This window comes from Melozone crissalis, unplaced genomic scaffold (genome assembly GCF_028551555.1).
Source record: "Melozone crissalis strain CALT ecotype California unplaced genomic scaffold, PUWL_Pcris_2 ptg000027l_1, whole genome shotgun sequence".
Classification (NCBI taxonomy): Eukaryota; Metazoa; Chordata; class Aves; order Passeriformes; family Passerellidae; genus Melozone; species Melozone crissalis.
Window position 1 is genome coordinate 5,055,372 of NW_026535805.1, and position 143,713 is coordinate 5,199,084.

General features: G+C 42.0%; 3 protein-coding genes across 3 annotated transcripts; all 3 read left to right on the forward strand.

Moving 5' to 3' along the window:
- The first annotated feature begins 9,824 nt into the window (after positions 1 to 9,824).
- On the forward strand, positions 9,825 to 70,876 carry LPGAT1 (lysophosphatidylglycerol acyltransferase 1). Its single transcript, XM_054280247.1, has 9 exons — positions 9,825 to 9,898; positions 10,435 to 10,693; positions 37,990 to 38,108; positions 43,716 to 43,811; positions 45,922 to 46,195; positions 54,676 to 54,802; positions 62,029 to 62,135; positions 66,173 to 69,182; positions 69,215 to 70,876. The coding sequence occupies exons 2-8, from the start codon at positions 10,456 to 10,458 to the stop codon at positions 66,322 to 66,324; spliced, it is 1,113 nt and encodes a 370-aa protein (XP_054136222.1). The 5' UTR covers positions 9,825 to 9,898; positions 10,435 to 10,455; the 3' UTR covers positions 66,325 to 69,182; positions 69,215 to 70,876.
- Positions 70,877 to 100,256: 29,380 nt separating this feature from the next.
- Positions 100,257 to 107,951, forward strand: NEK2 (NIMA related kinase 2). The gene is made up of 9 exons (XM_054280397.1): positions 100,257 to 100,352; positions 100,507 to 100,724; positions 101,747 to 101,984; positions 102,674 to 102,756; positions 103,009 to 103,135; positions 103,915 to 104,134; positions 105,083 to 105,137; positions 105,220 to 105,293; positions 107,728 to 107,951. The coding sequence occupies exons 1-9, from the start codon at positions 100,257 to 100,259 to the stop codon at positions 107,949 to 107,951; spliced, it is 1,335 nt and encodes a 444-aa protein (XP_054136372.1).
- An 18,247-nt stretch (positions 107,952 to 126,198) lies between these two features.
- Positions 126,199 to 136,065, forward strand: SLC30A1 (solute carrier family 30 member 1). The gene is made up of 2 exons (XM_054280225.1): positions 126,199 to 126,832; positions 130,230 to 136,065. The coding sequence occupies exons 1-2, from the start codon at positions 126,199 to 126,201 to the stop codon at positions 131,138 to 131,140; spliced, it is 1,545 nt and encodes a 514-aa protein (XP_054136200.1). The 3' UTR covers positions 131,141 to 136,065.
- The last annotated feature ends 7,648 nt before the right edge of the window (positions 136,066 to 143,713 follow it).

A 143,713-nucleotide genomic window follows, 5' to 3' on the forward strand; every position in this document is an offset into this window, starting at 1 on the left:
CAGCCTGGGCCACACTGGATTGATAAGGGGGTGCAGGGCTCCAGAGGAGCTCAGTGGAACTGGGACTACTGATACTTCCATATGGAGAAAAAGGGGTAAGAGTTGAGCAGATAGTTGAAAGGGTTTTTATCTTCCACTTGCATCACTTCTGTTTGGCAAAGGGAGTTTCTGTTATGCTTTTACTTTCCTCAATATTTTTTTCGAAATACATAGCCTTACAAAAATAGTATTACAGTTATAGTTATCAGTAGGAAACTGTATGATTTTGAAACCTTACTTTAGTTTCTTTGTTCCTTTTTGTTGACTTAGGCTGAACAAATCAAACTATGTAATCCCTTGTGGATTCATCCATGCCATTAGGATTGCTTTTCTTAGCCACAGTTAACAATGGTGTAATGGGTTTTACAACATTTTATTAAGTTGAAATGCATGAATAGCACTAATGATAAACATTTGTGGTATTTCAGGAAGAACAATTTACAGCTCTTACTGCACATGCCAACCTATGGAGCTTTTGGGCAGCACATGACTGTGTGGCATGAAAATAGGAAGTAATTGTCCCTTACAAACATGTTAGTGCTGTGGCACAGATTAAGGGAACTGGTCTTGGATGTCTGTGGTAAAAAATACATAACAGCATTTTTATCATCTAGATAAAAGCTCCTCTTTGACTGATGACTGTTGCCCAAGTCTGTGCTGCTGGCTGGTGTAAATCAGGATAAAGTGGTTTGGATTGGCTGTAGGGAGGACAGGAATGGGCTTATTGTTGATGCCAGTCATAGTACAGGGTGTGGTGCCTTCTCCCTTTCTCTTCTGCTGAGCACATTGGGCCTGCCCATGGCTTAGGGTGAAAAACTTAATATGAAACTACAGCTAAGGTGTATAAGGGTTTTCTGGAATCCAACCTTCTCCTGCATCCATGGAAAAAAGAAGGCTTCAGCTAGGACCTAACTGTGGCCTTGCAATACCTGAAGGGAGCCTGTGAGAAAGATGGAGAGGGACTCTTCACAAGGGCATGCAGTAACAGGACAAGAGGGAATGGATTCAAACTAAAGACAGCAGGTTTAGATTGGATATTAGGAGGAAATTCTTTCCTGTGAGGGTGCTGAGGCTCTGGCACAGGCTGCCCAGAGAAGCTGGGGATGCCCCATACCTGGGAGTGCTCAAGGCCAGGTTGGATGGGGCTCTGAGCAGCCTGGTCTAGTGGGAGGTGTCTCTGCACAGAGCAGAGGGGTTGGACTAAATGGTCTTTAAGGTCCCTTCCAACCCAGGCCATTCTGTGATTCTATGATCTTTCCCTGTAGGGAAAAAAAAAAAAAACCACACAAAAACCCCCAAAACAGGATACATTTTAATGCTTAACTGATAGTGTTGTCTACCTTAATTAATGATTACTCATTAACCAGTGCCAAGAGTATCTTTAACTGAAGTTTTCCCAAAGAAATGATTCATTGCTGTTAACAGTGGACATCAGTACTCTGCATTCAGCAGAGAGAGTGCAACTGTGTTTTTCAGGCAGGTAGCAAGGCTGCAGAGGATGTGGGCAGCTTGAATGCAAATCATGGTGTGACTTCTCATTTTGGATTTCCTTGAGCTTGTGCAAAAACTGTATAAGCAGCTTGCACCCTGGAAGTGTTCATGACCTTCTTTGGGTAACCAAGTTAAACATAGTCTTGAGGAAGCTCAGCAAAACAGTTGCAAAGCTGCATATGGCATCATAAGACAAGGAGGTTGCATGCTGTGCTAAACTGGGGGAGGGAAGATGGGGAGTATTTCAATAGATCTCTGTCCTAATCAGATTTCAGAGATGGTATTTATTTTACAATACTGGCCTCCTGGAAATGTACAGTGGACCTTGGATCAGACCAGATTAGTTTGTCCCCAGGTCTTCAGTCTGCTCAAACAGGATGGATCTTTGCACTTTGACCAGTGCTGTTTGAAATCACTGGAATTCAGCACTTGGACAAACAGACTCCCCTACAAAGGCAGCTGTTGTTGTTACATTGGACTCCCTACTTTCTTTTTCAACTCAAAAATCACCACTTTCCTGAAACATCAATATTAATTTTAGATTGTACTGATATAGAATTCAACAAACATAAGAAGGATAAAGTAGTGTGAATAACTCTTTTATTTTGTAACAAGCTGTTCACTAGGGATTGAAGTGTGATAATCACATTTAATAACAGTGATAAGTATTTATTTAGTTCTCTTGTATTTATGGTTTGATCTACAAACACTGACTTTGTATTAAGAGTTTACCAAACCCAAGTAGGTCAGTCTGGTAAATGCTGACTTGAAGTGAACTTGAGTGACAATAAGACCCTCATCTGATCTTTATGCAACATATGAACTTTAGGATCAGGACCATACAGCATAGTGCTTAGTTTGCCAGTACAGATGGAGAGAAATATTAGAGATTAATTCAGGGCTGTCAAAGTCCTGTTTTTTCTATATATATTTTTTAAAAATGGCTAATCACAAAACAGTGTGATAACTAGAAAATGTTAGGAGTCCCATCTGCCTAAAAACAGGTTGGCTTCATCTCTGTGTTCGTACCAGGCTTCCTTATGCAAACTTAATGGGCTCACAAAAAATCTTGCAAAGTGCAAGCTTATATATAATCAGCATGTTATCATTGCCTGAAAGTAGTGAGATTCTGTAGATGGGATTGAATTAAATCCATGTTATGGACAAAAGATTTCATAACCAAGCAAACAAAGAGGTTAAAGATTAATTAGTTGGAGTAACTCTAGAGCTCCTTTCTTTCAAAAATGCCAACAAACCAAAACAAAACAAGATGCCACAAAAATCAAAAGCAAACCCTCAGCTCAAACCTACCTTGGTGACAGCAGTGTCAATGGGGTGAAGAAAACACCCATGGAACTGAGATGAGGACCCAGCTTTGTTGTCAAAGCTGCCCACTGACTGACACACACGGAGCAAGGTTAAAAACATCCCACAGAGCAGCAAAGGGAGTGCTGCTCACTGACCACCTGGCTGCATTGTGCTGTATCTCTTACCCATCTTTAATAAGAGGCCTCTGTCAAAGTCTTCAGTTTTGCGTTAATGTGAAATCAGACACCTCAAAACACCTGAATTATTCAGCTCACAATTACAGGGGCTGCTATGGAGACTTTATTACAGTATGAAAAGGCATTGTAATAGCAGGAACAGCCTCTCTGGTTTTTAAGATTATATTGATTTGGCCAACTGTGAAATACATTGAGTAACCTTACCAGGTCTGCATATGAGTTACAGAACATGTAGCTGCAATAAGAGGCCCTATATTAATCATATGCTGGACCAAGAGTAACCCCAAAAATTATAAATATGATGTGTACATCTTATGTAAAACAGATTGAAATGGAAAATCCAAAAGTGGCATTGTGTGAAGGTTAACAAGCTCTGCCTAAGAGGAAAATTATGAAATTTGCATAGAGCTGGTAGAAGAAAGGGAGCAATGGCTACATCTGCCTCACCTTCTGCTAGTCTTGACTAGCTGGCAAGTTGTTCCAATGGGATATATTCTGGGTTTTGCTGTCTTACAAATGGTGAAGGTTATGAACAAGATGACTGCACTGTTCTTAACACTCCAAAATTCCTCGATTTGCTTCTGTTATACTGCAGAAAGAATAAGTACATTCAGATATTAATGTGCCCAAATTCTTTTGGGAGATCAAGATAGCTTTCACTGAAGCATCATCTGGCTTTGTCCCCCTCAGCAGCTTATCCTTAGAGTGTCTTTAGATCCTCTGTGGTGGCAGTAGTACAGATCCTGGTTATCACACACAAAGGAAATAAATGCATCCAAAACCATTTAAAAACAAACCCTTGACAAACATCCTAAATAACAGAGTACTTTTAAATATTAGAACATAATCTACACCTGAAAAGTTTATGAACTATCACTTTTTTATGTGTCCATACCCAGTAAATCTATTTTGACACTGCCTTGGACTCAGCAAACAATTGGAAAGCACATGGTAAATAAAAATTAGGTATTAAATGGGACAAAAATACCTTCCCACAGAGAAAGCCCAACTATGCTGGCCAATTAAATTGAGCAGCAGCAATCCACCAGATGAGCTCCCTCTGAAATGCAGAGCAGGGAGGATGCAGTCCACATTCTTGACATCTCACTATATAAAGACCCAGTTTGATGCAGGGCTCAGTAGATGGAGTGATGGGACCACAGCCAGCCCCAGCATTAGACACAAGCAGTCTCCTCTCTCCCCCAGCATTTTTGTACACTGGTATTTTTATATCCTGATTTTGTGTAGCTGTCTCTTCCATGTTGCATGACCTCCTTGGCTTGGTTTGTTCTGAGAACACCCCAGAAGCTGTGTGTCAAACTTTAATTTTTACTTTATGTTGGATGGAGCTTCAAGCATTGCACTGGAGTTGCCTCACTGGAGTCAGATTTTTTTCTCCTGTCTGTGTCTAACTGTAAAAAATTCCCTTGGGCAAAATTACAAATGCAATAATGCAAGGTTATAAAATGTTTACTTGGTCTCATTTAGGCTTACAAAAATTTTGGAATGAAATATTAACTTAAAGAGCTATGTAACAATCCAACTTGCATCATATTTAATGATTCCTGGTTAAAAACAAACAAACAGCCAAACAAACAACATCCAAAACCCATTTCAGGTCAAATGTTGCTACTTCAATGCTACTTTTTATTCACTCAGGAAAAAATACATTTTGTTTAGTCTGTCTTGCAGTAGTGATAAAAAAATGGCCCTAAAACAACTCAAGACCTTAACCTGGCATCCTGCAGTCTTGTTACATGAGCACTGTCTAAGATCTGATGTCAGCTGAAGCTAGCAGAAGGGAGAAGTGTGCATTTATCAGGAGCCTGAAAGTTTTGGTCATGTTTGTGATGTTTCCTCTGAGGCCTATAATTTGTTTATCACGAAAAAACTTAGCCTTTCATCCAAAGGTTTAAATATTAGAGAAAATGAGCAAAAATGACAACTCTGTGTGCTAGAGCCAGGGGAACTGGCAAGGCTGCAGCTGGCTCATCTGGGTGCAGGGATCTGGAGGTGCAGGCAAGGGAAGGGAACTTGTCAGGGGGCTGAGGTTCAGTTAAGGCCTTTTTACATGAATTCAGGAATGTGACAAGTGGTAAAGTCAATGCCACAATTTACTTCCTTTTTAACTGCTGCTTCGTGTTACCCTGAAGTGTCCTTAAAAGAATTAAAGTGCAAACAAAAGCATCTTTGACTAAAAGGTCAAATAGGCTGATAACATTTACTTCCTGGAGAGAAATGACAAAAGGCAAGTGGCCTGGGTTTTATGTTTGTGTGTGATAAATGAAGGTGAGCCTTCAAAAGGAACTCGTGTGTCTGAAAGATTACTGAAAATAGATCTTGTAAAAAGCATGGCTGCTGTTGGGTGACTGCAGGAAAGAACATGGGATCAGCTTGCCACTGAAGTTCAAGGGACTTGGACAAGCAGGGCTCCTCCTGAGGTGCAGCTGGTGGAGATGGAGTAACTGATACTGCCCTTTAAATTTGAGAATCTACTTGGAGAATGGAAAGACTTAGCCTTTCTCACAGAGGTTGCAGTAGAAACTACTGTTACAGAGTATTTTGGAAGGTTTAACTGTTGTAATGAAAATGTTAAATGTTCTGAAGACAGTAATGCAAAAAATCCTTCACAGTGGGGTATTTGACACTGCAAAGCAGCTCAGAATTGAAGGTTAAATGAAATTTATTTTTTTCCATATCCTAAAACTTCCTCCCTTTCGTGCTTTTGTGTGGCTTTATCTTTTTTCCCCTTTGTTCATTGCAGATTATAGAAAACATAGGTTCTTGATGCTTCTTTAAACTGTGACTTTTCCAAATCTAATGCTAACTACTTAATTCACTTGAGACGCTTTCTGTATTTATGTTCCCCTGAGAATATTCCCTACTTCATATTATGCATCTTCCAGCAGCCTGTGCCCTGCACATTCCCATCTCTGTAGTTCCTCATGGCAATTTAGTCTTCTTCCATGTTTTCTTTCCATTATAGAAAACATGGAAGAAGACTAAATTAGCTAATAAAATTTTAGCTAATTCCCCAAGTAGCCAGATGTTTTTTTCTGAGAGGCTGGAAGCAGTAGCTGTTTTCTGCTCTATAGAATTTCTGAGATTTTTCAGAAAATTTATTTTCTTGTCCTTGCTGTCTGTATGACAGAGATTATGATTTGTAAAAGGCCATTTTGTTTTTACAGTTGTCAGCACATGAGTGCATCCTCCTAACCCTTTCTGCTCCAACCACACGGCACCTGCAGCTTCAGTTTGCTGCAAGGAGAGCCAGCAGGGAGAGCTGATTGAATTTGGTCGTGACAAATGAGCAGCTTTTGATTTGCTCAGTCACTTCTGGAAGGGCACCCAGACATGAGACATGCTACCTTCTTCAAAGGCCTCTGAGGAGTTTGTGGCTGGCGCCTGACTTGAATCAGAGCCAGAGCTCAGGTCCAGCCTGTGCAGTAAGCTGGGTGCTCCTCTGGACAATTGTTAAAGCAGCCAAATACAAGAGATATTTGTTTGTTTATTACTGTGTCACATCCACACCTCTAACATGTGCTCAAGCCCAGCCTTCTTCTGTGTTTGTGGCCTGTGGGTTTTTTAGAAAGGTAAGTGGGAGACAACTCCAATATTTATTTATCTGCTCCAGCAATCATTGACATTGGTTAATGACCTAATTTAACCAATGTTCATATCCGTAGCACATTAAAATGTATTTTTACAATGATCAATAGTGACATCCCTGTCAGTATTTCTGTGAGGCTGAAAAGAGGAAGTTATAGGGGGGGTATTCAGTCAAAAAACATGTAAACTTTAGAGAAATTATTAAAAAGGCCATAAAGTGAGAGCTGCTTATATTAATACTTTGCCCTTTTTTTTTTTTGCATTTATAGTAGTAAAAAGACAAACTATATATAATGAAAGCTCAGAGATTGAGGAATGGCTTCCAGAAAATGGAATTTATTTTTCTTAAAATCGAAACAAAAAATCACTTGTGATATTTCTGGGCTTCAGAGTTACTGACCAAATAAAAATTTGCTGCTTTTAGTTGTCTCCTTCTTTTTGTTTGCAGTAAAGGCACACATGTAACTTGGTACTAGAAAGGATTCTCCAGAGGCTCAGACTGGGTGGCACAGCTGCTTCTCCAGAGCAGTGGGGTTATTTCATTGTGCACACTTCCTAGGACTGGGCTGTCCATGGGAAAGCCAGGAAATGAGGAATAGGGGTGGGTCTTTGCTAGGAGCTCATTCAGCAGAATGCTAAACCACAGCTTCCTAAGCTCCAAGGCAGTCACTGACAAAGAATGAATGCTTTGTACAGCTGCCTCCCCATGTGCAATTCCTTTCTGCAGGATAAATTGCCTAATTCATTACTTGTCTAACATCATTTCTGCAGTCCCTCATTGTATGCATCAGGCTTCAGAATAGTGTTCCAAACTGTGCAGTGGGAATAAAATTAAGATACTTTAAATTTTCTAAAAATTTATTATAATAAATATTTTTAATCTGGAAATGATACATAAACTAAGCTTCATTTTGCTGTTTGATGTAAGAAACCTAAAATGTATCCTTAATAAAAGCCTAAAAATTGTCCTCTTTTCTATCTGAGAATTTTGGAGCAAAATTTTGCTGAGAATAACCTCAAGTGTATGCCCAGAGTTGTTTGTATGAGATACATGGAAAAAAAAACCCAAACCAACATAAAACTCAAGTTCTACTGATGCTGGTAGCACTTCAGAATAGCTCAAGCTGACTGCATAATGATTACTGAGCACGACTGTCAGGTTTAACCTAGGAATAAAAATAACACAGGCAAAAAAACACCCAGACTTGGAAACACTTATGCAAGATGTGTCCTTTTTGTCAAAAAGGTCAGAAGTTTAGTGTTGTTTTGTTTTGCTCAGATAGAATATGATGGTATTATTTGGTTGTTTGCATTTTTAAGTTCTCAAATTAAATTTATCTGCAATAACAACTTTGTTTGCTTCCTGGAATAGAGGTTGGGATTTAATTTTGTTGGTGGTACAGTCATCTCTGAAGCCTCATTGTCTAGGAAACAGTAGACTAGCTTTACACATAGTATGGGAAACTGATATGTTTTTCAGTCCACATATTATAATTTGAACATTTTTTTTCTTTTTTTCAGCAAAAGAGACCTTCTAGCATATCTCCATGTTAAGGTGTTTCCAGCTGCTGCTCTTCCTTAGCAATGCAAGCAGAGTTAAAATCACTTGCAAAGCCATTCTGCTCAGTGTTTTAACAGCTCAAGGAAGCAGTGGGAGCAGCCTGGTCAGGCCAGAGAGCTGATGGAAGTCTGTGCTCTTCCATGGCCCCTTCAGGGGTCACAGAGAGAACAGGAGCAGAGCTGTGTCTGACAGGCACAGCGAACAGACAAGAGGCAACAGTCCTGTACCACCACAAGGGAAGATGCAGTTCCACAGAAGGCAAAACATCCTCACCCTGGAGTGGTTTTGTAAAGGTGCAGGTTCTCTGCATGGGGCTGTCAGGTCTCTGCCCTCAGCTGCTTCTGTGCTGATATCAGGTGTCTCTGTAGGCTGGGGACCATCACAGAGTTGGTTTGGAGGTGGATGATGTTTGTGGCTGCTGGGGAGGGATGAGAGAGAAAGAAGAAGACTGGAGAAGTTGAGCTATAAAAAGCACACACAAGGCACTTAGGACTACAAGGACAAGACAAAATGCACTGTTGCTGTCTGGGCCCAAAGGGCCTTTCTGGTGGTGCTGAGGGAACCTGCGGAGCATCCTCCTCTACCTTACCCGATTGCCCAATTTTAACCAAAAACCAAGGGTGAGGGGGAGTGGTGGGGCTGAGCCATGCTGCTGCCTGCTCACAGAACCACAGTTATCCGGGATGCCCAGCACTGTTTATCCCGTCCAGCTCCCTGCCCTGCCCAGGACACCGCCGGGAGTCACACCGCGTGCCTGCCTGGGAGTGTGCTCCGAACTCTCCTTGAGCTCTGCCAGGCTGGGTGCTGTGACCACTGCCCTGGGGAGCTGTTCCAGTGCCCAAACACCCTCTGGGTGCAGAGCCTTGTCCTGACATCCATCCTAAACCTGCCCTGACACAGCTTCAGGCCATTCCCCGGCTCGTCCCGGTGTCGCCCCGCCCGGCCCGGGACGGCCGCTGAGGGCAGCCCCTTCCTGTGCCCCCTCCGCGGAGTGCGGGCCGGCCCGGGATGCGCTGCGGCATCCGTACTGGTGTCTGTCTGTCTGTGTGTCCGTCCGTCTATCTGCGTGTGTCTGTGTGTGTGAGAGCGGGAGGGCGCGGGGGTTGTGCGCTGCCCGGCGGGGGCGGCGCTCGCTGCAGCGCCAGCCCCGCTCCCGGGCGTTCAGGGCGGACGCGGCGGGGGCGGGGAGCGCGGCCCCAGCGCCCGGCATGAGCCCGCGGCGGGGGCTCGGAGGCGGCGGCGGTGCCGAGGTACGAACCCCCGCCCCCGGCAGGTGCAGGGTCCTCCCCCGCCCGCGGCACCGCCTGCCCTTGCGGGGCCGGGGCTCGGCGCGGTCCCGCCCGCGGAGCGCCGAGCCGGCAGGGAGGGGAAGGGTAAGCGAGGGGAGGGGAAGGGAACGTAAAGCGAAGCAGAGCGCAGCGTGCCAGGCCCGGCCGCGGGCGCGGGAGAACCGAGGTGAACCCGCGGTCTGCGCCTGCCCGCCCGGCCCGGCGCTCCCGCCTCCCCCGCGCTCACGCCGCCCGCCCCCCTCTCCCTCCGCAGGGAGCCGCAGGGCGAGCAGCGCTGCCGCGGCCGGGCCAGCCCCCGCCGGGTCCATGAGCCGCCGCCAGCCGCCAGCCCACACCGCCGCCGCCGCCGGGCCCAGCTCCCCCAGCCCCGCCGCTTCCGCCGCCGCTCCGCCGCCCCGCCGGAGGTGAGTCCCGGGGCCGGGCCGCCGCCTCCCCGCCCCGCGGGCCCGGGCTCCTGTCAGCCGGGGCGGGGGAGAGGCCGCCGGAGCGCCCGCCGCCTTTCCGGGGAGGGGGAGCTGGAGGGCGGCCGGGAGCACGCGTGAGTGCCCCGGGCCGGGAGTGCGGGCTGGGCTGCCCCGGAGCCCGGGCACGGAGGCAGCGCCGGCCGGAGGTCGCGCCGGAGCCTCCGTGCCTGCCCTGGGGCGGGGGTCGCTGCCTGCCCGGGGACCCACGGCCGGAGTGGGAGCGGGTTAGGGCCGGGCCGGGGATACCCGTGCCTCGCCCCCTCAGGCACCGCTCCCCTGGCACCGTGTTGTGCTGTCCCCACTCTGGGAGAGCTCCCCGTGCCACCGTGGTTCTGCTGTCCTTACTCGGGCAGCCCTCCCTGTGCCACCGTGGTTTTGCTGTCCCCACTCGAGGAGCGCTCCCCGTGCCACCTTGGTTTTGGTGTCACCGCTCCAGGAGCGCTCCCCGTGCCATCTTGCTGTCCCTCTCTCCGCAGGACGGTCCCGCTGTGAAGAGCATGGCCGTGACTGTAGAGAAGGCCCAGAAGTTGGGCTACACCTGCCTGAAAGCACTCCTCAGGTTCGCTTTTATGGTCGCCAATAACCTGGTTGCTATTCCGTCCTACGTCTTGTATTTAATTGTGCTGCAGCCTCTCCGAATATTGGACAGCAAAAGCTTCTGGTATATCGAAGGAGTGTTATTTAAATGGCTTTTAGCTATGGTGGCTTCCTGGGGCTGGTGGGCAGGATACACAGGTAAGAATGTCTTATTAATTTAAAACATACTAATGTGTTAAAAGACTATTTTCATAAGGGGATGTATAGGGGAATATCTGAATGTAGTAAATATGCAGTATGTTCTTTCAGTTGTCTTACATAGATGTGTTTATTGGTTGAGATGCTGTGTACTGAAACATTTTTTAAGTCATAGCTAGAAACTTTATATGTTTTAAGAGGTTTGTAGTCAGTATTTTGTGCTAGTGAAATGGGAAATATGACTTCTCCTTAGTATCTTGATCACATTATTGTAGTGTTTCACAAAAAAGATACATCTCCTCAGAAGAGAGTTGGTTCGTACTATGTGTGTAGCTAGCAGAATTAAACTTTTCTTATATTAAGTGTGTGCATCTCTAAATCATCTCCCCTTAGAAACATCAGGAGCCAAGGCTGAGAAATTTGACACGAAGCTCGTGTCAGAAGAGTAGGTCTTCTGCTCCTTGCAGCAGCGACTGTCTTTTGTGCCGTCTCAGAAGGGAGGGAAGCAGAGGGAACCTCTTTCATTCCAGTAGTGATACGGAATATTTCCCAACTCTATGACTCTTCATTTACTGTTAGCAGGGCTAATTACAGTATCTGTAGGGGTTTTCCCTCTGCACGCTTGCTTTGTGGTTATTTCTGAACTTGTTTTTGCTCGTTTAGTATTCATGGGCTCATCAAGGTGATGGACTGAACTGAAATATTAAGGAAGGCTCTGGTCTTGTCCTCGAATGCACTGATTTTCATCCTGGCTACTGCACTTCATGAAAAAACCAGCCATGAGTTCTTTGTACGAGCTTTGGAAAGGGAAGAAATGAATCTATTGAGTGCAAAGTGTGAGCAGCCCTCCTAAAATTCTTTCCTTCTCTTCTGCCCAGGCTGCATCTGCAGGTCTTGTGTAAACAAGAAAAACAAGGAATGGCAGCAGACAGCTCTGGAGTCTGGTCAGACTCCTGATTAGTCAGAAAGTCAGTGTTGGCCCAGACGGAGGCTTGTTAGGCAACGAGAGCTGACGCCTCAGTGCCAGTGTGGCTTTTGGTGCCCTGTCCTGTGCCTTTCCAAGATGCACACAGGTTCTGTGGATACTCTAGGTGAGCTTCCCGTGCTTTTTAAGGACATGGTGGCAGCAGCAGCAGCAAGCTGGACTCTGATCTGTCGGGCTAGAACTGTTGCAGCGCTGCACTGCTTCAAAATGCCTTGCTTGGTACGGCTCAAGCTTATCCAGAGATGCTGTTTAAAGGCCTTTTTATATGTTTGCTCATTAAAAGAAGTCCACATGGTGTTTGCAGTGGCAGGTACACTTGTAAAAGTGCTTTATGTTGTAAAGAGCACAGGCCTTCCAGGAGGAAGGAGTGACTTTCAAGGTGTCTTGTGTACTGTTAATTGGAAATGGGAAAGTTTATGGCCATAATGGTGATGTTAAAGTCATACAGCTCCTGACCCCGAGGATCCACTGTGTGTACTGAAGGTGCTGGTTAAAATTCATTGTCCCATGACCATTTATGAAAGCCATTTCCTCAGGGTAGTTTCACTGCTGACTGCAGAACTGTGTGGTTTCTTTTGCCTGTTGCTTGGAAGGTGGTCTTAGCATGATTTGCATATCCTAGAATCTTCCTGAAACATCGTGTTGCTGATTTGAAATCACTTATTTTATGGTCTTGAAATGTCTTAGTATATTTGTTTGAAGTATTTACAAGCTGCTATGCAGAAGTGTTTGAAGGGATGGTGTACGGGTAAGGAGGCCGTTCTCTTTGCTTTTCACTATGAAGCATGGCTTTTGGGGAGGATTTTGAGCAAATGCTTGTATGAGAGTTTAGTTTAAATGCATTTTATTTGACATTAAGTCATTAGTGTGTTTTATACTGAAATTATATGAATTAGCAAGAACAGCTTATTTCTTTGTCCTTTCTTTAACCTCATCAGTGCTCTCTACCACTTGCAGAACAAACCTGGAAAGTGTATCTTTCTGGCTTCAAAATATGCAGACAGAGTAATCTGTGTCTTTTTCCAGATTAATAGTTTTTTAAAAACCTGCCACTAGGTCCCCTGTTATTTATACAGTATGACATAACTAACTCAGAACTGAAATACTGCTTTATTGGAGTTGGTGTCCAAGACTTGCAGTGGTACGTGTGAAAGAGACATTGCTCCAGAATTCTTCTGTTCTAACTTCCAAAAAACTAAGTCAAAGGTAGGCCTCAGTATGTCCTGTATTTACAAAAGTAAATACAAGGCAGTAGATATGCATGGGTTCATTGAAAAGATTGAAGTTTTTGTCTTTTAGTAGTTGGTGGACGTTTTTTGTTGGTTTATTTGTCTTTAAGAGGGTAACCAGATAAATAAGTTTACTTGTCTTTTAGTTGGAGGGCGTAGTCTGCTTCAGTTGTGTTGCAAGTATATTTTAGTTCTTTTGTTTTATTTATTTTTTCCCTTTCCAAGCTTGGGTCATCTCTTGGGTAAGAAGCGACATAAATAATTTGTAATTAAGGACTTAAACTCAGCCTGCAGAATAGATTCAGGGCAGATTTTTTTTGCTCCCGTAATTTGTGTGTAATGTGTAGGAGAAAGCTCGACACCAAATGAAGTGAATATGGTGAGTGCTAGCTTACCCTTCTGGGCTTTGCTGCTGTTGCATAATTGTTGGTATATTTTATTGAATATAGCTGGAAGAGCTGAGGAAGAACTCCTGAATCATAGCTGCCCTTCTCTTTCTCTGTCTAAACCTGGGGGTTTCTGTTAGGAACATAGAGGATTTATGATCACAGAAATTACCTGATCTGTGTCTGTATCAGTAGCTCTAATCTGTGCTTTTTGATAAATGTAGGTGTTTCTGTTTGCAGATGCACTTGGTATTATGTAAAGAAATAGCATATGACTGGACAAGCAAATTAAAGAAGGGACTGGAAAAGAAATTGTAAAGGTCACTGTCGTCTCCCTAATCTTTTTCTTCTTAAGATGCAAGTATGAGAGAGAACTGGTGCATAATTGGTTTACTTTGATTTTTAAAGGGCAGAATATGATAAATATCTCTGTTGTTCTCTTGAGCTCCATAGGGTTTCTTACAAAAATGAGAACTGGATATCTTTTTATGAAGAGTGTACAGACAGTCTAGCAATGTTATTTTATTTTTATATTATTTCAGAAAGGCCTTCTTATAACTCTTCTAAATCTCCTTTTTAAAGGCATTTTTTAATTAATGTATTGCTCTTGTAGGAGCTGTTCAGCCAGGGCACTTGGAATCTGCATATTAGTGTGATTTGAAAGGCACCTTTGAATAATACTTCTAAATATTTTCCTGCATTTGTTGGAAGATGCATTCTAAAAAAAGCAAACTCAAGAGTGCTTGATCCTTTGTTGGCAAGTACCTTTTCCCCTGTACTATGATTTGTCATTTAATATATGAGTACACCAGATAGCGCTAAATAGTGTGGTAGATGGGAGGGAGATGGAGCATATCTGTGGTGGTGAATTCTGACGATCTTTTGCTCACCTACAAAACTAGTTTTAAAGCTGTCATCTTAGAGATTTCATCTTCATTGGTCAAGTATTGCAGACCAAGTGTAATATCCATGCACTTAATCGAATCACCAAAAATAGGACTGCCAGAGAGAGGCTTGCTTAATTAATTACACACAGAGGAACGGTGTTGTTGCCTCTGTGCAGTCGGAATGCAGGAGTCGGTCGGAGCCCATGATGGTGGTGTTGCAGTGTTGCAATGAGGAGTCTCTGGAACTCAGAGCACTCAGCTGGCAGTGCAGCCCTGGCACTGGGGATGCTGGTGTTCTGCTCCAGTGTGCTCCACACAGCTCATCCCACCATGGGGTGCGGGGCTGGTGCCTCTGGCTGCGGCTGGGGAGGGGCTGCCAGGGTGAGTTGTAGCTAGGATATTTTCTGAAAAATCTTTTCTTTAAGATTTTTTTCTCTTGAGAAGCTGAGAAGCCTCAAGAACAAAATGTAAACAATGATTATCTGCTGCTGTGGAATGCAACAGGTGGATCTGTGGTTGGTCTCATGTGGTTGTTTTTAATTAATGGCCAATCACAGTCCAGCTGTTCGGCCTGTCTCAGTCAGTGACAAGCTTTTGTTATCATTCTTTTTCTATTCTGATGAAATCTTTTCTTTTATTCTTTTAGTATAGTTTGAAGATAATATATATCATAAAATAATAAATCAAGCCTTCTGAAACATAAAGTCAACATTCTCGTCTCTTCCCTCACCCTAAGACTCCTGCGAACACCGTCACAGTGAGTGTCCTCTGGCTGCAGCAATCATCAGCTCTTCTGTCACCACCAGGGGAGAGAAGCTGTGGGCTCTGCAGGCTTGTGTGCACCTGGGCAGGGGGTTTCTTCAGAACTGTGCCTAGGGTATTTCATACTCCAGCAGCAAAGAGGAGACTTTGACAAAACCTTGTGTTTCGGCCTCTCAGTGACACACAGAGCAGTATTGGATAAGTCAGTGGGCTGTGGGCAGGGGGAAGGGAATAATACACTTCTTAGCACACTCTAAAAACTATTAGTGCTGTGACTGTGCTTGCTGGTATAATGATGCAGTGCTTAATTAAAAGTGGACTGATCCTATGATGTTACTGTTCTGTGTCAGCCAGGATGGTGACTAATTTTAAAGAGTGTCTGCGAGAATTGTCAAGTGAGGTTTTGTCAAGTGAGGAGAATTTCCTTCTCTGTTCAGCTCAGTAAAGAAAAGCTGAGATTGAGATTTTGATTTTTAGCTGTCCCCATCTCTTCTCCTCCCAAGAGATTTAGCTTTTATTGGCTGATTTATACAAGGGATTAGAATGAGACCACTCTATAATTTTTTCAGCAGTCTTGCCTTTTTTTTCCTTCTAATGCAAAATCTTGTTTCCGTTTTATCAGTCAACAGCCTTAATTCCTCTAATCGTCTAAGAATGCAAATATTTTGTCTTCCAGAGCTGTAAAAGACACAGGTGGAGTTGCTGTGACAACACTTCCTTAGTGCAGACAACATGTGCTGTCTGTGCTGCTTCTTGTGACAGGTTGGCCCCTCTCCTCGGGCAGGAAGTGCAGCAGAAGCTGAAGGACAGCAGATGAGATAAAGTAAATTTTTTGTCCCATACAAGGAGGCAGTGTTCTTTCAGGAGACCTGCCTCTAACCCTGCCATTGGTTCTGCTCTCCTCAGTTCCTAGGGTGTGATTTTTCACTGGCAGTGTTTTGCTTTTGGGTCTGGTCACTACTCTGAGGACTGGGCAGGGAGAGACACAGGGGAACAACTTCTGTTTTTGAGGTCAGGCAGTGTGAGAAAAGGAGAAGGAAAATGGTTCTTGATAACATTTTCATAGAATGTGCAGAAGTACCTGATTTGACTCAGTAGATTTGGGTAGCAGAGTACTGCACATAAACTTCTGGTTTATGCTGGGGGGTGTGTGTGTTGAGTTTCTAGGCAATCTCTGACTTAATAGCTTTCCTTGATGTGTAGGTTATGCTGAGATCAAGCAGGAATTTTTGCATTCATTTTGCTGTTTGTAAGAGGAAGTTTGTGTTTACCTTTGGGGCTGACTGGATAAGAAAAGGTCAGAGTTGGATGGGCTGGGGACATTGGAGCTGTTTCCACTGTGGCCTCGGAGCAAAGGCCCGTCCCAAAGGCAGCTTTGCGTAAGCGGACGGAAGGTGTGCACTGAACTTGGTGTCATCTTCTTTGGGCTTGTCATGTGTTTGTACAGAGTGCTGCACAAAGACCCTTGTCCTTTTCTAATGGCATGAGAAATCACATCAGAAACTCCCCATATCTCCTTCTGGGGACATGGCTTACAGTTACCATACTTCTTTGTACTTCATCTAATGCCAGCAAATGTAATCTAATGTGTCAGTAGCAGTAAAGCTTGTAATTCATTTTTCTATTGTATCATTTCACTGTAAAGGGTCATTCCAAAAGATTAGATAATGAAATAGTCTCTGAGTTGATTTTTTTTTTTCAGAAAGCTGCTGCCTCCTGGCACAAAGCTTAGAGTAAAAGCTCACACTATTGTTTTTGTTGTTTGTTACTATTTCAGTACTTTTAAAATGTCTTGTTTGTTTGGGGTTTTTTTTCATTTTTTTCCCCTTTTTTACAGCAGGTTAGTCTCTGTTCCTGTTTCACCTACTGTGGATAATACAAGAACTATTGCAAGCCTACCAAAGCATAGTAAAGATGAAATTATTGATGAATACATACATAGAAAGGTGTGATTCTATAATGTGAAGTCCAGCAATGGCTGTGGAATGTTTCTAAATTAGCTCCTACGCTCACAGCCAAAGGAAAGTGAAGTTTTAGCAATTCTGGCTTCCATTCCTCCTTATAGCTGAGTTTGCCTTTTTTAGCATGTGTTTTTATCCCCCCTAGTTCATCTGGGCCTTTGTTTTTAGCATATCTATTCACATTAGTGTTCTTATTTCTCCCTTCATTACTGAAGGGATATGACTAAGAATACCTGAAAGATGTGTCTCTGTTCTCTTTACCTTTTGCTGCTCTTTTCCTTGATGGTAGGCTTTTAGGAACCATGTGAAATAATTACAGGAGAGCTTTTGTCAAGCTCTGATTTGGATAATCTTAGGGAGTTAAATATTTGTCCACAAATTTGTCCACAAATTCTTTACAGTGAATTTTTTTTTGCACTTGAACAGCGTCATCATGTGTATTGAAACATGTGAGAAATGATGCCTTTATGTCAAAGATGCAATTTCTCACTCTCATTTAATGTAACTAAAGCATGGAAGTTTTGGAGATTTTCAAGAAAGCTGGAGGAAAATAAAATTGAATTTTTCATGTGGAGAAGAAAACTTTTTCTTCAAAGTTTTGTTCTGGGAAATTACTTTTTTAGAATGAATAACAGAATACATCACTTTCCCTTTTTCTGTCATGTGTGTGAGAGGGACAGAAAAGTCTTGCCAAAGGTTAGTTTGGCAAGGTTTGAAGGTGCTGAAAAATGGAAGAGTTGTGCAACTCTAATTAGACAGGGTAGTTAGTAAATCCTTTATGGGATATAATCATAGTGCTGTAACTCTGCAGGGTGAGCTGAGCCAAAGTACAGCTCCAAGATATGCAATCTGCTGGTGTGTGTTGCAGTGGGACATCAGCTCTGCTGCTGGGGATGACACGTCAGATGTGGGCTTGTGTAGGCACAGAACTGCCCTGCTCTTGCAGCCACACAGCTCAGTCCAGCCACTTGTGGGTGCACTCACTGAGATAAATAAAGCTAGTATGTTTGCATTCCCCAAAATGTTCCATGACACCAGTGAGGGGTTATGAGGCTGTTCTGGGTTTTTCCTCTCCCCGCACAAAGCATTTCGAGCAGGGAGTGCCACAGAAGAAGGGCAGTCCCAGCCTCTCAGATTCATCCCACCACTGCTTCAGCTGTATTGGCCAAATATTTAATGATGTGTGGTGGTCTGGATCACAGCCAGCTCTGGCCTGTGCTAACACTACCCGTCCTCCCCTTTTTTTGCTGGGTGACATAGAAGACACAGCCTGTAACCCAGTTCCTTTTGTGGGTGTGGTGAGAGAAAGTAGGTACAAGCAGCAGAGAGAAAGGGGAAGGAAATGCATCTTTTGGTGGCAGCACCAGCTGTAGTGTATTTTGTAAACTAGTGCTTATGGCCTCAATTCAAGAGAGCAGTCCCATGCGGGTCAGGGCTTTAGTATGTGAATGTCACTGAAGTAGATTTCTTCATCTTTTCTTACTATTTTCTTAACTGGTTGATGTTGTTTAGACTGGAAGAGTGCCTTCTGCCAAATTCTTTTAGAGAAGAAAACTAAGCCTAGGGTGAGAATAAAGGGCTAGGATAAACTGAGAACTAGTTCATAAAGAAATAAGTTCTGGTGGTGGTTCTGGTGCAAACTCAGCAAGGGGGTTTTTCTCAAGTCTTGTATGTGTACTATTTGAATTTGTCAGCTACAGAGACAGTTGTAGAAAACTTCAAAAGTACTTAAGCTGCATAAATAGCCAACACAATGCAGAAGTTGTTTGGTGTTGAACAATATAAAGAAATAAACATTTAAGTAAAGTAGCAGTTTAGGAAATAGATGAGTATCATGGTGGAGAGCTTAGGGAAACTTTTGTGCAAGTGAACAACTATACCTTCTGTTGCAAAACTTGTAAAGAGCAGAATGGAGAATAATACTAAAAAAATATCAGTGGTTCACCTTCACAGTTGAGTAGTTTCATCTCAGTTGTTCTAAAGGTATTGAAGAATTAAGACCTAAGAGGGTCACCAGCCTCATTAGTGTGGGCTGAAATCAAACCAGAACCATTTCACTCACAGCTGAACTCAAAGCAGAACCAAGTTGGACAACTCAGTGATTCTGCTTCCTGGGCAGAATGGAAAAGATTCAATCTCCTTGACTCTGTGTAAAGGAGAAGGTAATTTTTAGTGTCCCCATTAAAAGGTGGAACATTGCAAGTCTATGAGATTTAATAAGACAGCAGTACCTGGAGGTTATGTTTAATTTTTTCCTTAATACTTCCATTATACCTTTTCACAAATGCTTTGCCAGATAATGCCAGTGGTGTTACTTCTTTTGATTCTTACAACATAACCGTAAAACTTCTTGTTCAAATGTTACAGTTCTAAAGGGTAAGGAATTGTCCTTTTTTAAGGAGTGTAATAGTTCATAGCTTAGAGACTCACCTCAGTTTTGTAATTTAAGTAAAGGAGGAGAGGAAAGATTAATAGCTTTATTACTGCTTCTCACTTTTGTGGAACTAAAAATAGAAGTGGTGTTCTAAGAGCAAGGAGCAGAGCTGCTGCTGTTTGGGAGGACATGGCTTCAGGAAAGTTGACTCTTTAGGACAGTGGCATGAGTGCTTGTGGATTTGGGGCTTTTTTGTCTGACTTTGTCTGACTTCTCTTAAAATTTAGCTTAATTTGTTTTCTAGCATCCCATAGTTACAAGCATGTGTAGTTTCTGTGAAGGTCCATAGTGTTTATGTATGTTTGCCAGAAATGGGGGAGAAAAAACCCCATCAATGTTAAGAACACATACTTTTGGTTAATTTAAGCACCAGTTATGTTTGAGTGTGGTGTTTAAGGTGGGCCATCAAACACCATTTTAATGTAATTTTCTGACTTGAGTGTTTATTATTACCCACGTAGATGAAAGTGACCATGTTTAAGTATAGTTTCCTGATGAGATTCAGCTACTTGTTTAACAGCTATCCTTTCTCTCAGCACTCCCACACTTCTGATTTGCTTCCTTCCAAATCTGTCTGCAATTGACCAGATGGTTCAGATTTCAGGCATAATTGTGTTCTCATGAGTTTTGTGAAAATTGACAGCTGAGCAGAGGAGAGAGACCCAAGTTTGTGCCTCAGCTGAGGGTGCTGGAGGCAGACTCAGCCATTGTATGTCTTATTTGACATCTGCTGCTTGTTCAAACAGTGCATCAGTGGTTCAGGGTCTGCCACAGTGTCAGCATATCTTGTCCACCCTGTTGGGAGAAGGAGGTTAGACAGTGGGTTTTTGGGAAATCAGCATTTGTTACTTCTGCTTCTGGAGCAACACATGAACCTGGCAGTGGCAGATGGTGCTGGGAGCAGCATCCTTTCCTGTGGGACCTTGCTTATCATAGTATTTTAGATCCAAAAGGCATGTGCAGAAAACTCTTTACTCCCAATATTAGGGAAAAGGCTAACTGGTAAAAGAACTTAATATATTGAGATTTTAATACCTTGTACTCTGTATAAAACAGAAGTTCATGTAGCCTCTTAAAAAGAGGACTGGAAGGACATCAACCTCACTGATTGATTTTGGCTAGGATGGTGTTAATTTTCTTCTTAAAACCACATCAAGCTCTCAAGAAAGAGCAGTGATGCTCAGGTTCCTGTAGGCAGGTCAGAGTCAAAGAGAAAGTCAGTTGTGAATCTGACCCAGGGACATGTAGAAACATGAAGGTCAAGGCTTATTTGAGTATATTTGGGAAAACGAGGGAGAGAGCAATGGTGTGGGTTGTAAGGAGCATGAGAGTCTGTCGGGAAGGGTTCTGTACCACTGTTGCACCACTCTTGAAGGCATCACATTAAAAGTGTGGCCTCTTGAGTTATGTACCTGAGCTTGTCCTATTTTGATATGCATAAATATATATAGATGGCCTGGCAAATCTCCAACTCCAATAGCTGCCAGTTTACTTTCCAAATGCATTCTTCTTTCTTACCCATTTTTATTTCCTGTGGTTGTCTCTGGCATGAAATTCAGTTGTTGTTGCTCCTGTCAACAACATTACTTGGAAATAAATAGAACCATAGCCTGTGTATACATTAATAGAGAATGAAGGATCTGTGAGGTTCAGTTTACATTTGTAAAAATGTTTCCAGATGCAGGCATGGTTAATATAAAAGTCTGTTAAACCTCTTGCATGGAGTGTGTGATGTGAAAATGAACAGATGATTTTTTGTGTTTGGAACTCTTCTGTTTGTATTATCAGACCTACTTCGCTCTTCTAATGTAGTAACAGAGGAAGGGAATGGGACAACAGCAAGGTCTTTGCCCAGATAATTCTGTAGTCTTGGTTAACACATCTCAAAACTCTCAAGATCATTTGATGCCTATCTTGGGCTTCTCCAGTTTGATGAGATTTTTGCAGGCTGGAGGAGCACTTCTGTTCCTCCTCTCCTTCAAAGGGAGCAAATACTGAAACATACCTTTTGTTTTCCTTTGTTGGTCACCTTCTCTGATTTGTTTTAACATCCCACTGAACTTTAAAAGTTGAAATGCAGCACTGAGTTCATGTAACCAGAGTGGTGTCACTGTAGGAAGGCAAAGGGTTATCTTGGGTGGCTGCTGTGGGAAGGAACCCTAGCAGGTGGCCTCCTCCCTTCTTTTCCAGTCCCATTCCCACCCTTTCCTGATACTTTGCAAGATCTGTGTGGTAAATGCAAATCTGGCTGTCTGGTCACTCACTGGGTTTGATCTGAGGCATTTTCTTTGAGCAGAGTATGGAGGATTTGGTTGGGTAGGTAGAATCTATGTTTGAATGGTACTGACCAAAGTTCTTACTCTGTGGGAGTGCTAGACTTGTGTAGCCTAATTTTTTAAAAAAATTTTTTCCTAGTTTTCTTTTTGTTTGAAGAAAAAGTCATTTGTAAGACTTCTGGCAAGAGTTTCAGGAGTAGGATAAGCCAAGGCACTGGTAGCCACATGTCATAAAAAGGTGCATTTAAAGTGCTTACAGTGCCCATTGCTACCCACAGACTTAAAAATATTCACATTAATCATTTAATTGTAAAGAAGTTTGAGAGTCCTCATATCTTCTTTCATTTGTGGCACCCTTCTATATTTGAAATGGAAAAGCTTGTTTCCACAGATTTCCACAGTCTCTTTCACAGCTCTGTTGTTCAACCCCTTTATGGGTGCCCTCCAGAGAAACTGCTCTGCACTAAAGTAGTTTTTAACTGAACTACTCTAAAGTCTGTTCTTTTTCTTTTTTTGTTCCCTAACATTTTTCTGCTGTCATTTCCACCATTTGTTCTAAATCTATTGAAGCTTTTTTTTTATTTGAGCTGTGGAATTCTTCTTTAATGTGAGGAGTGAAAAGAGAGAAGAGAAGCCTCAATTACTGTCATTGCAGTAGCATATTTCACAATTTGAACCTGAGTATTTCATTGAAAGGTGCATTCAGTACTGTTCTGTGCACCAAGCATGAAGGATAGGTGTTGGAATCATCCACTCAGAATGTTTCAATAAATTTGTTTCTAGGGATTGACCATTTCATGTTAGTAAAAAGTATTGCTGAAGTACTTCCAAGTAGTGGCCACAAATCCAAGGTGCTTCTTGCAGTTGTCAGCTGGTGTAAGAGGATTATTTGTTTTGTAATAGTAACATATGCCAGAGAGCCAAACTTTTTGTAAAATTAGGAACAGTAAACTTTCTACTGCTGCTTTGATGTACATCAGCTAGAATAATATAATGAGAGAGGCTGTTTTTTCCTGCTGATTGCTTAATTTGTGATAGCCTGACTATGCCATTAGAAGTATTTCTGATGTTATGGTGGGCTTCTGCTTACTGTCAGCCTGAAACCTGGCCACACACTTAATTTTTCAAAGTCACTGAACTGGTATAGGATTACCTGGGGCAAATTTAATGAGAGGTTTTGTTCTCTTGAATCATTTGTTGTGTCATACCAACAAAAGTAATACTTAAGTTCCCAGCTAGAATTGGTATCATACACATTCCAGCATGCTTTTCAAACTTACTGTGGCCTCTTGCTTTAACAATGGGATTTGCATAAACAGAAACATAAAACTAAATATAGGAATTTGCTATTATATTCATTTGCATCATTAGCTTCTAATTGGTTTGTGATCAAATTATTTCATTAAATTTGTAGTAACTAAGCATCATTTACCGCAGCCTTTATAAAATCCATTATTTGGAAAAAATTACCCTGGTATCTAACAGGTCCGAGGAACAGTGTTTTCACAATTCATGTTACAACTTCCGTGTTGTAAAGACTATTTTTAGATGAGAAGTTTTTTAAAGTCCTTGAAACATAATGATGGAAACATTTAACACTTCTCTTGAAAGGTTTATCCTTTTTTCTTTCATTTGAATCTAGTTATTTTGTGATTCTTTGCAGGCCTTTCGTTTTGAAGTGTGCCCCTCCGTGCTGCAGGCTGAGCATGTCCAGTGCCTGGCTGTGTTCTGTGGCACATGGCCACACTGTCCTGGTGGGGCTGGAGGGTGGCGCAGAGGTGTGTGGGTGGAGAGGAGAGTAATGCTGCAGCTGCTGATTAGCAGCCAGTTTTATGGCTTGGGGATATTGATTTTCAGATTATGCTACATCTGCATTTTCAGTGTTCCTGTGCTCATTCAGGTGCTCAGTAGCCATTTTTATTGTCCAGACAAAGTTGAAAAGATTTAAATGGTCAATGTCCTTCAAGTGGAGACAAGCTCCTCAGTTCTGAGGTCACTGTAAGGAGACAACACATAAATGCAGATAAGGGCCTTTTGCCTTTCACATGTAGGCTGTTTGACCAAAGTAATCTAAAAGTACAGGATTTTCCTGGCACTGCTTTTGTGTGGTGATTATTTGTACTGGACAGTGAGCTGGGCTGAAAAACATTGGCTGTATAACAAGACATCATCATGTCTTGTTGTGGTAACTCAGGCAACAACTGAAGAATATGAAGAGGTAACTGCAAGGTGTCAGCTTGGTTTAGGCAAACAGAAGGTAATGATCAGAGCTGGGATATAGGGTGGTCTTGCCACAGGTAGAATCTTGACTTCCACTAATAGTATTGTTCTCTTGACTTGAACCTTCAGCCAGTGATTAAAGTCATGCAATTTGCTTCCCTGAGGAGGAAAAGCAGATTTAGATCTGATTTTGTTTCTTTGTATTTAATCAATATGACTTATTTAAAGGATATATGAAATACCATGTTTTTCTGAGCCCAGTTGATTTGAACACTGAGGAAATGGTTTCCTTTCTTAGTAGTGTAATTAGATTTTTTTAATGTAGTTTATATTTTGAAAAGTACAGTCTTAGTCCTTAGCTGTTGTCACTCTGGCAGCTTTCTTGCTGTGTGCCCTCTTGCTGTAACCCTTGCCTGTCCCTGCTCCCAGTGGTGCAGTTCAGAGCTAAGCAGTTGAATGCTTGGGGCTGATCAGGCCTTTTCACCATGCTGTTAATTAGGGTTTCTATGTAGGGAGAGATTAATGCAAACTCTCATTTGGAGTTCAGGCAAGTTGCACATCTTGTATAAAGAAAAAGCAATGTTTGCTCACTTCCAGTCTGATTGCAGTTTTCTGGTTCCTGTGTTTCATAAACCTCAAGGCACTTCAGAGATTTTCATGGCTACCAGAAAACCCTTGGTGAGTTACCTCTCTATTATGTAAGTGCTCTAGAATAGCTGTGTTTTATCAGTTTCCTGTGAGAAACTGGGTTGCAAGAAAGGAGAAAGCAATGACAGTTTCCTGCATTCTGCATGCCTTTTACCTCAAAGAGCCTCTTGGGTAGTGCTCTGAAAAATTGGTAGTCCCAAATCATGCAGTAACTTAAAACTTCCAGTGAAAAATGTGAATGAGACTTACAACAAGTGTCTTTTCATTGCTGGCCACCCTGTCCAGTCCCCATGCAGGATGGAATAACTAAATTTGGCTGAGTTCTTCTGCTGTCCCCAGAAGGACTTGGTATAAGCATGGCCTTGGGATATTTGTGGGAAAATTGTTGCATATGTCATGTAATTTCTGCAGCTGTGTTTTTTGGGAAAAACATCTAAGAAGCTTCAAGATGCCCTGGTTTTCTTATTATTATATTGGAAGCTTGCAATCTGCAAATCTGAAAAGGAGAGGAAGTGGCATCTCTTCCTGGGCAGGTTCATTGCTATCTGCCACCAGTTACTTGCTCTTTAAAGCCCTACTTTTAGCTGGGCTTACTGGGGGATCTGGACTAAGCGAGAGCAGAATTTTCTGTATGGCTGGGACTGTGGCTTTCAAAGTACCTCAACACTTTTTTTTTTCCTTGCCCCTAAAGAGTAAAACAGCAATTTTTGCAGAACTTTGTGGTGGTAGAGCTTGCTTCTTCTTAAGTAACAATGAAAATCTTGTGCAGTCTTTATCAGGATTTGTTTTGAGCACCTCAGCAGTTATCAGCAGAATATACTTAAATTTCTGTAATAAATTCTTTCAAGTCTTATGTATTGCTAAGGTGAATCTGTCCACTTCAAAAAATCAAGTGTGGATTGCATCCACCTATTTACCTATCTATGATAATAGATTATTCTTATCTTTATTTCTTTATAGCCATTAGACTTTATAGCCATCAAACAGCTCATGTTTTATTTACTTCTTGGAACAACATTACAGATTTTTTTCCAATTATTTATTTAAAGCCTTGGTTTTGCCTTGCCAAGTGCATTTTTTTTCAGTGAGTCTTTATCCAGTTTCCCCATTATTTACATTATTCTGGACTACACAGTGCAGACCCTGTTCTGTCATGTAAAGAAGAGAATTTGATCCCAAACAGCATGCACCTCTGCAGAAGCAGCTGAACAGTTGAATGGGAGCAGTGGGAGTGCTGTCCTCTTCTACAGTGACTTGTTGATTATTAGTTTTGGCCAGCTTGTTCTAGGCTGGCGAGTTTACATCAGGATTCCCAGAGTGAACAGCTGAGGTTGCAAAGCAGGTTTCAGCCTTTCCCCCACTCTGAAAGAGAGAGTTCTCTGCCTGGAGGAGACAGGCCTTGTGAAAAACGCCAATCACTTGTTTTTAAAAATTTTAAAAGTTTAATAGTAATAAAATAGTTAAAAAGAATAGTAACACAATTAGAGTAATAACAATTTGGACAAATTAAATTAGGACAATATGAGACAATAGAGACAAAGAGTTACGGACGTCCGGGTACCTTTTTCTGGGCATCACGGCCCGAAAAAGGACACCCGTTAACAAAGGATTAACCCTTAAGAACAATAGCCTGCTGCATGTTCATACACTTCATACATGATGCATAAATTCCATTCAAATACAGGATTCTGTCTGGTCAGTGTCAACTTCTTCCTTCTAATCCTAACAGCGCCTCCAAGCCGGGAAGAAGTTCGTTTCTTCTGATAAGAGGGCAACAAATTCCTTTTCTCTGAAAGATCTAGGTGTCCTGTGGCTGCTATCTCGCTGCAAGCCCTTTCTGTTAAACAACGCATCTTACATAGCATCGTTTCTATTTTAACAATTTTTATAACCTAAAACTATATTTAACACAGTACTGAAGAAAATTAATACAGCATTATTTTCTAACACAACACATATAATATTCATTTTAATATTTGCGAAAAGCCAATCATAAAATACAAGCATTTTTTACAGGCCTGCAAGTTGTTTGTTGTGCATAGACCATTATCCTAATGGGATTTTTCACACATTTGGGTTGGATATACTGTTTTTTGGTGTTGATGGCACAATCTGAGATGTATTCCTTTGCTCTAGGGCCGAAAACCTTGGCTCTCTTTTCTGGGCATTGTCTCCCCAGACCCTGACTGGGTTTTGTCTGACTGCTTTATCCCTTATCTATTACCTTGTTAAGGCTGTATGATGTGTGAGCTGTGCTTTCTGAGCCACCTTAGCAGCTGAGGCAAGTGCAGTACCTTATGAACGAGTCTTTTTGGCATCAGGGGAGTTTCACATCTGGAAAGACAAGCAGCAGGATCAGATTAGTAATGCATACCATTGCTAGTGACTCAAAAGGAAACCGAAGTAATGGTGCTGTAGTTTTTGGTACTGCCTCTGGGTGATTTCTGCTGTCTAGTCAGTTGCTGCTGCAAAGACAGCTCAGGTTATTGCTGGGATGCAGTGCTTTATCTGTGACAGAGGGTGTGCTTTCAGACTGCTCTCTTGGGGAGAAAATTTTTTCTTTGATTTGCTTTCCCCAAACAAATCCAAAGCCCACTAAAAATTAAGCAGCTGTCACCCTGTCCCTGCCTCCTAAGTAGTGGCTCTGTATCTCTGTGACATATGGCTGCGAAAATTTTGTACCAAGGATGTTTTCCTTTATCTTGTGCATCAGCCCACAAAAAAGAGTGGGGAGGATGCAGGTTTTTAGCATGTCCTAAACACGTTCTTTAAAAGAACAAAACTCTACACTTGCTATGCTTTAGAGACCACAACATGCCTAACAAGTTTGTTTCAGAAAAAAATTCACAGCGATTTTGAAGGCAACCTGGGTGACTCGTCCTGATTGTGCTTTTCTTGTTGGGCCAACCAGACTTGCCCAGCAGGTCTTCCAGCATGGCAAACCACAGTTCAGTAAGGATTCATCCTGGTTCAACAGGTGCTTGCTGCCCCATCATGCCATCTTCTGATAGCCCTGATTGTGCTGGCTTGCCCCTTCTAGTTTTGGGTTTTTTTCCACCAGCACAGATTGTTCTGTGATGTTGCAGTGACTCTCTTCTGCTTCTCAAGTATAAGAGCAGCTTAGGTAACTATTTTAGATAAATATCTTGGATAAAGATAATGTGGGAAGTAATTGGGGCCTTCCCACTTTGCATATTGAGGTTTTTTGTTTACTTATTACTCTGAAATTTTGTGTTTGAGTAGGTGTCACTAGCTATATCTGAGTATTAAATAGTAATTTGAGTATCTTGGTGTTCGAGTAACTTAAAGTAGTTTCGTTTCAGTCTCACTGCTTTCATGTGTTATGTTTGTCATGCAGACAAAACAGTCTCCATAGAGGAGTTCACTTTTCCATAATACAGCTAAAGAGAAAAATATCTAAATGAAGATCTTCAGATGAAATTATCAAGACTTCCTAGCAGAGAACACAATGGCTTATTCTGAATGGCTAAAATGCATTGTTGCCTCCAGCTCCTGGGGTTGGTCCCACCTTTTTTCCTGAGTTTGATGATCCCAGATGAATAATATTCTGCTTCTTTCATATTAAGATTTGAACTATCTTTCAGATTTATCTTTGCTACAGTTCTGCAGCAGCAAGACAGAAAAATGTTGCCAGTTTTTATTTGCAGAATGTGTTTTGTGATTGTAAAGGCTGTTCCTTCTCATGCTGCAGGATGAAGCTGTAGGTTTTGTTGTAGCTGTGCGTATCCACTAAGAGAGAGTTCTGTTAACACTGTGTTTCCCTCCTGGTATCAGGCTGTTAGGAAAGGAAAGGACTTCTGAGGATCATATAGCTCAAGGCCAGGTTAGTTGCACAGGTTTGTGTCCTGTCAGAGTTTGAACAGCTCCAAGGATGGACGTTTCACAACCTCACTGTGCAGCCTGGAAACATACTATAGTAAAGATGCTTTGGTGGTGTGGTTGTTGTGGGGTGTTTTTTTTTGCTTTGTGTTGAAGTGGGGTATCCTATATTTTTTTATTTGTCCCTATTACCTCTCAGCCTGTCACTGGACTCTGCAGGGAAGAGTCTGGATAAGCCATCTTTACACTTTTCTCTGGGCCTCTATCAGGTACTGACACATGTGTACGATTTTTCCCTCTGAAGCCTTTTGTTCTTCAGGCTGAAGAGTCCCAGCTCCCTCAGCCTCTCCTCCTATGAAAGATGCTCTGGTCCCTTCATCATCTCAGTGGCTCTTTGTTGTGGTTTAACCCCAGCCAGCCCCCAGGCCTCACACAGCTGCTGGGTCACTCCCCTGCTAACAGGATCTGCAGAGAATTGAAAGCAAAAGTGAGAAAACCCATGGGTTGAAGCCAAGTTTAATGGGGAAAGCAAAAGCTAGGCACACAAGCAAAGCCAAGCAAGGAAGTCTTTCTGCAGTTCCCATGGCAGGAAGGTGTTCAGCCATCCCTGGGAAAGCAGGGCTCCATCACACAAGTGTTTGCTGGGGAAGACAAGCACCATCCCTGCAAACATCCCGCTTCTTCTCTCTTCCCCCCGCTTCATATACTGAGCATGAAGTCATGGGGTATTTTCTGACTTGAGCCCAGGAGGGAACAAGTTCTCCACTCCTGCAGCAGATGGGTATTTTTTATAACATAACAGTAGTTTTTAAAGGGAAAATGAAGAGAAAAGTGCCATAGCACTTATATTCCTGTCGGTGTTTGCTGAGTCAGAGCCTGTTTGTCAGCTCTGTTCCTGCTTGCTTAGTGGCACAGCAGTGATGGGGCAGATGAGTATGGGTAAAGTACTGTGGCAACCTGCTGGGTTCAGGTCATTAAAAATACAGAGCCTCAGCCAACTGCTATTTGCTTGAAAGGGTGATAAGGGTAACAGTAATACTTTGTATTTGTAGCATATTTTCCTTACCCAGCAGCACTGGTATGTTGTTTTACCAGAGAAAACCAACACTGTTTCCTTCTCTCTTGCTCCTCTGTAGTACTTAACCTTTTGCAAAAAAGCGTACTGGGAATGTTGTAGTGGTGTTGTATTCCAGGATTGCTGCTTTCAAAGTAACTTTTCTTTTTAATTCTAGAAAAGCCAGGCTGTTCTTCATAAAGCAGCCTTACAGATAAGAGTTTTCTTTGCAATTAGGATATGGTTTGCATTGTAACTGTAGTTAAATTACTGTCATTTCAATATACAGTACACTGAAAAGGACTTCTAAGGTATCCACTTAGGGTAGACCAACATCAAATTTGCCTCTTGCTAAAAGCAGACATCAGTGTTACAGGTGAAACCCTGAAATTTTGACTTGCATTTTAAAACAATGGAAAAGTATTATATGGATTCAGTATTTAAATCCATGTGCTTAATTGGTAAGAATCCTTTTTCACTTGTAAAAATTATTCCTGTGGATAAAGAGACCAAAATACAGGACCCACAGCCTTGTCTGACAACAGGTCTAGTTAAGTAAGTGCTGACCTGTGTGATGGGAGGTAGTCTGTGCTGTTTCCATCATCTTCTCTGACCTTGGAATTATATCACAAGGTGTAGAGTGGTAAAAAAAAATTGTATGTCTTGACTCTCTCTTAAAATTTTCAAATCCATACTCTCTGTTTAAGGAGGAATAAAACATCTCTGGACCAAAATTCCATGGGACTTTGTTTTCATACGATAGGTCTTGTGATCAGTGATTGTCAAATGAGGTTACTTCCATTGTGCAGTCTTAGTAAGCTGCAAATCTTATCTTTGCACTGTGTAACAAATTAGCTGAGATCCTTCTATTCAGAACCTCTTGATATTTGGTTTTTTAAATATGATTTTTTCTTCCATCACTTACAGCATTACAGCTTTTTGGTCATCCCCAGTGTTTAGAGGCTTTTGGCCAGGAAAAGGCAGAAGTTCTTCTTTAGCTTATTACATCCTTTTTTTGGTTTATGGTAATCTTAAAGACAGTCCTGTAAATTTAGTCTTTATTTCATGTTGGAAATAGATGTTTTTGAACATAGGTTGACATTATTTCTTTCTACACTGTAACTGGGAATAACAAAAATGGTACAGGATGTCAGCTTTGCACATAAACTGAAGTGGTGGCAGTTAATCTAAACTGTGTTTACTCTTGGCTCAGGTTCATCTGCCTTTTTAGGGCCTTGGTGACAGTGTGCTTCTAACTAGGTAATTTTTGTATGCATACTGTAAAACTTGTCAGGATAATTTTCAGCTTTTAGGCCTGATCATTTGATTGCAGTATCCCTTAATAACTTTTACTTGTGATGATTTTTTATTTTGAATGATTCTTTAGTGGTGAGAAAACTTGCTGGACTACCCCACTGTTTTGCTTCTCCTTCTAGACTTCAAACAAACTATTTTTTTTCTCCTGGCCATTATACCATCTGCAGTATGTAAGGTATTAAAGCTTTAGGATATTAGTTCATGAATGCATTGATGTTCTTGTGAGTGGTTAATGTATTTTATCTGTCACTGGGGAGGAATGTGCTGCTCAGCTCGCTCCTTCTGCGAGTGCTGTGACTCATGAGCGCGAGGTGCTTCAAAAGGATTTCAGCACTCCATCTCCTTCTTCAGTCTTGCAGTTGCTTTTCTAAGAATAGAAGCAGCAAAACAGACAGCGGGGTTCCTTCTCAGCTGCTACAGTTCATTACTACTGTAGTCATGAAAGCTGACATCCATCTTCACATCTCACAGTTCCTGTTTACCTGTGGGGCTGCAAACACTGTGACTTGTACTGGGAGCAGGCACCACCGTCTACAGCTGGGCTTCCAGTGTGGATGATCAAAACTATGAGATACAGGAATTGGGTGCCTCTACGTGTCAGGCAGTTTTATGGGAGCAGCATGAGACCTCCAGAAAATGTGGAGGGTATGTCCAGTGCAAGATGTATTCTTGTAAGTCTTAAGATATATTGGAACTCTTCCTTAAATATCTGCTGTGGTCATAGCTTGTGTATTCCGACAGGATCCTTTAATTTTAAAATTTTTTTCATCATGTAAACTGCTTGCCTAATACAACTGCAAAGTGCTGAAGCTCTTGAAATGGTATTGGCAGAATTTAAGTCAGTGGAAGGTTTGCTTCCTTGAAGGTGAGCTAAGGTTTTGCTGATTATTGATTCTCATTCACATATGGGTAAAAGGAGCCCTCTCTTCAGCCACAAGCGTCATCTCTTGTGCCAGTGAATTATAGAACTCAAGTAAACTGTACCCTTGAGGTCTTGAACGTGCACTCCAGGAAAATTAAGTCAGTCTTCAAAAGCAGTCATTGCTAGAGCCTGTTTCCAAAAGGAACTGCTGTGCTTTAGGAACAACCTGGTTCTTGGCTTGGTTGGAAAGGTGACAGAGCCAGGGAATCCCTGTTGTAATTGTCTCCTGTTTTTAACCCTTGGGATTGTTGGTTAATTGAAGTAAGAGGGTGGGTTGACTTAGGGGATAAGTACTGAGACTACTGAAGTGTTCTTGTCCACAAAGCACATCTGACTTTAAACTGCAGGAGGAGGGAACAGAAGCTAAGAACTGAGAGCAAAAAGAAATTTGTGTTGTTTCGTACGATGAAGCATAGAGGTGTGCAAAATGGTTGGTCACAAAAAACCAAAGATGGTGACTGGGACATCTTAAACCCAGCCTTGTCTTATTATCATATATTGTAGGAATAACATCCCTTCATTTGCAGCCTTCTCTTCCCTAGCTTCTATTCCTACACTGAATTTTCTATTTCAAGTGTTTTTCTTCATTGAAAGGAAAAATTGTCAGTGCAATCAGTTATCATCATAAAAATCTGAATCAAGTTATCTGTAAAGAATGCTCTTTTTGTTAGCAAAATCTGGTTTTAGATTGTGTGTTTACAGTCTAAAGATACAGATATGGTAACCTTTAAATCAAAAAAACTTCTGTTAGGAAGGGTACATTCTTTAATAGAAGAAGGACAGTATATGAAGTGAAGCCATGTTTAATGAGATATGATATTATATGTATGTTCTTCCTTTTCTGTGCTGTATTTTTATTCATCATCTGTACCTCTTGTGTGTTAATAAAAACAAGATATGAAGTCTTCCTTGGCAGTAGGAATTTTGGAAGGAATGGGTGGGATAAGAAGAGCTATTTTTCTCTTTCAAGTAGTATATGTCTGATTTTATGTAGGTGTTTTAAAATATATTCTGACCCTAAAATACGTGCTTAGTAAGTATAAAAGACTAACTGTACGATAATTAGCTTATTCCATTTTTTGTTTTCCTTTTGTTCACTGTAGACAACCAGTTCTCAGAGATAAATACCTTAACCTTTTTGTGAAGGGTAAAAAACCTCTAAGTAGTATTTAACCTTTGGCATCATTTCTGGGATTTCATAATGCCAGCTATCAAAGAATCCCATCTATTAAGGAGAGACAAATGAGTTGAACAACTGTACATGGTTAGTCCAGTTGAAACATGCTTTGAGTTGTTTGTGAATAACAGTAAAGCAGGATTGCAACTTGCCAGACATAAATGCTTGACTAAGAAGGGAAATGTTTAAAACATAGAAACCTGGTTGTCAGGCATTAGTTACTGCCCAATACCTAACAATAACATTCTTTCTGCTAGATAGCTTTTGAGGAGGGCTGTTCCTCAATAATGCTGTTTATTTGTTGCTGAAGGTTTCCAAGTGATTGACTAAAGGTGGTTCTGTTCAGTTCTAACAGTTGCCAGTCTGCACCTTCTTAGAACAAGTTTTCATGAAGTCTTGTGACATGGTGCAAGTGATCAGAAAGGAAAACAAGCGATGGATGGGTCTAAATGGGGAAGGTACCTGGGGAGGAGTAACCCTGTGCACCAGCAGCACAGTCTGGGAGCTGGGCTGCTGGAGAGCAGCTCTGTGAGAAGGACCTGGAGGTCCTGGTGGACCACAAGCTGTCCCTGAGCCATCAGCACCTTGTGCCAAGAAAGCCAGCGGTGTCCTGGGGTGCACTGGGGACGGCATTGCCAGCAGGGCAGGGGAGTGATCCTGCCCCTCAGCTCTGCTCTATTGAGGCCACATCTGGAGTGCTGTGTCCAGTTCTGGGCTCCTCAGTACCAGAGAGACTGGAGCTGGTCCAGTGGAGGCCTGCAAAGATGATGCAGGGACTGGAGCATCTCTCTTAGGAGGAAAAGACAAGAGAGGTGACTGAGAGGTCACCTCAGAATCTCATCAGCCAGATTCTTAGGTGTCTGAAGGGAGATGTCAGAGGATGGACCAGGCTCTGCTCAGTGGTGCCAGGCAGTAGGACAAGGACAATGTGCAGAAACTGATGCATAGGAATTTCCACCTGAATATGAGAAAGAACTTTACTGTACAGTGACCAAGCACTGGAACAGGTTGTCCAGAGAGGTTGTGGAGAGTCTCCCTCACTGGAGATGTTCAAGAGCTGTGTGGATGCAATCCTGTGCCGTGTGCTCTGGGATGGCCTGCTTGAGCAGGGAGGTTGGGCTGCATGAGCCACTGTGGTTCCTTCCAGCCTTACCCATTCCGTGATTCTGTGCAAAGTTCTGGAGTGGAAGTTCGTAACTTCTTGCAGTTTCTAGAGAAAGTTGTGAATATTGTGTGAACTCAAGTCTAAGTAGCGCATAAAGTGGATATCCAAATCAGTGACATGTTTACGCAGATTGTAACTTTTAGGTGATTTGTGTTTCAGTAGTTGTGATTAGTGATTAAGGTGACTTCCCTGACCTTGCCATAAAATGTCAGTCTTTAAAACTCAGGGCCTTTTGAAATAATAAATTAGGACTTAAGTTGTTATGAGGCCAAGGAGATCTATGCCAATTCTTAGGGGACACTGTAGTGAAACTACTGACTATAACAAAGAAGAGATGCTGAAAGTTTCAGAGCATTTTTTAAGTTTTAAAATACAGTATGCAGAATGAAGTTGTTCATATTAATGTCTGGGCATTTGCACAAATCAGTAATGTCATTCTTCCAGGTATATTCAAAACTAAAATAAATCTAGTGAATGGTTAGTTAGGTTAGTAGTCCTTTGCTCAGCCTCCTGACATACTGTAACTGAAGTGCTTGAATATTTATTCATAGCATCACTTGCATGCAGACAGTTACATTAAGGACATGATTACAAAGTAGCCAAGTGTTCTTGAAATAACAAGTAATAGTTCAGTAAAAATATGGAAAAATTGTATTACTTTTGTTCTCTTCTTGGAGCTCTATAAGGATTAGCTCATAAAAAGCTAAGTCTGCAGCTCATTAAATGAAATATTTTCTTGATGTTGTACATCTTGCGCTTCTTTTTATGAGAGAAGGATAAATATTTCTGTCCTGGGGCTCATGTAATTGCAAGTAGATTTGTCTTCATTTCTGGTGAAGCCTTTTGCTCACAACCTGAAGTCACAAGTGAAGTCTCTCTTTAAGCTAAATCACTTCTGTCTTGCCACATTAAAATGATTTCCTGCTCTTTACTCCCTTTATGTTATTTTACTATGTTAAACTGCATTTGCAGAAATCTAACTATTGTCAGGCTGTAGACACAGAACTGCTGTCTTTAAAAAATGGGCTCTGGCAGTAGAACGAAGCTGTGGAGGAAAGTTTGCTGGATCTCAGGACCTCAAGTAGCAAATATTTGCCTTTGAGCTGTTTTTTATCTTCTTACAGTGGAGCAAAGCAGTGTTGTTGGTTCTGCTGCCATGCAGCTGAGGTTTTGATTTCAATGTTTTCAGCTGCAGTGGAGGAATGTAATAGTTCAAGCATTTCTTAAAGCAAAATGTTCTCCTTTGTGTGGGGAGAAAATTGAAGATGAGCATTTATTCCCCCCACTGAATTTAAAGGCACACAGTGAACTTTAAACTCTAGAGATTTGAGGGTTTGGTTTTTTCTTCTTTATAAAACTGTAGTAATGACAGTGGTTTTTCTGCACACTTCTGTGGTTTGCTGTTCTCTTTTCAATCCAGATTCTGTTCTCCTCGATAATCAGGTCAATCAATTGACCATAGAGCGTGATTAAGCACAAGAGACAGCCTGGTTGCCTGAGGAGGAGTGACACAGAGGGAAGAAGCAAGAGGGAGGCCAGCTGGTACCCTGGGATTTAATAACGCACTACCTGTCAGCTCTTGGCTTGGCTGCTTGATAGGTGCAGTGAGTGGAGTCAATCAGCTTGAAGAATTAAATCAAACTTCATTTTTCTTCACCTTGTGTTTGGAGTGGGATCACAGAGCTCACCTTTTTCTTACTTTGCAGCTGAAACCTGTTAGTGCATTGTGAGCTGCTTGTTTGTTTTATACCCTCTTGTATTTAGCAACAGTAGGTAAAATTGGTAATGAGAGGTTTTTCCCCCTCTATTTCTTCGACTGGGCCTATCTGAAGTTTCAAAGTCAAACATTAGTCTTCACCTAGTATGTTAAAAGTGTACTTTTTTATAGCAAATTGAGCTTCCTAAGTTCTCCTCTTTAGCTGTTTTCAACTGTGTGCTGCTTCTCATGGCTTGTATTTTTCAGTCATGACCTTCATTTTAATCCATTGTGAAGTTAGATTTCTGAATCATTTTTGGAGAGCTTAATTTTAAACTGTTCTACAATTTAAATTATTAGTATTAAATTGCTATGTTCCAGGGAAATATTTATAGTAAAGAAATGCATTTATTTTCTCTGAGTGATCTAGAAATAAAATAGTTTTATTTGGAAACAATTAGCTACTTGTGAGAAATGTGATTTTGTAGATACTTGATATATTTAGTACTTAATTTTTATTACTTTTAGAAAGCCACAGTTCAGTAAGACTATTGTATATTAGCTACTTAATAGAAAAACTGAAGTAATAATTTCAAAGTTGGTATGTGGTTGATTCATTTCCCTTTAAAACAATTCTCTTTCATCTTAATTTCTTGCTCTGTGGGGTACTGCCATGGTGAGATATGTGGAACACTTGATAAGGAAGGAGCAACTCCAGCTGCCATGGCCAGGCACTTTCCAGCGTTCATGGAGTGAGAGAGGGCATTGCAGGGAACGTGCACACAGTGGGGAGGAGGGATAAAGGGGCTCTTCCAAGTGCATGGTGAGACAAACAAGGAAAGATCTGTGCTTAGCTTTCCCAGGGAAAGGAAAGGAGATTGAACATTATGGAATGAATAGTCCTCTTCACCCTCATGTCTCTACCCTGATTTCATCTATTTGTGACCAAACACAGCATTTTCTTTTTTTTATTTTGTGGTCAAGTCTCAATTCAGTACTAATTTTGAAGCTGTAATAAAGTGGCAATTTTCAAAAGTGTGATACTAATTGATTTCTTCAAGGACATGGAAGCTATGCAAGGATTATTGCTTCTTGTCTTCAGTGTGTAGCCTATTACCTTTGCATCAGTTAAACCATCTTTTAAGAGACAGTAATTAGCCTGTGCTGAGAGTTTTTCACTGCCTGAAGAACTTTTAACTATACAAAAGAGTCAGTAGTGCAGGTGAAATATTCCCTTTGTTGTCAGAACTGAAAATAATAGCCAGTAGGAACCTCTCAAGGTACAGAGCAAACACAGAAGAAGTTATGTCCTACATGCACAGGCAATGCATCTTAGTTTTCTTTCTGAACTTCACAGAGCTCCTCTGCCTGTCTCCATCCTTTCCCTTAACCCTGCACTGCAGTGTCCATTATTGCAGTGTCCATCCCTCTCACTGAAGAAAGACAGACTCTATTCACTTGTCTCTTTGCCCCAGCAGCAGCATTAGACATATTCTGGTCTTTAGTTTACAGCACACATTTCCTGGTTTCCTGTCCTGTGTTCTTTGGGAGGCAGTCTTGTCTTTCTCCACTTACTTCATGATGATGGAACTATCAATTTTAACCCCTCTTCCTTATCTCAGCATGGTTTTGATAGTCAGTTTAAGTGTTGGGTGATAATCAACTGTATTTTCCTTCTGACATCATTCTTGCCACTGGAGCATCTGGTCTATAAAGTGTTAACTAATAGATTCTGTCATCTGAGCAGCATTTTCTGAACCCACTTCCTTGCCTTTAGCTAACTTGTTTAGATTTGAATGAATGAGTTTGTTTAACATAGCATTTTAAACCTAGTGATCCAAATACAGATTTTTTTTGTTTTGCTTTTACTAGAGTAGAATAATAACAGTGAGTGGGGAAATGAAAAAAACTTGCTAAATTAAAAAAAAAACAAACAAGCCCAGCCAGAAAAACCCACAGCTGACAATATAATTTTTCTTTTTAATCTAATGAGGTGAGATAGATGAATATGAAAGCTGGGTCAAAAAGCTTATGTAATTTTCAGACCCTAAATATAGAATGGTGTAATGACACAAAAAGATCAATCTCTGTGCACATGTTCTGGTAGAGTATTTTTGTTTTGTTGTTATTTTGCGCATGCAGTTTCAAACTGAGCTGGATACCCCCTGCTTGGATAAACAGTCTTGCTAATATTCCTGCCCTATGCTATGTGGCAATATAAAATGACATGTAGCATGTAGGTTTCTTTATGATTGCAGTCTGGGTGTGGGGTCATTTTATTGATAGAAAAATTTCCATGTTCTCATTGTTAAATTTACCTTTTTTTTTTTAATATAGTAGTGGAATGGGGTGATGATGTCAAAGCAGTGTCAGAAGATGAAGCCATGGTGCTGGTGAACCACCAAGCGACGGGCGACGTGTGCACGCTGATGATGTGCCTGCAGGACAAAGGCACGGTAGGCTACAGCCGGGGCAGGGGTGGTGCTGGGTTCCCTGCTCTCATCCCTGTGCAGCCCTGATAACCCACCAGGGCACCTCAGCAGGGAGCTTTTTGTTTGGATTTGGTCCAGTGTGACAGCCAGGAGCTTGGAGCTGGTGTAGACCCTGGACATTGTTTGGAGAAGGTGAGCTGTGGGTTGAGTCACTGTGCATCCAGTCAAGGTTAGCACAGAGAGAAGCAGATCTCCTCACAAGCAATCCTGTACTTGACTTTTTCCTCTCACCTCGTGCCTTTGTGCAGCTCAAGCCAAATCTGCGCACACCAGCACAGGTTGAGCTTCTTGGTTATGACTTTATTGCAGCATGGAATTTTTCTCAAAGTTAGAGCAAGCAGTGTATGGGATTTTGGTAGGATGAGGGCATACCAAAGCTGAGCTACCTAGCTAAGGCCAAAATTGTTTGAGCTCTTTTTTCACAAGCCCTTAAGGATTTCTTGGTGAGAAATGTAACTAATGTTAATTGTTCCATGCATTGCTGTTCAGAAAATTGATCTCTAAAGAGTGGAAACCAATCTAAACAGGAGATCAGATTTCTGTACAAATCAGGAAGAAGGGCATGTGTGCATGATTAGGCTGCAGAGAGTAGGAGGCATACCTGTCAAGCTGAAAAAATGCAGCAGCTGTATCTGTCTTAGTGTTATCTTCTTTCTTGAAGTGTCTTAGTGTTGCTTCCTTCATCATACCCTGAAGAAACAAGGAAACAAGAACTGGTTTTTGTTGCATCTGCACAATTTATACTTGGCACTGTTTTTCTGAGTGCAGATTAATAGAGTTAGGGGTACACTTACCTTTATCAATGATGTAACATTATTTAAAAAGTTTTCCAGATCTTGCTTATGACAGCAAAGCTGATGAGAAAAAAAAACAAACCACAACTTTTAAACAACCCCACCTCACAAAGTATGAAAATGGTACTCAAGATGGAGCAGAGACCTTTCTTTCTTTCTACTCTAGGCTAGAGCAGGCTGTTGTAAAAGTACTTTTGATTGCTTTCATTTCTTTTGGAATTGAGGACATTTGGTATAGATGGTATTCTGTGCTGTACCCAAATGAGTAGAATGACAGAATAAACTCTTTAATTTCCCTCATCAAAATTGTACCTAGGACAATCTTGTGGTGAAGATGTGACTGTGAGGGTGTAGTCCTGTGGATATGTATGGCATATGATCTTAACCACTGGTTTATAGATATAAATATAAGTCGTGCTGAATTTTACCCCATTTGACCCCATAGCTTAAACACTTCAGTCAAGGCAGAGTAAATTTCAGTGAATGCAGGAGATGCTAAAAATGAAGGAAGGCATTGAGATCACAAATAATCTTCACCATGGAAATTACTAAGTTTGCATGTTTTCAGAAAAGCAGAAAATCCCTAAAATCACTATTTTTTCCCTGAAGTTGTTGCAGTCATTGCTCTTGGAATGTGCATGTCCCCAGCTTAGTATGGCTTTGATGTTTTTAGCTAATAAAGAAGAAAAACAATATGAGCTTCAATGCATGCTTAAAATACGGCATGAGTAATACAAGTGGCTGAAAATAATGAGAAAGATCAGGATAGTTTGTTTGCTAGAACTTGCTGGATCAGGTGCTTTTAAATAGCATGCTTTGTATTTCTAAAGAGAATTGTCTTTACTTAGTGTGACTTTGGAAGTACTGGAGGAAAAAAAAATAAACCTACCTGTCCAGAAATAGTCATTGTACAGTATGCAAATGCCTAAATTAGTCACCTTTCCTTAAAGCATGTTTAAACTTAACATGGAGTCCTTCACAAGCTTGATACTAATCTATCAGCAAGATTGTAATTTTCAAGAATTTTTTTTTTGTTTAGGATGGTTAAGCTTGTGCTAGTCCAAAACTTCTTTTGCTTGCTTTTACTGCCAGTACAGACCAAAACCAGATGTAATCTGCAAGTACTTAGAGTTTAATGCTGTTTTTTAAAAAATGTTCATGCAAGACAGCAGAAGTGTTCAGTTTAAAGTTCTGGATTTTTCTGTGTAGTGAGGCAAATGCATGAGACAGTCTTGTAACTTGACAGTATTTCCCAAGGGTGGTGTTGGGTAATTTTTTCCAGTATTTTATAAATTCTTATATACCAATCAGAGTGTGGCCTATCTGTTTTAAGTCAATTTAATCTCACAAAGCAGTAAGATAAAATACATGTGCTGAGATATTTCTGGTTTTTTAGATTCACTTACATGAATAAAAAAAGAATGATCTCTAATCAGAGAAGTGGAACTTCAGCTAAAAATTAGAATTTTAGTAGAAAGGCTGGATTGGCATTATTTGATTAATACATTATGTCATAATATAAGCCAAACAGCAAAATTTCAGGTGAACCAGAAGTGACCTAATTACACTTTTATTAAAGTTTGAGAAATTTCTTTGTGAAAGTAAGAGTTAAAAAAATTCAGTAAGTAAGTTGTGTTCTCATAAATATTGAAGATTATGTGTTTAACACAAAGAAGTAGGGTAAAATTCTGCTATTACTGTTTTCTGACAGGATTAGGACTGATAAATGTGGGGTTTTTTTCTGATTTGGAACAGGAGGCAGTGCCAGGAAGGGTGTAGTGGGGACAAAAGTGCAGCTTGCAGTGGTTTGTGTGCAGATTTCAAGTTGTGCTTTCTCAGGTTTCATTGTTAAGTTACAGGTGCTTGAAAGATGAAAGTCAGTCTGTCCAGGTTGCTTTGTTATGAAATCTGTGTAGGCTGAAGCAGGCCTGTGAATAGAAGGCACCTAGATATTTTTTTTATATAGTTGGAAAAAGCTTTTGCTAGCTTCTGAACTTACTTAACCAGGAAGCATGAAGGAAAAAGGACCTAAAGTGGCATCCAAAAGTATTGGAATGTGATCCCAATATTTCCAGGTAGATTGTGCTTGGGCTAATCTGACCCTTGCTGCTGGGCCAAAGGCGGCAACTGTGGTGTTTCACCTCAGAGACACTTTTGGTTGGCTGGAGGTTGCAGCTGGGCGCTGAAACAAGTCCAGGCTTGTAGAAACCCAGTTTACCTCAGGTGGGAAGGCTTCAGGCTAGGGTGAGAAGGAAAAGGAGATGGATTGTGCCGGAGGGTTAATATCCAGAGTTTTATTCCATGGTCACAGACACCTGAATCTTAGGTAACAGCTCCAACAGAATACTAACTGTGTGGTCCTGGCTGAATTTAAGCCCAGAGACAGGGGGAGGGGAAGGGACAGGTGAAGCACCAACCTGGTGAGAGGAGGAGGGTCTCAGGGAACGAGGGACACATAGACAGGCCAATGACCCCCAGGCCTGAATTGCATCCTTTGAACTTGACCAACCACACGATGGCCTTGCTGGAATGTTAAAACTGATTGACAGCTCAGCAGGGGGCGAGGGGGAAGGGGAAGAGAGGTATTGCCACCCCTGAGAAGGGGCTGGGAAGTTTAAAACAGGAAATTGCAACGCACAGCAACACAAAAGTTCTTTGAAGCCATCAACAACTATTAATTTGTTTTCAGACTACTTCTGAATGTCTTTGTTTAAACCTCCTTGAAATGCAAGTGATAAGAGGTTTATCTCATAAATTGTTGCTTTATTCCTGAGGATAATAAGTAGAGGAGTCACTACATAGAAGAGTTACCAGCAAAATTTTGCAGTGTCCTCTATTCTGCCCTTGCTAGCAGAATAAAAGGAATATCTATTAATCTCATTTGCCTTTTGAATGCAGACAAGAGAACTGTGTCCTATTCCTTGAACTGCTTTTTGATTTGGTGTGTTAGTATGTGTATATATATTGCTTCAGGCATAAAAAAATACTTTCTCTTTGTACTTCTTACCATTGCCTAGGCTTACAGGCAGATGTATGATCACTGGGCTCTGAAGTTTGTCTCTTTGTAGCCCACACACTGCAGACTGTGAGTGTCTCAGTTGTAATTTGTGTGTCAGACTTACGTTTGACAAAATCTCATCCCTCAGAAAGACTGGGGAAGCTCAGGGATGCTAGTTATAGAAGCCCTGTGGCACCTGAAACAAGGTGAGATGGACTTCAGACTTTGAAAAGCAGTGATCAACTTGCAGGATAAATCTAAATTAAAAGACAGCATCAGATGGTCTGGTAGGGGAGAAGCAGTAGCACTGCTGGGCAAGGGTTCCTCATCCAGGATTGCCATGGAACATCTGGGACCAGTGCTGACTCCTCAAAAGACACATTTTCTTTCCAGCAAAGCAGAGTATTAAGCTTGCTTATCTCCTGCAGTAAAATAGATTGTGCTGGTTTAACTTCTGCTTGATGCAATAGAAGGTAGTTGTCAGAATGCCAGAGTAGTAGATGAACACTGGCAGGCCTGAGTACTGCTGCAGGCTAAATCATCATTAGTGAAATTTTGGTGGTGTTTCTATCAAGGGATGTGGTTCCCTACAGCAGCCTGTCCCCTTTGGGTGATGCATGGGCATGAGCTTGTTGTGGTGCCTTGATGAGCAGTAACACCTCTGGTGATGCTTTTTTGACTCTTGTCCTTAGGGCACACCCTTCTTTCTTGTTTTTTTTTTGCATAAAGCTTTTTAGTTTACTGAAATGGAAAGAATGTTAATGTGTGCAGAGAAGAATTTTGGCTCACTTTAATTTAACACAGCCTGGAGATCACTGTAGGATAAATGATTTCACCAATATTAGTCTCAACTAAGGATCTAGGAACTAATTTTTCTTTTGTTACTCAGAAATACATAGTGTGCCTTTGGTCCTTTGGATGCATCTAGTAAGGAATACCACTGGCAGACAGGAAGGGATAGTAGCATGTTATCTTTATTTCTTAGGCTGCTTTCTTCTGTGTTTGCCTCAAAGTGCATGAGAAAGATGCAAAGCAGAAGGTGCTTGCATGATCCTCTGACCACCAGAAAAATGTCACAGTCCTTCATATTCTTTGTTGATAGTGGTAAATGGAAGAGTACAGGCTTACATGACTTCAGGCTCACTGAACTTGTGCCAGCTGTGATGTGGGCTCATAACCCAGGGAAGAGAAAAGGCAGCCCATGATTGGGAGCATGTAAGAGACACTGGGTGTTCCAGTTTTGGGGAACCACTTCCTACCCCTCTCAAAAACTACGTGTAGGAGAGATAGAGGAAAAAGACCTTGTGAGAAAAGAAGCTTTTCCCTTCTGTTGTTTACTTTGTTGGGAGAAATTCTCCTATTTTAAATCTCAAAGGACTGAACAGGTCAAGTAGCTGCCTTCACTGTCCTGTAAGAAGCAATGGTCAAGTGAATTGATCTGCTCAACCTTGCTGGTTTTGCCTTCCCACTGTGCTGCTTGACTGGGACAAGCAGCAGGCTTTGATTAAGTTCTCAGGGATACAAGTGGCAGCTCTGCCCTGGCTAATGCTGTACAACTGTGTGTTACATAACAAAAAGGCAGCTATTTAATCCTACTCTCAAGGGAGAAGCATAGCACCTGTGCTGCTTTATATTTTGGGCATAAAGGACCTTATTCTATTTATTTGCCAGTTTTATTGCTATTGTAAGAGTGACAAGAATGTGACCAGTATATACATAACTCATCATTCTCTGCACTTGATAATTCACTCATTTTAAAAATTTCTTTTTACTTTTCAGGTTGTCCGTCAGATGATGTGGCTGATGGACCATATTTTTAAGTATACAAACTTTGGCATTGTGTCTCTAATCCATGGAGACTTCTTTATAAGACAGGTACATGGAAACACACAATACTGCTTTGATTTATCCTTATATTTGGAACATCATGGTGTTATGGGACTTACTTATCACCTTGTGGTTGGTTTGCATGATGAAATAGCTTTGCTGTGAAATGTATATTTGAGGAGGTCTTTGTTCTGAAGCTGCTTTATTTTCCAAGCTGTTTTTATTATTTGCATAGACACAAATGATGATGGAATCCAGTTGTGAATGGAGCCTATTATGAGAGAGGTGTAGAAGCAAAATGCATGGGCAGTCCTTTTTATCTCTGTTTCTGAGCACGCCTCTCATCTTTTCTTAGTGACCTTGAAGCCATGCAGGGAGTCTGTCTGGTTAGGTCACTCTTCTGGCTGCGAAGTTTCAAATTAGGACAGGCAGGACGGTCCCTTTTGATGGTGACATAGTAGTGATCAATTTAAGGTGGTTATGGACCTGTGTAAATAGTAATTAATTGGTCCTCGAAGGGTAATTATTATTTGAGCATTAGAAAAGAATGTTTATTGAGCTCAACATCTGAAATATAAATGAATGAGACCTTCAGATTATTTCATACAGCTTGGGTAAGGCTTTTTGTTGTGTGGTGGCTGTTGATCAAACTGCACTCTCCAAGTAGTAACTCAGGAGGCCAATGAAAAGCATGAACCTGTTTCCAGTTACATGAACTGCAATATCCATCATACATGTTTCTTTGCTCTCCTTAATCCTTTGTCTGAACATAAAATGTGTAGAGAGCCAGAGAGAATTAATGAATTTTCACATTGCAGATTAGTTAATTTACCCAAAATGAAATAAAGAAATGCCTAATCACAGCAGGACACAGCTGAAGTGAGATTCACTAACACTACAGGCATGGTTAGAAAACAAAGGTCTCTAGGGGCACACAGCTAATGTATTGTGAGAGGATGGATGGATGGATGGATGGATGGAAGGAAGGAACAGGGTTGGATGCTGTGTAAAATATAAATCTGTTCCTATAGGTAGACTTTACAATATGCACATTTTGAGGTACACAAGGCTGTCACCTTGTTAGTTACAGTTTCTGAGTGTGGGGTTGCAATTCCAGTCACGAAACCAAACCGTCACTGAGCTGCAAAAACAAAGGCTTTTCCTCATTTTTGTAAAGTGGCTGGCATAGACAGCATCACGGATACAATGATGTCATTGTGAGTCTAAAGATAAGCCAATTGAAAATATAATGTTTCTAGGCTGTCAGCCTTTGGGTGTGGCAGAATACTTCATTTGAGTGAGTAATGGTCCTTTGCCTAACTCTAGTAATATTTGGATTATTATTGTTCACTGCTCTTTTCTTAACTACTGTGCTATCCTGGAGTCCTGTGGACTGATATAAGAAAGGACAGTGTAACTGAGGACTTTTATGTTGCTTTATAATTGCATTAATATGAGCAGGCAAAGCCTTTTCCTTGCCTCTCATGCTAAGTTGGAAGTAATTGCAGTGGGGAGACTTAAATGTAGGAGAAGCACTTCCACAAAACTCACTTTCAGTAAAATACTGTCTTTCATTCAACCCCATGCGTTCTCTCTTCCTTCCTCTGTCCAAAAAACCCAGCTAACCACCAAACAGTGCAATGTTTGTGGCAATGTTGTTGACATTTCAGAGAATTGAAATCACCTCTGCTGAAGAGAGCTTTAATTTTTCCCTCCTGTGTCTTTTGAGTGATTTGACAAGGTCACTTTGAAACACTCAAAAATGCTAATTAATGTAAAGAGATTCCTCTGAAAATTTGGATAGCTTGGTGCATGCAAAGATGGGAAGAGGAAAGATTGTTCCTGAAGATATTTGTGCAGTAATTAAGGCTGTATCTTACTGTTCTTGAATGAAGAAGTTGTCCTCATGCACCAAAGAGGAGAAATGAGTGGGTCTTTGGAGCAGGGCAGATCTGAGTGAGGTCTGTGGTTCTGCTGGGCTAACCGAGCTGAGGTCCATAGGCCTCCAGCAGGTACTCCAAGGAGAACGTTGCTTTTTATTGTCTCAGGGGCTTATTTTTATCTCTGAAGAGAGAGAAACCTTAGAAGTATAATAATTATGTGTGATGTTACCTCTTTAAAGCAATCATTTTATTTGGATAATGTCTTATCCTTACAGGGGAGAACACACCGTGACCAGCAGCTCGTGTTACTCAAAGACCATCTAGAAAAATATTATAGGAGCCGCAATAGGAAGTGGATTGTTTTATTTCCAGAGGGTGGCTTTCTTAGGAAAAGAAGAGAAACAAGCCAGGCATTTGCCAAGAAAAACAATTTGCCATTTCTTAAGCATGTCACCCTGCCAAGACTTGGGGCAACACAAGTCATTCTGAAGACGCTTGTAGCGCCACAAGAAAATGGAACTCCACCAGCTGGAGATGGTGTGAGAAGAGGTAAAGATCACTTCACTCTATGGGTATAAAGCAAATTAAATGTCAGAGACTTGAGTTAAAAAATACATTGTGTAGAATTGGTCTCTTTAAATATCAAAAACATTGTAAAAATATTTTCATAATTAGTTTTAGTTCACTGACTTTAGTTTTGATGTTGAGACAAAAGAAACCACCTTAGTTTTAATTTGATTTAGTTTGTGGTATGGCTGCTTGGCTTGGCTGGCATGATGGGTGAAGCAGATACTGGAATAAGCCCCCAGGGTGAGCAAGAAGGTGATCTACTCCTTTGGGTAAGATTGATGGTTTGCATGGAACTATATGGAACTATATATGGAACTATAGTAAAAGTATTTCTGGAATATGCTAGCTATGTTCATATTTTTATTCCAGGCTTTAGAAGTTTCTTTGCATCCACTGCTGTATACATTATTCCTTTTCTTGAACTCTTTTCCACTGAGTTCAGGTCCTTCTGTTCTGTACAGGTCTTTTTGTTGCCTGTGCCCATTGTTGCTGGAGTCAACTGTCACTGATCCCTAGATTTGAAGGATTGTTTTGGCTGTCATGTCAGAAGAGTTATGAGGGAATAAGAATATTCCTGCAGCATTATTGTTCTGGGTGCCTGGGCTATAGGGGAGGGTATAGCTGGGATATAAATAATGCCTGTAGTTATGGGACGTGGTGCTTTAGTCTCTTGGTTTTTAAAATTAACTTCTTGGCATGTTCAAGAGCAGGGTTAGATCTTTCTTAACTTCCTTGTGGATTTCTATTACTTGTTATAGAAACAATGGATTGAGGGGTTGTGGTAGTTTCTTATTGATGGGTGGGGCTGGTGTTTCACAGCCAAATTCTGATAATCATTTAACAATTTGGAACAAAGATCATTACTAATGAAGCCACATAGGCAAAAGACTTTGGATTATTTTCTGTCTGAAATTCAACTCTCAGAGCTAGCAAGAACCCTTGTACAGAAATTGCTTCCATGTTTTTAGTTTTGAAGTTATTCTTGTCAACAGAGGCAATCAATTGAGATTATGTTCTTGGAGAGGTGAAGGTAGGATTTAAAATGAGATGAAAAATCAAGCTGTGGAATGCACCAGAGTGTTTCCTGTCAGGCTACATTCAGCAAAGAAAGGCTGAAGAAAGCTCTTGTCATAAAATATCTTAGGTTTAAAAGAGAGAAACTGAATATCCTGGTCCTTGTTAAAAAGTTTGGGTTTTTCTGAGGAGAAAAGTTTGGCCTGTTCCTGTTCTTTTTCTTGCTGTCTTAAAAAGATATGGAGAGTAAGAATTTCCTCAAATTAATTATAGATTGTCTGGTTCTGGAGGGAGGCCAAAAGTGCTTGTTAAATACCAATTTTATATTTCCCTATTCTTAGGTTGCTATCAACTTAGCTATACATTGAACTTAACTTCCTCTTTTTTCCCTCTGAGTGGCATCATTCAGACTCTAGAGAAATGAGCATTGGATAGTAGTGGACCTAACTGGGTACTAAAATAAAGGAATTCTCTCAGAAATAAAATGGAACCATATTGTCCATCCTACTCAAGAAAAGATAATTGGACAAAAATAGGAATGAAATGCGTGGGTTTAGCTGTCACTCTTTCATAGTAATGGACTTGAAAATGTACTAAAAGGGATTAAAAAGAAAAGTGAAAGTAAATTTTGTATGCTAGGGAAAAGTAGTATTTGATACATAGTGACACTGAGATATTTTATGTCCTCTCCTCGTTTAAGCTCACAAAAATATTTCCAGCATTGTAAAACTTCCCTTTCAGAGATGTATGATATATTAGTTCTTGATTGTATCTTGTATAAAAGAGTCTTCCTCTCATCTATTGCTTTCTGAATGCTTTTATTGGTCTCTTGCCATGTCAGAAAATGTTTGTTCAGTTGAATGAAATATAGTTCTATAAATTGCTATGGTTATAGTATAAAGTTAGAAGTCTGACAAAGTTAGTGAATATCTTTACTTTTAATCTCTTCTGTCTTTTCCCTTTTTTTAATCCCACGAAGAACCCATGTCAGTGCAATGAAGTTTCCCTCCTATTCAGGTGGCCCTTGTTGAGCTGTGGGTGCTGGAGCCAGGTGTAGTGCACAGTGTAAAGGTTTTGCCAGGGGCTGCCATAGAGACTGCCTGTAAACCTTTTAAAAGTACATGATAACTCTTCTCCTTTGCTTGGGAAGGGGTTTCTCTATCACACTTGAGCTTCATGGATTGCTGGACACATTTTTCATCTGCAGCACTTCTTGTGCTCTGTACTATCTTAACAGTGTTCCTGGAGTCCTGGCTTGCCAAATTATTCAGTTTACTATAATAAGCTTTCTACTCCATCATTTATTATTATTGATACTCATGGTAATTCACCTTCCTCTCCCACATGATTTCAGTTCAATTGGTTTATAGATTAAGAGTTTTCCTCATCAAAAATTATGTCCCCTTCCTGTTGAGTTTCCTTGGTAGCTATTTTAGTGTTGAGTCATGATACACAGTTCTGTTCTTGACTGCTAACATTTCATTAGTACTTAATTCATTTTAAATGATCCTTGTAGCTTTTATACTGTTGTAAATTTGATACCATTCTACTTCTCAGCTGGAGAGATGTGTAAAACTGGGTGAAAGAAGAAAAGATGACAAAGGAAACTAGAATAAAAGGTGGTTTGTCCTTAATGCCCTGCTATCACAGTTTGACACAAACCAAGTCAGATACAGTTGTTTGATTTTGTCACAGCCCAGCTCCTCAGCCCAGCTGGCTTTTGTATGTCACATGTCACCAAAGCTGTGGCCTTCAAGTTGTAGTTCAAGAATTGAGCTAATTGTAGCTCAGTGCTACATCATCTGTCCTGCTCCAAGGTCTCTAATCTGATTTATGGCATCCCTTTGGTAGAGGTGGGTTCATGTTGAGAAGTGCAAGGTTCAGTAACCTCCCCAAAAATTCATTAGTCTTAATTATGATCTTAATATCCAATCTCCTTTTCAGTTTATTTTTATGTTAGTAATGAACTTCTCACAGTTTAGGAGCTGATTCTTCCTCTGTAAAATGACAGGAAGAAGAAATGTTCCTGAGCTAGACAATTAATGCTGTTTGATAATTCTTGTACTTAAAGTGATCAGTTCTTTATCAGGGGCTTTTCCAGGACAAGAAGTCTCTATTGTCTTAATTTTTTCTTCTTAACAGTTTTCTTTCATATTTAAAAGAAGTACCACCTTCATTGGAGTGAATTTTAACTTCTTGCTGGTAAATACTAAATTAAGTTACTGAAATGCTTATTGCTTTTGCTGCCTTTTGAAACTCTTGTTTAGTTTAACAAAATGCTGTAATTGTATTCCTAAATTAATAGAAGGATGGAAAAACAAAGGAAAGGTAGTGCAGTCATTTGATAGCATGAGCACTGTTGAAGCTGAATAATGCAGAGAATGTAGGTAAGTGATGTCTGTCCCTGAAAACAGAGTTTAAGGTACTCCTGATGTCTGATGAAAGCCTCCAGATGGGACAAATGGGCCAGCCCTGCATCCCAGAAGGAGGTTTTAGGGCAGAATAGAAAATGGGCAGTGTAAAAACACTTGGTGAGCAGCCATCATCACCCTTATCCAGTAGTGACCCAGGGATGTGTTCACAGGGGTATTTTACAGCTTTTTGAATTTTTTTTAGCACAACACTTACTCTTTGACATGGTTGCAAATACACTGTTTCTTCACTTGATAAGAATTGATTTTGTGAGTTTCAGAACTATCAAAATGTTCTAAATGCCAAAAGCTGGCAATTCAAAGGAGTATGGAGCTATTGTTCTTCAAAGATGCACATTCCAGAGCTTATTTTTGATCAAACTTGCTCTAGTGTGTTTCTTAAAGTCTGTTTTATTTTACCATGCAGCAATTTTTTGTCTGATAAGAGGTTACTATAGTTAGAGCCATAATGAAATCTTACCTTACTGTTTTCAAATGCAGCAGAGTACATTCAGTTCTGATGCTGATTCTCTTGGACAAATTAAATTTTCACTTCTGCAGGGTTGTAAATTGAACTACATAATCGATTTTTTTAAAAATCAAACTTTTTCATTCACTGTTACCTGAGGAACGTGACTTGAATAACACGTGAGAAAGCTTTTGATTGTTGTTTTTCTTCCCCCTGGGAAAAAAGACTTCTTGTTTTGTTCCAGGTGGTTTGTTGCATCAAAATCTTGGAATGATGAGTAATATGTTCAGTCTGAGAGTTAATCTTTGGAGAAAAAAGTTAATTCTGGGGCCAGTGATCCAGCTGATCACACAAGGACAAGCAGAGAACAAGGAACAAGCCACAAGAGCAGATTGCTGTGCAGGGAGAGCCAGCAGCCTCCTGGGCTGCATTCAGAGTGGTGCAAGTGTTCAGGAAACCACACCTGCATACTGGTGAATGCTAACAAATGCTTTCTTTTCCAAGTGCAGGCTGCAGTCCTCAGGTGCACACCTGACTGGTGCATTCCTCCCACTCTAAATCCAGTGTGGCAGTGTGACACCATCCAGAGCTCAGCTGGAGGCAAGCCGTCCTGCTGAAATCTGTCTGTGATTTATTCTTTTTCTCAGTGGCAAACACTGACAGTCTGCTGGTGGGTTTGAGGGGCTCTGTGCATTGTCTGATCTGGTGTTTAGGCTGACCCCAGGAAATAGCAATCCCAGGGAGGACAAAGAGGGGGAATGTGGAGGACCTCTGAACCCCCATAAATTTGTGATTGTAGACAGTCAAGTTGTGAAAGGATTTCAGAGAATGACAGCTCGAGTGCCTTGAAGATTCTGATGATGAGTTGCTTCTAAGTAGATAGGGAGCAACTTAAAACCTTTGAATCCACAGTGAAGAAAATAATTGTGAGGATTTCCCTCTGCTGATGATTTGGAAAAAAGCCCAAAACCCCAAACAACAAACAAGTTAGGAAGCTGTTTAAATTTTACTTTTGATTTTTTTTTGTCTAGGCCAGAAAGCTGCTGTTCCATTGATTGTTCAATTTTGTCTTAGCACTCATAAGACAAGTATGTACCATTCACACTAGGGTACCTCACTGCTGCAGGGTTTGGGTGCTGCTGTGCAGGCAGGTGCCTGTGGGCATATTCAGAAGATCTATGTGGTATTTCAAAAGAATCAGACTGTTAACATTTTGAAGGAGTTTGAAAAATCTGTATCTTGTGCTGGAAGTGACAAGCAGACTGACACTGCAGCAGAAGACCCAGTGCTTGCAGAGATCAGCTGGAGTATGGTCTGTGTAGCAGCTTCTTCTGCTGGAGCCTCTGACAGCCAGGCTGCTCAGGCTTTCAGCAGGTACTAGAAATGAAAGATAGGAGTGTCTTTCAATGGTAGGCAGAAAGTTGGAAGAGTTTGGCTGTCAGGTGTGGCTGAGTTGGCCAAGGCAAGCTGGCTGAGAGGAGTTCTTTAGCACAGGTATGTGCAGCTCCCTGATTTCTCAGGTGCAAATGCCAGGCCTGAGATTCACACCACGTTATAACTAATGCAGCAGGCTTTGGTTTGAGCTCCTGTTCATGTGCTCCATTTAAGAAATAATAGGATTTATTCTGGCTCAGAGGTCTGCTTACACCTGAAAGCAGCATCCTTGGAGATATTTAGGTACCACTCCTTTGTGTTTTGTGTCAGTTTCTTTTCCAGTTTCAGGATCTGTCAGAGCTCCTGGGCTTTAAAATAAACTCGCTTATGAGCAGGTTGCAACACAGTATAACCCCTCCCTCCCCCCCAAAAAATTACAAGATGTATTTCAAAATTAATTTTCCTAAATCCTTGGTGATGTAGGTTTTTTTGGCAGTCATGTATCTTGGATGATTATGTAAGGCTTATTTTAAAGCAGAGCATGCACCAATACAGTGATTTGAGAGCACGTGGAGGTGGCTGCACTAACACCTGCTTGCTCTAAAAGGAGGTCTCTAGAGGCTGATGTTGCTGACAGAACTTTTTTTTCCTGGCCTGGGGTTTCTGGTGGGCTGTCTGGTTTTTTCCCTCACCCTGCCCTGCAAGGGTTGGAGGTAAGTTTGGAGCTGGACTGAAGAATCCAGTGCTGCAGCAGCTCTCTCCACAAACGCAGAAGGTAGGAAATCAGCACAGCAGAGAACTGCAGGAGTCTTCCCTTAATGAAGTGCAAACCATTATCCACTGGAAGAACAGCTTTAAATATAGCTAAATATTGAATAAATTATTTTGAAACACTTTACTGTAAATAATTAGAAAATGTGCCCATATTCATTTGGCACTTTTTCGAGGCAATTAATGATCTTTGTTGCTTACTCACTTAGGCAATTTAACTTTGGCAATTTACTTGCCTTTATTCATTCTTGCTTTACATCTGGGAATATAATAACTTGAATGACTTTGTTTCAAAATCTATTTCTAAATTAATACTTCTGTTGATTTAATATTAATTTCATATTGGCTCTTCTCTGATTCATTGCTACTTTTAAAATGAAGCACTCTGTAGTTAGTGCTTTTCTTAAGAGAGACTTGACAAGCACTCTGTCATGATGCTGGCAAGCCTTCAGCCTCCAGTTCTCATTTCATGTGTCTGTCAGGGCTCTAAAATACTGTATTTCCAGAAGATCATGCTGAAACATTCGGTGTTACCTATGCAGCTTGCCCTGGGTCAAGTTTTGGAATAGTATGCAGCAAAGAACTCATAATCGAAATTTTAGGAAATGCTGCCTAGCCCTGTTGGAGTAGTGCATTTGTAATGAAGCAGTACAACTCCACTGATGGAGCAGACAGCAAGAAAACACTGTCTGCTTGTTAAAATAATTGATAGATAGATGTGACAGCATTGCTGTAATTTTCACACTTAATTAAATTAAATGCAAATGAAATGAAATTAAGTGCAGGTAGAAACTCGCAAGCCGGTCCTTGCATGCACATTCCAGCTGGAGTCAGGAACTGTGGCTCAGGGTGCTGCTCAGACCCAGGGCTGCAGATTTCTTCAGGTGTGTGGTAGGTCTGTAAAAGCAGAGTGGCCACTCTGGGCAAGGCCACACTCTAGCCCAACTTCTTGTCCATGACTCCAGGTGGAGTGAGAACACAGCAAGCAGCCCTCACACTTCTCCCACATATTCTCCAAGTTTCTGGCAGTTTCCTGTGTGGTGGGTTTCCCAAGCCAGGTTGGGATTTCTGCCTGGTTAGTTAACCCTCCATGGTTATTCAGTTCCCTCTTGATCCAAGCTTCTGGCATCTTTGACACCCTTTAGCAAGAGATTCCCAAAACTTTTTTTCCCTCTCTGCACAGAGAATCATTTTCCTGTTTGCTATGAAAACTTTTCCTCTTGGCTGAATTTTGAGTGTCTGTCCTTGTATAGGGAAAGATGGTGAACAGTCAATCCCCATACATGTTCTTGGTGCTGACAATGTTCTTGTCAACCTTTGTTACATTTCTTTTGTAGCTTTCTCAGCTGCCGGCTTGAAGAGTATTGTACTTTGTACTAAAAGCTAACACTTCTACATGCTCTTGCCCATGGGTGGCTGTTTGTGATAGTCAGCTTTTTAAATCCTTGAGATACTGCCTGGTGTGGTGTGAGCATGTTGTACTGGTGTGTCAGGCAGTAAGTGAGCATTACTCTGCTGGCCTGGGTACAATGTGACCTCAAACACAGGACAGCTCCAGAACAGAGAGAAAATTCACAGGCTAAACTCCAAGTGCCATCTTGGCAATGTGGCCTTCCTTCTTGGTTTGCTCTACAGATCTGCTGCTCTCCTCTTAGCAAACCCGGGAATTGAAGACAAGCCAGAGAGGGGCCATTGATTTATGACCTGGACTGTTGCTGGTTATAACTTACATTCAGATTTTAATAGAGTCATGGAATATTCTTAGTTGGGAGGGACCCACAGATTTGATTCTCTTTACTCATCTTAATAGCAAATTTTCACCTCCTTTGATCCTTTTTTCAGTTTCTAAGTGAGCTGAGCAGCATATGAGCATATGGGTCAGCCTCTCCTGGAACCTTGTGGGTGCAGTATCTTCCCCACTGTGAAATCTGACCAGCTTCTGTTCCTTGCTTTCTTACCCTGAGCACACCCTGAAGGTGATGCTTTTCCTCTTCATCCTGCAACTCACATTTTTAAGAGCCTTTGAGGGATCTGAATGGCTGCTGCTCCATCAGTGATCTTTTAGAAAGGCCCAGGTGCACATGTGCTTGAAGTGCAGACCCAGAAGCTTGGATGTTTATTTTGGGATTTTTCCTTTTGGTGAATGGGGGGAAGCACCTGACCTTGGGGCCAAGATGTCTGTGACTGTACTCAAACCTGGTGAGTGAACTTGTTCTGTGTACCACAGTATCTAAGAAAAACAGAAATAACCATGATATAAAATCTAGGTCCAGCTGAAGTTTGTAAGGGTGTTTCTATGCCCTGTAATGAAATCTGGATTTGATTTTTGATGGTCTTATTTGTGCCTCATACCTCAGGAAGTGATATAAAAATTGCATAACTCTCAAATAAGTGATGTGAAATTTTCTTTTTGTTCCTAGAGAGCAAATCCAAAGGCCTCCAGTGGGTGATAGATACAACCATTGCATATCCCAAAGGTGAACCTATAGACATCCAGACCTGGATTCTTGGCTACCGACAACCAGCAGTGACACACGTACATTACAGGTGGGAAATGAGGCTGCTCCTCCTGCACTGAGCTCAAGGATTCACAAATCCCTTGTGGCATTTCAGGATAGGGGAAATCAGGAGCAGTGGGAGTGGGATTTTTGTGTGGGCAGCTCATATTATTTAAACACAATACATCTTTTTTTTTAAAGTTTAGTGACTATTCTGTATCTTAGGACAGATATTTAAGTTTTGGACTAATGTCCTGTGGTTGAATAGAGTTGTGGGGAATATATCTAAAGGCTAGGTCATCTTTAGTGATAAGGTGCTGCTAAACCCTACTTTTTAAAATTTTGTTTTTAGTAATGACAGCTAATTAAAAATCACTGTTGTTAAGTAAACAGATTTCCTAATAAAATATTCTATTTAACTTTCTCACAAAGAAATGCCAGCTTTTTCACTCAAAGAATAATTTTAGTAGTTGAGAATGATTTTTTCACTCAAAGAATGAGAATGATTTTTTTCACTCAAAGAATGATTTTAGTAATTGAGCAAAGCAACTGGAAAAAACAGCTTGAAAAGGTTGCAACTCTCATTGACAGCTGGGATGGGAGACTATTAAAACTTTTCTCCTCAGCAGTTCTTTGTCTCCAGACTTAAACTGATGGAGAGGAGTTGAATTTTGCTTTTAGTTTACAGTGAGTTCCAAGTCACTCCAGGAGTATTTTAACACTTCCTATACTAAGTAAGGTGTTGCATTTTATCCCAAAATCACATTATTTTGTCTTACTCCCTCTTGATGATTTGGAGAGCTTTTTTTACAGAAAGCTTTCAAGTATTCTTGTGTGGATCCCCTGGGTGGCAGTTTAAGTGGGAATGACCTTCTCCATCATCACAGCTGTGGCAGTGTTGTGTGATGCAGAGTACAGGAGCTGTGTTTAAATCTGTCCTTACTTTTTATAGAAAGCTGCCTTCCAAGTTTCCCTGAAGGTGAACATATTTACACCCTAATTTATGTAAGATAGCATTATATCTGTTGTCCTTTATTCAGGTCACCTTAGTACTCTCTCAGATCTCTGGGATAATTGCAAGTTGAATGTATTTAGAATTCTTCTGAAAAATATTTCCAAAAATATGTTCTTTTAAGTTAATGTAAGTTGAATTAATTTCCTGCTTCTAAATGTATATTCAGACCTATCTTTGATCACAAGCATAAATATGATGCAAACTTTTTTGCATTGAACTTGAATATTGAAGTTCTTGTAGTACTGAAATTCTAAGAAAAACATAATTTTTTTTTGTTTGGGTGGAAGTTTGTTATTTTCTTCCAGAGGGTCTAAGTCACTGGGTTAGGCAGGGGCAAGCCTCTCTGTTTGACTGCTTTCTGTATGTTTTTAATAACCTCTGTTTGGCATGGCTGACCCATAAGAACAGGTGAAGTGTGTCCCAGATGGAAAGCCATGCAGTATCTCTCCTTGGCAGAGCACAGGGTGTGATGGCTCTGAAAGGAGCCCAGAGTGTCTTGGGTTTGCCTGGAGCTCGTTCTGTCCTCCAGTCCTGGTAGTTCTTGGGGCACATGGCCCCTGCACTCTGAGGTGGGTGCAGGTGGGCACAGGTGGGCACATGGATGTCGTCTGAAATTTTCTTTAAATGTACATCTAGTCTGTCCTGCATTGGTGTTATACTTTCCAATAAAATCTTGCTTATTTTTTGTAATTTGGAATGTCTTGGGAGATAACATTTGAAATAAATTTTAAGGGTAATTTGGAAATAACTGGGAAGAGAGCACAATAGTTTCTCATGTAGTTTCTTGTAACTGAGTTATAGGGGGGGAAAAAGCACCCCTTTGGAATAAGTGAAGAATAGTTGTGTCCAAATGCCATCTGTGTTGTATGGAAGAAGAATCAGGATTTAAACATGCTTATTCCCTTTTAGAGTAGTCCAGAGTGAGAGGTATTGATGTCTGACAGCAGTGGGGAAAAAAGGAGCATTTTCTGTGCCACTCAAACTGGAGCAGAAGAGACTGCAGAGCTGCTTTTGTTCTGGTGGCTCAGTCAGTCCCTTCTGCTGTGCCCCTGGATCACCGCCTGTCTCTTTCTGCTTTACAGACTTTAAAATCTGGTGGTTGCCTTTTCTCATAGCCTGGGCCTTTGCTGCAGGATTATTTCTTTTTCATCCTGCTCAGGGAGCAACAGAAGAGAACACAGCAAGGAGCCTTATGTTATAATTTTTAGGTGCTTTTCCGGCTGGTGGAAATGGTTTGGTTTAATCCAGTAACCTTTTTTTTTGAAATCTCAGTTTTGATAATGAGTTGAACCTTGCTTTTCAAACTTCAATTTTCAGTATAAATGACACAAATTTCAGAAGTTCATAATTAGGCTAAGCTGTGGCCTGATTTTCCTGAGAATGTGAAAAGAAACCTCCCTAGAAAAAAGAACAGTTACCACTTTGGATCTAACAACACAAGGTGTGAGAACTTTACCCATCTATTGAACAGCTTTTTGACCCTGACTGACTTTTCTCATAACTTACTGGAAAGTGCTGCAAAACTTAGTTTGCTCTCTAAAATATAATACTCAAGAAAATATCTAATGAATTTTCTCCAGGCCAAATGGCACTGGGATTTTTGTGGGAGATGTCAATGCATGCAAAGCATGTCAAACTAGAGGCATCACTGTAAGACGTGCCTTGTAATGAGTCTGTTGGAAAGGTTTGCTTGCTCTTCTCACAGAGTTTAGGTTTATGCTTGGCTCATTGTGTGCTGTGTGTTGCCTGTAAATCCAGACTCACTGCAATTGCTCTCAGCAGAAATAAGCTGAGTGCTTTGGTGTCCATGTAGCAAGGTCACAGACTGGCTGCCCTTCTCAGCTCCCACCATTTCTGTGCCATGAGTCAAGTTTGGGGTTTATTTCTTTTCATTTCACACCAGGCTCTTGTTTAGTTTGATTGGCTTGGTGTTTCTTAGCTGAACACCAGCTTTCTCCAGCAATGATTTCTTGTGTGCTGCAGTTCTGTTGGCAGAACCTGAGACCTGCAAATATAAACCCCCTGGCTGTGAAGCTGGCTCGATGCTCAGCGTCCCCTCGGCCAGGGATGGTGTGAGGCTGGTTTTTGCCTTGGTTTCCTGCAGGGTGGTGCCCTTGGCTGCTCCCCTGCCACGTTTGGGCTGTGTGACAGTGGCTGTGTGCAGCAGCCCTGACGTCAGAGCCAGCCTGAGTCAGCTGTGACGCAGGGCTGGCTGTGCATGGTGGTGTCACACACGCTGCTCCACTCTGTCCCCTTTCCTCCCCTGCCAGCCTTTGTGCTGTGCCACTGCTGAAACAAGCTGTCAGCTGCTGAGCAAGTTCTATTTTTGTGTCTGCATTGATACAGAGCTATTGAAATAAGCCAGGCTCCAAGCTATAAATAAGATGAAGTGCATTGTGGTTGCTGAATGAATGTTGCAGAAGGGCATCCCGTTTGGCAGTGTATTTTAATGCACTTTTATACGCAAATAACTTATTTTTGGTCATGCCTGACATCTACCAACAGCCTCCACTGTCCTGGGTTTATTTAGAGCCATTGAAGCAGCAAATAATATCATACTTGTATGGAGTAGCAAGTAATACAGGACTTCAATTCAGGTAGGACAGGTGATAAAAGGCAGTTAGTACTTACAGTGGTAGCCATGAATTTCAGAATTTAAATACAGAATCAGAGGTTGTTTATCCAGTAAGGACAACTTAAAAGAGATAAATGTTTCTAAATATTTCTGAAAATCCTTTGATGTCTTCTGAGAAACAGCCTATCAGTAGCTAATTTTCCACAATTCTCACATATACCAGCATGTCTTTGGCAGTTAGATCTCCTGGTTTTTAAAATCCCTTTTTTCCCCCCTGGACTGTCATTTATTGTAATAGAATCTGGTTTGGGACATGGACACAAATGTGTGTAGCACTTTAAGAAGTGGCCATCCCTCAGTCAGGTACCCAGACTGTCCATGCAGCTGCTGCCACCTCCAGCTGCAGGGTGGTGCTTCATTACTGGAAAAAGTAATGAAGCAGATTCCCATTGAAATGTGTCTTTATTTCCACCACCACTTTTCACTTCCCAGGGTGCAGCCTATGCTGCCACTCCTTTAAGCCCCTTCTCCACTTTTCCTGGGGACAGAAAATCAGCTGTTCCTGTGATGAGGAGCAAAAAAAGGTATTTCCATTCTGCTTGAATTTTCTGGTCAAGTTCTTATCCAGTCCTATTAAATTCCTTGTTTGCCACACCAGGAATAAAGATGCTCTTATTTTAATGAATGTGAATTTGGTTTTGTCCAAAAGCTAGAAAGATCCAAGTGCCCCAGAGACTCCAGGAGCTCCAGATGTTACATGTTGATGTTATTCCTTGCCTTGGCAGTTCTGTGCAATGATATTTTATTCCCCTGAGGGGATGAGCAAACTGTTTGCTTCCAGTGGCATTCCTGATCCTGCATACCCAGAGGTGGGGTAGAGCCAAGCCAACACATGGACACCTGTTTACATATCTCACTGAAAATAGGGAACTTTCTTCTGCATCTTTTAACACTGGACCTGGCAGATGCCAGCATGCAGTGGGGGGGATGACCCTGCTCCTGTCAGAGCAGTGACTCTCTGCTGTTCTTTTGGATTGCCTGTGTGGGGAGTTCTGTAACAGTAGGCTTGCTCACTCACCTTCCTGAACCCAGTCTCCTTCAAGAGAGTGTTCTTGTAAGACACAGATGCCAGCTGAGCCATCTGATGGGCACAGAACCATGGCATTAGCAGTATGTTTAGTTTAAATATAGGGGGGTTTAGCTTTGCCTTATCGAGTACAAAAAGGGCTTCTTTCCAGAGTTTGAGGATTTTTTTTTAATATTTAATCTCTAATTTAGATCAGTCATTAGTAAGAATGTTCTGCTGGTAAAAATAACTCTGGATAATCTAAAAATACATTTGAAAATGCTTCTGAATACACCAGCACTTAACCATTGCTGAGTTGTGGCAGCCAGTGTAGCATTACTGGAAAGCCAGTTGTTTTTCAGTCTGTTAATGTTTGTTCAGTCTGGGTGTAGCAGTGGCTGCTTCTCAGACTTCAGAGCAGCAGAGTTTATCTCCAGAGATTGAAGCATTCTGGCAGCATTGTTGATCCACACAAGAGCCTGGATGGATTCAAGCAGGGAAGTGGTGTGCAGTGCTTCCATTAGTCTCTCACAGAGCTGCTATCACCTGTGCTACTGCACTGCTCCAGTAAAGTGCCAGCTCAGAAATTGTTGTAGCAGGTATCTTGCAAGATCCCTTGATGTTTCCAGATTAGGAGGAATGTTCTTGACAAAACAGAGTTGTTACCCATTAGGTCAGGGAGAAGTGAAGGCAGAAGTGGAGAATGTCTTACAGTCTACAGTGGAGACTGCATGTGAAGCCAGGTAACCCTACACTTCTGTCCTGGGGCAACACATGTTCTCTTAGTTGTGAGCCCTCTTAAAACCTGTGTAAGCAAGCATCTGTCCTTCAAAAATACTCTGTGAAACACAATATTCAGTTGCTGAGCCTTTTATCTCTTCACAGCAGCTTGGCAGAAGAGAGTAAAAGTAGTGCTTGGCAGCCCAGTTGTGTTTGGGGACACAGAGTAAGTCTTTCTTAGTGTTCTTAGCCCTCAACAAAATAGTTCTTACTCTGTGGGTGTGTTTTTTACTTGCTGCTAGATGGTTTAATTTTAACCTGCTGTACAGCATCTGGGCTTCAAGATAAAATAGTTCTTTATTGTTTGTCTTTGTTCCTAATATGCAGACTGAAAACTTGAGCTGATTACTGAAGCACCATTTCATAACATTTGTCTTTGGGCAAAGACTTTCCTTCAAACTCTGTTTTATCTGAGATAACAGTTGCTAATTTCTGGTTACCAAGACTGGCTTTACTGGAGCATAGAGAACTCCACAGTGCCAGGAGGGTGTAGGTAGAGTTACTCCAAAGGCTACAGAGATAGCTGAGTTCATGGTGATACCATAGTGTGTAAATAAAGTGGTTCATCTCCTTATATTGAAGTTGTCTTTGTATGCCAAAGCACTGTGGTTTGTAATTCACTCCTTAGAGCAATGCTTGCTGCTTGACTCCTCCCCTTCCAGCTTATTTTTCCATGCATCAGACTGAAAGGAGGAAGGACAGATGAACAAAGCTGGCAAAGATGTTGAAATTATAACAGCAACAAAAGCATTCTTCAGAAGTGCCTTATTTTCTTATTCTGAAATTCCCATATCTGTCCAGAGACTTCCCAGATGATTGTGGTGTTACTTCCAATTCTTTGCAGTATGATCAGTTGAGAGGGACTGTTGAAAATGAAATGGAAATTCACTAATGAAAATAGAAGCATGGTGTAAATGAGAAGCTCAGTGGAAAGAAAAACCTACAGTAAAGGCCTTGCATTTCAGAGTGTGAATTTTCCAGGTTACCCTGATACACAAATCTCTCCTGCTTTGGCCTGCCAGTACAGCACAGTGGATTGTAAGTTCTTGTATATATCAAAAGGCACTGAGGGTCTGCTGAGGAGGTTTCACACTTACTGTGAGATTGGAAATTCTATTTTGAAATAATCCAGTGAGGTGTGGTGGGTAATTTGGGAGTTTCAGGGTGTGTGTACCACAGTGAATTCTGCTCTAGGTGTCTGTTTTTCTAAGCCACCTAATAGTCACCATAGAAGTACCAAAACACTAGCAATTCTCTCATTGGTGTTTTTAAAACAGAACAGTAATATTTGAGTACAGGGTCAGTTTCAGTGTAAAATGTGCCTTGTGAATTTCAGAGAAAGCTGCCAGCATCCTTTGAAAAGCACAGAGGGCTTGTTTTCTGGGATGTGGCAGAGCTGTTGGTGCTTAGTGATGTCATTGTGTGACTTCTGTCTGCTCAATTGTTTCTTCAAAGCTGTGAATTAACTTTCTCATTTTTTTATTTCTTTCATTCCACTTGGTTTGTATTCTTCTTAGGGAATAGTAACACAGTGTGGTGGTATTCTCTTAAAAAAAGAACAAACCAGTGCCTTAGGAGTTGTTTTCAAAAGCTGTAGTACAGCATTTGGTGGAGACTGATGCCAGTGTCTTCTGTGTGGTTCTGGATGGCAGCCTGGAGTTTCCCACTCTTGTACCCTTCATGCCTCTGTGATCTGAGTTGGAGAGAGTGCAAATCATGCAGTTGGATTTATACAAAAGTCTTGTTCTCTCTGGTTTGTGGTGGGCTGGGGCAGAAGAGTTTTGTTCTCCACATGCAGAATACATTTGCTAGGTTTAATTGTGTTTGTTTCTTTGATAGGATTTTTCCAGTGAAGGATGTCCCTGCAGAGCCTGAAGCTCTCACAAACTGGCTGTATCAACGATTCATTGAAAAGGAGAACCTCTTGACACATTTCTATGAAACAGGTAGGATGCTACCTAGCAGAGAGAACGGTGCTTTGCTAATGGCTTTCCTTACAAGGATCTCAAAATCGTTTAGGAATGTGTAAGCATCTTTCACATTCATACAGTAGATACAATTATTGCTATCATTACTGCTTTTTATGTGGCAAAAAGTATGATTAAAGAATTATCTAGGAAAGGTAAATTACCTGGGCAACACTAGAAGTAGGGTAGCATTTGGGAGCTGTAAAAAAAGTAACACACAGCTCAGCTGTGAAACGTGCTGCTCTGGGACTTCATGGCAAAGCTCCATGATTGAAGTATGATGGGAAGGGCCTGTGAGAATTACATGGCACACATTCTGGAGCTGTGATCTGCAGCCCTGTGCATCACAGTTGTTGATGGGTATTGGAATATGAATCCCAATATTATCAGTTAGATGGTGCCTGGGCCAGTCTGACCCTCGCTGCTGGGCCAAAGGCAGCAACTGTGGTGTAAATCACCCCAGAGATACCTTGGCTGCTGGAGATTGCAGCTGGGCACTGAGCAAGTCCAGGCTTGTCAGGAACTCCGTTTACCTCAGGAGAGAGAGCTTCTGGCGATGGTGAAGAGAAAAGGAGAGGATTCCGCTGGAAGGTTTAATGTCCAGAAGTTTATTCCATGGTTACAGAGGTCTGGACGGGAGCAGCTGCTCCAGCAGAAGAACGAGCACATGGCCTGATCACTTTTTTAAGCTCCTGGGGCAGGGGGAGTGGGGGGGACAGGTGATCACCAACCAGGTGAAAGGGGCGGGGTCTCAAGGGACGAGGGACACCTAGACAGGCCAATGACCCCTGGGCATAGGGGCATCTTTTGAACTTGACCAATCACAGGATGCCTTGCTGGAATGTTAAGCCTGATTGACACAACACACTAAGCAAGGGGGCGAGGGGGAAGGGAGAGGCATATAGGCACACCTGGGAAAGGGACCCAGAAGCTTAAGACACACCGCAACAGATGGGAAGTGTTCAGTGTCTCAAATCAGCTGAGTTTAGTATTCCTGGGTGACTGTGTTAAATGAAGATGCTTCTTCTGTAGGTGATTTATTGCAAAGTCTGCTTTAATTTAGTTTTGAGTACCTAATTTATCAATCCAAGTGCTTAAAGAGATTAATAGAATTCTTTAACAACCCACAGTTGTATTCTGTTTTATGAAATGTTGCTGTCACTCAGCCACCATTGATGGCAGAGTTCAGACTCTGCTATATACATCACATCCAAATGTATATATTGGACTTTATTAGACAAAAAACTTTGTGAATATATTTTAAAATACATGTGTAGCAAATATATTGTAAAGAATTCTTGTTTTTGTGACATTATTTTATGCTATTGAAATAAGTCATACCCAGAAAATCTAACTAGTCCAGAATTTCTGAGAGTATAATTAATATAATCAGGTTTATTCATTAAAATGCACTTCCAAAATAGCATAATTGGTAATAATTTGCCAGTGCAATCAGTATGAATTAATAAAGACATGTTTTAAATGTAAATGCTGTGACACAGGACCTTATTAGGCATAAATTAGTATAATTTAGAGTTACTGCCATTTATACTTTTTGAGAACTTGCTTGCATTGCTTTAGTTGGCCTGTTGAAAAAGTGTTGCTGCAGTTTTTGGGAACCCCTTGGAAAGGTTTTGAGGTTGACTCTGAGAGGAGCCCCTGAGGCTGCTCAAGAGCCAGCTTTGTACTCACCTGCCACATGGTCACAGGAGGGGGTGGTTTTAAGACTTAGGGCTGTTTCTGTTAGAATCAATCATTATTATTGTTATCATTATCATCATTATATTATTCTACAATACACACTGCTTGGGAACTACTCTCTCTTAATAAAGCTTACTTCAAAAAGCTGGAGTAACATTTAATGCTGCATGAAACTTTAAAAGGTTGCATTGACTAAGCCAAGAATTCATTTCTTGGCTTATTTTTATTTGGGAAGAGAAAGAAACAAAGCCCAGAGCACCTTTCTCCATTTTGCTGTATTCTTAAATGTCAAGAACTTAGATCATCTGTAATATTAGACCTCTGGAAATCCAAACCAAAAGAAAAGTATGCCTAAAATTTGATATGAAGCTAATCCCATAATTTTTTACAGGTGCATTTTGCACATTTCATTTATAAAATTAGAACCATTTCAAGTTAATAGCTGCAGGTAACAGACTCCTGGTTTAGGCAGTTAGTGGAAAACTTATATTGGCAAGTTCTTGATTTCTCTGAACTCTTCAGCAAGACAGCCTTGAAGCCTGCAGTAACACAAGTGAGATTTCATTTAGCTGGACAAAAACCCTTGGGGACCAATTAAGGAAAAAACTCCAACCTTAAACTAGGAGCAGTTGGAAAAGAGTGATGATGTACTGAAATCATTGTGCTGCTCCTTCCCTGTGCTCGGAAGCCAAGTGGTGTGAGGTGATGAAAAGAGTAAGGAATGGCTTCCCTAATGCTATGGAACACTCCTTGTTGTGCCAGATTGGAAACCTCCTCTGGAAATCTGCATACTGTCCATTCTCCCTGTCAGGGAATACAGATGGAACTGGGAAAAGGGACAGCTAATCAGAGCTGAGATTAAGGGAAGGTGGAGTTGTTTCTGTGAAGGACAACTAAAAGTACTTGGCTTGTCTCAGCTGGGAAAGGGAAGGGGCAGAGCTGGCTTGGGAGGGAGAGGGGGAGACAGCTCTCTGTACCTACCAGGGAAAAAGAAAAGGTATTTAAAGCAGAGGTCAGTGTTGGTACAGAAAAACAAATGGGCCATTGAAGAACAAATCTAGCCTAGAGTGGACAGATAGAAGCTTAGCTGTGAGTTACTGGGGAATAATGATGTAGCAGATCTGCCCAAGTGTGAAATACCTGTCAGGGAGAGGTGGATGGGGCTCATCAAGGATGCTTTTAGGCTTTTTCCTTGTTTATTTTTTTTTTTTAATTAAGAGCATTCATGCAGGAAGAAAAGCTTTGTCTCAAATGCTTGATTGCAGTTCCTCCAGTGATTGCAAATGTGAAGCACAGAGATAAGCTGCTGATGGTATCTAATTGCCCAAATTGTGTGGTTCCCAAGATTGAAAATTGACATTGCTGCATCTTTACTCTTTGAATCATTAATTTCATTTTCTTCTGAGAGAAGTTGAGACTCCATAATGCTGCAGCAAGTACATCATCTTCTCTGGTGTAATTCAGAGTTCTCTATCCCCTGTTCGGGATTAACAGCAGTAAAAGTGCTTTGTGTCATCAATTCTTTGTGCATCTGAGTACAGTGTAACACAGATGATTTAATATGCTGATGTAAATATATGCAGATAGTTTGCTTACAGTCATAAAGCTCTGATGTATTCAGGCACATTTAATTTAGTGTTGCAAGTGAGAAAAAGTCAAAGTATGGAAAAAACAAATTTTACTGTCAGATGAATCTCTTCCAGTCTTTCCCATCTAAGCAAGGATTTCAGTAAAGAATTTCTGGAAAGCTCCATGGCAAATGCTAATGTTTCCTTAGTCAGTATGACTGAGTGTTCAAACAATATGTGGGAACTGTTCTTTAAAGAAGGGTTGTTGTGTGTGTATTTACATTTTCAAGAGGAACCTCAAGAACATATGTGTGTTGCTTCTTCACAGTATACAGTATCACCACCAAACAGCTGTAGAGTTTAATATGGAATCCATTCAGTTTGATCATGGAGGTACTAATAAAACTTCAAAAATAACACAAAACTTAGTTGACAGTTGGATTTCTCTGCAAAGGTTGAGTACAGTGATAGCAGCTTCTGAGGAATGCTTTCAAGTTTGCTTAAAGTTTATAAGGAAATCAAAATTACTCTTATTAATTAAGGGATTGTGTTCTGGTTTGGGGATTTTTATTTTCTTGAAGGCTTCTGGAGAATCTTTCATAAATTTGATGGCATTAGAGCATAGAGCAGTACCCAGTTAATTGTGTGTGGGCACCATTGCTGGGACAAGCAGTAGAGAAGCTATAAAGTGCATTAAGGCTGTCATCCCTGTGCAAAGCATTAAATGTGTTTTCTTTTCTCTTGCAGGAGCTTTTCCACCACCCCAGGGTCAGACAAAAGCGATTTCTCGGGAGATGACCCTCAGTAACCTGTGGCTGGTTGCCATACAATCATTTGCATTTTTGTCAGGAGGGATGTGGTACTGCCTCTTTCAGTATTTGTACCATTGCCTATTTTAAAAGTGGAATGGGACCTGAGGACACAATGGGAATCCAGGCTCTTGCAAATGAGTATCATATTGTATGTGCAAATGTGAATATTCAAGAGTAAAGGAAAATACTGGATGGACTTTTACCTCTCTTTGGGGGAATTTTAAACTCCACTAAAAGTGAAGATCAGTAACCTAGTGACCTGATGATGTATTATTTTAAGAATTGTCTGTATTTTTAAAAATGTATACTCTCACCCACACTTAAGCAAATTCAGCATTTGGACAAAAGGTGCAATCGTACAACCACCGTAGAAGAATGTCTGTGACAAGAAAGCTTTGTCACCACAAGTATTTCTTGGCATTGTAGTTAGAGCTCAGAAAATTCAGCAACTTGTCTCTTCAGTAGTGTGTACAGCATTGGTGTGGTAGAGATTCCTCATTTGCACAACGTGTACTTTACTGCAGCTCACTGTGCTGGAGTCAGAATCCTCAGCAGAGCTGTGGAGGTGTCCTTGTGGCTACGCAGTCAGCAGTTGTTGTAGCAGACACATCGATCTGAGCCCAACACCCAAATAAGATCTGGTGTCAGGTCTGTCCTCTGAGGCCCTGGTCCTCACACAAGCATTGCAGCATCACAGTGTGATTAAAAGCTGTCCACGTGGGATGAATCAGCCCATCCCTGCTGTGGTCTTGCCATCAGCTCTCTGAGTTCCATGTGCTACCAGTGTCTCGTGTTATAGGGAAGCTTGGAAAATACAAAGTCACTCGGTTCAATTCCCTTTTTGCTCAGAATGCAGCTAAACCCTCACCATCAGTTTTGAAAATGCACTTTCCAAGGTGAAAAGTCAGTGAAGGAAAGACATAAAACGTAGGGAACAGAGGGAAGCTTTGTTTGTCACACATTGGAAGGCAGAGCAATTCTAGCTGTTTCTGAAGGTCTGCTGGTGCTGCTGGTGATTTTTAGCCACATTTGTATTTTGTATACTGCAGTCCAACCAAGGTGACCTTGGAGTGGTTTATTGAGGCCTTTTTCTCCCCGCTAGTTGCAACAGTGCTAAACATACTTGTGGGAGAGTTTCAATAATTAAATGCCAACCATCTTAATGTTTTGCTAAGGAGAAATAGAAGAAAAACTAGTTTCATAAAAAGAAAAAAAAAGGTAAAATTGCTATCATAAATCTGTAGGAAGATACTACTGAAAAAATAAGTATGGTAAATATTCTGAATAACTACATGGAGGGCAGTATTAATTAGCTCACCACTAAAATCTTACTGGAATAAGGAGGGGTTGAACTGGAGGGCAGATGGGAACAGAGGACACTTTCAGATGTGTAGTGCAGGATCCTTTTGAAAGGATGTCAGTGATGTACAGCCTTACTTCTGGCAGGTCTGGTTGGCATTGTGTTTATGTGATTATGCACAGATTTGCGAGAACGGTTCCTAAAATAAAACTAATCTCTCTAAATACAGGCAGGGTAGCCAGAACTTCAGATGTTGGCATGCTGCCTTCTACAGAGTAATTTTGTTGAGAACAAAGTAAGCCCTCAGTAGTTTTGGCTCTGAGCTAGCAATATTGATTCCCCTTCTGTCTCCCTCTGCTGCTACATGAATCACAGGAGGTGGTGTGCAGAATACAAAACCTTGCCAGTGTTCTCTTTCTGTGGGGGGGGCAAAGAGCATACCAAAACACGAGGCAGTGCCAATTTCCCCTGGCTTTGTGGAAAAATACTTTGTCAAATATGCCATCCCTGCCCCTCCCCATGCAGCAGTGGTTGCTCAGTGGGGATGGATGCAAAATGACACCACAGTAAGGTCCCCTGAAGTGGGTGTTCCCTGCCTGACTCCACAGGAGGCTGGAGGAAAAGTACAGTGGTTGCCAATAGCTTGATGTTTGAGGCAGGATGCTGTTTATAAATAGCATCTCTGCACCTGAATTCTGGTGTAACCATTAAAAAGAGGTAGCTGTGCCATGATAGGGAAGGGAGTCTGTGGAGTTTTGTTGTTTCATGTTGTTCTTGCTGAAGTTCAGCTGATGGAATGAATGTATTTAATCTGCCATTTGACAGGGGGCTGTTGGGGCAGCCCAGCACTGCTGTGTGTAAGTGGTTGTTTCTGCTGCCCATGGGACTGACTCTTTCAACTCCAAAAGGCAGGTGGCAAGCTACTTGCTGTCCTCCCCCATGTAGTTCGATCAGAGCCACAGAGATGCCCAGAGTACAGCTCATTTTATTTTGAGCTAGGACAGACTGGACTGATGCAAAAAGGGAAGTTTATATAAGCAGAATGCACAGCAGTTACTCCCATCAGGAGATTGTTCCTTACAGACCCTGTGAACTCCATGTAAGAGCATCTTGTTTTGTCAAATGCAGTATTTTTATTTTCCCAGTGGGTTGCAGTCAATAGCAAGTGTTCCTGTGCTGCCTCAAGAAATGAGCACTGCACAGTTGTGTTTCAGACAAGCGTTTGATTGATCTGGTCCTGTTCATTTTCACTTTGTTCCTCTGTAGTTCTTACTCTTACAAGAGGTTTGTTTCCAAGCACTGGTTGTTGTTTCAGTAGGGTGTGGAAACAGTGTCAGTCCCAGGCTTCTCTCCTGCCTGCACTGGAAATTGTGAAGAGCACCTGACACCACAGCTCTGTACGGCCAAGTTGTGGGTGACACCAGAATGAAACTGTGGGAAAGCAACACCAGAGGAGCCTCCCAGCATGATCCTGGATGCTGCTTCATGAAAGATAATAAATTGGATAAAATAAGTTTTGCTATGAAGGGAAGAATGTAAAATGGATGCAATATGTAGGAAATCCAGTGCTAAAAATACCGTGCTGGTCCAGACTGTCTGGATCTTAGCAGGTGAGTCTGTAAAACACAAATTTCTGTATTCTGCAGTTTGGTTCTACCTTCTGGCACTTGGCTGCAGTTCTGGGCATTTTGCTGCACCATCCATGGGTTGCCTCCTCTGGAGAGTTCAAAATGTGTTTTGCTAGAAACATGAATGAGCTGAACAGTTGATCACAAATTAATATCACATTGAATTTGTTTTAGGGGAAAAATAATGGAAAAATGTGTAAAATTATCAAAAATGAAAAATTCACAGAAAAAATTCCAACTGAAAGCTGTTGCACACAGAAGTGAGAACAGAGCAATTTGAGTGCATTGCAGATAATAAGAATAAAGATGGTTCTGTGCCAGGGTTGCCCACAAAACATCTCCACGTTTCTATGTTTAATTGTTCATAAAGAAGTTGTTAGAGTTGAAGTTGTGTCAGTCCTCATGGTTTAGCTTTGCTGCTCTGTGAATCCCATGATGTGAAGAGCACCTGTCCATCCACACCAAGCAGTTTCCTCAGTGCCCTGGGGTGAGTGCGCCGTCATTGCAGTCTCACTTGGGTTCCATGTGTGGTTCTGTTGAATCTTGCCACAGTTGTGTTTCTTTTTCTTCTTCTTTTTTTCTTCCTTTTTTAAAGTTGCTATCACCAGATGTTGAAAAGTGAAATTTCAGTTTACCTTGATTTCCTGGAAAATGAAAAGCTTCCCTCTCCCTCCTCCCCCAGCGTCACAAATAAGGCGCATCTTCTTGCAGTAAAAATAAAGCGATCACTGTGGTACTGTTCTTGTTCACTTGGCTTGCAGATGGTAGAACTTTTCTTTGTGTGACACTGCCATAAAGTGCTGTTAACTTTTCTCACCTGTTTGTACAAGATAATAACAGATACCGATCACTGTGTGTGACAGGATTCAACTGCTCCGCTTTGCCTTGACGTAAATTTTGGGACCAAAGGTACCTAAAACTGGGATTTCCAAACCACGAGCCCAGGCTTGGATGCATTCTCTTGACAGACAGCTGAAGATTTTGTGGTGATCTGATACAATCACACAAAATAGTTATACATCTGGGGTTCTGTGTTTTTTGGAAATAATGGAGCCATATGAAATAAAGGGTTATTTTGCAAAATTGCATACTTGATAGTTTTTACACTTCTTTTAAAAAATAAGTGGGAAGAGCAAAATGGAAACCATACTCTGGTTCAAAATGTCTGCATACATTAGAAATGCTTCTGAGCAGCTCTGCTTTTTCTGTAAGAGCTGTAGACTGCCTGGCTGTGATAGAAGTCATCATTGGAAGGACTTTCTGCATTTTAAAGTTAGACCTTTTATTTTATCATGAGATAATGAAGTAATTATTCACTGAACAACTGTCCTATTAAAATGAGCTAGTTACTTAAAATTACTCCACCATGATGTTCATACTGTATGATGAAAAGGGTTTTTTTTTTATAGCAGTTATCTTCACCTCCAGTTTTCTCCTTCCCTTCTCTGTTACTTGCATTTTTGTTTCATGTGATAAAATGTGGAAACCTGGAGTGACAGTCAGTGGTTTTGCAAAGGGCTGGTGATGTTTGGAATTATTTTGCTGAATTTATTTCATTGGGTATTTTTTTATAAAATCTTTCCAGTAGCCAAGATGTCTTTCAGAAATGTAGAAAGATACCAGAAGCAGCATTTCTCTTTCTTTTCCCTGGGCTGGGGTTTTTTTTTTTGTTTCATTTTGGTTTGGTTTTTTTCTTGTTTTGGTTTGTTTGTTTTTTATTTGTTTGGTTTGGGGAGTTTTGGGGTTTTTTTGGGGGGGGTGTTTTTGGGGTTTTTTTTTGGCTTTTTGTTTTGGTTTTTTGGGGATTTGTTGTTGTGGGGAGTTTTTTGTTTGGTTTTTTTGGTTTCTTTGTTTGTTTGGGGGGGGTTGTTTGTTTTTTTGTTTTGTTTTTTTTGCTGTGGCAAAAATACAGTTGATTTTTTTTCAAGATTATTTCATATGCTTCTGATCCTTAATAGACGAGAAGATTTTCTTTGATGGTTGTATTTATTGTGCTTTTAACTAATGGATTCACAACTTCCACTGTGCTTGCCATAAACACAACAAAAGTAAAATAACTCTTTGGTTCACTGTACAGCTGCAGTGTCAATTTGTGACAGATAACATTGCTCATTAGGAAGGACACAGAGACAAATGTTTCAGTGCCAGAGGTGGCAAGAGGAGGAGTGGAGCACTAGGGGAGAGAGGGGGCAGCAGCTTCTGCAGCCCTCACTCACGGCAGCACCTGCTAGAAGCTGTGCCAGTGCCCAGCTGCAGAGTTCCTCTGGAAGTCACTGTAGCCATGAGTCTTCTTAAAGTTTCTGAGAGCTGAGGGCGTGCCAAGAGCAGAACCTGAGCCCCCTTGAGCCTGGTTTGCCTCCTAGAAGGATGTGACTCCAGCCTTGTTGGGGAGAGGCTGTTGTCATTATGAGATCCATAGTTTTAGAGGGATCTGATTTTAAGCAACTCCAGCTGGGCAGAGCAATGCCAGGTGGGACAGCCCCACCTGTTCTGCAGCCCTGGCACCTCTGGAGTTCAGTGCTGGGGCCCAGTTCTGCAATGTCTGATGAAGGGAAAAGGAACTCCTTGGAGCACCGTGAGACATCTCGCACAATTCCAAACAGCGCCATAGTTGTAGTGATGTCTACCTCTTTGTTTCCCATCTGGGTTTTGTCTTGTTTTTCTGTGTGGTGTTTTTCTGTGTGGGGTGGGGGGAACTGGGGAGTGGGAGGGAAAACTTGAAATCTGAATATTAAGACACTGGTGGGGTATCCAGTGCTTACCAGCTGTGTTGTCATATTGAAAAAGCCATTGTTTTTAATTCCTGCCTAGTATGAAATGTTTGTTTTTAAAAAATCCTTCCTGCTGGAAAGAAAAATGTATTTTTAAAAAGAAAAACATCCCTCTTGGCTATAAGAATGTCAGCTGTATGAGTTGTGACCATATCATGACATGCTGATCAGATAAATAAATTTTTATCTCTCAGGACTCTATTGTCATTTTTGCTGTTCTCGTAACTGTCAGCTTTTCTGAAAGGATGCTCCTCATTTTTAAAGACCACTAATTTCAGCAGGAGCAGCCAATAAAAAATGTGTGTGAATGTCATGAGTGCCTACTCTGGTTTACAAAAAAACATTTTTGTCTTGATTTAACAAAAAAAAAATAAAATCATCCTGTGAAAAATACTGAAAGGCTACAGGTAAAAGACCAGGCTCCTGAGGTGCTCAGGTGTTACATGCTGCAGTTACTTTGATCTCAAAGGCAAAGAAAAGGTGTCTCCTGGGGGAGAAAAAAAGAGGTTTTCTGGTCAGTACCTTTCTGTAGCTAAAATCTGTTAACTTAAACTTCCCCTATGTCCTTGGGCTCTCTGTGGAATGAGGAAGAAGTCTTTTGGGTCAATTGTCCTTTCTAATGTCAGTCTGGTTTTGTGCCAGGTTTGACTAAGATTTCTCCATGAGCTTGGAGAAGTGGTGCATCAGGAATTTCAGAGCACCTAGTGCTGGGATCTGGTACAGCTGAATAAAGGCTGCCAGTATTTTTGCTTAAAAATAAATCATCAAGTTTGTTGTAAATGGTGTTATTGTGTAAGTATTAAAGGCTGCTAAAAACAGATAGGTACTGGATTAAAGGTGGCATGCAGATTTTTAAGTTTGTCTTGGGAAACTGGAAGTTCCAAAAAAGTGGATGTTGTGAAAGGGATCAATAAGATGAAACTCTGGGTCTATACAAAGAGTAAATAATAAGGTAACCTCAGTAGAGCTCTTCTGTGTGGCTTTGGGAAAAAGCAACACTGGTCTTGCTCAATAGAACTACAAGATTAATCAGATGGCAAATGTGGCTCATTATTATATGCCACAATAGAGTTGGTGTTTTATGATCTCACTTGAGAACCTGAAGGAAAAAAATGAAAAGGTCAATTTATACTGAATTACTTTTGAAGAGAAGATTTTTTTCATTTGCAGTTAGCTAGTACAATTCTGCAGATCTGTTCAGCTGTGTACAATATTTTCATAAATTCTATTAAATAAAGCACTTTTTATTACTGATTTTTATTAAGGAGGACAAGTTGCTGAATGGTGTGAGTCACTTAGTGCAGTGTATGTTTGATGCTGAGCAAAAGGAAGGTCATCTAGCCACGAGGAACAGATGTCTTCCAGGAAGAGAAATTAACCAGAAACACAAGAGTTGAGAAATTCTGGCAACTGAGGGCTGCAGTGTCATTTCTATTGTAAACACATGGAAGTAAAGAAAAGGGAAGGTTTGATCCTTTGAGCAGACAGACCAAGTAGGAGCAGAGGGTAGCAGGACGTCCCTCTGCAACATTAGTGAGATCATATATTGAATATTCACTCAAAGTGGCAAGGCAAGACAGAAAAGAAGAGCCTGTCAGTGTTTTCCCCTTAAGTGAAACTGTTGGGTTTTCTACTCCTGTGCTTTTGGCAACACTGAAGATGTTCTGATACTGTTCTTGTGTTCCCTTCTCTCTGCATTTCTCTTAGGCAGACACACTGTGTCTTCCTCATCAGCAAGGATTTGAAGGGGAGAAACCCAGAGATGTTAGATAGGGGCTGTGCTGCACTTCTGCCTTGAGTGCACAAGATGTCAGAAAGATGCCTGACAAAAAGAGATGAGAAAAAGCTCCCCTCACTGGATGAGACTGTCACTTTCCTGCAATAAAAATGCCCAACTTAGAATCTGTTAGAACAGAACTGGTGGTTTGGTTTGCTTTTTGGGTTTGGTTTTGTTTTGTTCTGGATTTTGCCACTGCTCTGACTAAATACTCTCTTGCATCTGGCAAAACCAGTGGAACATTTTGTGTGCAGTGCTCTGCTCTGTTACACCATGGCCAAACAATTTACAGGACCTTGTGGACAAGCAATTTGAAGAGCCTTCAGAGCTGAACCTTGTATCCTGTAAGGTGGGTGGGGTTGCTTTTTCAGGAGATTCCTTATCCAAAGCTGATGACAAAAACAGATGTGAATAATATTTAACATTTAGTAAAGTCTTAAAACTAAGTTCTGTTAATTTCCCACAGGCCTGCAGTAATATTTGCTGAAGCAATTTTGCTTAGGTGGCACTAGATAAATTTCTGTCAAAAACAATTTTCTCCCACTTCTGTTTATTCCAATATTAAGTCTTGATTGCACTGTCACTTAAGGCAGTAACTGATGGTTTTTCTTACTCCAGCCAAACCTCATGGGAAATACTCACAAGATGCAGTTTGATGTTCCATGTTTGTACCACAGCTGATCCCTAAAGTTCAGAACAGGCAGCTAAGGATTTGCTAAGAGGCAGAAGCACCTGTAGGTGAGAACAGTCACCAAAGGTTGCCTCTGACACCTGCTCCTGTGAGGCCCTTACCCAAGTCTCTCTGTTTGCTGAGAGAAGGATCTAGGTCAAGATTGATTTTTAGCATGTATCATTGGATACGCCTTACATGAAGTGAAGCTGTACCAACACAACCCCAAAAGACCCCAGGCAGAGACAATTAAAGCCACAAAGTTAATCTGCAAAATATTAGAGAAAGAAGGAAGCCTTGTCTGCTTAGCTTATCCAAGGGTTAAGTAAAATGCCACTTTGCTATGTACAAGTACTCAGCAGGTGCTGTCGGTCATGGACTCCTGGCTGGAAAAAAAAAGGGCTGAGGAGGCAGCACTTGCATGCAGAATATAATGAGCTGAGCTCAGGATGAGGAAGGGAGGGAAAGCCCCAGCTTGGGCATGTTTTTAGTTCTCCATCCTTCAAGTCCTGAAATCAGAACTGTTGCCTTAAATGTTTTATTACAGAGCTGAAATAGAAGTAGGTACTGTTTAGCCTAATTACAGAGGGAGGTTGTGACCTACATTATGCAGGTAACAAGGCTAAATAATTCATGGGCTTTGGCCCAAACGTCTGTGAAACTTAGAATTTTATTAGCAGCTAGATGGCAAATTCTTTTTTTATGCTTTTACCTTCTCAATGCAACATTTCTGTTTTCTGCTCCAGGCTTACAAACCCCAATTCTGCAAGAAATAGCAATAAATACAATGCTAATTTTTCAGATTAATCATTTGCATCTCTGGAGTAACTATTAAAATATCTTCCTTTCTTATATAAGCACAGATGCATAGAGAGCATAGAGAGCTGCATAGAGAATCAGGCCCCAGATATGTCTGAGCCATTAACCTCACACTCAGAATAGTTAGGACAAGTGCCTCAGAGAAAATTGTAAGGATCCCTGGAGTGGACAAGCACCAAATAACCTTGCTATGTATAGGAATTTTCTTCCTAATCCTTCCACTAGAAGTTGGTTTATATCCTGGCCCACTGAAATTTACATCCCTCTTTTGTTTTACTTTCTGTTTACCTCTCACTGTCAGGGTTTGTTGGTTTAGTTTTTGGTTTTGTTGACCCAATGATTTCTGAGCTTGGGAAGGTTAATGAGTCCTGCAGGCCACTTGGAAACTCTGTCAGAAGAGCACTTTTTTCAAAGTTGATTTATAAGGAATGAAACTTTTTCAAATGAAAAAGTTTCATTCCTTATAAATCTTCTGGGTTTGCATTGGTTCTTCCTTTCCTCTTGTGTTATCAGATTTAAAAGAAAACACCAAACCCTGATATAGCTTTTCCCCTCTACCTTTCCTGCTTTTATATCCCCTGTCAGTCTGCCACAGCTGAGCATTTCTCTGAACTACTTAAATTTCTGTTCTCATTGTGGCAGATCCATCACCTGCATAGTTAAGTTCCTTCTGCTTTTTATTACAACATTCAGGGAATTGATTGTCCTATCGGTATAATTTATTTAAATACTTATCCATACAGCTTGGTGGTGAAAGGATTAGATTGATTAATGGATTAGTAATTTCCTGACTCCAGTGACACATATAAATCAAACAATACATAAGTCAGCAGCTGCAGAACAAAAATTTGCTGCCAACAGTTTTTAATTTCCTACACAAAAATACCCACATTTAATTTTATTGCATAGTGAAGACTAAAAAAGATAAAGCTGTTCCCTAGGGTGAAGTGAGAACAGGGAAGTTGCTTCCTTCATATTAATCTGTCTTTCTTTTAAAAATAAAAAATAACCAGTCAAATGAGGTGAAGTTTAATAAGCTTGTTCTGCTATCTCCCCAAAATTTTTGAGATCCCAGGAGCAGATACAGAAACCAACAAACTGCTAACCTGAACCAGAGCTGCCCTGTCTCATAAAGGATCTATGAAAAGTTGGCTCCTGATTTTTATTTGTGAATTTCTGATTTGTTATATGGAAATAAATACAGAAATATTCAATGAAGCCAAAGGATAAGGATGTGGAGAAACTCCATACAGGCGCTCCTGACCTTTATTTTCTGGTTTGCATTTCTCTCTGCAGCACTTTGTTGTGTAAGGAGGTGTTATATATCCTGGGTATGTTAAAGCAGGCAGCACAGCCAACCTGGGTGTATTAAGGGTAGAAATCACAAGGTCAGAAGTGCCAGTTGTACTAATTAGTGCAATCCTGACTAAGAACAGTTACATGACTTTATTTTTAATGAGCACAAGGATTATGGGAATTTAGATAGAACAATAATCTATTTTTATCTGGTATTTTGTAAGCTCAGAAGATGAATCAGGAATAAGCTGCATAGTAAGACAGGCCAGAGCTGCAGCTAAATTATCAAAACTGCAGGAGCAAAACGTTCCTTACTTAGAGCAGCACTGCATGGAAGTCTCCAGGTTAGGGCAATAACCCTTACTTGGTACCAAAAGTATTTGTTACAGTGACAAGGTGAAGTACAAGCATGGCACCCACCTCAGAATTTAGTATTACAAAAGTTAGTTTTTTTTTAACACCTTGGTGTTTGCAAGTCAGGAGGAAGAGAAAATACATTTTGCTAGTGGTTAATCATACTTATTTCTTCTAATTGCTGCATCATCTGCTATTGAAGGCTAAGAAGGCTAAAACTGTTAAAAGGGGGAAAAAATAACAGCAAAAAGGAGCTCTTGGGGAGGGGTTTCCATAAGGAGTAGGACTTGACTTTCATGCATATGTAAAATATATGTTCTCTGTATGCAAAGTCTCTGCACTGGGATTTGCTTACTCTCTTTCCTGCCTTGTGCACTGGCTGCTGGTAGTTAAACATCAAAGGTGGGGCCTTCTTTTACCAGGAACACATCTGCATTGCTGCAGAGCTGGGGGCAAACAAAACCAAATCAGTGGGAAAGTCAAACCAACTTTCTACATCTTGGGAGATGGGAAAGGGGACACGAGGCATTTAAAGGATCATTAAATCAGAAAAGGATGGGGATAGAAAGCCAGCTTGTTTCCTCCCACTGGGCTCTCTCTAAATGCAGCCTAGCCTTCAGGAACCTGCAACCCACTCAGGTTAAGTGGGTAGGCACTTAAGTGCATTTGCACTTTGGCAGCTTTACACCTGCCCTTGAAAGTGTCCAGGATTGGGTTCAGAAGACTAAAGTGTGAATCTTTCTCCTGTCCTGCCAAACCATAGTAAAACTCTTCACACTTTGTGTCACTGCATTTATCTCCACCTGGTCAAAGCCAGGTGTATTTTTATGATGACCAGATCTCATGAGTGTACCATCTCCCTGGATATGTAATTCAACAAACTGGCACGCTCTGGTAGGGCTTTGTATACCAGCACATTTTCCAGAGAGCTGAAAAGATAATGAAGTGCACTCCACTATCCTACATGAGCTGTTTGAACAATTTGAAATACAAACATTGCTGTGGACACAATATTTTCTGGTGATTCACCTTATTTGGGAAGGTAGGGTGAGTCACAGTATCCTGTTGGAATTTGTATTAACAGTTGATAATTTAGAATTTTTCAGATAGAACATAGAACAGGATTTTTTCCTGTATCAGAATTTAACATTAATGTCAGAAAAACTTAACTTGGGTGTTTGATTTAAACTGTGCTGCTCTTAGTTGAGTAAATTCCCATGGTACTAAAAATCTCTCAGTGATTTAACTTTTGGATTGCTATTTCATGCCCAGGATCCTGTTTTAGGTTGAAACTGAGTTTAAGAACACCTAGAGAAACTAAAGTTTAATGTAAAGGATAAAAAAAATGTTTCAGCTTGTACAAGACTTTGGGCTGCTCACTTTTTTTTGTACTTTGCAGTTTAAGGATTTGCCACAAACAATTGCACAGGCCATCCTGTCTTGACCTTGAGCAAAGCCCAGTTTCCTTAAGATGATAAATCTCTGCTGAACACATCCCTAATGCAAAATCCTTCCAGAAATTATCTGCCACAGCTAGAGAGAAACGTGCTGTTGCTATCTAACTTCCTCTTGAAGGCTGGAGAACATTTCCCAAAGAACATCCCATAGGCACCAGCTGCACCTGGATTGCTCAGTGCCTTTTTGTCTGGCAGTGCAGCCTGACAGTGTTACCTGTCCTGCTGTGGTTCCCCAGAGGCTCAGCTACTCAATCCTTCAGGACACTCTCTTTCTTCCAACTTGCATCACCAGGGGAAGTTTCCAGTACTGAAATGTTAAGAGTCCTTCATCCCCTTCAAAAGGAGATATATAAATAAGAGGATTATTACATCTGTGCTGAGATTTTTGGACCCCACTTGTTTGTTATATAAGATCTGTCAAACTGGTTGCTGTCCTCAGTTTTCTCTGGTGATGCAGCAGGTTACTAATCATGTTGCATCCCCCTGATCCCTGGCAGGTATCAGGTGTTTGATAAACTGACTATCAAAGAGATTAACCAGGAGGGCTTGGGCTTCTGTGGCATTGGCTTAGCATTGGTACCACTTCCTGGGCTGTGCTGGCCCAGGTAGGAATTCCTCAGGCCAAGATCTGTGGAATCATGAGCTTCTGCTCAAGCAGTGACTGAGGTATTTTACAATAAATGTTTCAGCTAAATAGCCAGTGAGATGCTGCTCTCTTCTCAGCCTTTCTTCCTGCTCACCTGTTGTCCCAGAGCTGGGTAAGAACTCTGCTGACAACATTCCATCTGGATATTTAGCTGAGTAATGGCTCACACTTAAGCCTCAAATGATGAGAAAGCTCACTTACACAGAAAACACAGAAAATAAAGAGGCTGGAAGGTGCTTCTATTCAGCTGAGTCACAGACCTACAAGAAAGACTTAGAAAGATATTTTAAAATTGAAATTAGCTTTAACATTCAGACAAAAGTGGAAATAAAAGGCAGTAAGTGCATATGTGTCAAAATCAAAAAGAGAAGTGGCATTTATAATGATGAGTAGACAAGATGAGAGGGATGCACTACATTTTTTCACTGTACTAGAAAGTCTTTTGTTCCAGCTTTATAAAACATGAATTCTTATCTTTTTTTGGAGGGAGTGAATTACAAAGTAAATGCCTGAGGCTGCAGCTGGACCAGATGATTGGCTTACTGAGGTGAGATACCCTGTGGAAGAGAACTGCTCCAGCACAATCTCTCAAACCCAGTCACATAGACACTGCTGGGTACTGTTCAAAACACAACCTGCAGTCAGTGCTGCATGCAGTCCATGAAAAGCAGCTTTTGGAGCTGCCTCCTCACAGCAGTGTCTCTCCTGTCTGCAGCACTGGCTCTCCCAGGCTTCCCAAAGGATGGGAGCACTGGGGGTCTTAATTCATGGTCATTGTCTGATTTATTTGTGGCAGATGCAGAGCTTGCCTCCTACACCTCTCAGTTTTTCTGCCAGTGGTGACCACTACATTAAAAAGTGTAGGTGGCTGTTCTGCCTTCAGATGTTCCATCCAGAGTGTGGCTTATGGGTTTGGGCAGGCTTTGAGTTCAGTCTGTGTGAGCACACCAGGCCAAGAACCGAGGCAGCAGAGGGCTGGCTAATAGTGCTCATTAGATCTCATGGCACTGCTCCAGGAGGTTTCCAAACAGAGACAGAGGAGGGGGAGGAAAGTTCAGTGAAAGAAACAGACTTTAGGATGAGGGTCTGGTGAGCTCACCACTGAAGATGAATTTTTGGACAAGTAGTCAGCATTCACCCTGATGGGGGTTGGTGGCACATTTAGCAGCAATTAAATGCCCCACCCTGCCCTCTTTTGAACCATTCCTTGTTAGGGGACTCAGTATTTTTATTCAATTACAATCTCTTCCTGCCTTTTATTCTTTTCTGATATAAGCGCCTCACTTCTAGGTTGTTCTTTCCAGAAAGCTGAAGAATTACTTGGCTGAAGCAATTATTTTGAATGTTAGACATAGGAAGCAGCTTTGTAGAGTAATTATCATAGAATCATTAGGGCTGGAAAAGATCTTGTGTACTTACATACAGGCTTGCCATGGTTTAGTTAATTGGCTCAGGCATGTGCAAGCATATTTAGTTAGCTTCCTCCTAGGTCCCCAAGTGCACCAGTTGTAGTGTTGTTAGCACTGCCATGAACTGGAGCTGCTGTGTAGCTCTGTGTGTGGGCCAATTTCACCCTTTTCTCTCCTAAAGCCATTGCTGCAGGAGTAGCACCCTGAGTTCAGAATTTTTATAATGGTGAAATAGCCTGTTCTGACAAATTGTGTCAACCTTTGAAAACAGATTAGCATGACCAAGCAGAGATGATTTTGTTCTTACTTTCAGGAAGAATGAGAACAACGTCTTAAGAAGCCCAGGCTACCTGCTCCTGGGATCCATTTCCATGGGGGTGGCTGCTCATCCCTCTGATGCAATGTGTAACAGGAACATTGATCCCTCTAAGCATATGCTCTCGTCCTTGTTGACAAATGCACAGCAATAGATGCTGTGGGTGATGCATCATTATGTAATTGTGCTTGTGGTGCAGACACTGAACCTCCTGTGACATTACAGATCCTGTATTAAAGACAGAAGCAGCTTTATCCTAAGTATTATTGCTGATGGGAACAGACCTAAACACAGACAGATGCACTGCTACTACATGCAATGTTAGGCAACTGTGACATTAATAATTTTAATTTTAAAAACTGTGTCTTGTTTAATTTGATCACAGAAAGAATCCAAATATTTGGGTTCTGAAGATTTTGTAGATTAGCATCTGTGGTGTGTAGAGTTGGCATTAGAGAACTCAAAGATGTACATTAAGAAACATATTTTGACCTTGACTACTCAGGCTTTGATTGTTCAACCCTTCCAGTTATTATAAAAAGGGTCAGGCCCTCTTGTGTCTACTAATTAAAATTAAAAGCTAAAATGTTCCAAATTTGTCTGAAACCTCAAAACAAATTTAGTATACCAGCAGAGAGAAAGAGATTAAAAATATGGGAAGGGGGGAGGGGGAAGAAAACGAATGTCCCAATTCATCAGAATGCTATTGATTTTGATACTGAAATGTTGGAGGCATTTCAGTATTTTAAGCAACACATGAAGCCTTGTGGTCTCTCCACTGGACTGGCCTTGGAAAAGCATTGGAAGGCATTCCCCTCTGGCCTGCCAAGTCACTTTGCCTCCCTGTGCTTTTGCGTTCTGCACTGAATAGCAGACACTGACACAAACTTTAGGCCCACCCCACCAAAGCTAGCTATTCTCTGTCAGCACAATGTGCTAAATTAGCTTGTGGTGGGATCAAAAAGACACCAGATTGTGTGATTCTGTCTAAAGTGAAACTACAGAGGTTAGGTAATGGGTCAGCATTTCCCACTGGGTGTGATCAACATGACTTTCACCTCAGAAACAAAGGACTAACAATTCCATTTCAAATGAGGTTTAAATTGAGGTCCTGCACCTTGTGGTATGTCTTCTAAGCTTCCTCTTTTCTTCTGGATGTCTCACAAACCACAAACTGTGTCCTCAGATCATCTAATCACAGAGACCTTATTTGCAGCCAAAATTACAATTGATTTTACTTTGATTATCATTCCAGTACACCAGCACTATTCAAACAATGAATATTAGAGGACATTGCTATTTTTCACAGGCAGTTGAATCACAGACAGCAGTAATCTTCATCTGAATTTTTCATTTAAAAAATGAAACCTTTCATGGAGCTGACTAAGCTGTCTGTGTGAGCCACCAGGAGACAGAATTGATGGGAATCACAGTGCAAAGTCAGTGATCTGAACCACTGAGAAGCACAGAGCACATGGTCACACCCTTACTGAACATACTGAGTTGAAGCTGTCAGTTTAGAACTGTGCAGGCCAGAATATCTTAAACAAGAATTCAGAGCCAGCTCTTGCTAATTAGGAGTCACATAATTACGTAGTATGTTTTTCCATTAAAGACATTAGGGAAGGCCTTTTGGGAAAAGAACTGTATTTTCTGGACTGAATAAGAAAAGTCTCCTCATCCAATCTTGGTTGAGTCATATCCATGTAGCTGCAATATAGTTGGTGTCCTTACAGCTGTGAGCTTTCCTGGGTGCTCCTGCTAGCTTAGGTAAAGCCACACTCAAATAAAAAACTGAGCTTACCAATGACCTTGCTAGTGCTAGTGCTGTAAGCACAAATGCACAATACTGTAATACCCCTAACAGAGTAAGATGTATTAAAATAACTATTTGGACTGCCTGCAGTTAGCCAGGCCAAAGAACAGGCTGCTGCTTCTCCTATTACCTACACATCTTTCTTCAGCCTGTGACTTAATTGAATACTGATCTTAAGGCCAGAAAGCTGAATTCCATTGTAAAAAGGACAGGTTTAGGATTAGGCTCAATACTTTATATTTTCAAGGTATTAGAAATGTCTGTAATAAACTATCCATATGTGACATCTTCCCTTATGAAATTGTAGACAAAATTACAGTCTCTACTCACTCCATCATACTAGCAGTTTTCAATAAAATATGCTATAAGAATTATCCCCAAACCAAGAGGCTTGAAAATCTATAATGATTATATTAAGATGCAGGACTGTTAAATGCTTATCTAGAACATGAAAAAGGATTTAACCCTATCATGACAACATATGGAAATTATCTTTAAAACATGAAAATGTCCTAAGCTGATTGTATTGCATCTTATTGCCATAAAACAGAGGGCTGTCTGGGAGTCTTGATATTGCATTTCCACCCCACACATGAGGGGTAGGAGAAACATCCCCAGTTTCCTAAAAGGAGAAGATTTTTGTGGTTGATTAATCTGTTGTTACTCTGCCTCACAGATTTCAGACATACTGGCCATCCTCGGCTTCTTTTAAATCCTGCAAGTGTGATCCTAAGAGGGCTTTTTACTGAAAAAAAATAATAGCTACACAGAGGGCTCCCCAGCTGAACAGCTCCCATGTGAGGGAAAAAGTGGGCAGAATACAGGCATTTTATTTAACCTGGTCAGCTGGCCAGTCTGTGATGGCTGTGGTGACTGCAGTGTGTGGTTGTTGCAGGGAACATGCAGCAGAGCTGCTATGAAGGGAGGAGGAAGCAGAGTTCAGGAGACAAAGAACTCAAATCTGCAGGAATCCAACATTCCCTGGTTCTGTCACTCATAGAACAGCTCGAGAGGATTTATCCTCTACACTTCTTTGAGGAATAATTCTTGGCTTGTGCAATAAATTACTACAGGATAAATGTATGAGAATATTAATAATGAAAGCATCTTACTCTTCTATGCTGCAGCTTATCAAAAGATCAAAATCTTGATCATTACCTGTCTCCTGAGAAGTTGGTAGCAGAGCTCATTTCATTCCAGAGAAGCAGAAGTGGCATACAGCCCCTGTGCCTGCCTTGCCCATGGCCACACAGGAAACCAGCAGGGAGGGTTTCAGGAAAAACAAACCACCCCATTTTTATCAGCAGCATGTGGGATAACTCATGTTCCTGTTGTCTGTGTTTAAAGCAAAGGAAGAACTTACTTGACTGTGTTCTGTTTGAGTCTACTGAGATATTTGCTACCTGGAACTGGCAAACATTATTAGATTAGACCAAGTAGGCGGTGTTGTTATTCTTGTAGAAATTACATTTACAGAGCTCTCCTGCAATCATCTTGTTTCCTGAAGTTTTCCAAGTATCATACTGATAAAAATCACAAAACTAATTGTTATACATGATATCTTATGATAGTTGCTGTGGTACAGGGCTAGTCACTAAAATAAACCTACACCAGCTATTCAGAGTAAAGTCAGAGAAGAGGCTCCTATTGACTTCAATGGAGCTGAGACTTTGTGTTAATACCTTAGCAGAACATTAAGTTCTGATTTTACAAATTTAGCTGCTGAGACATTAAAAGTTAAGGAAATTTCTTTCATCAGCTGGATAGGAACATGTCCTTGCTTTCAATGCCTGTCCTCACACATCTTGGCATTTTTGCCATGTTTGGGTTTCTTCAGTGACCAGCTCCAGCATCTGTCTTTAGCCTGGCTGTCCACAAGCAGGGCATAGACTCCTTATGTCCAGCAGGTTGGGATCAAGGAGAGGCCATGTCCGAGTCACTGGCAGCGAGCCTGGAGCAGCTCTGTGCCGTGCTTCCTGTGCTAAGTGCAGCCTGGGGGCAGCGCAGCCACTGCTGAGCAGGGATATCCGGCATGGCAGCAGCCAAGCTCCCACAAGGCACCTTGGAATCACATTTCATTTGAGAAATGGAAAGAGAAGTCCAAGGGAAGTGCTCTTGAGTGCAGTATAAAGAGACTGCTGCTCAGATTTTTTCACCCTATGCCATTCATTATTTCAGGACTTTGCCCTCATTCTCAGAGTTGCAAGACCCAAATTACAATGTGGGTGATAATACATCAAATCGTTGCAGATAGGGAGAGGAACCACTCTGATATTGTGTAATGATTGTAGCCAATTGTGTCTGTTTTTATAATTATACTGGCCTCAGTGCTATTCATTCTGCTGATACCTGTGTTAGAAAGAAAGGAACTGCACATATTTTAAATTAAACCTGCATTGTTTTTCTAGTCATGTACCCAGAATGCATCCTTCTACCACCAGTTTCTTTTGGGCATTTTAATTAGAAAGAGAGCCAGAAAGAAAACAATAAGCATTTTTGCCGAAGATATTCTCTGATTTTAGCAAGGTGTTGGACCACATGAGCTCCAAAATTCATTCCAATCAAAATTAGTTTATGATTCTAGGCCTGACTCCTGTTTAGAAGGAATTGCCCCTTCCCATGGACCTGTGTGTGTTACGTACTTTGAAGCCCCTTGCTGATGGGGCTGTTTTGTACCTCCAGCTGCTGTATGCAAAGAAGCCAAGTCCAAAGCTGCTGCTGTGCCTGGCCAGCAGGGTATATGTGTATGCATTAGGGCTGTCTGCTGCTCAGAGATTCCAAAACCTGGGGGGGGATGTGGGGTATGTGTGAAATGAGGACAGGATGACAATGTTCATAGCAGAAATACCTCACAGTAATAGTTGTCAACTCCATTACTGTCAAATTAATTTGGAATTGTTGCCCATCATACACTGTTTAGCTTGAAGGCAGTGAAATGGTGGCTTTGCCTCCCTGGCAGAAATAAGAGTAGCTCAGGCCTCCGAGGAGCCTTGCAAAGGGGCAAAGGAAATGTCAAATATCATTTGGTCAGAGAGCATTTCTAAAGTTCCCCAAGGAAGAGTCCAAGGAGGATACACTTTATCTCCACTAGATATATGAAACAGAGGGAGCTCTATATTTAGGAAGTATCAGCTTTCAGACAAAGCTGGGGATACTTAGAATTGAGGCTATGTTTGGACTGAGACAATGTAATTTGATTTTACAGGTCAAATCTGCACCTCCAAGCAGCTAAACTTCTGCCTTGAGAGCAGCAAAGAACAGTAGATGGAAAACCAGACTGATATTCAGCCTTAGCAGGCTCAGTTTCTGGATCAACAATTAACTTGGCATGTGACACTGGGCAGGTCCATGGCATTATCAGTACTCCTCCTCTGATCTGGCACAGTGAGAATCAGTGCAGCAGACCTTCCAGTCCAATCCAGCTATCTCAATATTTGAACTCTTAGGCAATATCTCCACATGTTTACACACTGTGGTAACTGAGATTGCATGACAATGAGTGTTAAGGACCTGAATAAATTAAATATTATCTATTTAGATGCCTAGTTAGAATTTAAATCCTCAAAGAAGATTGTTTCTACCTTTGTAGAGCATGTACTGTGTCTAGAGAAAGGAAAAGATAAGGACAGGCTGAAACAAGGGAAACTGATCCCTCAGTTCACCTGAATAATTCCCTGGATGTTTTTCTGTTGAGTTGCTGGTTCATTTAAGGTTTTTTCCTTCCCTCACAAGAAAAGATCTATAGGAGCTTTTTCTTGAATCTCCAGGCTTAATAAATTGAAATTTTGTGGAAACACATTGAGGAAGACACTGGGAAGGTGCAGTGCAAGTCTGTTTCTGAGAGCCAGGTAGAGATCTTGAGAAAGAAGCTGAGGGTGCTGAGGGAGCTGAATGTGATGCTTTTGTCTGGGAAGCACAATGAAACTGAGTGCTACCAGACCTGTACATTAATTCCAGAACTGTCCTAGATGTATGGAGTGTGAAATAATGACCAGGCCTTTGATCTGTGGTGTTACTGATGAGAATGCTACTGGTACAGAGAGAATTAGATGTTTAAGAGTCGTATACTTGGAGTGATCACAAAAAATCTGGATTATTCTCTGGGGTCAAGCAACTGCTGCTGTTACTTAGGGCTTCACAGATTAGTGGTCATTCTCCATCTTGCAAAGTGACCTTAAAATCGCAGTCAAAAATGAACTTAGAAATTACTACAACAGTCTGCACTAATTACTCTGTTTGTGTACAAGTATTTTGCTATCCATGCACTCTGTGTGCCAGACTAACAGCAGTGCAAGGTCCCAGCAGGTGCTGGTGAGAAAGCAGGTGTAACTGGGGGGGTAATCTCAAGGAGAGAACAACCCCTGTTGCAAACTCCTCTGGCAGGGACTTCTCAGACTCGACAGATTTTGCCTTCTCCCTTGCTTTCTTCCCTGGGCTCACAGCGGTGGCCGTGTGGCTCCCTGTGGCCAGAGGGAGAATTGCTTTTCCTGAGCAATCCCAGCGAAGATTTTATTTGTGGGGTCACTTTGACATAATTCTGGGAGGTGGCATTGTAACTTTTGACTTTTAAATGCTTCAGTCTCATCCATATAAAGCTCTGGAGCGTGACTAATTAATACAATAATCACCTCTTGCAGAGAACACATTAACTCCCTGAACTCTCAGGACTTACAGGACCAGAGAGAATGCTGAAAGTCACTGAGAAATTGAATTAGCAGATTCTCAGGATGGCAGCCAGGGAGGGGCTTCATGCACTCATGTGTGCTGAGGGATGAGCACCATGCCCCAGGGACCCAGGCAAAGCTGCTGTCTTCACTAGGATTACACCATGTGGGTACTTCCCTAAGGACAAAAGGGAATGAGCTCCAGAGAGCTCTGGAGCCCTGTATTTATTCAAACTAATATTCTGTGAATCAAATGATCTAATTAGCTAAACATGCATTTGACCACAAAAATGTTATTTTTAGCTGGCATTGCAAACCTACATCAGGGTTGCATCTTTTTCTCACTGAAACTCTGCATCTATTTTCTACAAAATTCCCCTATTTCTTCTGCTTTAATTCATCAGTGATCCGAGTGACTGCTCTTGAATTTTGATTCTCAGAGCTTGTTATGCCTCTTCATCCTTTTTATTGATGAGATAAGCTTCTAACAGAAAGATAGACAGAAGTAATCAGGGTGTTTGAAATCAGTTTTACCCAACAATACAAGTAATGTTTTCTCTCTCTTTTTAAATAGAAAAAGAGAGGGCAATTACAGATCAGTGTGATCCATAAAATTCATTCCAATCTGGATTTTTATGACACATTTCCAGGCTTCAAGGTAAATTCAAGATGATACTGAAATCACCAAGATGGAAGCAAAGTAGTCTCAGATCCTGAACTTCAGCCTCTCCGAAACTGAATGAAGTAGCACAGAAATCAGATTTCACATTCTGAAAGAGCAGTTCTCCGTGGATTTAAGCATTTGTTTGTCACATACCACAGTAATTGTTCTCACCCTAATTTTGCAGACCTGGGGGCTGTGGACTGCCTGAGGTGCCAGCAGCCATTACCCCAAAGTGTTTCATGTATACCTTAGCTACTCACAATGTATCACCCTGCTGTGTAGCATCACTGTAACATTTTGTTCCTTTCTCTCTTTCCAGAAGCATAGGAGCAATCTGGAAGAAAAAAAAACCCCAAAAACATAATCAAAAGCTGCACAGATGGTTGTGTAAAAGCTGATAGGTAGCTGCACTTGCTGATGAGTATTTTGGAGGTAGCAGACAGCAAGGGCAATGAAGAATTACTGCTGGTATTTAAAGGCACTCTGCCAGGACATGAAATAATCCTGATAAAAGAAATACATGTCAATTTTTCCAGCAATAAGACTACTTCAATGGGAAGAAATTCCCCCAAGAACAGGGACTTTCTTTCTTTCTTTCTTTCTTTCTTTCTTTCTTTCTTTCTTTCTTTCTTTCTTTCTTTCTTTCTTTCTCTCTCTCTCTCTCTCTCTCTGTCTCTCTCTCTCTCCCTCTCTTTCTCTCTCTCTTTCTCTCTTTCTCTTTATTTCTTCCTTCCTCCTTTCCTTTCCTTTCCTTTCCTTTCCTTTCCTTTCCTTTCCTTTCCTTTCCTTTCCTTTCCTTTCCTTTCCTTTCCTTTCCTTTCCTTTCCTTTCCTTTCCTTTCCTTTCCTTTCCTTTCCTTTCCTTCCCTTCCCTTCCCTTCCCTTCCCTTCCCTTCCCTTCCTTCTGTCCTTCCCTTCCCTTCCTTCTGTCCTTCCTTCCTTCCCACCCTCTCTTTTCCTCTTTTTGAAGACCATTTTAAACTGTGCTTTGCAGAAGCTTTCAGAAATTATTACCCTGGAAATAGAAATGTCTTAGGTGTCTTGCAAAAGCATTTTGCAGTGCCCCACTTACTCTTTCTTGTGGGAAAGAGTTTGGATTGTGACAATAACCACAGATCCCAACAAGCCAACTTCTGATGGAGTGCCAGTCATGCAAACTGCAGAAGGGGCCTACGGTGCAGTTTGTCTGACTCAGGACGGAGATCTGCAGTTCTTTTAGGAAAAGCCTTGGCAAGCACCATGAGACCAAAACCATCAGCAAGTGGCTGTTCATACCCCAGAGTGCTGCTGGCTCAAGGCACAGTCAGCCAGACCAGAACTGCTTTTCATGTTTCCCAGTCATCCTTAGCAGTGGGTTTGGAATGTGTGTAACAATCAGATACAATTCTGACATAAAGATCTCTCAAACATTAAGCCCTGAATGACAAGGACTGGTGTTGGTTCAGGCTGCTGTGTTAGGAGCTCATCCTCACTCAAAATTCAGAGTCATTCCTGGTGCATTTAGCCCCTTTAGTCCTGCTCATTTTATAGGTGCCCTTGCTTTGTTTGAGGGTCCACTCTGTGCACAGACAAGTGAAGCACAGCCATAACCTGTAACTGAGTTCTGTCCCTATTGAGCATTTTCCTTAAGCACTCTGAGGTGCCTTTAATTTCTGACAGTGCAGTCCAGCCTTTCCAGGAAAGCCTGACAAAAGATAGCTAGATAAAAATATAGAACTACCCTCTATTGCAGTGACTTTTTTACCCTCTATGAGCTGTCACAGAGGGCAAATAATCCAACTGACAGGTAATTCCCCTGGAAAATCCTGAGTAGAGATCTTCCATGCAGCAAGTTCTCCCTCTGGTCCCAGATATTTCGAGGTAGCTTCTGACATTTTCTGTTGCTGGATTCACTGAGTGCCAGAATAACTCCCCTTTGAACATGATAGGAACAGCTTCAGTGACCTGTAAAATCATGATCTGTTTCTTCTCTTCCACTTGGAAGATCAGCCTTGAACTTCCTGTGCTGCCACCAGCAACTGAGTCTCAGAGTTTGGCACGTTGTGACAGGCACCGTGGCACAGTGCTGTGACCTTAGTGCTGAGCCTGCCTGGTGCCTGTGGCTGCACAGGAACTGCAAAGGTTCCCCATCTCTATCAGAGGTGTCCTTAGCTCACTCACTGGAGCGTTCTGAGCCTGCTTTTCCAGCCTCAGCCTCACACCTCTCCTCTGCAGTGAGGGTAACGTGTGTCTAGTCAGCACACATCCCCTGCGAATGGGCTCTGAGGGGATAAATCAGGCTGTGCTACAGGATGGCATTCAGGATCATGGGGGAAATACAGAACAGGCAAATACACTGTGACTACTGGAGACTGTGCTAGATTTAAGAAACAGTCTAAAGGACTCCCACTAAATGTATGTACATATGTATGTATGTGTGTAAGTATGTATGTATGTATGTAGTTTTGGTTTTGAAATTCCCTTCTCAAGGTATTTCTATATGAACAAAATGTGAAGCAAAGGCCAAGCTTTCATAATCATATTGGCTGTACCAGTCCTGCAATTGCTGGCTCCCTTCTTTCCCCTATTAACCTGAATGCATTGTGCCTGTCTTTTCCATAATGAGTTCCCCTCAGAAGCTGGTGCTGCCTAGGCAAGAGGTTATATTGATGTCATGAAGTGTCTTCCTGCAAGCCTCCTACAGAAATAAAGCTTCAAAACTGTGAGAAAAAAGAAGCAAGGTGGCCACCTTGCTCTTTAAATACTTAATGTCTACCCACAGTGTTTGTTGATAGTTTCAAATCAGGACAGCTGAAAATATCTAAACATATATGAATATGAAAGCAAAATTTGCTAAAATGTATCTGTCAAGTGGAAATGTTCTGGAGGCATAGATGGGTCCTGCCTTACAGAAGGGATGAGATGAGGCAGTGAGTTCCCTAAAGAGTTAAATGCCCTTCCCTTCTATTATTTCCATTGATGACAATGTCCCTGCAAGCCTCACTGCCCATCTCTTGCTGGCTCATAAAGTTTAAACCACACCTGAAACAGGTATTCCACTTGTAATAGATAAGTGCCATTTTCTCTTCTCCTTTTGCTACTAAGTAAGCAAAATGTAGGACTGATGAGGACTAAACTCTGCTGTTGTCCAAACACAATAGGAATAGGAATCACACTGTGTCTCTGCTGGCAGCTGTTTTTAAAAAACATATGACCAGTTCTTGGGCTGAGAGATGGCAGTTATCCTTTGTGAAGGGAAATAAGTTTCATTTGATGCTTTCTCCTGGTGTGTGCAGGTAGCACAGGTTGTAAGACATTTTATGTTCTGCTTCACAGCATCCTCCCTTGACAGCAGTGCATGTGGAACTTTGAAACTTAGATTACAGACAGAACTACATGCAATGAGCCAAACCATGGTCTTCATAAGCATCATGTGGTGGCCAGCTATTTCAATCTCTGCTGAAAAATATTCATGTCTCATTACATATATAGAAGGTAGACCTGACCATTAAAGATGATCAGAGCACTTCCCTTAAAGACAGGAATTTCCAGTTGCTCTCCAATAAGACCAAGAGATGAAAGTATTAACATATTCTTATAATTCTTATTTTTGGTATTGGTGAGTGATTTCAAAATCTCTGAAACAACACTGTTAGATGACTTTACAATAAGAGGAGAGGATCTTGCTGTCTTTCTGTCTGTCTCTTCTTGTGCAGCCTCTTTCATTGGGCTTATTTGGGAACATTTCTCATCTTCAGGTACATCAGGACTAGAACAGTGTCTTGTTAAATTTGGGCCACTTTGTATCAAAAATTTTGGAAAATTGTGCCAAATGGAGCTGGAACTCTCTTCCATTGTTATTTAATAGCCATACATAAATTACAGATTGTGTTTCTGTAGCTTACCTTACTTCAGAGGCACTTTTTGCTGAGTCTAACAGTACTTGCTGTCATTTAGATGGGAAAAAGAATAATGGTATTGATGTGATTTGGGCTTGATGTGGTATCTCTAGATAAGGCCTTAAAATTTGTGTCTGAGGCTCTTCAGTAACTTGAAGAGGATGAGAGATTTCACAAATGGATGCTCTGTCCCCTTGGTTAGCACGAGTTAGTGAGCAGCCTCATGGCAGAAAGTGCTTTCCAGCTGAGGTATCATTGCTCTGAGCACTAAAGTTTGCTGTGCTACACAATCATAACAACACAGCTGAATTTACCGTAGAAAGAAACGTCAAATTCAAATGTGTGTCATGACAGAAAGGCGAAGACTGAGATGGATTAAAAACAAACTAACTTTGAATTAACTGCTGCTTCTCCAATAATGATATTCTCCTAGGAATAACCTACTCATCTTAACACTACAGGCTTGGTTTTGTAGAAAGGAAGCACACAATCACATTGCTTGCATGTCAATCACTCAACTCTAAGGTGCTTTTTAACCTTCCTAAATATTAAAAAACAGTGAATTTTGCCTCCATAACCACAGAGGTTCTACCACTTAACTTACCAAAAGAGATGTAATAAAGATAAATTCAGTGAACCTCTGTTTAGGATCATGAAAATTAAACTTTGGGAATTTTTTATCTAGTAAAAATGAATAAATTGAAAAATAAAATGACATTTCCTCCTCATCTAGGCTGTACCTTCTGCATTTATGATGCATGCATCTAGATGTAATCACATAATTAGGACTCTAACCAAGAATAATTAGAAATAATTATATCAATTTTCAACAAGTTATTTGAATAATTAATTGCATATATAGGATTAATGAGGCCTTCTGCAGAAGCAGATTGTAAATCAATTTTTTTCCTTTGCTTTACCTGATGAGTGGGGTTTTTTTGTTTTATTTTTTTCACTTATGGTTTTAGGGATTTTTACCACATCCAGTATTGCAGTGTGATAAAGCTGGGACTGGTCTTCTGACCCAGAAAGCCTCTAAGTGTCTTCAAATTCAGAAAGTCTTAGAAACTCAGCATCATGAAAAAGGTTTTGAGATAGAGAAATCCCGGTTAACTGTGAAGCCAGCTTAAAAAGCAGCAAATATAGCTGCAGAAGAGGAAGTCTCCTCCATTGTCAGAAGCCACAGTTCTTCTGTGAAGGCTCTGAACTTACTGATGTACTGATGTGGCTCATTTGCCATAGTCTCCAACTTTGTTCCAAGATCCTATGCACCACTTTAAGACTTCCTAGACTGCTGTCATTGTCAAACAACTCCCACAGAAAGCATAAAAAAATTTTAAAAATACATGTTTTGACAAAGAGACCAGCAAAATAGAATCAGAACTATTGTGTCACTGTGGTAGGAAGGTTTCCTGAGATCCCACAGATTGAAGGTGGCACAGAGAGGGGCAGGCTGCCCCATTCCTCTGGCAGGTGACTGCAAGCCTTGTGAGTATCAGCACTGTTAAAGCCCCTCAGTTTCTCTTGCCAGCAGACACAGGGATGCACACTTGGTGCCACTGCCACCAACTCATACAGAGGACATACTTTCTGCTCTGTTCATCAGAGGTGCCAAGGTCCCTTTGGGGATTTCCCCTGAGAGAGCAGGGAATGCACCTGAGAGCTCTGACCAAACACCCCTGTACTGATGGTGCTGAACTTGTGGCTTGGGAACTCAGTGTGACTCACCCAAACAATCCTGTCAGAATCACAGAATAGTTTGAGTTGGAAAGGGGGCTTAAAGATCATCCAGTTCCAACTCCCCTGCCATGGGCAGGGACACCTGTCACTAGAGCAGGTCACTTAGAGCTCCATCCATCCTGGCCTTGAACGCTTCCAGGGATGAGGTATCCCCAGCTTTTCTGGGCAACCAGTGCCAGTGCCCCACCACTGCCACCATGCAGAATTTCTTCCCAACAGCTAATCTAAACCTGACTTCTTTCAGTTTGAAGCCAATTCCTTTTGTCCTGTCCCTATATTTTGTCAGTCCCTGAGTTTAAGAGAGAATCCCTTGTGTCACGGATCTCAAGGTCCTCGACACAACTGGAAAAAGAATGACTATATTCACATACATTCAAATATCCTTATTTATACACTCAAAAAAAAATCTGTAAGAAATCCTTCTTTCTTCTCCCACCTCAAAACTCACTGACTGCAAAGCAGAACCTCAGACTTAGGAAATAAGCAGCCCAGATTCCCCTGTGACCTTGAGTCCATGGATATAAATCTTCGCCATCTGAAGAGGTCTCAGGATCTGATTGTCACGACTGTGGCTTACCCTTTCCTGAGGGCAAGGCAAGGCAAGGCACATCCTTGCAGGGCTCCTCTGCCTCCTTTGTGGACACTGGCCTTTCACAGCACAGTTTTCTGCACACTACTGAGGCACATGGCAGATTTTTGATTTAACAACATTTTGGTTTAGGAAACCCACAGAGTTTTTGTGGATTTTATGCAGTGTAAGTCTTCATTTACTATGTGCTTTCCTGAAAACATAGGTTGCCAACAAAAAAGTGCTAGAAAGCTTTTTTAATTTTTTGTTCCTCCTACTCTTGTAATTCTCTCTTTTATTGATGCATACAACAGTTTATTTGGAAGCTTAATAACAGAAACAGCATAGTGGAAAAGACTCTAACTGGAGGATTCTGAGAGGGAGAAGAGAGTAACAGAAGGATGACTATCAGTCTTTGTTTGCTGGAAACAAAACCCTGATGACAGTCTCCCTAACACTGCCCTGCCACTTATGGAAGCAAGGAGAATAGTCCTTAGCTAAGTACACATTTTTGTAAAAATGTAAAAGACAAAATACTGTGCAGAGTGCATGAAATGCCAGTGATTTTCCCAAGCTGTCAAATTCCTAACATTTCCCTGACTACAATCTATCTCAGAATTTGGGTGACAGGATAATCAGCACAACATTTCAAACTTTCAAAAAATATTTCACAATCTCAAGATACGTTTTTTTTTTCCCCAATAATTTCTTTATGTCAGTATTTTCAACTTTATCATCATGTGATTGAGAATGAAGGCCTCTTGCCCCCAGGATGGTTGTTAGAGCTCCCAGCAAAGGTAGGTGACTACATTTGCCATCAGCTCCTGTGTGTGTTACCTGTTCCCAGAGGCTCTGCACACTCCCACACTGCCTTGGGACCATCCCTTCCAGGTGTACAAAAAGGTGCTGCATTCAGGGAAAGCAGGAGCTGCACCACATTTTGCAGAACCTGGAAGAGATTCTGCCATCACTGCTCATGATGTAACGTTAATGTGAATTCTGTGCATTTTCTCCCAAAGGAAAAACAAGGCAGGGAGGAATCTTATTATTGGGATTATATCATGGGTTTGCAGACATTGGGAGTTAGAGAAATAATGACTGACCTCATAATGAAAATATCTGTGACAATAATGGTGCATGGAATTCTGGTGATGGTTGAAAAACTTCCTTGAAATATATTGAAAAACTTTCTCCCAACATATCTGAAGGGACTATAAGTACAAATAAATTCATGGAAAAACATTTGAGACTAGCTGTTCCACAATAAGAAACTCTAATACTGTTGCTTTAAAAAATTAAGCGGCTTTACTTACTTACTGTATCACTTAATGCAAAATATTTACTTACTGTATCACTTAAAGGCTTTTTTGAGCATTTTGAGAGCTCCTAGATATGAATTTTAATCAGAAAAGTTTCCCTTTCAAAAGAGACTAAATTTAGGCACAGATCCTAAACTTTTCTGCTTTCCTAGGAATGACTTGGTAAGCAAACCAACAGAAATCATGGATGATCATACTGGAATCCTTCCTTAGAGACAATCCCAATACTTTAAATTTTGACTTATTAAGGATTTAAGGAGACTCTGTAATTTCACTTTTGAAGTTCTATACACATCAAATAATCAGTCTTTTAATCAGTTTAAATAGTGGCCTTAAAGATAATTCAAGCACTTTCTGTTCTGAAGGTTAATGAATACTATTTTGAAAATTAGCATATATATGAAGACATACATAACATATAGGGCTATTAGTTTCATTACAAGAAAGAGAGTAAGTAATTACATACTTTCAAAATGTCCAGCTGAGCACTGTATTTAAATATTACTTTACAGAACACAAGGAATGGATAATAAAAACCTGGAGCTAGTAGAATTCATATGCTCCCCTCTCTGAATGCAAAAATGTGTCTTTCCTCCTCAGTCTCCTCCTCATTGCTTCCCATCCTCTCAGCTTGTCAATTTTACAGTCCTTTGTGCAAAGACTTGACCTGCTGCTGAATTTATTTCATGGGGGTTTTCCCATCTGAAGGGTTTGTAATGCAAAACCTTCAAGGTACAGCAGCTGCAACAAACTCCCTCACTGGAGCCTGCCTTGCTGCACACATTGCTCTTGGAGTCTCAGCTGCCTTTGAATCCAAGCATTACAGAAGAAGAAAAATAGCATGGTCTCAAGTACTAGAATCAATGCTGCTCAATTTTGTTCCTTTGCTGTCCTGTCCACAGCTGTGTTGTGCAGAATTTCTTCAATCAACATGTTCTTTGCTTCCCTCACAAAGCAATAGAGGGAAATTTTATCCTCTGGTACCTTTTAGAGTGTTTCTCTCTAAGATCACAATATTTTATATGTTTTTGTTGATCCTGTGGATGATTTTTGTTGTTAAAGTCAGTAAACATAACGTCACCAAAAAATTATGTCATGTGTGTACAACAGTCCTGGGTAAATGTAAAATGTCTGGGCATGGACAGAGATGAGAGAAAGGGAGGGGGAAAAACCCAACATGCATAATGATAAGTAAGGACAAATGCAAATGAATGTGAAAAACCCCAAACTACTTCTGTGGTGAAAATGAACTCAAAACACTCATTGTCTCAGTCACTGCAGTATTTATAAATCCTCTTGCTGTCATGTAAAAATATTTCTCTTACCTATCTAATATTGAATACTCAACTCCTTCTTTTTTGCTAGAAGACTTTGGCACATTTCTGAGATCCTGGACTGTAACTGTACATGTCTTTCACCTCTTTGAAAAGAAAAAAACCAACATTTATCTCAGTTGTTTGTCTATTTTTATAAAGTGCGGGTTTTTTTCATTATTAACAATTTTTATGGTTTCATTTTCAGTACTCTTCCTATTGAGCTTATATTCACTTTCTGAACCTGTGCAATCTTCTCTGATTGGAAAACAATCAAAAAAAAAAGCTGCCAGAAACATAATTTCATTTCCTTCAGTACTTTGCCACACTTTTTTTGCTATCAATCTGTATAATTATATTGTGTTGGACTTTCACAGCAAAGTGTTACACATTCATTTTTACCCATTTCCACTTGCAAAAAAAAAAAAATCTTTAGAGAAATATCAAGTTGCCTACCATACTATTTATCTTTAACACTTAGTATTTTGTCAGACAACTAGGTCCTGGAATAAGAGAAAATGTACTCCTTACAGCACAAAGGACAGATGTGTCAAAACTGAAAAACTTTGGTGGGCAACTACCAAAGAGCACTTTTATTTTGCTTAAGTTTTGGGAAATCATTTGTGAAATTTGATGTTAAAAAATAAAAAAGCAGGATATAATATTAGAAGCAACATTATAAATATGCTATTGAGAACTATTTGGTGGCTTTTGAGGGCCTGAAGTCAGCACAAGTATTTTTCAGGTCTAGAAATCTGAGAGTTGCTCCTGAACTAGAGACCAGAACTGAAAATACATGACAAAAGAGGCCCCCATTTCAAACTTGAGACATAGTTTTGGAATTATTCTGTGTCTGGGCTCACTTGTCCATACATAAAAAAGGAAAAAAATCTTATTTTTATAAGTGTGAAAATCAGAAAGAAAGAAAATGGAGTGCCTGTCAAAAATTCTAATAACCACTTTCAGAAATGCATTTTTCTCAAAATTAGCCAGCCCTTAATAAGTATAATAAAAAGTAAAATGACTCTGCTGCTGGCTTTTGAAGCATGACATTCTGACATTTCTCTGATTCAAACCAACATTTCTAAAGAAACTTTTAAGATAGTGCCTAGACAAAACACAGTATTGAAATCCTGCTCCATTTCTTTTGGAATATAAATAGACAGGCTCCCATTGATACCAGTGGGAATGCACGATGACCTTTTGCTAATTTGAACACACAGAAGTTGGAAATGGAGATATTAGAAACCAATAATGAAGCTTACAGCCTGAATAATACATCCTGCACTGCTTGTCACTCTCATTGTGCAATGCCATAATTTATTCACTATGCTAATGGTGCAGGTGAGGATTTTCTTTCAAGGCAATTGAAATCAGTAATAAACACAAACCCTTCTGATCACCCTGTTACTCACTAATTACAAAACCAAAATATCTTCACACTGTAGAATTCATTTGCTCATTTTCTCCTGGAATGGGCATTCATTCTGTACAGATGGACGTCTATACAATTTTTATAATGGCCAGCAGGAGTTTTTCTGCCTCCTGATGATAAAAGTAAAGATTTTGATTTTTCTAAAGACTAATAGAAGAATATTTCATAAATATTCAGTCATAGCATGACACCTACTCAAACCTATTTCAAAGCTGAAACAAAATTGGGAAATAATTGAGACCACTCGGAGATGCAAAATGAGGAACTACTCAGTCCTGTTGCTGAATTTCTAGGTCAGGACATACAACTGTTCCTTTCACATCTGATTCAGGAAAGGTGTCCCTGCCCATGGCAGGGAGCTGGAACAAGATGATCTTCAGGGTCCTTTCCAGCCCAGGCCACAATGATTCTGTATTGTTACAATGCTGTGCTGAAGGAGTTCTTGTTCCAGTCACAGCCACTGCCACATGGATAGAGATTAAATTGCATCCAGAACTGCACCTTGGTGTCATTCTTATCATAAATGATGCTAGAAAATACACTACATTCTTCTTAAAATGTAAATAATGCCATTAGTAGATTGTGGTGTTACTCAGTGCCATTTAATGTAACCACAGTATTTGCTGGCTCAGAGTTTGGATGTGGACCCACAGTTTGCATTTCCCAAATGTTATGTTTTAAGCCATTACATGCTTTGGTTTGTTTTCAGCAGGTGGTTTGTGTATGATGTAGCATGGCTGTTCATATGTGGTGGGACAGGAGAGCTGCCATGACTTTGGTAGTTATTCATCAGGGAATTTTTGAAGAAAATTTTTTGAGGAAATTTTCCACACTAGTTTTAAAGGATGATTTTTACAGAACATACTGAGTTGGAAGGGACCCACAAGGATCTTCGAGTCCAGCTCCTGGCCCTGCACAGGACAACCCAAAAGTCACACCATGTGCCTGAGAGCTTTGTCCAAACACTTCTTGGGCTCCATCAGGCTGGTGCTGTGACCACTTCCCTGGGGAGCCTGTTCCAGTGCCCAGCCACCCTCTGGGTGAGGAACCTTTCTCTAATGCCCAGCCTAAGCCTGCCCTGACACAGCTTCAGGCCATTCCCTCGGGTCCTGTCCCTGTCACCACAGAGTACAGACCAGTGCCTGCCCCTGCTCTTCCCCTCACAAAGAAGCTGTAGACTGCAATAAATCAGCAAATAATGTAAATCAGACTAGATTTACATTATTTTAAATAGCTTAAGGGTTTTTTTAGCATTTCTGAATAGTGAAATTATCTATCATTATCCAACACATGTAAGCATTTCAGGAAAGGTGATTATTTGCTGTTATTTTTGATGGAAAAAACCCGTCCCTTCCTGAGGAGCTATGAATATGTGACTTATTGATACCTGCAGGCCCGGTGATTTGGAAGAAGGGATAACCAGGAAGGAGAGAAGAAAGGAAAAGGAAGAAAAATGGAAAAGGGAAAAAGTCAGGGAAACGAAAGGGAAGCAGCCGGCAAGGCAGCCGAGGGCGTCTCCCTCAGTCCTGTCACTGTCACCAGAGCAGAGATCAGTGCCTGCCCCCGCTCTTCCCCTCACGAAGAAGGTGTAGACTGCAATAAATCAGTAAATAATGTAAATCAGACTACATTTACATTATTTTAAAAAGCTTGAGGGTTTTTTTTAAGCATTTCTGAATAGTGAAATTATCTATCATTATCTGTCCACCAGATGTAAGCATTTTAGGAAAGGTGATGATTCAGTGTTATTTTTGATGGAAAAAACCCGCCCCTTCCTGAGGAGCTAGGAATATGTGATTTATTGATACCTGCAGGCCCGGTGATTTGTCTAACCAGGAAGGAGGGAAGGAAAAGAAAAGAAAGAAAAATGGAAAAGGGAAAAAGTCGGGGAAAGGAAAGGGAAGCAGCCGGCAAAGCAGCCGTGGGCGTCTCCCTCAGCCGCGGGGCGGGGCCAGGGGAGGTCCGGCCCCGCCCCGGTCTCGCGATGGGCGCAGGCCCCGCCCCCAGGGGTAACGGCCGTACCCGCCGGGCCTCGCGGTCGCTGTTTACGGCGGCGCAGCCAATGGGCGTGCGCGGCGCGCGGGCGGCGCGGCCAATGGGCCGGCGGGGCGGTGCGTTTGAACGGCGCGGCGCGAGCGCAGGGGCCCGCGCGGCCTGGCGCGGTCCGTGCGCTCCCCGCCATGCCCGGCCGCCCCGACGACTACGAGGTGCTGCTCACCATCGGCGCCGGCTCCTACGGGAAGTGCCGCAAGGTCCGCCGCAAGGCCGACGGCAAGGTGAGCGGCAGGGGAACCGGCGGCAGCGCAGCTTTGCCGCTGCCGTGCGTCCCCGCCCGGTGCTGGCGGCTCTCCGCGACACTCGAGCGGCTCTGGCAGCCGCGCGGCCCGGCCGCTGTCCCGGTCACTCCCCAGGGTGTTTGTGCCTCCGCAGATCTTGGTATGGAAGGAACTGGACTATGGCGCGATGACGGAGTCGGAGAAGCAGATGCTCGTGTCGGAGGTGAACCTGCTGAGGGAGCTGCGGCACCCGAACATCGTGCGCTACTACGATCGCATCATCGACAGGAGCAGCACCACCCTGTACATCGTCATGGAGTACTGCGACGGGGGAGACCTGGCCAGCCTCATCGCCAAGTGCGCCAAAGAAAGGCATGTGGAGTGTGCTTGGAGTGTCTGGCACGGGGCGTGGGCAGCCCGGGGAGAAGGGAAAGTTACTTTGTAACTTCTGAGCAGTTTCAGGTTAAAACCTCTGGGCCCGACAACTCTTCTCGAACGTGAAAGGTTTTGTACAAAGTTACAACAGCGATGGGAACTATGCTATTGGCTGCATCACCGGGTTGGGTGTTGGTGCTGAAGTATAAGAAACCCCGAGCTCTCCTGGGAGGCAGATGCTGTTGAGGGGTTTCTGGCTATGAATGGGGTTAGGAACATAAACCAGGAGGTTACAGCTCCTTTTGACAGGCAGCATGGTCTTACCCATGAGTAAAACTCCTGGGGTTTATGAGGACGCCAAAGTGTGTGGAAGGGAGGAGTGATTTTGAACGCAATGTGAAAAGCTGTTTTATCTGCCTATATATAAAGTTTGGAGAGACATCAAGTTGATAAGTCTTCATCTTGGTCTAATCTCCTACTTAAGTATAGTGTCAGTTTTCACATTCTTAGGTCAAAACAAGTACATGACTCCACCTCTTTGTGAGGATAGCCTAAAACAGTTGTGCAGCTGCCTGCCAGCATCATTGTTTTCATTTAAGGAAGTTTGTATTAAAAAAATCAGCTCTGTTTTGGCTGTTACTGTATGTATGCTCATTATTAATAAGTGGCAACATATTGTTATCTTAAGTGATCAAAGGGACAGATCTCATCACAAAAACATCAAATTGATGTTTGTAAATAATGAAAATGCTATGCGTTTGTTAGATGGTATGGGAGAGGAAGGAAATACTGCAGTTATTCTGCAATGAAAGCCTCAATGTCATCTAACGTATTTGCAGTGATTTTTAAAAACAATTAGTTTTAAAGGTGGAATATGTAGATGCCTGTTGCTGATCGTGCTTATTTGAGTGGTGTTTTATGACAGTACCATGAAAAAAGTTACGGAACTAAAACTGGCAGTGACTTATCAAACTGATGTGTGTTCAGAAAATCCATTACACAATGTGTTCGTTTTGCAGGCATTTCTTGGATGAAAGCTTTGTTCTCCGAGTGCTGACCCAGTTAACGTTGGCCCTGAAGGAGTGTCACAGACGGAGCGATGGTGCAGTCGCTGTGCACCGGGACCTGAAACCAGCAAATGTCTTTCTAGATGGCAAACAGAATGTGAAACTTGGAGACTTTGGGCTGGCCAGGATATTGCGCCATAACACCAGCTTTGCCACAACGTTTGTCGGCACTCCATATTACATGTCTCCAGTAAGACCTCCTTCTATACCTTATCTTCCCTTCTGCCCCTCCAAAGTGTGCTCTGTTGGTCTCAGAGTCCATGAATGTTTGGGAGGTTTTAATGAAGCCTTATTGGTTTTAAATGCAGGTGACTTTTTTCATAAAGTATGTGTGCTCTGGAGACAAGGTTATCCTGCAGTTATTTTCATCTCCTTTCTTCCCCACACAATCAACTTCCTTCTAATAACAGTTGCTCTTTGCTGTATAAGTTTTGTTATATTCTTGGGACACTAGAGGTGTTGGAGTATATTGTTCCTGAAAAGGAATAGGGATGTTAGAGACCTTTTATGCTTCATACTGTTAAGGTAAAGACCTTATTAAATTACCTTCTAATGGTAGGATTTTAAATTATAGTGGAAATGAGCAGGAATTACTTATTTCCCTGATACAGGGCACTTTGTGTGGGAAAAATTAATGTTGACTGAAATAGAGTTGCATCAATTAAAGATTGCTGCAACGCTTCAGTCTTCTACGGTGTAGTATTGCTACAAATAGTTAAAATCCTTCTAGTAAGAGTAGATATGGATATTAGTTAAGATGGAATATTAGAAGTTGCTCCAGTATATAATGGTTTATTTCAGGTTTGAATAGTAGCTGATTATCCTGAAATAGTGGAACTATGTCTTTGTAATAAACCTAAGATTGTTCTCTTTCTTTAGGAACAAATGAACTACTTGTCATACAATGAGAAATCTGACATCTGGTCGCTGGGATGTATCGTGTATGAATTATGTGCTCTCTCGTAAGTAGGGTGGTGTGGTAACAAATGTGGAAGCATAACTGCTAATGTAGGTGTGATTGTATTTTGTGTAGATGAAAGCTTAAAGGTTTCAGAGACTAGTCCTAGATTTTTATTTCTCTATTGGTCTTGACATTAGATAGTCAAAACAAACCTTGACTGCAGTTTTTTTTTCATAGTCTGATACTTTTTTTTTTCCTGAAAATAAGTCCTGTAAAACTAGTGAAAGAATCCAAGCAAGCTTTTCTTCTTCAGGCCTCCATTTACAGCTTTCAACCAAAAGGAGCTGGCAGAAAAGATAAGGGAAGGGAGGGTCAGGCGAATACCGTATCGTTACTCAGATGAGCTGAACAACCTTCTCAGGGACATGCTGAATGTAAAGGTAAGAACCAATTACTAATTTCTCCACCTGTGATTTGAGCTAGTACTGAAATACTAGTTTTTCTTCTCAATTATGAAACAAACCTACCTGAAGTAGTGGTTGTTATCACCTTGTCACCGGCAGTGTCACTTGTAGAGGAAGGAGGGAGGAGTTTGCTCTGAGTCCATCAGAGGCAGCAGCTCAAGTGTCATGCCAGGGTCACAGGGTGCCAAAAGGTGGCCTCAATATTGGCTTACATGGGGTTTCCTGGTTGCATGCTCATTGAGGCCTTATAGCTTCAGGGTTAAAATGGTTCCAGTGTGTTTAGGAGCTGGAAGGGGCCGATTTTTCTTCATTTTAGGATTGGCTTTATATGGCTAATGTATAGCTTGTTCCCCCACACCTGGTGTGGAGATATTGAGAACAACGTGGCAGGGGGAACGAAGCTGTAACAAGTGCCCAAGCTTCAAGCAGGCATGGATTGTTCAGCAGAGTGTTAGCTGAGCAACGTGCTGGCAGCTGCCTCTACAGGCTCACTCACCCCCTTCTGACTCTGCAGGGAGAGGGTCCCTGGGCTGGGAGACACAGTCCTGCAGCTCTAGAGCTGAAGGCTGGTGACAGCCTTCTCCCTTAGCTTTTATCATCCTGCTGTGCTACAGCTTCCCAACTCCAGTTTTCTCCAATCTCTCCTTTGCTTTGTAGCACCTTAGCTGATCTTGCTTGGAAATCTCTGACCTCACTGTTTCTCCTTACAGATGGAACCTGTTGCTAATGCCTTTCCATTTCCTAATTTCCTTTAGGATTACTGCCGACCTTCTGTTGAAGATATTCTGCGGCACCCCTTGATAGAAGATATGGCAACAGAAGAACAGAAACAGAATTCTGAAAGAAGATGCCTCAAACTGTGGGAGCCAGAAAGGCTGCAGTTCTCAGATGTTGTAGTAAATGAGCTGAAACGAAAGGAGCAGCAGTTACAGGAGCGAGAGCAAGCCATTAAAGAGAGAGAACAGCGTCTGGAGCGTATGCTATTCCATTTTGGGAAGGGGGTGGCAATGGGATTCTGATTCAGTTGGAGGAAGAAAAAGTAGACAGTTTTCACAACCCTCATTTTAATGCACTAAGATACTGTAGTACTTCATTCACCACTAGAACTGTGTCTAAACACCAAACCAAGAATGCTAGGGGCTTACTCTGCTATACTAGCTTCTTTAAGTTACTAAGATAGACTTGGTAGTTTGGATATGGAAATCTGGTTTATGAAGATTATTAAACCTGAGTGGCAGTTAGGAAAGTATACAGAAACGTAGGGTCCGCACTGTGCAGTATAGGTTGCTTTTTCACCTACTGTGTAAGTAAACATTGCTTATTCTAACATGTAACCTAAGATGAGCCTCATGCTGGAAAAAAATCTTTGAGTAAACTGTCAACTGCTATTATAAAAGCTGCTCCCCACAGGTAGCTTACCTGTGAGTCTATAGATGGCTGGTCCTCAAGTGTTGGTATTTCCTCCACATGAAATATCTCTCTGCATATGCAGTAGGCTCTGCAATACAGTTTTTAACCATATGGATTTTTTTGTCTGAGCCTGAATAACAGCTGCTGCTGTTGTAAGCAGGGTGTTAAATCATAGCTGGATTATAATATCTCATATATAATATTTAAACCTGGTGTCATGTGTGCCACGAGTTAATGTGCAGAATAGAAAGTTGCTGTCTCTTTGTTGCAGACACGTCAGAGTTTGGGACAGAAGCGTGCCTGGCATTTCAGAGTACTTGTCAGTGCTTTATTAGTGCATTGATAAAGGTGTATCTACGCAGCAGTAACCTTTGTTTAGAGCCATAGAATCAGAAGTGTGGGTGCACCTGACTGGCTATTACTGCTGTCTTTCCCTGTAAGAGAAGCCCACCATGCACAGTCACTCTAACATTTACATGTTCACGCTGCATACTGCCGTATTTCTGCTTCCAGAGAGAGAACGGGAGCTCAGTGTTCGGGAGAGACTGGCAGAGGACAAACTTGCTAGGTATCTTACTAACCTATAATAGTCTATATTAGAAGCTCTACAGTCTTACAACAAACAGCTTAAACTTCTCTTCCCACACCAGAGCTGAAAGCCTGCTGAAGAGGTGCAGTCTCCAGAAGCAGCAGCAGCAGGAGGTAACGTGCGCGGAAGGCCCAGGTATGCAAATACTCCGGCAGGCGCTTGCACGGGTCGATGTAGTCTGGTGTGAGCAGAAGAAAGCCCCTGGTGCTCAGCGTGCTCACCACAGTCCCCTTGGGGAAAGGCAAAGCCCACTTATGGCTGCAAGGTTGAGAAGAGACTTTTGATTTTCTGCTTTGCAAAAGGACTTAATGAGTGATGCTCAACCATAAGCCTGAGTTAGCACTGTTTGCACTGCAGTTTGGTGCTGTCTGAGAAATGAGGTTCTTGTGGTGACCCAAACCTTTCTCAGAGTTGCACTTATTTTATGTGTGGATGTCTTTTTACAGACCTTTGATTTGGTTAATTTAAATAAAATTGTACATGTCTAATAAATTCAGTTTTCATTAAACTTCCAAAAGCTTCAGCATGGGAAGTACTATTTTTTTGCAAGGGACCCAGCTGTGACTGGTGGGTGCATCATATAAACTATGAAGAATACACATTGCTATTATAGAAAGAAAAACTCATATTTGAAAATGTACTAAAACACTTCCTGACTACCTCTAGTCCAATCTGTTTTATGGTAGTATTTTATACTCGCTTTGCCCTTGGTTGTTCATTCTTTGCTATCATAAGGGTATCATCTGTTAATTGCTCCCATCTGTTATTATTAAAAATAATATTCAAGTATCTAAATGCCTTTTTAAATAGTGGTAGGGATAGTGAAGGGCTGGGTCAGAAGTAGTGCTCTAGAACAAAGATGTGTGAACACTCTTTAACGTGCAGTAACCCTCTCTTCATTTAGTTTTGGTCTGATAAAGCAAGATAAGCATGTCACTGCCTCCAAAGCAAATAAAACTGAAGTAGCTTTTTCTTTTTTTCCAAGAAATGCCTATCAGAGCAGAAAAGGACACAAGTAAAATGCCCCTAGCAAGGGAGTGCTTGAGCTGTACCTAACATTTCTGTCAACTTTGGGAATTCCACCTGTCTCAACATCTTGTCTGACATCGACACATTAAAGAATTTGAGAACAAACTTGCTTTTGGCTTTCTGATGTTGCATCTAAAACTGGATGACTGAAGGCAAATGAGCTTCAGCTCTTACTTCTGTTCTCTTCTGCATTTCCCACCCCTTTACATGATATTTGACCTTACCAGGCATATTAGTTTTTGAGGATAGGCAAAACCTGTTTGTGTGGTTAATACCTCAAGCTGGATAATGCAGCAAAGTGAACATAGTTATTATAAAACTGACCAAATTTTTCAATATCTGTAGAGCATGTGATTTGCTGCCCTTCTATTTCATCCCATAGTGCTCTTGTAACAGTGTTTCTAAAATTATGCCCATTCTCATACAAATGGACCAAGTGTTTCTCCAATAGTGCTACTAAGATTGCTTGCTTGTGTTTTCAGTTGCTCAAATATTGCTATATTTTTCACAACTGGATTGCATCTCACACATCTCTTAGATCCCTAATTTCTCCTAGAAGTCGATTGGGTGGTTCACTTGACAATAAAATGGAATACCAAAAATCTTGGTTTTTAAGACTGTGTCCTAGACACTGCCCTATTTTTACAGGGATGTTCTGATTCTTAGTGAACCATTTAATGTTAAAACAGACCTGACTTACACTGATGAAGCTAAAAAGTGCTGAAATATTTACTGGCTTTTAAAATTCATTCTTGCTCTTTTGTGCTTATTGCATCTTTGCTGTAGCCTCATAAATTGACAATTAAGGCTTCGGTGTTGAGATTAGAATAGTGAGACCTTTGAGTAAAAATCACACTTTAAGTTGAGCCTTGTGAAGTTGGCTCTTATGTGAGGCAACTCAGCTGTTACAGTAGTTTTTGATGGCAGTTTTTCTACTCTTAAATCATTGACTGCTGTTTGATGGTGGTATGCTATAGGATATTCTATGAAAATTCCTGTTCTGAAGGCTGCAGTGAAAGCAGCCTGTTAATTTTCAATTCACCTAAATTCATTGCTCACCAAGTCAGAGACTAATTTGTACCCCAGTGACTTAATGCAAGGATGGAGTTGGAATGATGTGGGTGAAGTACAAAAACCACTGGCCAGGTTGAGTCTACCCTTGCTGTGAAGCAAAGACAAGCTTTTTTCAGTAGCTGAAAATTCATTCCGCATTTTCTTTTGGAACTGGCTTATGTTACTGTTTATTTAATTCCTGTCCTTCAGAAGAAACCTGTCTTCTTTCCTTAATCAACTAATCTTTCCTTAGGTCTTGGGAGGTGCACCCTAAAAACTACTATGGCATATATCTTTTTACCATGATCATTTAAAAGGCTTGTTTTCAATTTTTTTTTCTCAAAAAATAGAAAAGAATTGTTGCTATTAACAGAGATGCATTTAATTCGATGACTTAAAGCCATAGGTAGATGACAAATTGGGCATCAGGGTTAAAACCAATAAATGCTGGAAGATGCACTAATGCAGTACTTTTTGATTTCTTAAGATAACACACTCCTGCTTCCCCTTTCTACAACCAAGAAGAACTCACACTATGATGGAACTGAAGAGAAAGCTGTACCTCATAATATGGAAAACTATTTCCTTTCCAAAGGAAAAAGCTCTGATCTCAAAAGGCGTCTCTATGCTGCAAATCTACGGGCTCAAGCGCTGGCTGAACTGGAAAAAAACTATCAACTAAAGAGCAGACAAATCTTGGGCATGCGTTGAAACTGTAACAGATACATTTATCTTTGAAAAGAAGATTAAATGTATAGGCAGATACTTGTGCCTCCCTCTCTTAAGCTAGAACCTACTGAGAAATTATTTTAGCAGTTTCACAAACTCTTCGTTTATGACAGGTAGTTTATGATAAATGGATAAGATGCTATATGATGAAAATAGGTACTTTTGATACCAAATAAAACAAACTGAATTAATTGTATTGTTAAAGAAAAATATTTTGGTCCTCCTGTTTACCATACTTTACTCTTCTGAAAATATAAAGAATGGATATATATAAATTATTTGTTTAAAATCTGATGTGAAAAACTTTTCAGATGAAAAATGTACAGAGATTTTCAGTCTGTAGGTTAAAATGTTGTATGTAATGCACAGTTGTTGATAAAGGAAGTGTTTATATTCTGTTTATGTGGGAAAACAGTGCCTTCTTTTCTGCACTTGTAAATATTTTTTAACGAAAGAGCACAAAGATTTTATCCATCTCTTCCCACTAAGTAAGTGCTCTATGAAAGCAGATTGCTTTTAACTTTATGTTTTGACTAATGTGTGGGATGGGTCAGAATAACGTAACTTCTGAGTTTATATTCCTTTCTGCCTGAGCAGCTGAATGCCTTGTCCGTCCTCCTACAAGGCCTGTGCCAGGGCAGGGCATTTGAAATAGCACCTTCTTTGCCTTGCCTTGAAACTGCTATAAACTGATCCCCTGAGACTGCTGTCCAGGATGGGACACCATCCAGTGTATTAGCATCTGGGTTTTGGGGTGGGGCAGTTGTCCTTTAAACAGTAAATCCTTATGTTCTTGAGTAACTTGTGGAACCCAACAACAGATCTGCTCTAGCAGATTCTTAACAACCCAGCAGAACTTAACATTTGCTTGTGGAATGGTTGCTGTTTTCAACCTTTGCTTAAAAGAATTAGACATGACTATTTTGTTTGCTGATCTAAAACTACCAATATTTTGGTGGTCATTCCCTAGCAGTAGGTGTGGTGGGAATGTGCCAATGTGGATCAGTGCAGCTTTCCTCAGCATTCTTTCATATTTCTGAGGCTGCTCACACGTATGTGGAGGGTAAATCCCTGCCTTGTCACCATGTTTGCACACTCAGGTTTTTCTGTTCTGTGCCTGAATCACTGCATTGCACTGCAACACAGTTCTGGCCTTCATGTGGATCTTTATGGCCTAACGCGTAAAACATTAAAGGGTAGGATACAGTGGCGTCAGTACAATTGGAAAAAATACAAAGGATTCAGGAATGTTTTGTCTATAAAATGCAGGTATCAGTGAAAGGAGGAAAACAGGCAGCCAAGAAAATGAATACTGATTCATGAGAGACCTTATTCATACAGTCACAGAATGGTTTGAGTTGGAAGGGAGCTTACAGATCATCTGGTTCCAGCCTCACAGCCATGGACAGGGACACTTCACCTAGACCAGGTTGCTCAGAAGTCCATCCAGCCTGGCCTTGAACACTGCCAGGGACCATCCAAGAAACATCCATAATTTCTGTGGGCAATCTGTTCCAGTGCCTCACCACCCTCACAGCAAGAACTTCTTCCTAGGATCTAGTCTAAACCTACTCTCGGTTAAAAGCCATTCCCCCTTGTCACAACGTGCTCTAGTGAACAGACTGTCATCTTTCTTGTGGGCTCTGTCCAGGTATGGGAGGGCCACAGTTAGGTCACCCCAGAGCCTTCTCCAGGCTGAACAACCCCAATACTCTTAATCCTTCCTCACAGGGGAGGAGCTCCATCCCTCTAACCCTCTTGTGAAAAGGCTGGCATTTGCAAATGTTTTTTCCTTTAACACAACCAAGGTAAGAAAATGGCTTGAGAGCATTTTTTTTTTTCTCTTGGGACACACGTTTCTCTATTTAAAAGTAAAATGCCTTGAGAGAGCACTCTTTGGCATTCCTCTTCCTTTAATACTCTACTAACCTCAAGATGGCACTGTTGCCTTGTTATTCATAAGAACATCCTCTCTTATACATACATTCAAAATCTAATATCTTATTTACATTTATTTTTACCTGGTTTGTTTTAAGAACTTTGTTGCAAGATGCTGACTTTCTTAGGCTACGGATGCTTTAGTACTTGCTGGTGCAATTAATTATAATTATCTCTGATTTGCCATTTTGCATCTTATATGCATGCGTTATAAAAATAGCTGAAACAAAGTCCTGCTTAACAACTACACTGTTATGAATCTGAAATGCTACAGAGTGTGCAACTGTATCAATCACAGTGGCAGTAATAAATGAGAACAGCTTAGGTTACAACTGTAGCATTAAGCTGCTTAGCTGTATTCCTTACAGCATCTTCTTGAAGTATCACTCTAATATGATAAATGCAGTATTTCTTGAGGTTTTTGAAATAAGAACTTCCTACCAGTACGTGTCAAACATAGTAAAAGGCATCCTGGAGATGGTCTTCATTCTCTCTCAGGATTTCTGCTTTGGAATACTGAAATTCACGTTTTCCTACAAGGGCGTTATTGTTTTTCCAACAGAACGTGTGCAGCATTGGAATCACACTCAGGATGCAATTTTCAAACATATTCAGGAAATAGAACATTCACAAATAGAACATTTATAGGAATGGTGACTGCTTATGGAGTGCTTCCAAAACATTGCCATCATGCTGATGGACATACTAATGTCTTAGGGAAGTGTGTACATATGGATATGGTACAGCTTAAGCCTTACAGAACGATAATAATGGTGTACACTGTGGAATGTTGTGAGAGAAATTAATTACTGTTTAATACAGGAATTTTAATAATATGATTAGTTGTAAACACCTCTGAAATTGCAGAAGTTTTATATGCATAGAAACATCAAGGATAGCCAGGAGGGGAAGTTGCATCATCTTTGAAAAATACAGTCCAGTCTCCTGGTTTTCAACAGTTATGCCCTGTTCCCTCTGCAGCCAGCTGAACAGCACTTAAACAGTGGGAAAGTGCTGGCCAGCTGGGCACATAAGAAACTTAATGAAAATCAAACATAAATATAGAGGTCCATCAAACTTCTTTGTAAAAGTGGGAGGTGCCACTTCTGAGTCTCCATCTCTTTGGTCCCTGTGGCAAATGTGGACCCTGTAATCTAGAAGTGTCTTCTCTACAGTGGTAAATCTGCATTTCTCCACCTGTGGCAGACCTTTGGCTGTTGTTCATCACTCATTTCAACAAAGGAATGAGGAAAATATGTGGGGGGACCATGATGCCATCAGTGGAGCTGATGCTGTGCCAGAGATCCAGTATCCCCTGCACAGGGTGTTAATAGAGTCTAGGTGTAATAGCATATAAAACTTCTCAAAACCACTTCTGACAGCCAGAACACACCATTCTCTGTGGTGTTCTCACCTCCAAAGAAAGTTGTAAAACACCAGTAGCAGCATTTCCAGGTTTTCACCCAGCTTTAGTGGTTATTGCTTAGGGTTGATGGTTTAGCCTTCAGTGTTTGTCACAGATTGCCAGAAGTTTATGGCTTATCCCTGTGGTCCAGGGCCTATGGTTTATTGATCTCTGTGCTCTCACACCTCCTTTTTTGGTTTAAGATTCATAGCCTATGTTTAGTGTTTTGTGGTTTATTGGGTAAATTTTAAACTCCTGAAAGATACAATTCTCAAATTCTACCCCTGAAGCAAGATTTGTAAGCTTCCTTCTTCACGGTACAGGGTTCATCTCTCTGTAGTCTGTGTTGACTGATACTGGGACTGCTCTTAGTTTAGCTAATGAAGTCCTCAGAATGGATCAGACACGGGTGGAGGAAGGGGTGGATGGGTGGGGTGGTGTCAGGTGTTATGCCAGGGTAGGCATTTCTCTTCATGAGGAGCTCCTGGGGACAGAAAGGAGAGGCAAGAAGAGACTTCCATATCTGCCACAATCCCCTTCTTCCTCCAGTATCCATTTTCCTATCAATACACACTATAGTTTATTTGATCACTTTCATGCCAGGGGGCACTAAGCATTCCAAACCTTGCCAGAGTCCAGCTCTGCCTGGCCATTTTGCAGGGGCCTACAGGTGGAAGATGAACAATTTGGGCAGGGGTTGAGCTGAAATGGCATTTTGCCACTTCTGATTTCCTCCCAGCTTTCACGGAGGGGAGACCTCTATCCCTGCAACCCACATGCTTTTCACATTCACACATGTGAGCCTGGGTGGCAGTTCAGGGTCACTGAAGTGGCTGCTGCAGTTTGAAACAGGGGCTGTTGTTTCCTTCTTTGGGTTGCCTAACTCCCTCCTAAAAGCTGGTGAGAAAGGACACAAAAATATTGCCTTGGAGGAAGGGACCAAAAGCATAAAGTTTATTTTTAACCATGAACAAAGTGTTTCATCCTCACAAAAAGTGTTTTCTTCTGACCCCCTTCCTTCAGACTCACAGGCTGAGTGATGATGTTTTGATGTGGTGAGGTGCTGGCACTCTGGGGAAAGGAAGAGAAGACAGAAACTGCTGGTCAGTGGAAGAAAACTCCTGTCCAGACTCTCCCAGTGTCCCCAGTGCTCAGGCTACACTGGGGCTGCTCAGAGTTGCACCCAAGCGTCCTAATCAATTCTACATTTTGGAGAAGAAAGAGTGGAGGGATATATGCCACCTTCTCCAGAGATGCAAGAGTGGGATGCTTGTGTGCCACCTTGCACCCTCCCAGCACTGGTATTTGCTCTGTGCCATGGAGCCAGGTACCCACCCCGAGACTCCTGTGGCATGAGGAACAGCCAGGCCTGCCCTCTTTGTTGTGACAGGAAGGTCCCCACAGACCATGGCATGGAGCAGGATGCCCAGGGACAAGATCACCCCAAATGGCCACGGTAGCAGTGGAAGCAGATCCGCTCTGGAGGGTGGTACTTTGGCATTCCTGCGGGACACAGGCACAGCTCATCCAGGGGATGCTGCTCCCTCCCAGCCCCTCCTTTATTCGGGCATCCCTGGGGATGTGAGGGCACATCCACTGCCTTCTCACCAGCACCTGGGCACCCCTGGGGATGTGAGGGCACACCCACTGCCTTCTCACCAGCACCTGCTCTTGTTCACAAACTCTGGGTTGTGAAAGAAAGCGTGTGGTGCTGCAAGAGGGCAGCTGAGTAGGGAAAACTCTGAGTAGGGAAAACCCTCCCCTTAACCCCCTATACCTGTGTTGGCCAAGAAAATATCATAGGCCAAAGCTGAAAAAGGGAGTAGAACAGCCCAAATCCTTGTGCGACTGAAAACAAAGCCGGGATCCCTGCTCCTCCAGGAGTCCTGAGCGCACTCTGGATGCTCCATCACAAGCACAGAGCCCTCGGGGAGCTCGAACCTGTCCAGCAGCCTCACGACGGCCGCGGAAGCCACAGGAGGACACCGTGAGGAGCAGCACCGGTTCCAGGTGAGGGGGGACCGCGATGCCGTCCGCGGGGCTGATGCTGCTCGGGGGTCCGGATCCATCCCCCACCCTCCAGAGGGGATGTCCCGGTGTTCCCCTGCCAGGCCCCGCAGCGCTCGGCATTGCCCGGGCCCGGACGCTCCCCGGGGATCCCGCAGCGTCCCGGGGAGAGCCGGCGGAGGGAGGGCATGGGAGGGATGGGCGGGATAACGAGAGGAGAGCAGGCAGAAAAACCGCTCGGGAGAGTCACTGCTCCTGCTGCTGATGCTGCAGATGCTTTATTGGTCACTTGCTTTTCTAAAAATTCTTGTTTTTTCAGTTTGTATTCCGCTTTCCTGGAAGTGAAGTAGCACTTGCTGCCGAGGTCAGTCTAAGCTCAGCATTATTGCCGTGATTTGCAGCATTTGCTCGTGGCTTGCCATGTTTGCATTGCCTCAATGGCATGCGAGACTCCCTGTCAGGGAGATTGATTCTAAAGCCTTTCTGCAGGTCCTGCCCCAGCATCCCTTACCGAGCTGGTTCTCCACATCTTCAGCCTGGGAAAACTAACAACTTTCTCAAAAAAACCCCAACACATACCAAACAAAAACCCCAAAACCAACCAACCAAACAAAACCAACCCAAACCCAAAATAAAAAACCCAACCAACAAAAAAAGAGCCACCTCTCTCCCACCTCAAACCCCTCACCTTTAGAAAGTGGGATTGAAGAAATTACTGTGCTGTAGTGAAGTGCTTTGAGATCTGTGCATACTGAATAATACTATTTAACTCCTCCTAGTTAGTAGTAGATGATGCCCTGTATGTAAACAATTGGTACAAAGTTGGAGAAACACTGTGCATGTTTTGCATGGATTTATTGTTGTTATTATTATAAAAACATGCACTACCAAATATGCTGCCAACTTCAGTCCTAATCCAGTATCCCACAATATCGAGCTGTGAATTAATATTTTTTAATGATCTTACAGTAAAATCACCAATTATTCTTTAACAGAAAATCAGAAGCATCGACAAGGAAAGCACTGAATAACAACAAGTGTTTGCAGTGGTGAGGACAGTTTTCAGTATATGCAAACACAGAACTGTCTCCCACTCTCCTTGTTAGTAACCAAACACAGAACAATGATCCTCTTCCCCCATTTACAGGCTCATTGTCCCTGGTGACTCAGCCTGGAAGAATAGGAGCTGCTCACTTCTTTAATGCCAGGAGGACTCCTTCCAATGCTGTCAATCCTCCTGTCCTGTGCCAGCTCCAGCAGTGCTGAGGAACAGGACATGAGCCCAGCCTCACACCTCATGTCCCCAAATGCATTAACACCCACGAAGTGGGGTCCCTTCCTGTCCTTGGCAAGTAATAAGTAATAATAAATGAATGAAATAAACATGAACATAATATCTAATGCATAATACATAATATTATATTTTGTGTATAAATATATAGCATTTACATGCAAATATTACACTACAAAATATAACATCTAATAGATACATGTACGTAATGTAAATATATAATATAACAAAGAATTAAATAAATGCATGTACTAGACGTTTCTCAGCCTGGGAGTTATTCTGAGGAAATTCCCATTGAGGCCTTGCATTACCTGGCAGCGAGGTTTTGGTCTGTTTTAAGCATGTAGCTAGAGGAAATAACCCCTTGCTGATAAGTTGTCTTTGCACAGCTACTGGGTCCCTCTCAACACACCAACACAGGCCACAAGGTGAACTGAAAATGTCTCTGTGGCAACATCCAACCTTCTAATTTTGTTACCTAGATTAAGCCCAGTAGCTGATGAGAGGAAATTCACCCTGAATTTACAGGATGAGCCTGTCTGGATGCGCACTCAGTGCTCTGCTTCCTCACCTAGGTTGCTCAGAGTAGTGTTGCTCTTGCTTATGTGTTTCATGAAGTGGTTATTTCTTCAAGAAAGAGGAAGGATAATTTTAGGTAATTTTACCTAGATTACTGAGGAGGTATCAAAAGGCTATATTTGATATGTTTTCTGTTTTTAAAATCTTGTCTAAGCTAATTGTCCCTTGGTATGGGAGGGAGAGTGGTTGTTGAAACAATGGTAGTTTATTTACAGGTACTTGGGGTTTCACTGTAATTTCCCTGTGATGGTGAAAACATTAACCCTAATTCAGCATAATTGGAAGCAAAGGATTTCCATGGAACTGCCTTTTCAAGGCATGTGTTATAATTGGGAATTCTAATTTAGTACCCATTTCACTATTACATCTTCCTCTGTGAGTTACAGAGAAACTTTTTATAAAATTTGGGCTTAACATCATAATAAAAAGTCCATTGACCCCTCCAGTTGTTTATTAGGGTCATCTCTTTCCAGTGTATTATTTCTGCATTTTCTCTTATATGGATCCTCATTAATGTTTTATTTATGTACTTCTGAAACATTTCCAGTGTGTGGACCTGAGTGATTGGGGCTGCTCTTGCCGGAAGACACCAGCAGCCAGGGGATAGCCAGACTGCAGGGCTGAGATACTGAGGGATGAGATGGCTTCCCCACAACCCGAAACCTTTCCATCACTGCTGTATGGATTTCAAGAAGACAGTACACAATTTAAACAGGAGTTCCTGATGTGAGAATCTCTGAGTCAGGGTTTAAAGTTATGTCAAAGCCACAGCTCCTAATGATCAGCCTTTGAGCAATAATTTCAGGGCCAGCCTTTGGGATTTTCTGTAAATTTTCTTTCATCTCCCTTAGAGCATCTGCCAAGGATGGAGAATTCCCAAGAAAACCTGTCCTTTTTCAAAATATAAATCCTACTAAGAACTATTGTAGTAAAAGCTGCTGACAAATGCATTTCCCCCATCCCCTGCTGGTAAGTCCTTTAAGTTTGAGGTGTGAGTGACATCAGAAGAATGACAGTGAGGGGGCTGCACACTCTGGGAGACATCTGCCATGCGTCAGACACCGATGAACTGGGGTTTGCAAACTACCAAGGAAAGTTGCTGCATAGGAAAAGTGAGGGCAGGATTATTGGGTTTTGTCCTTGGCTGGGAAATGCAGGAGGAGTTCTGGCCCTGTGGGAGCCATTGATGCTATTGTGGCCTGGGCTGTGCACAAAGTCCTGCCCTTTTGATTTAGAGTGTTTATTTGTTTCCAAATCTCTTTCCCCACCATCCCTCATTTCTACTGTCTCTGGGGATGATTCACTGGAGTAAAACCACATGAGTATAACACCCATCCAGCAAAAACACTTGAGGACACACTTTAAACTGAGCAAGTGTTTTATTACTTCCTGAAGAAGAATGTTTTTACAAAGTGATACCCTTATGTTTACTACAAATAATACATCTTATAAACAAATAATTTCAACTAAAGGGAAACCTGTAGCAACTGCCCCTGTTGCCCAGCAATCAAATGAGGTTGGCAGAAGGAAGAAAGAACTTTGGAATTAATAGAAATAACTAATTCTGACTCTGCCAATTACTTGCTTTTGATTTTCTTTCCCCTCTTGCTGTTTTTGTTCTTTCTTGACTGTCTGCTCCATTTCCTTTGTATTTTTCAGTCACACTGTTGCTTTTTTTTTACTGAAATAAACAAAACCCAGAAAATTACATTGTTTGTTTGGCCACTGTGAGAACTCTTTGGAGGGCTGAGGAACTCTGTTCACTGAAACCATCAGGGTAAATAGATAGCAGCACAGAAATAAGTGTGCTCAGTGCAGGCCAGTATTTACCTTGGGTGTCTGCATGTTCTTTTGATGTGAAAGGAGTATTGTGCTCTCCTCAGTGCTTTGCCACAGAAGCCTTTCTCCAGCAGTAAAACTGAGAAAGCAGGTTTAATCATTAGCTGCTTTGCACCTTGGTGGCTTCAGAAGGCTGTGTGGAGACCTTGCAGATCACGGCCCTCAGGCACACCCAAAGGCTGTGCAGGCAGTCTGGAAAGGAAGAGCTGGAGGTGACCATTCCCCTTGCAAGGCTCCAGCTGTCCCAGATAAACACTCGTGCAGGAGTGAGGAGGGGGAGCTGCAGTGGGAGGGTCCCCAGGCTGATGTGCTATCCTGCTGCCCCAGAGGGCTCCCTTGCTGCCTGGAGCAGATAAAACAGAAACATGGAACTGGGCTGCCTCCAAGTGTGGGTTACACTGGGGCCTGGCAGTCACTGGGCACAGCACAGCTTCTGTCACTGGCTGTTCAAACATGGAACTGGGCTGCCTCCAGGTTTGGGGTTACACTGGGGCCTGGCAGTCACTGGGCACAGCACAGCTTCTGTCACTGGCTGTTCAAACATGGAACTGGGCTGCCTCCAGGTTTGGGGTTACACTGGGGCCTGGCAGTCACTGGGCACAGCACAGCTCCTGTAACTGGCTGTTCCCTGCCATGGGAGGCTGAGCACTGGGATTTGGTTGCCAGAGATCCATACCCATACGCTGGGATCTGTGTCACCATCCCAAGCAGCACAGGCAGGCTGTGTGACACACTTCCAGCAGGTCAGAGAGGCACTAAGGAGGCCAGGAGGACTGAGAAGGTCAGGAGAACACTGTGGTATCTGGGGCTGGGATGAATCACCTGAGCAGAGGGAAGGCTCACTTGTGCTACACGCCCTGCTAGGAAGTGCTGGGCTCTTGCTGCCCTGACTGCTGGATCAGGCCAGAGCCATCACGTAGGATGATGGCAAATGATAATGATGGCTAAATTAAATTACAGCGATCAAGCAGCTCCTCCTGTCCCTCCTGAAACACTTGCAGCCCACACAGTGCCTGCATGTTGCCATACAGAAGATCTCAGGAGCGGCCACTGGTGCACACCCAAATTCTTGTTCACCCACACAGTGTCCTAGAGGGCAATCCACTGGGACGGCTGTCTCCCATGGAGGACTGTGTCAGCCCAGCCTGTTACAACTCCTTGGGGATATGTGAACACACAAACACTGACCTTCTGTGTGCTTATAGACTGTAACCAAGTCTCCAGGAAACATTTTTCCTATTTAGGATTAGATACAAAGGTGTTTGATATAATTATCAACAACACAGAAGCTTTGAAGACCAATTTGAAAAAGATCTCCTAATTTATTGATTTTTAACAGTTAGTGTCCGTGTTTTGATAATGCCTATAGTGATTTTATATCACTACCGTGCTATAAAATGCATGCATTGAGCTTTAACAACAGGGGCATGCTATGCTACTGCTCCTCAAATATATATTTTGCTTATTTATACATTTCATTTTTTACAAGAAAAATATCCTTCTGAAGCAGAATTCTCAAGAAAAAGATAGGTCCTGGTTTATTTAACTGGCAAAGGCACAAAGTTTGTCTATTTTATGTGGCTAATAAAAAACTGAGTAAGCATATTCCTAGAACTTTAGTTGGCACTGTTCAGGATCCTAAGGTTATACACAGTTTAACTGCAGCTTTTTACACAAGAGCTTGACAAATGACAGGAAAAAAGACCTTTAGCCCCACAGTTAACTAACTAACAGATAATATACATTGTTAGTCAATAAGGGAGATGGAACATGTATTTCACAAACAGATTACTTGGAAACTTGACTGACAAGTCCTTCCTGGGACAGCCACTGTAACTGCTGGATTTAATAACTGCTTTGTCATCTTAACAGTGATGGAAATGGGTTCCCTCCATTGGCTCTGCAGCTACTGTAGAACATAATTTAATCCACCCATGCCAATCTGAAACCTTATTTGCCCAAACATTAAGGCAGAAACATCTGGCTATGTATAAAGCAGGTTAACACAAATAAAGCTTGCAAGAAGCAATGCTCACAGTCACTATTTTGCTATGCAAATAGCCATTGATAATGAACTCTATAGAATTAGCTTGTAAGATCTGGATGAAGGTGTTTTCAAAACTCATGTCCCAAGTGAGGCTCCTCCATGTTTAATCACCTACATAAAGGACCTGCTTTCCAAAAGCATCCACCCCTTATGTTTGCTTCTAAGGGAACTGTCACCTGCCCAGGACTGATTAAATCAAAACACCTCCGCTGTGCCTGTGAGTTTTAATTTGGAGACCCAGCCTTGAGCATCACATTTCTGGCATATTGCTAAAGCCATTGGTATTGGCAGGACAGGCCACTGGATTCTACTCTTCCTGCTGGCATTACTCAGTTTGTGTCATTAAAGAACTCACTTAACTCATGCTCTTTAATGTAAGAATAAGAGCAAAATCCTTGTTTTATGGTGGGCAAAACTAATGGTGGGGGCAGGAGTCACTTCATTAACCATTGACCTAATCTCCAAGCAATTCACACCAGGCTGTCTCTATAACCCAGGGCAGAAATGCGCACTCTAAGGATGGAATTCATCTGATCAAGTACACAGCATTGTAGGAGGAGATAAACCAAGTTGCAGACTCCACTGGCAAAGCTGATTAGATCTCTGCTGACTCTAAAGGGAGACTTATGATCACAAGATGTTTGTGTATCAGCTACCCATTCCCAAACATGAATCCCCCGCTTCTTGTCCAGTTGAGGCTGTGGTTTCATGACCAGCATCAGTGGATGCAAGTACATGGTCACACACTTTTCCCTGCCCAAATCACATGGTCCTGTGTGTCAGCTCTAGCAATCCTGCTGCCCTAGGTAAATAGGATTAGCTTGCTGGACTGATGAAAAGCAATGAAGATGAAAAGGAATTTGGTTTTTGGTTGCACTGGCAGGCAAAGCTGATGCCCCTCATGGCATCACATGCCCTATCTGCTAGATCTGAGGCCTCGTTGGGAGCAGAAATATAGTTTCTGAAAGGGACTTGCAATGGTCCCTTTTGGCACCACCTTTTAGTTAAACCAGCTTAAGTTGAAAACAAAATGGCCTCTGTAGAAGGCAGTCTGGAAAATTAATAGATGCAGTTATAGAACATAAACTTAACATGTCTATGTTTACTGCCCTGGGATATGATTTGATAAACATCAAATATAATTGATCCTTAAAAAGAGGCCTTCATGTCTCCATCCTTATGTGAAGGGCATGTAGTGTCTGGGAAAAGCAGCAGTGTCCAGCAGGTCTCAGAGATGGGATTGCAGCACATTCCAATTCAAAGCATCAGTATTTATTGTGTAATAAAGGCAAATTCACCCTCCTAAATCTGATCCAGTAAATATCTAATCCATCAATGGTAAAATGATGAGTATGCTATAGTTCAGCCACTTGAATGGCTTTCCAGCCTTTGTGTCAGGACAGAGGGCTGCAGCTCTTGCCTGGGGTGTGCTGCAGCAGCAGGAGCAGTGTGTGGCTAGGTGAGCTGGCTGGGAGCACCAGCAGCACCTGGGCTGCCCTCCAGGTGAGACCTGGTGGCGCCAGGTCAGAGCAGGAGCCTGCCAGGGGTGCTGCCCAGGGCCCCGAGCCCGAGCATGCCCTGCACATCCTGTGCCACCAGGCTCTGTGCCACGCTGCAGGCACTGCACAAATGAGAGGATGTGCTGTATCCTGTGCTCATGGCTGCTCCAGGAAGCAGCCTGTAAACTCTGCATGTACACAGCCAGGGGGATGGCTTCCTTTCCAACCTGCCTGGGGATCTTCCTCTTCTGGAACCATGTTCTTACACAGCCTAGCTCAGTCACTGGGACCAAGGTCTTTGCACATTGTGCCCTTGATGCCACTGAGCTCCCAGGAGACAGGGAGATAAACCAGCACAGCTCCATTCCTCAGGGCAAAATGTGCCACCAAAGGGCATTGCTTCTTTGCAGCACTACATGGAGGTGCTCTGCAGCCTCCCACAGCTCAGAGCTGCACTTGTTGAACTAGTTTTGAACTGCCTTTTCCAATGCCAGTACATGCATGTTTATGAGTTCCTACAGTATTAACTGTTCCTGCAGGGACTTACCTCAAAGGACCTGAGTGATCTTCTTCCAACAAGAGACCATCCAGAGATCCTTCACCAATGAATTCCAGCATCCTACTGTGAAAAAGGAAATTCCTGCCCCCTATTAAGCAGCTCAGGCCCCAGAAAGTACTGTGAGCTCTCTGAGAGGACCTGATACTGTAAATAGGTGTAGCAGGCACCACTGTGATTAGCACACATCTCTCTCAGAGCCTGTCCTCAGCAATTACCCGTTGATTCCTTGATACTCATTATCATGGCTCCAACAGAATTGGCTTGTTCTCATGTTCTTCCTAAAGATAATAAAAGGCAGAGCTTAGCAGTATGATTTATTAAAAATGCCATAAGAAGGATAGTAATTTATTTCAGTAATAATTAAAAATGTTATGAACCAATCAGATGCAAAGACATATTTTCATTCCAGAATTCCATATTTACAGAATTTTCCGATCCCTCTTGAGTCATTGTTACTCTTTCCACCAGAGAGCCACACTGTGTGCAAAAGTGAGTAACACCACAAGTTCTCCTGCCTTTTTTCCTTTAATGATTAATATGGTGGTGATTTTTCTACTTGGATCCACTCAAGCACTGGCTAAATAAGACATTAGCTCTAACTAATGCCTTATCAGTATTAATTTCACAGCTGATTTGAGCAACTATTTTGCCTGCCTACTTGTGGATTTTAGGAAAATACTATTTGTATCATAAGCAGAAAAATTGGTAATCAAAGCAGCCAGGGAATGCTCTTTAGTCCACCAAAAAAGGCATGCCTGTTCATTAGAAATAATTACAGATTGGCCATACAGTTAATTGTGCCCAAAGTTCTGGAGCATTTACAGGAAACTGAATGCCATTGAATCAAGTGAGCAGCTTGAAAGTAAAAATGCAAAATAAAGGAAAGATCAAAACTGGACATAAGAGAGGCATATTTTAAAAATGAGCTGTTTCTTCATTAGGGAGAAAATGTTTCAGAAGGGAAAAAAAGGGTTTTTAATCTGCTTTGCAAGGTTCAGAAGAAGTATAGTGGATGACATACTGATCACCTCAACTTGCCTGGAGTTCTGCCACCAACTTCCAAAGAGCCCAGATTTCACAGACACAGTAATCAGGCAGAAGAAGAAGCAGAAATCACTTTGTAGAGCAAGGTGTCCTTCATTTCCTATCTCAGTGCCAATTACTGCTATAGCCTGTCTTCACAGGTCACAAACAAAAGCATGTAAGCACACGCTTAACTTGCCTCTGTTCAAAGAAGGCCTTTTAATTAACTGCAAACACATGTCTAAGTCCTTTCCTTGATAAAGCTGCTTTCTGAATCAGGCATAACAGTGAATCCAACCTAGAGCTACATGAACAGAAACACTCACTTTTCATTTGTGTTGTTTTTTGTTACAAGGAACAACCTTTTTTATGCAGGTCTCTGGACAGTGAATGCTTCTGTTGGCTTTGGTGATGCCGACTGCATCTAATTTGAAGAAACCTTGTAAGGACAGCTACCAGAGAGAGAGACACTCGCTGCCTGTGAGAAACACAGCCTAAAATGAAAGCTGACAGCCTTGAAGTGGAACAGACAGATGGAGACATGTTTGCCACAGTCCCACAAAGCCCTCATTAAAAGCCGGCAGGTCTGATGACTGCACAGAAAGGGGAAGAGTTAGGTGTTAAAAGGAGGCAGTGTGCTCTGTAATATGTGCCTGCATCCATGGTTTCTAGGCAGGGTTTCACCTTTTCCAAGTGGAAAGGCACAGAGTGATGCAGAGCCCTCCGTGGTGGAGACCTCTCCACTTGCAACCCTGCGCAGAAATGCAAAGGGAAAAAGCAGTGGCTTTATTTGCTCAGCAAACACGCTGAGTAACAGCAGAACTGCCAGCCAAAGTCCTGCTCCTCACACAGGGCTCGGCTGGCTCGGGAGAGCCCAGCAGGACTTGTACATAACGTTTTGCTGCAGGACAGGTGACAAGCAGCAGCTCTCTGTTCAGACTTGTCACCTGGCTCTGGGGGCAGAGAAGCTGTGTGCCAGACATCCACAGCTAGAGCTTTTATGGTAAGTAAACAGATTTTAGATGGGTCCTTCCACATCTGTGGACCGGAAAGTGAGCTGAGAAAGAATTCTTTGAGTCATGAACAATGCCTGGAAGCCTAAAAAAAAAAAACCAACAAAAAATCCAGAGTCCTCCCTACTCTGAAGACAAAGTATTCTCCCTAAAAGCATAAGCAGGAACATTGTGTCTCCTGTGAAACACCATTTATGGTTTCATTAGGTACCTGTATCAGTCACTTTCCCATTAATCTTAAAATTGATGATGCTGCCAGATGGAGAGCCCTAAGTTTAGGAACTATCCTTGTTTCTCTTGGCTGCTGGTGCATGGTAATACAATAGAAAAGCCTGGAAACTGCAGTGTACAGCCCACTGGTTTACAAGAAAGAGTGTGGGGAAGAGGTAGCAGTGTGAACTCCTGTGTGGTCCAGCTGCCAGTCCATGCCTGGCACGTCCAGCAAGGGGACTGGGCTGCCACAGGGGATCATTCATCAAAGTCCCTGTGTTTGAAGCCCACAGAGACAGCAGTGGCTGGGTCAAAACTGTACGCCCAGCCCTATTCATCAGGGAGCAGTGGAAGGCCTCAGGAACCATTTTTCTTCCCTGACTGGGAAGAAACCACGCCCTCCCATTCTCCTGGGGAATATTGTCCATGTCTTGTGGCTTTTGGCCCCAAGTAGAATTAAGCATTCAGCGTGGTGAAACAGGACAAAAAGCTATCCCTGGACATGGCCAAGGATCAACAGGATACCATCCTCTAAGGGGAAGGCTGCAGTACACTGACCAGTGGTGTGGAGCAGATCAGGAGGTCTCATGGTGGAGAGATGTTGAAAGGATCACAACTGGATCTGGACATCATTTGCATACCAACAAAGGAGTCCAAAAAGCCCTAACTCCCCTGCTTAAATCAGGCAAAGCTCTTAACAAGTTTTTAATGAAATTTTATTCATCAGGGTTCTACTGATATTGATATCCTGTTTATTTCTCTCAGGAGGGGACTGAGTACTTTTAATCAAGAAAATTATGACACCCCAATGGCAACCAACTAAAACCCAGTTTCACAAACTCTTGGAGCTGAGCCAATGAGAGACACCAAACTTGCTGTCCTCCCTTCCTTCCTACCTAAATTCCATTGGATTAATAGCAATCCCTGTAAAATGATGACCCACTTCACCTGCAGGAATTAAAAGAGGTTTGAGCTGTACCAGTTTCTTTGACCCATATATCCTAAATTTGGGCAATTCTTCCTTGTTAACTAATGGCCTTGTGTGGGAGTGAGGACGACACAACACGGGCATGTTGCATTTCATGTAATCACCGCTCAGCTTCCCGGTTATTTACTCCTCAGCGAGTGACGTTAGGGCATACGGGAAGCCAGGCAGCTGAGGAGAATGTCACAGCAATCTAATTGCTGACTCTCTTTACAATGGCCATTAAAGAGTTCTGGGTGCAGAACGCTACATCCAGTGCACAGCACACCTAGATTCTGATACAAGAAGCAGAAAACAGGGTTCAGGGTCACAGGTCAGCCAGCAGTGCCCAAGCCAGCTGTGCCATGTGAGGAAGGTTACACAAAGGTGAGGGAATGGCACACATGGATAACAGTGTGGTATCCAGGTGTGGGCTCACGGGGATGCTGCCAAACACAGGGGAAGCCTGTTCTGAATCACTGCTCTCAGTTATTCTCATTGATAATGCTTTCCTTGTGGACATGTGAGCACCTTCTGTCATTTTACTGCCCAAACAAAGCTAGGAACCTCTGCTTGGACCCTGAATCACAATCCCTTTGAAATCTCCAAGTATAGGGAGGACATTTTACATTCTGGCTGGTTCTTCCTTCTCAGGGCACCAGCTCTCTTCCTGCCCCTCCGGGCCCACACACAGCTGCAGACCAGGGCTGCTCTCTCCCCTCAAGTTCCGCTCATGGAATATTCTTTCACACTCTTTCTCTGGCTGCCATGTTTGTTGGTTCCCTAGAACACAGTGGGCAAAGTAAGAGGTCAGCTCTGCCTTTTCGTAACTTTGTGATTTATTTTTTTTTAATTTTGTGGTTATGCTTCTGTGGTTTTTCTGGATGTGTCCAAATACTTGCTTTCCCTTTCCTGACTACCACCCTAACAAACCAGTGTCCAGGGACTGACCTTTTAGCATGTACATATTTTTCCCTATATTATTATAGAACTGCATAAATACTAATTAATAATTCGTATTTAACGTTTTATCAATTATTATATATTTATTTTATTAATATGTTATTATTTTATACAGCCTTTCAAAGATTCAAGCAAAACTTCTCCTCCAATTGTTTTAACGGCCCATCAGTTATTAGTGATCGCGTCCGCACTTATCTTCCTGCCCTCAGCGGCAGGAACAGAATTAAACAGAGCCGACCCCCCGCAAAAAGTCACCCAAAAGCGCAAATCCCACCCGCAATCCCGGCTCCGGACGCGTGACGTCACAGCGCCCCTCACGCCGGGCCCCTCCCCCGCGGCCCGCAGGGGGAGCCCCGCCCCCAGGCGCGCGCCGGGCAGGGGCCGTGTGAAGCGCACCTTTTGCACGAGTCCCGCTCGCCGCGGGCGGGGCCTGCGGGGGCGGGGCGGGAGGGCAAAGACGGGGGCATCAGCCAATGGGGGCCCGTAGTTCCCCAGCGCGTCACGCGTGGCCCCGCCCACTCCCCGTTTCGGGCGCGGGCGGGCGGAACGGGGAGGCCGCGGCTCGCTGGGCGTTACCGGGCGGGGGCGGGGCCCCGCTGTCGCGAGGGCGCGCGGGCCAATGGCAAGCGGTGCCGGGCGCGGGGGCGGGAGGGCACGGCCAAGCGGGCGGGGCGCGTCGGCCAATGGGGCGCGGGCGGGGGCGTGGCCGAGGCGGCGCTCGGGTTCCGTGTGAAAAGAGTGAGGGGGCTCGGGTGCAAAGTTTGCTCGCCCGGCGCCTGCGGAGGGAGCGGCGGCGGCGGCGGCGCGGGGGGAGCGGAGCGGAGCGGCCGCCCGAGCGCTCGGGGCTCCGACCGCCCGCCACGCTCCTCGCGCCTCCGCCGGGGTAGCCGCGATGTGCGGGGGGATGGCGGCGCACGGTCCGGGCGGGCCGCGGTGCTGGCAGAACCGGCGGGCGCGGCTGCTGTGCATGCTGGCGCTCACCTTCCTGTTCTTCGTGGTGGAGGTGGCGGTGAGCCGCGTCACGTCGTCGCTGGCCATGCTCTCCGACTCCTTCCACATGCTCTCCGACGTGATGGCCTTGGTCGTGGCGCTGGTGGCCGTGCGCTTCGCCCAGCGCACCCGCGCCACCAAGAAGAACACGTTCGGGTGGGTGCGGGCCGAGGTGATGGGCGCCCTCGTCAACGCCGTGTTCCTCACCGCCCTCTGCTTCACCATCCTGCTGGAGGCCATCGAGCGCTTCACGGAGCCCCACGAGATCCAGCAGCCGCTAGTGGTCATCGCCGTGGGGGTGGCGGGGCTCTTCATCAACCTGCTGGGGCTCTGCCTCTTCAACCACCACGGCGTCGGGGGCCACGGGCACGCCCACGGCCACGGGCACTCGCACGGCGGCCGGCAGCAGCACCCCCGCGGCGGCCCCAAGCCCGAGCAGCCGCCCGGCGACGGCGAGGCTGCGCTCAACCGCGACGAGACCAGCACCTTGGTGGAGAACTCCAGCAGCTCCAACGGAGTCAGCCAGGAGAAGCTGGGTAAGCCCCGCGGGCAGGCGCCGCTGCCCCATCCTCGCGTAGGAAAGCGGGAGGGCTCCTTTCCCCGAGTGGGGCCGTGGCCGTCCCGGTCCCACCTGGTGCGGGCTCTGTCAGGGCTCTGTGGGGACCATCTGTCTCCGCTCCTGGGAAAGAGGCGAGAAACTTTCTCGGCAGCTCTTGGGGCACATGGCTGTCGCATCTCTTCCTCGCGCCTTTCCTTCGGATGCCCTAAGCTGCATGTTTGTCTTGCAGACAGGTCAGAGTGTAGAAGAGTCTTAGGATAAAACAGTTTGCCCTGGGAAAAAAGTTGGTTCTGCAAGGGAAGGCACATGACAAGCGTTCCTTGCCTAGCGACAGGAGCTGTCACAAGACGCTCTCCTAATGCCATCCGAACTGGCTACACATCAAATGGAGCGCGGCTCAGTGCCTCGGTCCCAGCAGCTGGATTGCTCCATTGGGTCGGTTATCAGCTACCTGGAAGCTACTCTCCATTAAACCAAAGATACCGACGTGTATTCCACTGCAGTAACGTTGTGCTTCTTCATAGCATCGGTATTAATAGGAAGAAGTCTTGGAGATTGCCAGTCAGAACTGTGGAAGCCGGAATGTGGAGCATGCTGGTGTCAGAACACACGTGTGGTGTTCTGGAATAATTTTTGTTTAGCTTTCTAAAGCATACACCTTCCCACTGACCTGCATACAGGCATACGTTTAAAATCTTCCCTTCCCAACTGTGGTTAAACAGTTTCATGGGTAGGAATTTCTAGGGTTATTTTTTAGTGGATCCACAAGCCTGGATAGCTGATAATGAAGCTGCTTGGTCGAAGCCAAGTATTGCGTGCTAGCGGAGTGAAAGGTGTGTGATTGCCACCTCTCTGTTCCTAGGGCATCCTTGTCACCAGAAGGAATGGACTTCAGGCTTTGGAACCAATTTCTCTCCTCCAGCTTCAGGGTGACATCAGCAGACCGTTGTTTTAGCTTAAAGGGAGCTTTAATTGATCGGAGTGAACTTTGCTACAGTTTCAGGTTTTCTGTGATCAGAGGTTCCAATACACATTTGAGAAACTTAGTTTCTGTTTCTCTGACTCCATGTTGGCCTTGGAAAGACAGGTTTTTCAAGAGGATAGGAAAATTTCTCTGAAAACTCTGCACCGTCTTCTTGACCACATAATAAGCTCTTAATGTTGGTTTAGTTCCAGCAAGGTATCCTAATAATTAGTTTCAGACAATGTTAAATTCCCTTTACCCTTAGTCTCATACATATCTTGGCTTGGGAATGATTCTTTAATGGTGAAAAGTTGTGCTTTCAGCCAAGTTTTGAACTAGTTAGAGAAGAAAGTTATAGCATAGATTAAAATGCATATTGTTGTGAGGTAACTTGTCTGGAATGTCTCATGGATGTGCTTCTGGCAATAACAAATAATTTGTTGTGGGTGTTTAGGTGGTAATAGGTCATAATTTTGGTCACAGTGAAACTTTGAAATAAGTTTGTATTTCCTTCATTGCCCTGTCATGATTATGTAATGGATGGAGCTACTCATAGTTTGCCTATGAAAAGTTGCAGGTAGAGGTGGTTGAAGGCTTGGGAGAAGATAAAAGATGTAGAGATAGTGACAAAGGTGGCCCTGTGCCTTCATGGAAATCGCAGAGTGGGGTAGTCCTGATTTCCTAAGGTGAAAGTGAAAAATAGGCATAGCCTTAGGGGCTAGTCCTGCACAGGCATTTCCATGGATGCACTTTATGCAAAATAATCTGGTTTTTGTTCCATTTCAATGAATATATTCCAAATGGACATGTTTTAACCATTTGCCATTAAAAAAAGGTTAGTTCCAAGTTAGTTCAAGAGCTTTCTGGAACTATGTTTCCTGTTACCCACTCATATAGATAGCTGTACTTTTTAGATTTCCATTATTCCAAGTACTTGGTACAAAGTAGAGCATTCCTCTTTCCTTGCTCTCATCGTGGACCTTGAGGTCTGAACTCTGTAACCTGAGATATTTCCCTCTAATGTATTTACTTCTCTGGAAAGTTACAGGTCCCATGTTCCATAACTCCTAGGGGTAGTGTGGAAAATATAGCTGGAGCTTCAGGGTAGAAATGTACTGGATGAGGTAATGAGCTGGGGCTTGGAACTGAGCCTTGGTGGGAGCCCACTCCCTCTTCAGAGAGGAGAGGACTTGAGCGCACTCTGCAACTGCAGAATGGCAGCCACAAGGGCAGAACAGCAGAAGCTGCACGTCTTGTTAATGTTTACAAAGCTCTGAACTCAATAACCTCAGAGGCAGTAAGAGCTCCTTGTTTCAGTTTGTCAGGCCAGGGACCAGCGCCTGTTGCTTTTCTTTATCACTGGAAGTAGCCAAAGAAGAAATTCTGAAGAAAAGCAGGAGGTTAATCATGTACAGTTCTCTCAAATTTGAACATTGGAAGATTGTTTTCTTTCTGAAAGGATTCTTCTTTGTAGTGATGTGTATGTTTATTCCCATGTAGCTGGTTAGCTGTGTGTTGGAGTGATAAATACTGCAGACAGCTGTGGCAAAGGAGGGCACTGAAATGTTAATTTATGTACAGTCCATGGCATATGACTTTGGCCATCAGAAGCTGTATGTCACTCAACAGCTCTATGTCACTTGCATAAAAAATATAATTTTACTATTTATTTATTTATTCTGAAATATAAATAACAGTAATTCATATCCTCAGAGTTTCAGTGATAATTTACGCTGTCCTAGAGTAAATTCTGTGTTTTAGACCTAAAATTTCAGCTGATTGTATCTCATGGTCCTGCTAACTCTATGCACCACCTTGGAAGAACTTCCTTTTCCTTGAATTCAGAAGCCTCTTGAAAAGGCATTGGTAAACCTGAAAAGAAGCTACTACACAGCTGTAGCACACAGCTTTTGAGCTTCTAGCTTCAGATTTTAATATGAAATAGCAATCCTATGGGTAAAGATGGATTTTAGTAATGTGATCAGTCTATTGGTGTTTCAAAAGAAGGAACAAATGTACCTAACTAAGCTACTTTAACCAGCTTTTATACATATGCACTGTAACTCTGCATTTTGTTTAGGAAACAGGCAGTGAATAGGCAAATGGTTATATGGCTGGAAAGGTGAAAGTAGTTTTTCAGTAAAGTAATTAAAATGTGGTCATCTTCATTCTGTGCCACTCTACGTCTTTAATCTCCATGTAGAAACAGTTGCCTTCTAGATTATTTAGATCACTTACTGGGAAAACTGAGTTTTCCTCAGCCAAAGATGTTGCTAAGTGTGTGGGTTGAGCTGCTTTTCGGCTTCATACTCAGTGTGCCATGCTTACTGCTGGATATGATTTTATAAGGAATTACAGTACCATGTTGTATTATAGCTCGTGACTAACTGTTTTATTGTTTTCTTGTCAGGTGATATGAAAGATGACCTGAGTGACGTACAAGTGAATGGGAATGCTGGCCATTATCCTCTGGATGAAGAGGAAGTTGAAGAAGACTCTAGTGCACAACTTAACATGCGTGGAGTTTTTCTGCATGTTTTTGGAGATGCCTTAGGTTCCGTAATTGTGGTGGTGAATGCCTTGCTCTTCTATGGCTTGTGGAATCCATGCCCTGAAGATGGGCCTTGCTATAATCCATGTGTCAATGATCATTGCATGGAAAATGTTACTTTATTCCGAGCACTTGGCAGCATTAACAAGTCAGAGCAAGATGGCATTACGGTGGCTGGTCCTTGCTGGTTGCTATATTTAGATCCTGTCCTCTGTTTGATTATGGTCTGTATACTCCTTTACACAACTTACCCGTTGCTTAGGGAGTCAGCCCTCATCCTTCTACAGACTGTTCCCAAACAAATAGACGTCCATTCTTTGAACTCAAAGCTACGTACCCTCGAAGGAGTCGAAGCGATCCACGAATTACACATTTGGCAGCTAGCAGGCAGCAGGATCATTGGCACCGCTCACATCAAGTGTCCTGACCCTTCCACGTACATGATGGTGGCCAAGCGCATCAAAGAGATCTTTCACGACGAAGGCATTCACGCAACCACCATTCAGCCCGAGTTCGCCAGCGTTGGCTCTGAGTCAGGGAGAGGGAAATGCGAGTTTCCTTGCAGGACTCAGTGTGCTTTGAAGCAGTGTTGCGGAGCAGGAGAAGCTAGTACTGCAAAGAAGACAGAAAAGTCGTCATCGCTTAGTATTTCTTGTTCAGAAGTTGTCATTGAATTTCCGAAAACGAGGAGGACTAAGTCGGAGAGCATCCCTTCAGTGAAGCTGGAGGCGAACGCCGATCAAAATGAGCAGTTTGAGTCATCTTTGTAACTCCCTGAAGGGTGCTACCTGAGCTGTGCAGACTTTGTCAACAGCTGTGTTGCAAGAGGAAGAGACAGACGTTCGAGATGCAATTTTGCCAAATAGTGTAATTGCTGAAGTCCTTGTTCTTGTCATATTGCTAAATATAGAATGCTTGTTTTAAAGAATATAATGTCACTGTCATGATACAATGCGTTTGTGTTGACTTTGTTTGACTGGGACAGACAGAAAGTGCATCCATGCTGTAACACTTCAGAAAACCAGTTTCAACATTTCAGCAGAGACACTTTTTGCTGTGCTTCAAATTAAGATACTTTTTTCCAGTGAAAAGGTATTTGAGGGATAAGCATGTAGGAACTCAATTTGTGTTACAGATTTCTTGGACCTACTTTTTCCTTTAATATTTGATTTGTAGATACCTTAATATATTGTTTATTTAGAAGCCCTAAGAAAACCAAAGTTCATAGAACATTTTTAAAGATATAACTACTAAAAACTGGAAACCACTTTGCAGTTTCACATATTTTTCTTAAAGCTATGTAATAATAATAAAAATTGTGAAGGCTTTTCTAGTGAATTTATCGCACAGCATATTTTACAGACAACATCATGTGATTGTCAGAAATTGTCCCCTCTTCTTCTGGTAAGGTAGCTAGGTAATTGAAAACAACAGAAGTGAAAGGGTTTTCTTCTGCCAGAATAGCAGTTCCAGCTACTGTATACTGCTCTGTGATCCAGACATGAGACTAGTTGATAAAGTAACACAGCCTTCTCTGTTTTATGGATTTTCTGCTGTTTTCTCTTACTTCCAAGTCGTGTCTGGTCATGAAAGTCTTTGAGGTTTAAGGAACCCTTGACTCAACAGTGCTATGAATAAATACTCAGCTGATGCCGAGTTTACTAAGATAAAATAATTAGTTCTGTCAGTAAGTGCTCTGTTGGGGAAGGTCTGCCAAGCACTGACAGTGTAGCTCCTGCTTTCAAGCACAGACAGCGGCTCCCCAAAAATAATGGTGCATTTTGCTTCTAGCTGAGTGTGTCTGTAAACACTTGCAGTGACTTCAGTCCTGGTCCCCCACCATGTCCTCAGGAGCCCTCCACTGACTTTTGAGGAAGTGGTGCAGGGATCACTGTATTTCACACTTCGAGATGCTTATGGATCACATTTCACTTACTCAGTATCTGCATCTATGGTTTAAAATCTTGACTCAGTTAATTGACAACTGTCTCTAAAGAAGCTGTTACAGTGTGCTGCCAACTTACACCTTAGGAAAGGAGAAACTTGCTCTGCGGACTCCGTGAATTTGGCAGAGATGAGGTGAGAGTTGAAAGATAAAACATACAAGAAATCTATTCTAAAACCCTGGCCCTTTTGATCCACTCTCATGTCATGTATGGGAACAAATGTCTTGTGATTAACAGATTGCTCCTGTGTGCAAAACTGGAAAACAACTCAGATCTTCCATTCTTTGCTTTATGACTCTGGACACGATAAACACTTTGCCTCAGTTTCCCTGTCTTCAAATGGGGATAATACCTACCTCACAGGGGTGTTGTGAGGCTTAACTGTTGTGTGAAGAGCTCTGAGATCTGTTACTGGAAGGCAGTGGAAAGAGGATAAGATACTAGATTACCTGGCCTTTACTACTTCTACAAATGCATTGCAATACCTAGGCACAACCAGAGGGAACTGAGGATAGTTTTGGCCTTATGAAATTCTTTGATGCTGTGGTTTTCAGGTTTTTAACAGTATTTAAATAGAGATTTTTTTAAAAAAGAATGTTTTGTTAGTGAAGGGAATGTAGCTTTGCCTCCAGATACAGAACACCTCCCTAGTTTGCATTTCTAATTTGTCTTGCATCATAACTGCTCCTAAATAGTACAAAGAATAGTCCTGCTGCTCATCGGACCTGGATTGGCCAAGTCAGTCAGTGGTCTCACCCAAGCTCTCAGCAGAGCATTGCAGTCAACTCTTGATTATCCAGGGCTGGGTTACAGTGTTATGCACTACCTGTGCAGTGAGCAGGGCCAGCACCAGCCCCGTGTGCCAAAGCACGGGAAAGCTGGAGGTGCTGCCTCTGCTGCCAGGGAGCCCCATCACAGGCTGCATTGCTGGGGTGCAGCACAGCACTGCCCAGGGTTCTGCCTCTTGGCTGTTCAGATGCATCTGCAGGAAGCTGTGGATGGGTGGGCTTGGCTTTGTCCTGGCTTGGGATGTTGGTGCCTCGCAGCCACCAGCATTGCTCACCTTCTTCTGTGTTTATGCTTGTTGTATAGTCTCATAAACTAACTTAAATGTGTTAATATAGTATTTATATATGTTTTTGTTTTTTCTGAATTATCTTGACTCTTTTTTCTGTTACCTGTATATGATCTAGAGTTGACTGTTAAAGGAGATCTTGTATGAGACTACATTTGCTGAGTATGCTACCACTGCTCCTATACTACAGAGTATTAACCTAGTAAATTTTGAAATGAACAAAGTACTATTTTTTTAAATGTGTATCCTTGCTTTCTATGGTAAACTTTCACTAATTATTTTCATCACTAGCTTAAAATTTGTCTCAATCGTTAGTACGAATTCTTGAGGTTCTGCCATATATCACTAACACACCATAGAACTGCTGTTCTTTAGTTTATTTTAAAAAGTACCAACAAATCTAACCATGGTAGCACTGAGAAGTCTGATTAACCTCTTTCCTGTTGCTCTTATAAAAAGAGGGCAGCTGATAAGTCATAACAGTTACCATCATTGGTTAATAGTCTCAGTAAATGCATCTGAATAGAGGGAGTTGTAGTCACTAACTCCATTTTAAAGTATTTAATCTTTTTTTTTTTTTGGTGCCAGAAGTCATATTTTTCTATTTCTGTGTCCATTGCAGGCAATGGCTAACTAAAAAGACAAAAAGCTCTCCCCCTGGTTATTTTAAGTATCAGGACAGGATGCAGAGGTGACAGTGATGATGGTGATGATGATGGGGGCAGGGGGGGAGTTGTGTGGCCTCTGTCATGTGCCTGTTGCACGTGCAGCACGGGCTGGTGTTACCAGGGCCCTTTAGTCTCCTTAGCCCTTGATGATAAACTCCCTGAAAGTGTAGAGTGAGGTCAGCGTGGTGGCTGTGCAGCAGCAGGAACACAATTTCTCGGTTCTGGCTGTAGGAGACCTGACTGTAGCCCACTAGCTTGTGAAATAGCTCGATTTTTTTTTAACTTGCTCTGTCTGGGGTTATACAGACTTGATTTGTTCTGAAGACCACAGTTTAAGAATACTGAGAGCATTCAAAAGCACTGCACAGTCTCTCTTTATTTTATTTTTTTTCTACAAAGCATGAAACTAGTGAATCTCATGTAAGTGAGCACTGCAGTGGTGGGGAGCTGATTGTATTGTGTATCACATTCCTGAATTTTTAAAATAAAAGCAATTATGGAACACTGATTTTAAGGAAAAATAAGTTTGTATTTCAGTGTCTAGATTGTTTAGACTTCTGATAAAATGTGTCAGAGATACACCAAACATCACCAGATGAAATATTTTACTCCATGCCTCATCCAGGAACATGCTATTTTAGAATCACTTCCTAGATTATATCTGCACCTAAGGTGAGATGCAGAACGAATTCAGACACTAAGTGGGCTAGCCACAGTACCATCAGTCTTCCTTTTTAGCAGAGTAAATTGTTTCTGTGGAACCCCTAGTAATTGTAGCTCATTTGCTTTCAACAGCCAGCCTGGGCTTTGTTAATGTCTGCAGTTGCCACATCGCAGTGTGCGGTGCGGACGTACACAGAGTTATGTAAGAGAACCAGCCCCAGCTTGTGACTCCCCAAAAGTCATGGCAAGGGCTCACTCCTGAAAATTTCTCTATTCTTAAATAGTTTCGTCAGCCTGACGAGTGCTTACTTGCACGCCAGGTATTACTTGTCGGAGTGAGTCCAAAGCTTCTGCCAGTGTAGCCTAGCTTTAAAGAAAAAAGTACCTAGATTTTATGGATGTATTAAAATCAGGACTGCTATGGTGTTTCTAAATTTGCTGTAGAAATACTGTCAGTTTGGTGTAATTCCAGAATTTATTCCTTTTCCCCATTCTCTAAAAAGAAAGGGAAAAAAGCCCACTGAGTGTCCTAAGACTTGTTAGCAAGTTTAGCTAAATGGACACTGTTAGCTTCTGAAATCGGGCCATCTGAATTTATTAAACACTGCCTGGTGGAGTTTGGGGAGGAGGGATAAAGATTCCTGCCATTCCCCTTCCCCTGCCCCCTGCTTTGACTGCACTTTCTAATCTCTTCAGCTATGGAGAGACTGGGAGGGATGGAGGGGGTGAATTTTGTAACTAGATGTTCCGAGTTCCACGTGGAGGGAATGGGAAATACTGCTAACTATATTTAAAAGCAGATAAATATGCTCTGACTATTTTAGCTCCATAGCATAGCATCAGTTACACCCTTTTTAGGTATGCATTTAAGTGGTTCAGGTCCACAGTATCTTTGGCTTTTCCTTTCTCTGCTAGGCAGAAAGAGGTGGATGCTCCATTTGCCTGAGCTAAAGCCAGAGTTGACAATTTTCCAAATCAAACGTAGCTTTGCTGATGACAGAAGGTCTGATTATTCCTTGTGACCTTTGCTTTGTGTGGTTAGCTGCCTGTGAGGTACAGCACCATGTTTTAGCAGGCTCACATTTATATTTTTTGCACTCACTGTGTTGTCTAACTAGTTGAAAAGCAAAACCACAAAGCTGAAAAATATCTTTCATCTGTATGTCTCCAAAAAGCACATGGGATTAATTTGGCTTCTTTTTTTTTTCATGTCCTGGATCCTGTTTCTGAACAATGTTAAAATATAATTGGCATAGCTTGTTCATTAATGATATTTCTTTTTGCCTTCTTTTAAAATAAAGAATAATGTTCCTTTTTTCTTTTTTTTTCTTTTTTTGTTTTTGTTTTTGTTTTTGTTTTTAAGTATTAAAGTGCTGAGAAAATAAATGGAGCTCTTGACTATCAAATACATTTTAGTTGGGATTTCTTTCTCAGATCAGCTCCCAGGAAGGAATCTAACTAGTAGAAATATACATTCACTATCTCCCAGAACATCAAAAAGAGATGAAAAGAGCACAAATAGAGGAGGTGGAGGTTAGTAAATGGGTTAAGTCCTGGCCTCCAACTGTCTGGGTTCCAGGTGCAATTAAAAGAATAGTTGCTCAGTTCTAGTATGGTAAAGAGTTAATTATGCAAAAGGCATTTTTTTATCTCAAATGAAAACAGCTTTTGAAAAAAAAAAAAAATCTTGACCTGTTAATTGGCCACGGGTAAATATCTGCCATAAGGGTCAATAAGGTAGGCTTCCTAATAGGACTCTATACTGTTCTTTCAATGTGTTTGGAAGAAATCTGCTTTAGAGCAGATGCTTTGGTGCTTTTCAGTTTCATTTGTTTCAACTCAGAAAAACTACAGTTTGCACAGTTTTTTGGGAGAAAAGGACTGACTGCAGATGCCAGCACTAGCACTGAGGAGGGCAGGATGGTGACCAATACCTGCTTTGAGCTGTTAATAAGCTTGCAGTGATGAGTTCATTTTGGAGCCCTTCAGCAGCTCCTTTTTCTGCTTCAAGAGGGAAAAGTGATTCCACATTATTAGTTATATGTGCAGGAGGGTATGCTTGGTTGTGCTGTAAACACTGCATGTGAGCTTCAGTTTTGCCATTTTCTAAAGATGCTTCTACCTCTCCATGAAATGATGTGATTTGAACTTATTATGAACATCCTTTATGAGACATGCTGGTGTGGGAATTTTAAATTAGCAGGAAGGGAAGCTTCAGGTCTGTAGCTTACTTTTGCCATGTCATTCATGCAGATAGTTGCCTGACTGCAGATAGTTGCTTGACCTCAGGGACCACCAGATCCAGCCCCCAGAACAACTCCTTGCTGCTTTTCCATTGGAGGAGCTAGTGCCTCAGAAGAGGGGTGGGATGGGAGTGTCTGACTCCACAGGCACCTTCTCAGGCTGATCTGTGCTAGCATCCCAAACCTGGCATGAAATTCTTGCCACTGAGACTTTGGCTAGCATTTATATATATTTGTGCTTTGCTTTATCCTTTTTTTCTTTTTTTTCTTGACAATCAACACAAAGTGTTGCTGAGACCAAATGGCAATCCCCACCCCCCATCACCCAAGCTCTGTTTCTAGTTACAGCATTGGTCGGCTTCCCAGCATTTTCCTCCTGCACCAGCTCCTGCAGCTAAGAATAGCCCTGGTGATGCTGTGGAACAGGATGTGCAACCTGCTGGGCTTCCTGCATTTGTGCTCGTGTTGCTGGCCTGTACTGAAGGCTGTCCTCATCTTCCCCTGGACTCACTGGGTGGATTTGTTAGATTTAATTTCTTGGATTAGGTTTGCTGTGGGTTGGCCCACAGGTGTTCCAGTTGCCTATATTCTGTGCTGTAGGCAACTGCATTCTGCAGTATAGGCAAGGCCTCAGCCGAGGGAGATACTCACTTGCTGCCAGTCTTCTGTGCTTCACAGTGTGTCTGCTGAGTGTAAGAGGATGCTGCTGGCCTGCTGCAGACCTGGATTCAAGCTTCACTGCTTGGTTTGATGTTACTGTGTGATCCCTGTAGCTGAGGGTGCAGAGTACAGCACAGGCAGTCTGCAGGTAACTGGGTCACTGCTGCTCATCTGAGCTAGGTGGTCATACCTTAGTTCAGGAGTGAACAACACTCCCACAGATAAATGCTGCACATATTGCTATACCCTCAAGATTTTTTCATTAGACAGCACTGACTGGAGACTCAGTCCATTGTTTTATCCTGTGCTGCCGTGGGCTCTCTCCCAGTCAATTGCAGACAAGCACATTTTTCCTTGAAAAACAGATTATGTGAATTAGCAAAATTGGGATGATGATTTTCACTTGTATTTTGGGCATGTGGGAAGGTTCTGACCCAGATGGATGGGGCTGATTCTGCATGCTTCCAGCTGAGCTTTATGAAGGATTGCGCTTAAGTACTAGGTAAAATCTAGGCTCAAGTAATTCATCCTAAATATCCATACTGGCAGAGGTCTTAGGTTTCTGTGTCATCACAGTTTGAAGTGATTTTCTCTTTATATTGCTGTTTGAAAAGAAAAAAGGAAAGAACTATGTTTAATTATCACAAGAGTTATTACCCAGCCCTGGTAGGTGTGTTTCCAGTTTGCTAAAAACCTCCCTGCATGCAGCAGCAGCACAGTAGAGACACTGACAAGTTAGTCGGCAAGTTACTGCTAAAAAGGAGGTGTTTGGTACATATGCTTGAGCTTGGGAGTGGAATGACACTTGGCACCATAATGTCCCAGTTATCTTTTTCTGAAGGAGTAGGAAAACTGCAGAGCTAAATATTGAGTCAAGCTGCGTGGGCAGAGCTCCTGTGTCAGAGCTGTGCTGATGTCACAGCCACAGCGTGACATCACGGGCTGCATGTGAAAAGCCCAGAGCATCACCCAAGCTCTATGTGCTACTGAAAACCTCAGTAACATTTATTGAAAACTTACATGGGGTTTTTATCCCTTTTCCCATTCCCTCAGTCCTGAGAAGTTTAGCCACACAGCCAAGGGGAGAGTGTGCAGCTCAACTGCCTTGTAACACTGTGTGCTGTTCTGAAAAAAGGTGCCATTGAACCAGGGTTTGGACTCTACTGCACTTGATGTGCCCTTCCTAAAAGTATCTACAAAAATGAGGTGATGTCAAAACAATGTTTCTCTGCTGAAAGCTTGAGAGATACTCAAGTCTACAACTTCTGCAGCAGCTTTCTGTGATGCTCTTATTTGCTGTCCTCTGCCCAGAGATTAATCAGAGTTACTATTACTGCATGTGTGTGCAATAATTAATGTGGCATGGAAAAACAGTAGGGCAGACACTGGAGTTCTTTAGATTTATTCTTTAATAATAGAAATTGTGATCTATGAGATTTTTTCCAAAACTTCTTTCATCTTTGATAGTATCAAAAAGAAAGGTCACTTCTCCCATTGTGGTCTCTCTGGTTAGTAGGAAGCAAATGAAATTATGGCACCAATGGAGTGTGTGTGGGTTTTGATTTTGGAGTGGTTATATTTTCCCCCTCCTGCAGCTGCTTTAATGAGGGTAATGACTTTATTTGGTTTTCCTCTATAGATCTGCAGTGCTTAACAGCTTGTTACCGAGGGACCTACACTTGGAGTGCATGGAAATCCAAGTTAGTGAAAGACACGGAAAAACATGTTCAAACAGATCACAGCTGAAGCTGAGACCTTAATCTTCCTGAGACAGAAGGTAGCCAGCACAGGCTCAGCTGTTCCATCAGGAAAGGTTAGTGTGAAGTACCAAGTCTAGCTCACTGCTAGAGAAATGGTGCAGAAAATCAGGTAACAGCAGTTTAGTTTCACACCCGAGCATATGAGGAGTGGCCTCTCTCTGCAAGAGACTGCAGGCTGGCAGAAATAGTGTCTGTGCATGGGGGTTTGTTGCTGGCAGTGGCTGAATCCTGAAAGTGCAGTATTTCTCCAAATGACTTAAGGTAAAGTCAGATATGGAGGGTTCTTATGCAATGTGAGAGTTCCCCTTTCGAAACAGTGGTTTGGAGAGAAAAAGTCATTGGTCTGGGCTAGGACAAAAATTAAACAAGATAAACAAGGATGGACTGCTGCCATCTTCCCCTTCCCCTTTATCTCTAAACCTTAACCTTAAACTGCAAATTTGAGGTTAATGCAGTGCAGTGTGTCTGCAACTGCTGAAAGCAGCTATGTTTTAATAGATCTGACTTATTTCAATGATGATGAAGGTTTTAAAGTTCCTCCAGGTAACAGAAATATTTCTAGACTTTTAAAGTTCAAATGCAATTATTTTTTTATATTACTAAGAATATTTTCAAATTAAATAATTAATTCTCCTGATAAAACATTTAATGAATTATTTACTTATTCTGTGTCCTTGTTTCTAATCCACAGAACATAGAAATAAACTTTATTTTCAAAAACCTGTCCAATTTTTGCTAACATATTATTTTTCTTTAATATCAGCTTAAAAGAGAGGAAGTGTCAGTTCATAAAAAGTGGAGCTAACCACACAATTTTGGTAGCAGGTCACTTGCCACTAACAAGTACTTCAGCCCTCTGCAGAGCTCTGAGTAGCTGTAGAATGTACTGTGGAAACAGGGACCACAGCAATAATTTGGGATGGAAAAATATTTGCTTGAACTTCATGAAGAAGAAGCTGCTTTAGTGATACATAAGAAAATGTATCAGTTCCTGAGTTGCATTTTGGCCTATACATATACATAGAATGCTATGTATAGTACAAATGTATATGTATATACATATACATTTGTACTATACATAGCATTCTGAAAACCTAATCCTTCAATGATGTGATGGGGACTTTATTCCATAAATACCAGATTAGATCCTGTCCTATGCAACTGATTTATCCAGCCACCTAAAGTATGGCAGGGGAGGAGTGGAGAGCATGATAGATGCATTTCTGGACTGTACATCATTCAGCTACTCCTTCCAGTACACGTGATCCTTCTTTTAAATAAAGTGAGAGTTTGTTTGGGGTTTCACCCAAATATGACCATCCTACTTTTCAAATAACTTGGTTCTGACAGGAACATTGTTCTGACAGATTCTTTTTGAAGGGAGATGTCTTAACTCAATTGGCTTCAGGGTATCTTCCTGTGATAATGCCTTCAGGGGCCACATGCTGGCTGGCTGAGTCAGTGACACTGTGTTTTCCTGTGCTCAGTAGGAGTGCAAGACTGAACCAAGTTGGGCTGGATGGAGGATATCAAAGACCTGGAAATGTGGAAGAATGTGTTGAAGATAAGGCTAGATTAATTCTCAACACTTTAAGACTTTGTTAAGAAAAGCTGAGCTCTTGGATTTTGATGGGGGTTTTTTGTTTGGTTTGTTTTTTTTTTTTTTTTTACTTTCTGTATCTGTGACTAACCCCAAACGCAGCCACTCATATGTAGAGGAGTAAAACTTCATATTCATTGAAATTTCACTGAGGTGCTTTTTGGCAAGTCTGACATGTTTACTAAATAAATGAAATAGGATGGTAATGATTGTTACAGGACCCCTCAGAGCATGTTTTCCATCTTGCTTTTCATCACTTATAAGTAGATTATGAATATAAGAGCCTGCCTTGTATTGGGAACTCTGACAGGTGAAAAGTGCTCTCTGTTTGTAGCACATGCAGGGCTCTGACATCTGGCATGATTTTCATCCCTCAAACTCTGCTAAAAAGTGCCTAAAGAAATACAAAGTACTCACTGAGGCTCAAAAACGTGACCACAGTAGAAGCGGTGCTTCTCTGAGGGGTCTCCTTTATCTCCACATGGATTTCAGTTTCCCCCAAAAGCTGAAATTTCAGTTTAAGGATGGGCTCAGAAATAGAGATTGGGGGTGGTTTATAGAAATCTCAAGAGGCATCCAGCAGGACTACAGCTGTTCTAAGGAAAGAGGCCATTCTCTCTTGGATTGCACTGCAAACTGACCCAGTCTGAGGGATGGAAAACCAGCAGTGTTCCTCAGAGAGGCCTGGATTGCTCCTGTGCTGCACCAATTTTAGGGCCATAGCACATGGGAGAAGTGAGGGCATGACTGCCATGAGCTGGGTCAGCTGTAATCAGGTAATCTGTGCTCTGAGCAGCTCCTGCCACAGAACACCCACCTACCAACAAAGGCAAGCACAGCACTGCCCAGCCCTCAATGTTTGAAACTTCCCCTCAGTCCCTAGGGAAGGCCTCCACATCCAGAGCGTGTGTGCCATAGGTGTAAAGGGAGCAGTGGGCTGTGGAAAGGGCACCCCAGTGGTGCAACAACTCTGATACTGGACTGCCACTCCAGCTGTTCTGGGATTAATGCTGTTACTGAGTTTAGAACTGATGAATGAAACTTGAAACTCAATTTATGCAGAAATAACTGCTTAAACCTGGTTATTTCTTGTTTCCTTGTGCACATGGCTTTTCTAGGCTGTCTGCTTTTTCCACAGTAACTTCCAAGCCCTGCTTGGGCAGGGGTTGTCACCTCCCAGCATAGCACTGTTCACAGAGGTAGGTATCCTCCAGGCAGGGCTGCTGGATGCTTTCTAATCTGGCAATGAGGAAAAACACCCACCCCAAGAGAGTCTGCAGTGCTTCACTAAATAATTAATAGGTACTAAGTCTCCAGGACTTCACATGGACTCTGACTTTTCATGCAATGCTGTATAGGGTTTAGGTAAAAGGTTAAAAGTATACCTACTCTAAAACAAATCCACACCATAACATGGAGGCAGAAAGACAGAATTAGCAGTACTGCTTCCTCCTTTAACAGGAGTCAAGCTGAGACAGAGAGTTCATAAATATTTTCTTTTTAGCTGTTTTCCTTTCACATGACTTCTTGTTAGAAGGGTGGAAACAGGCTTCTCTTAACTTTTGGTTATTAAAAACCAAAAAAAGCAGTCTTAGAAAGAAATCAGGGTCTGACAACCCAGCAGGGTAATGGGAAACTTAATAAATATCCTGTTGTTATAACATCTGTCATTTTAGCATTAACAAGCTCAGGACTTTAGCTGTTGTATGATCACAGCTCCACTCTGCAGATTAAGGGAAGGGCTGCTAGACCTCTAAAGTAAAAGATTTCTTCCCAGCAGGGTGCTTTAACCTCTTGTATCCTGAAGCAATTTAGCTAAAGCAGCTTGAAAGTGATATAGAGATAGACTCCTGAGCAGGTCAATTAGGAGGGATACAGAAGCAGTTGGACTCGAGGGTTTTCCTAATTTTGTTCTTTTTGATGTCCAGAAGAACCAGGAAAAAAACTAAAAAAAAAACCAAAAAAAAACCAGCCAGGCCCAAAAGAATGTGGTGGGATTTTGTGGTTTGGTTTTTTTTCTTAATTTGGTCAGACTTTGATTTTCTTAAAGGTTATAGAGAGGAGATTTAAGACTGTTTTATTAGATGAATAACATCACTGCAGCAAAGCTATGGTAGCTGCCCATTGCTTGTAAGACAGTAGATATCTGTCAACCACAAACACAGAGTGGTATTTTGGTTCATTTAAAACAGGCCTCTGTAAGAACCAGAGCAACTGCACAAATACTGAACTCCATACAGTGTCTCTCACCACCTGTTTCTGAGATTTCTTTAGCCTGTTGACTCATGTTTTTCTTTTCTGGAAGCTGAAGAAAATGCCTGCCATGCTGAAAATGCTCCTGGTTTGGTTTTAATCTCAGATGAAGTTCATCCAGAACAGTTCCATGATGATAATGTTTCTGACTTCTTTATTTTTTACTTTTATGTGTCAGGTGGTGAAATGAGAGCCCTCCACGATCTGCATGCAGCCAGTGCTTCCCTGGCACACAGCTTCTCACGCAGGCAGGAGCAGAGGGGCTGAAAGAAAGAAGTTGTCTTGCTGCTCATGAGGAGTCTGTAGTTGGGTGTGAGCAAGAGCTGTGGAGTTCAGTGGAGAGTGAATCCACCTTGTCCCAGATCGCTCAGCTGTCCTCCCTTGCTGTCCTCTCTCAGGGCAAGGAAGCACCACATCCAAGTCACAGCTACCTCCAGGACTGCTGGCAGTCTGCAGAAGCATCACAAAAGTATCA

What these genes read in the sequence shown, in the direction of transcription:
- LPGAT1 (XM_054280247.1), top strand. Translation starts at nt 10,456, where the DNA reads ATGGCCGTGACTGTAGAGAAGGCCCAGAAGTTGGGCTACACCTGCCTG. An exon ending in GAGACTTCTTTATAAGACAG is followed by an intron (nt 43,812 to 45,921) that starts GTACATGGAAAC and finishes TTATCCTTACAG; the next exon opens with GGGAGAACACACCGTGACCA. An exon ending in TGGAGATGGTGTGAGAAGAG is followed by an intron (nt 46,196 to 54,675) that starts GTAAAGATCACT and finishes TTTTGTTCCTAG; the next exon opens with AGAGCAAATCCAAAGGCCTC.
- SLC30A1 (XM_054280225.1), top strand. Translation starts at nt 126,199, where the DNA reads ATGTGCGGGGGGATGGCGGCGCACGGTCCGGGCGGGCCGCGGTGCTGG. An exon ending in AGTCAGCCAGGAGAAGCTGG is followed by an intron (nt 126,833 to 130,229) that starts GTAAGCCCCGCG and finishes TTTTCTTGTCAG; the next exon opens with GTGATATGAAAGATGACCTG.
- NEK2 (XM_054280397.1), top strand. Translation starts at nt 100,257, where the DNA reads ATGCCCGGCCGCCCCGACGACTACGAGGTGCTGCTCACCATCGGCGCC. An exon ending in TATGAATTATGTGCTCTCTC is followed by an intron (nt 102,757 to 103,008) that starts GTAAGTAGGGTG and finishes TTTCTTCTTCAG; the next exon opens with GCCTCCATTTACAGCTTTCA. An exon ending in GCAGAGGACAAACTTGCTAG is followed by an intron (nt 105,138 to 105,219) that starts GTATCTTACTAA and finishes TTCCCACACCAG; the next exon opens with AGCTGAAAGCCTGCTGAAGA.